Source organism: Myxine glutinosa, chromosome 12 (genome assembly GCF_964187855.1).
Source record: "Myxine glutinosa chromosome 12, kmMyxGlut1.1, whole genome shotgun sequence".
Lineage (NCBI taxonomy): Eukaryota > Metazoa > Chordata > Myxini > Myxiniformes > Myxinidae > Myxine > Myxine glutinosa.
In genome coordinates, this window is record NC_136272.1 from 101,977,123 (window position 1) to 102,105,834 (window position 128,712).

The 128,712-nt window shown below is 45.6% G+C and overlaps 2 protein-coding genes across 2 annotated transcripts in view; both read left to right on the forward strand.

Moving 5' to 3' along the window:
* Positions 1 to 10,758, forward strand: part of LOC137437697 (spartin) — a 28,306-nt gene extending 17,548 nt beyond the window's left edge. The window contains exons 7-9 of the mRNA XM_068132217.2: positions 4,248 to 4,379; positions 8,611 to 8,701; positions 10,456 to 10,758. Of these exons, the coding sequence (XP_067988318.2) occupies positions 4,248 to 4,379; positions 8,611 to 8,701; positions 10,456 to 10,477 (245 nt within the window). The 3' untranslated portion in view covers positions 10,478 to 10,758. The remainder of the gene's footprint in view (positions 1 to 4,247; positions 4,380 to 8,610; positions 8,702 to 10,455) is intronic.
* Positions 10,759 to 35,611: 24,853 nt separating this feature from the next.
* On the forward strand, positions 35,612 to 108,633 carry LOC137437700 (neuronal migration protein doublecortin-like). Its single transcript, XM_068132222.2, has 7 exons — positions 35,612 to 35,690; positions 36,367 to 36,756; positions 61,494 to 61,843; positions 103,391 to 103,493; positions 104,991 to 105,077; positions 107,233 to 107,327; positions 107,560 to 108,633. The coding sequence occupies exons 2-7, from the start codon at positions 36,369 to 36,371 to the stop codon at positions 107,596 to 107,598; spliced, it is 1,062 nt and encodes a 353-aa protein (XP_067988323.1). The 5' UTR covers positions 35,612 to 35,690; positions 36,367 to 36,368; the 3' UTR covers positions 107,599 to 108,633.
* The last annotated feature ends 20,079 nt before the right edge of the window (positions 108,634 to 128,712 follow it).

Here is a 128,712-nt window from a genome sequence, read left to right on the forward strand (position 1 = left end):
AATGAAACACTGGTACTAGCACATGCCATATCTGCAAAATAAGCAAGAATGTGGGTAAAATCCTGTTAATTCTTACTCCACAGGGTTACTCTCTACAAAAGAGCCACAGTCAATAAGTTAGGCCTACATATTACACACTAAAAAAGCGTACCCCTGACCCCGGGAACCTGTACAAAACATGCATGAAAATTGCCCAGATAGTGATCATAGGAAGTCTCAAAACTGTATGTATAATATATTGTATATATATAATGTATAATGTGTATTTATGTATATTTATTATTTAATGTATATTTACTATATATTTATTTTTAATATTATATTTAATGTATATATATAATTATGTATTTATTTTGTGTATATACAGCCCACAAAATGGGAATTCCTATTTTTGCATGGGGGAAAATTCATCACTGATGTGGCACCCCTAAATATTATTGGATTCCATTCAAATTTGGTGTGGTTTCCTTTGACACCAAAAGGAACAAAAATAGACCATGTCCCGGAGAAAATCTGCATTTTGCTTTTTTGAAGCCCACCCTAAATTATATATACTAGGGCATGCCCGTACTATATACGTATATATCTAAAATTATATCCCCCCCCTCTATTTACATGAAATGGTTTGGTCCAAAGCGAACGGCTTGCGAGTACGGTGACAATCCCCCCCCCTCTATTTACATGAAATGGTTTGGTCCAAAGCGAACGGCTTGCGAGTACGGTGACAATCCCCCCCTCTATTTACATGAAATGGTTTGGTCCAAAGCGAACGGCTTGCGAGTACGGTGACAATCCCCCCCCCCTCTATTTACATGCAATGGTTTGGTCCAAAGCGAACGGCTTGTGGAGTTTGGTAAAGAAATCGCCATAGCTCGGTAACTACTTGTCCGATTAATATGAAACGTTGAAAAGGCACATCCTCGGGTCCCCAGCAATATACCTGGCAAGTTGCAAGTATATCGGACCGGTAGTTGTCGCGAAACAGCGGTCACAGACAAACACACAGACACACAGAGATTACTGGAATTATAGATAGACTAGGGCATGCCCGTACTATATATAAGCTAGGACGTGCCCGTACGTGGGTGCCCGTTCCTTGCCAAAAAAAAAAAAAAAAAAAAATTTGTGTAGGGGTGTGTGTGTGTAAACATCCTAGGGCGTGCCCGTACGTGGGTGCAAAAAAACATGCGTGCAAACAACAACAACAAAAAAAAACTTTGAAACCACGTGGCAGTAACGACCACAGAACCCCCCCCTCTATTTACATGAATGGTTTGGTCCATTCGCAACGACCACAGAACCCCCCCCTCTATTTACATGAAATGGTTTGGTCCAAAGCGAACGGCTTGCGGTGTTTGGTAAAGAAATCGCCATAGCTCGGTAACTACTTGTCCGATTAATTTCAAACCTTGAAAAGGCACATCCTCGGGTCCCCAGCAATATACCTGGCAAGTTTCAAGGAAATCGGACCGGTAGTTGTCGAGAAACAGCGGTCACAGACAAACATACACACATACACACATACAAACACACATACACACAGAGATTAATGGAATTATAGATAGATATATATATATATATATATTATGTTTTGCACTCTGTCAAAGCGTCTTTGGGCTTCCTGAAAAGCGCTATATAAAATAAATGCATTATTATTATTATTATTACTGTATATATATATATATATATAATTGTTTTTTTTGGGTTTTTTTTTAAACATTTTTATTTATTATTATATATATATATATATATATATATATATATATATATATATATATATATATATATATATATAATATAAATTAATTATATTTATATTTACATTATGAGTTTATAGATGACTCAGATGCAAAATATTTTTTGGGTGAATGATTTAGACCATTTCTAACAATAATCCAATAGAGCATCAAAATCCAGATAAAAAAGTGATTTTTTTTGCATTTTTGGACCACCCTAATATATATATATACAGTATATGTATATTTATTTATACATTTATATTTATATTCATTTATTTGCACAGCTCCTTTCCTATGCCATCTCCAGGCGCTGCATAACGTCATTGCGGGCACCGAAGGGCCCCCATCAATGACACACGCTGAAAGGGAGTACTCAGTTTTCACTCCGGTTGTTTGTTGTTTGTTTTATTGTTTTATTGTTTTCTTGTTTGTTTGTCTGGGTGATATCTCAGCTATCCTTTGAGCTACAAAGCTGAAATTTCGGCACTGAAATAGTGAGCAAGTGCTTTAGCAAAAACGATATTTTTTGTTTTTTGATTAATTATTTAATTGATCAATTACTTAATTATTATCGATTAATTAAGAACTTATTTATTTCCTTTCTCTTCTGGGCAATATCTCAGGCACCTTTTGAGCTAAGAAGCTGATATTTGGACCAGCACCAAGTTATTTGGCTGTGACCAAATGACCAAGTGATTTGGCTGTAAAGGTTATTTTTGATTTATTGATTAATCAATTAATCGATTAATTATTTACTTATTTGATTAATGACTTAATTAATTAGTTTTTTAAAGTTACAGATTCAGATGAAACGGTGGTGGCTTAGGTGTTCTATTAGCCAATTGATTAATTATTTAATTATTTTATGATTATTATTTATTTATTTTTCATTATTATAAAAATTTTTATTTTCTTTCTCATCTGGGAAATATCTCAGGCACCTTTTGAGCTCGGAAGCTAATATTTGGACACGATAGTGACCAAGTGATGTGGCTATAAAGGATATTTTTGATTTATTGATTGATCAATCAATTAATTTATTGATTAATCAATTATTATTATTATTATTTTCAGATTATTGACTTGTTTAATTAATTTTCAAAAATTTGCAGAATCGGATGAAGCACTGGTGGTTTAGGTATGCCACTAGCCAATTGATAAAATTATTTTATTATTTTACTAGCAGAAGTACCCGGCGTTGCCGGGCGGAGGACGGGTAGGGGAGGGGAAGGGGGGGGAGGGGAGGGGGGAAGGGAAGGGCGGAGTGGGGAAGGGCGGAGTGGGGAATGGAGGGAGGGGAGGAAGGGCAGGGGGATGAAGGGGTGGGTGGATGAAGAGGGGGGAGGCAGGAAGGGGAGTGGCTCACCTTTCTGAGTGAATGTGGCTCACGTTTCTGAGTTAAGTGGGATGCCGATCAGGAAGAAGAAGAAGCCGTACTACCAAATTCGTAGACTTCCGGAATTTTGATTTATTTGGATTCAAATGGCTGGTAATTGTTTTGTATTTATTTATGCGAATGTGTACTTGTATATAACTGTCATAAATTTTAAAAGGCTTCAGCACTATCGAGTGTTTTTTTGGGGGGTTTTTTTTAACTCCAAAAAAACGAACTTTTTTTTTTCAATTTTTTAAAACCTAAAACACTCCCAGGCACTCACTGATGAACCTCTGAAAGTTTGATGAAGATCCGTTCAGCCATCTCTGAATAAAACGCGGACACACAAAAACTGGACACACAGACAACTCGCGTTTATATATATAGATTATTATTATTTATTTATTTTCTTTCACATCTGGGCAATATCTCAGGCACCTTTTGAGTTATATAACCACCTTTAGATGGTTATATAACTCAAAAGGTGCCTGAGTTGGCCACGTTTGAGTTAGGAAGCTGATATTTGGACACGGCAATGACCAAATGATTTGACTGTAAAGGGTATTTTTTATTTCTTTTTTATTTATTGATTGATCAATTAATCGATTAATTATTTATGAATTAATCAATAAATTGTTTAATTTTTTCGATTAATGACCTATTTAATTAATTTTCAAAAAGTGGCAGCTTTGGATGAAGCACTGGTGGTTTAGGTATGCTATTAGCCAATTAATTAAGAAATTATTTTATGATTATAATTTATTGATTTTAATTATGCAATTAAGCAATCAATTATTGTACACCTCTCCCTCCCAATAAAGTCTCTTGCGCTGCATGGCGGTATTTATCCCAATACCCGGCAATGCCGCGCTGGAGGATGTTATTTATTTATTTGGCATGGCGGCGGTGTACTTTGAATGTACCTGTACTTGTTTCCTATTTTGTTGTTCTTGTTGAAGTCTTCAGTAACGACCTGTTGGGCAAGCATCCTGTAGCACAAGGGTCCTAAAGAAGCAATATTGTAGCTTAGACTCATGATGATCATTCGTGAATTGTGGGTAGTGCATCATAAAATTGGGATTCAATACTCAGCATGTGCTGTAACGATACATTTCCTTGTCACGTGACTGCAGTGAGAGGGGTGGCTGGTATGGTGGAGAAAGAGATCGGACATTTAAAGAGGTCCATGCCTGACTCTGTGACCCAGGCTTGCAATAAGTCCACTTTTCAGGGAGCTCAGCACGTGGCCACGAGCAGTGGACAAGGTATGGAGAGAACCTTCACGTCCCAATTTGTACAGTCATGTGAAAAAGTAAGTACACCCCATGTAAAGTTTTGACTTTTTGAACATATTTCAACATACAGCTATTTGATCTTCATTTCAACAATATTGATAGATAAAGGTGATATAATATAACAAATATCATGAAACCTTTACATTTTGTAGTCCATTGTGTAATTTAAATGAACATAAATGGAAATTTTGCTTGCTAAGTACACCCTTGGCTCTAATAGGTGGTATTGCCCCCTTTGGCAGAAACAACCTCAAGTAGGCGTTTCTTATAACTGTCTACCAGTCTCTGACATCGACTGGGAGAAATGTTTGCCCATTCCTCCATGCAGAATTCTTTCAGCTGTGCGATGTTTGAGGGGTTTCTTGCATGCACAGCTCGTTTCAAATCCCCCCACAACATCTCGATGGGATTTAGATTTGGGCTTTGACTTGGCCATTCCAGAACCCTCCATTTCTTTCTTTTCAGCGATTCCTTGGTGGATTTACTGGTATGTTTAGGGTCATTGTCATGTTGCAAGGTCCACCTTCGGTTGAGCTTCAACTCTCCGACAGATGGCCTCACATTATCCTCAAGCACCCTCTGGTACAATGAATAATTCATAGTGGATTATATGATGGTGAGCTGCCCAGGCCCTGATGCAGCAAAGCTGCCCCAAACCGTAATATTTCCACCACCATGCTTTACAGTTGGTATCAGGTTCTTGTGGTCAAATGCTGTCTTTGGTTTTCGGCAAACATGTCTTCTGGTACTGTGGCCAAATAGCTCTACCTTTGACTCATCTGTCCAGAGCACATTGTTCCAGAAGTGCTGGTCTTTGCCTAGGTGTTCAATGGCAAACTTTAGTCTTGCCCTGATGTTCTTTCTGGACAGCAAAGGTTTCCTCCTGGCACACCTCCCATGTAGATCAAATTTGTGCGGCCTCTTTCTCATGGTAGACCCGTGCACTTTGACATCAACAGTGGCAAGAGCTACCGGTAGGTCACGTGATGACATTCTGGGGCTCTTAGAGACTTCTTTCAGCATCTTGCGGTCTGCTCTCGGGCTGAACTTGCTGGGGCGGCCTGGCCTGCACAAGTTGGCAGTTGTTTGGAATTTTCTCCACTTGTAGATGATCTTCCGGACAGTCGAATGATTGATTTCAAATTGTTTGGAGATCTTTTTAAATCCCTTCCCAGACTCGTAGGCATCTATAACCTTCTTTCTGAAGGCCTCAGAGAGCTCTTTTGATCTAGGCATGGTGACGCCGCACACTTCAACAACAAAGAGCAAACCAAACGAAATGTCTGAGGTTTAAACAAGACAGGTTCCTCCAAGATCCTCTCTAACGATGTTCTAATCATTTGCACCTGAGCTGGTGCACCTCATTCTAATTTTAGGTATTTGAAGTAGTGATAAATGTCGGGGTGTACTTACTTTTTCCACATGTGAAATTTGCATTTATGTTTCTTTAAATTACACAATGGACTACAAAATGTAAATGTTTCATGATATTTGTTATATTAAATCACCTTTATCTATCAATATTGTTGAAATGAAGATCAAATAGCTGTATGTTGAAATATATTGAAAAAGTCAAAACTTTACATGGGGTGTACTTACTTTTTCACGTGACTGTATGTACTTTCTACAACGCCCTACTATGTCCTCGAAGCTCTCCACAATCTTAACCGTGGACAAATTACTTGTCCCCTGTATCCCCAGCCTATAAGGATGAACTCCTTTTTACCTGCTCGAATTAGGTATGATTGTACACAACCAGGACTACATTTATAACTTTACATCAGAAATAAGACTTATTAATTGAACAACTACTGCCCTCTGCTTCCTTCAAACTAAGCACATTGTGAATTTGCTTGCACATCATTAGACTGCCCACTGCCCTAAGTTTGTATCATAATGACGATTTCACTTTGATCAAAACCTTCACTTCTGGATTGTATCCTGACGAACATGGGAAATTATTAAATAATGTAACCTTGATCCTTTGACTGAAACTGGTGCATTGGCACGACAAGGACCTGCCGAGGGTTGGCTCTCAGCAGTGGAACCTGTCATGGGCCTTTGTATATGAGATGTACAACTACCGACAATGCAAGACATCGTTGATGGTCACGTTGGTTGAACACTGACAATATAGGACAAATTAACTGCCACTATATTGTAATGACCAAAAGAGAGGAGCCCATTCGGCCAATCCTTTACATGCTTAATATCCCACTTTCCTTTTTCAAATGTTCAGGAATAGTTCTCGATAAAACTTTCTACAACAACTCTCTGCTCACCTGCTCACCTGCTCACTCTTTCATTCCTCTTTTCTCCCGCGTCTGGAACAAAGTCCCTCGCTCTCTTCAATCCCACTCCTCCCTCCAAGTCTTTAAAACAGCTGTTCACCACCATCTCTTATCTTCCCCCATCCAAAACCTTCATCTTTTCTGTCCCCGTTAATTCACCCCCAGATCCACTTTTTTTTCTTTTTTTTTGAAATACCGACTTCTTTCTTTCCTGGAAGTTCTAGCAGTGTCTATGTGTTTTATACTTAAGCCCCCTTTCCCACGCCTCCTCCCCCCAAGCCCTCTCCCTCCCACAGATCTCCCGATGTCCCTGTTCTCTGCTGTTGTACTTGTGTGCTTCCCTCTCTCTCCCCATATTGTCTCCTGCTCCCTTTATTGTATGTTTTGTGTCCGTTTTTTTTTTTGTGATTGATGTTAGCTCTTACATCATTGTTAGCTCTCCTCGATCTTGTATACAAAAAAAAAGAAAAAAAAATCCTCGGTGCCCGAAAGTTTTGCACAAAGCCAGATGTTGGCGCTTATTCACTCCTCTGTAAGACTTTGTGACATGTTGCATGTGTTGACTGTAACTGTTCACTATTTTTTCTGCAAGAGCGAGGATCATGGAAGAGTTAGCTAGGTTACATTGACCGTGGGGGACGGGGACGAGAGTAGGGGTTAAGAGTGTAGCGGGGCGACAATTGGGCACATCCGTCAATGGAATGGCGACTATCATCACTATCATCTATGTATGCAGGAATAAATGAACAGGAAAGGAGACAGAGAGAAGGGGTGGATACACTGAAACCAGCAATACGAGGTTTAGGTTCGGAAGGATTCATGGGTGTAATAAATATCATAGGTCAGAATGGGAGATGACATGAGGTGAAGGTGCACTACCTGCTTGAAGTCCTGGAGAGAAGAGTGTGAAAGACCGCCCTCTGCAAGGTGGTTCCATAAATAGGAGAAGCGAGGAATAAGAGTGAGTTGAGGTGTGCAGTCAGCCTGCATTTTGGCGATTTAACCAGGAAGGAGTAACTGTAATAACATGTGCATTCTGGAGTTGCTGGGGAGGGTCATTAGCACCAAACCTTGTCCTTCTACCTCGTCGTGGGAGATTCCAATAACATTGAGAGTTTTGGATTCCACAGAATCCAGGAAAGATGGATGTGATGCTGGGGTGCCAGCCCACAGGGATGAGCAGTACTCCATTGAGCTGCATCCTATATAGCATGGTTTAGCTCTCCCGGAAACGTTACCTGGAGATGGTAATCATTTCCACCTCAATGTGTTCACCTTTTTGGACGTACGCAACAATGCCAACTTGTCCTGGAACCTTATTGCTTTGTAGTTTCTTTGTTTCTTGTCAAATTCCCGGGAAATATCCGCACTTTCCAAATAGTCCTTGCAACATACAACACGTGAGCTACTTTTATTGCTTTATTACCTCCACCACTTAAGGTGGGAGGAAGTTATGTTTTCACTCCTTTGTTTGTTTGTCTGTCTGTCTGTTTGTGAACAGAATATCTCTAAAGGTTGTGGACGGATTTGGATGAAACTTGGTGGACAGGTTGGGTGTGTGAGAAGGACGAATTGGTTCACTTTTGGTGAAGATCCAAATCCGGATACGATGAGTATTAATTTTTTTAAGTGATTCTTCACCTTTGCGAGGTAGGGCCAAAAACAATATATAGTACGGTATTTCAAAAGGTTGTGGACGAGTTATCACAAAACTTGGTGGACGAGTTGTTTAGGCCACAAGAACAAGCCGATGAGATTTTGGTTCAGGTCCGGATCCAGATCGGGCCTATCGGTGGGATACAAACCAAACTGTTCAGCCTGACGGAGGTTTGCTCTCTACGGAGTACCGCTCTCGTTCGCTTTGTACTCCATAAGAAGGTCGGGAATTTATTTTTCTTGTCGGCGTGCAGGTCTTTCCACTATATGGGACGGCCTGGAGACAGCAGCCAAAAGCGTGGTGCGAAGTATTTCTACCTCTACCGTACATACTATCCCTCCAGGGTGAGGCCATAATCATTTGGTATTACCTGAAAACCCCTCACCCTCACCCCCTCATCTCAAGCACTGCAATTGTCGCTGGTGAAGTATTTACAGGGTTTTTTGGGCGATTTTTGTGTTGTGCACATTTTGGTCATGTGGGAGAGTGACGGATTGTTTTCTTCATGTGGACTGGTATTCAACGATTCCATTAAGGAATCTCCACTATCTGGAATATGGAGAAATGTACATTACTGTTTTCATTTCCATCATAGAACATGACGAGCACATTGACCAACATCTATGCATATGCATCTATGTATGTTGCATGCTATCATATGCTATCTATGTATGCTATATATGCATACATCTATGCATCTATGTATGCATACATCTATGTATGATATCATCTATGTATGTATGCATGTTGCGTCTATGTATGTATGCATGTTGCATCTGTGTATGCTATCATCTATGTATGTATGCAATATGCATGTTGCATCTATGCATCTATGTATGTTGCATGCTATCATATGCTATCTATGTATGCTATATATGCATACATCTATGCATCTATGTATGCATACATCTATGTATGATATCATCTATGTATGTATGCATGTTGCGTCTATGTATGTATGCATGTTGCATCTGTGTATGCTATCATCTATGTATGTATGCATGTTGCATCTATGCATCTATGGATGATGCATGCTATCATATGCTATCTATGTATGCAATCTATGCATACATCTATGTATGCTATCATCTATGTATGTATGCATGTTGCATCTATGTATGCTATCATCTATGTATGTATGCATGTTGCATCTATGTATGCTATCATCTATGTATGTATGCATGTTGCATCTATGTATGCTATCATCTATGTATGTATGCATGTTGCATCTATGTATGCTATCATCTATGTATGTATGCATGTTGCATATATGTATGCTATCATCTATGTATGCTATCATCTATGTATGCTATCATCTATGTATGCTATCATCTATGTATGCTATCATCTATGTATGCTATCATTTATGTATGCTATCATCTATGTATGCTAGCATCTATGTATGCTAGCATCTATGTATGCTATCATTTATGTATGCTATCATCTATGTATGCTATCATCTATGTATGCTATCATCTATGTATGTATGCATGTTGCATCTATGTATGCTATCATCTATGTATGTATGCATGTTGCATCTATGTATGTATGCATGTTGCATCTATGTATGCTATCATCTATGTATGCTATCATCTATGTATGTATGCATGTTGCATCTATGTATGCATACATCTATGTATGTATGCATGTTGCATCTATGTATGCTATCATCTATGTATGCTATCATCTATGTATGCTATCATCTATGTATGTATGCATGTTGCATCTATGCATCGAGCATATTTCTGACCCCCAACATCCTCACCTCGCATTTGTACCTGTGATCTTTTCTACCCCCGTTATCCTAGTACCTAACCGAATCATCTTACTCTCCAGGTCTTCTCTTCTCTCTCCTCTTTTCCTGTTCATTCATTCCCTTGCTTGTTGCGTCCTCCTGCTGCCACCACTGTCAGTGCGTCGCCATTTTAAACCTTTGTCACCTCACTCTTCCATGACCTTAGACTTTTGTCTACAGAAAATAAATAAATAACAAAACCACGTACAAAGTTTGGGGAAAAGAATCCTAAATGGTGGAAACATAGGAAACGATTTTCCATTCTAACCTTATATCCTGACAGTTTCCATCTCTCGTTGCCAGGGAAGCCGTGCGAAGAACTTGATTCAGACAAGTGTCAAGGAATTTGGACAAAATGTAATTCCTTTTCCGCTACAGCAAGGTGTGCGCATCGTTTTGTGCTTGATGACTTCACCTTTTCAAACCATTTTGTCCAGCTGCTGTTTGAATTCCATACTTATAAATACTTGTTGCTGTGGATGGTTGTGGGGCTTTTGATTGGATGGAATCCTTGCACTTTCCTTCGCCTCTTGGTTGGCTCGGAGGCCGGGCCTGTTTTTGAATGCTAAATGCACTTTAAAATAAACTTTGTTGCTGAATTATTCATTCTTTGTGTGTGCTGTTTTGGTTCCAAGGTTTTTATTTGAAATTTGTTTTCTTTTTTTTACATGCACAAGTCGAGGCTCAGAGAAGCTAATCCAGTGGGAATGGAAGGTCAATGTGCTGGCAATAGGTGAATAGAATGTGAGGGAAAGGCAGACGTCACGGAGCACACAGTTGGACAAGGTTCTCGGAGTCGTAAATGAACGTGTGTAACTGGTTGCGGCTGAATGTGAATGACTGACTGGGAGACCAGGAGGTGCAAGACCATGAGGGACTATGGAAGCCACCCAGGTTGGGAGACGGCCATGTCTTTGTTTCCTGATGGGGAATTTGTAGACTGTTTCTTGCAATGGAGATGGGGGGTTTGTTATATTGGGTTTAGCTAGGGTAAGATCTCCCCCTCCCCCCCTCCTCTGGCTCTCACAATAACCATCACATCACCCCACTACCACTAAAAAACGCTTCCTTTACTACACTGCCTCTTCTTCCTCCTTGATCTCACTAACCTGCACATTTCTGCTGTCGGCTCTTCTCCATCACAGGACGTTTTTCGGTTTCAACCACCTCCTCTATTTATGGTTAATTTGGTTGCACGGTAGGGTGTAGTCCTGTCAGAGCGCTCCGGAGTGGCGCTCCAGCACCTCAATCCACCCGAGGCGGAGCTTAGAATCGGAGGCGGAGCTTAGAATCGGAGGCGGAACTTATAATCCAACGCAGGGCTTAGCTTTTTCCCCTTTTTTTTGTATACAAGATCGAGGCTCGTGTAAGAGCTAACATTAATCACAAAAAGACAAACTGACACATAACATATGATAAAGGGAGCGGGAGACAAGATGGGGAGAGAGAGGGAAGCATACAAGTACAACATTTGAGAGCAGGGACATCTGTGGGAGGGAGAGGGCTTGGGGGGGGGGGAGGAGGCACGGGAAGGGGGGAGGGGGGAGGGTACGTATAAAACACATAGACACTGCTCGGCCTTCCAGGAAAGAAGTTGGAATTTCAAAAAAGTGGATCTGGGGTGAATTAATGGGGGTAGAAAAGATCAAGGTTTTGGATGGGGGAAGATAAGAGATGGCGGTGAACAGCTGTTTTAAAGACCTGGAGGGAGGAGTGGGATTGAAGAGAGTGAGGGAGTTTTTACCAGAGGCGGGAGAAAAGAGGAATGAAAGAGTGAAGGTGAATAGAGAGTCTTGATTTTGGCAATTTCACCAGAAGATGGTTGCTGGCAGATCTGTGGGAATATTTGGGGGACAGCACAGACAGAGCTGGGGGAGCAAGGCCGGAGAGGAGTCGGTAGAAGACAGAAAGACCACCAACCTGCCTGCGGTGAGTGAGTGAAAGGCCTTCGGAGGTAGCTTCATCGCGGGAGATTCCAATGATTCTGAAAGCTTTGGTTTCCACAGCGTAAAGCCGAGCTCGGTGTGAGGCAGGAGCACCAGCCCAACAATTAAAACTAGCTCTAGCTCTGCAACTAGCTCTAGCTAACAAACACCAGCACAGCTCTGCAAAATAAATAAAAATACACACCCGCATCACAATTGGTTGAGTTATTGTGCTTTGAGTGTTTTCATGGCGAAATAATAGAATCAAACCGTGGATATGTCCATGTCCACACGTTGGGCACCTTTTCTCAGAATCGATGTTGTTACAATCCAGGTGATCGGCAGCACAGATCCGTGCACGAATTGCTCAATACAGCAAGGTCCAGAAGCAAGACGAACTTTTCAGCCATTTTATATCCAGGTTTTCACAAGTTCTCTTGCACAGTATTTACACCCTGGAACAGGTGAAGGCTTGCACACCTTTGGACGCCCACAACTAGTTGATGTGTAGGTGGATCAGTGATTTGTCTGTTCTTGTGAAGAATGGCTATCAACTTGTATGAGCAAAGGTAATCCATCAATGACACGGACTCGTGTGGGCAGAGCAGACAAGCATGATGTTATATACTGGATATTAACTTCGCTTAGCTTATGTGCTTTACCATCTCCTTCAATATCCCTAGATGTTTATCTTGCCCAAAGCTTTATCTTCTTTCGTCAATCCCAAGAAAGACACCAACTAAACAAATAATACCGGCAGACGGGACACGAAGCTTAACTTCCATCCTTGGGCCCAGACTAGACTATTTAGAAGTGATTGACTACCTCTAGGACATTCTACCCCCCCCCCCCCCCCCCCTTCACCACATTGTGCCAGATGAAAAAAAAATTCTCTATTTTAAAAAGACATAGTTTTGTCAAATGTGCATATTTCATTTATCACTCATTTTGGGGACTCAAATTGTTGGTGTCATGTTAAAACTTGATGTGATGGTAAATTAGATCTGGAGATGACGTCACGGCCGACATTTTTATAGGGGTCCAATACCTCAAACTTTGCCCCTATACGACTGGTCGATGAAGGGTTCATACCTGTAATTTAGTGTGATAGACAGCATAGGTAAGCCACACCAGTCCAACAAGCTTGTGACATGCGTTTGACATGCATCCGTTAAGAAAGTCCTTAAGCCAACCATCTTTTGGGCTTAGCCCAGCGTAGACGCGATGGCCATCTTGAGTACGTTCCGTTTCTACCGCGCCGCCGTCCATTGTGACGATGTATATGTGAGGGGTTTTAGACGTCACTTAGAAGAAGATACCAAACCAAAAAAAGTTTTATCACTCCAACCATTTATTACCCAAGCCTGGTGTTGGCTTAGCGGTTAGGGTGCCAGCTTGGGGTCCCAGGATCCTGGTTTCAGAATCCCGGGCGATCGCTGAATTAACACCATAGGGGTTAACTCGACCTGTCATCCTTCTAAACCACTTTTAGAGGCCATTTTTCCCCCGGAGAGCAGGGGTTGGCCTTTTTCGGGCACCGTGGTCCCCTTTTTTGAAGCAATGTTTTATGGCCGGATGCCCTTCTTGCCGCCAGCCCTGTTAGTCACGCACAGGGAATTACCAGTGAGCTGGTACTCAATTTGCCGACCTCGGAAGGATGACAGGTTGAGTCAACCCCCCTGGCGTTAATTCAGCGATCGACCGGGATTCGAACCCAGGATCCTGGGATCCCAAGCCGGGACCCTAACCGTTAAGCCAACACCAGGCAAGCCTGTCGTCCTTCCGAGGTCGGCAAATTGAGTACCAGCTTGCTGGTAGTTCCCTGCGTTTCGCAAGACGTTGGCGGCAGGAAGGGCATCCGGCCATAAAACATTGCTTCAAAAAGGGGACCACGGTGCCCAAAAAAGGCCAACACCTGCTCTGCGGGGGAAAATGGCCTCTAAAGGAGATTCCAACCATTTATTACCCGATGAGACCGAACAGACTCACAAAGGAGAACATCTTACCACATTGTGCCACTCAAGGTAATTGTAGAATGCCATCGGAAACGTTGACGTGTCAAACTCTAGTGTGACGTTCGGTTTGGAGTGTTGGGTTGTGTTTCATGGCTGGAACATCAGTCATTGTTCTGTGTGCGAGACACAGGTGCGTGTTTGATGAGTGTAAGCACACGTTTCGGGTCGGGTTCTGTTTATAAAGGCTAAGGTAACATGCGCTACGTGTCATCCGCCATGGATTTAACCGGGACCTGGTGCGCGACATCCTCGCAGAGCACCCTGGCGATCCTGGACCCCGAAGGGAGTCTGGCGAGCACCTGCGGCCGTGGGCACCATGTTGGTGGGAGCACAAAGAAGTGAGGATGTTAATAGAGAGGCTCTGGGATTGGGGTCGCACGTATTTCGTGTCGCGTTATCATAGTAATCGATAACAAGATGAATGATTCAATCATTCGTTTAAATGAGATTAGGTGAGCAATGTGACCTGCAGCGTGCAGCTACACAGGTTGTTGGGGCCAAAGACGATGCTGGTAGGCCGAACGCTCTTTAATTACACATTTTGTCATAATTTTACATTTCACAGGTATATTCATTAAATGTCGTAATTTACAGGTTTAAAAGATAATTTATCACGCTAATTTAACAAAGTGTAATATGGCCAGGTAACATGGCAAGGCTCCTAACGTTAACTCGGCTACTCTTCGCTAACGTCACCTTACCTGTGCCGTCACGTCAAGGCGCAGGCGAAGGACACCGCGCGATGTTCAACGTCGACCAACTAACACCGACAGACTGGAAAACCAGAATGCACACCTTGACACCTCAGCCTGCACCTTCACACCTCACCCTTTACCTTGACTCTTCACTCTAAACCTTGACATCTCAACTTGTATCTTGATGCCTCACTCTAAACCTTGACATCTCACCTTGTATCTTGATGCCTCACTCTAAACCTTGACATCTCACCTTGTATCTTGACGCCTCACTCCAAACCTTGACCCCTCACTCTAAACCTTGATGCCTCACTCTAAACATTGACTCCTCACTCCAAACATTAACGCCACGCTCTAAACCCTGACGCCTCGCTCTAAACCCTGACGCCTCGCTCTAAACCCTGACGCCTCGCTCTAAACCCTGACGCCTCGCTCTAAACCCTGACGCGTCGCTCTAAACCCTGACGCCTCGCTCTAAACCCTGACGCCTCGCTCTAAACCGTGACGCCTCGCTCTAAACCGTGACGCCTCGCTCTAAACCCTGACGCCTCGCTCTAAACCCTGACGCCTCGCTCTAAACCCTGACGCCTCGCTCTAAACCGTGACGCCTCGCTCTAAACCGTGACGCCTCGCTCTAAACCCTGACGCCTCGCTCTAAACCCTGACGCCTCGCTCTAAACCCTGACGCCTCGCTCTAAACCCTGACGCCTCGCTCTAAACCCTGACGCCTCTCTCTACACCCTGACATCTCACTCTAAACCCTGACTCCTCGCTCTAAACCCTGACGCCTCGCTCTAAACCCTGGCCCCTCGCTCTAAACCCTGACCCCTCACTCTAAACCCTGACCCCTCGCTCGAAACCCTGACGCTTCGCTCTAAACCCTGACTCCTCGCTCTAAACCCTGACGCCTCGCTCTAAGCCCTGACTCCTCGCTCTCAACCCTGACGCCTCGCTCTAAACCCTGACGCCTCGCTCTAAACCCTGACGCCTCGCTCTAAACCCTGACTCCTCGCTCTAAACCCTGACCTCTCGCTCGAAACCCTGACGCCTCTCTCGAAACCCTGACCCCTCGCTCGAAACCCTGACGCCTCGCTCGAAACCCTGACGCCTCGCTCTCAACCCTGACGCCTCGCTCTAAACCCTGACGCCTCGCTCTAAACCCTGATGCCTCGCTCTAAACCCTGACTCCTCGCTCTAAACCCTGACCTCTCGCTCGAAACCCTGACGCCTCTCTCGAAACCCTGACCCCTCGCTCTAAACCCTGACCCCTCGCTCGAAACCCTGACGCTTCGCTCTAAACCCTGACGCCTCGCTCTAAGCCCTGACTCCTCGCTCTCAACCCTGATGCCTCGCTGTGAACCCTGACGCCTCGCTGTGAACCCTGACGCCTCGCTGTGAACCCTGACGCCTCGCTGTGAACCCTGACGCCTCGCTGTGAACCCTGACGCCTCGCTGTGAACCCTGACGCCTCGCTGTGAACCCTGACGCCTCGCTCTGAACCCTGACGCCTCGCTCTGAACCCTGACGCCTCGCTCTGAACCCTGACGCCTCGCTCTGAACCCTGACGCCTCGCTCTGAACCCTGACGCCTCGCTCTGAACCCTGACGCCTCGCTGTGAACCCTGACGCCTCGCTGTGAACCCTGACGCCTCGCTGTGAACCCTGACGCCTCGCTGTGAACCCTGACGCCTCGCTGTGAACCCTGACGCCTCGCTGTGAACCCTGACGCCTCGCTCTGAACCCTGACGCCTCGCTCTGAACCCTGACGCCTCGCTCTGAACCCTGACGCCTCGCTCTGAACCCTGACGCCTCGCTCTGAACCCTGACGCCTCGCTCTGAACCCTGACGCCTCGCTCTGAACCCTGACGCCTCGCTCTGAACCCTGACGCCTCGCTCTAAACCCTGACGCCTCGCTCTAAACCCTGACGCCTCGCTCTAAACCCTGACGCCTCGCTCTAAACCCTGACGTCTCGCTCTAAACCCTGACTCCTCGCTCTAAACCCTGACGCCTCGCTCTAAACCCTGGCCCCTCGCTCTAAACCCTGACCCCTCGCTCGAAACCCTGACGCCTCGCTCTAAACCCTGACGCCTCGCTCTAAACCCTGGCCCCTCGCTCTAAACCCTGACCCCTCGCTCGAAACCCTGACGCCTCGCTCGAAACCCTGACGCCTCGCTCGAAACCCTGACGCTTCGCTCGGAACCCTGACGCCTCGCTCTGAACCCTGACGCCTCGCTCTGAACCCTGACGCCTCGCTCTGAACCCTGACGCCTCACTCTAAACCCTGACCCCTCGCTCGAAACCCTGATGCCTCGCTCTGAACCCTGACGCCTCGCTCTAAACCCTGACGCCTCGCTCTGAACCCTGACGCCTCGCTCTAAACCCTGACGCCTCGCTCTAAACCCTGATGCCTCGCTCTGAACCCTGACCCCTCGCTCGAAACCCTGACGCCTCGCTCTGAACCGTGACCCCTCGCTCTAAACCCTGACGCCTCGCTCTAAACCCTGACGCCTCGCTCTGAACCCTGACGCCTCGCTCTGAACCCTGACGCCTCGCTCTGAACCCTGACGCCTCGCTCTGAACCCTGACGCCTCGCTCTGAACCCTGACGCCTCGCTCTAAACCCTGACGCCTCGCTCTAAACCCTGACGCCTCGCTCTAAACCCTGACGTCTCGCTCTAAACCCTGACTCCTCGCTCTAAACCCTGACGCCTCGCTCTAAACCCTGGCCCCTCGCTCTAAACCCTGACGCCTCGCTCTAAACCCTGACGCCTCGCTCTAAACCCTGACCCCTCGCTCGAAACCCTGACGCCTCGCTCTGAACCCTGACGCCTCGCTCTGAACCCTGACGCCTCGCTCTGAATCCTGACGCCTCGCTCTGAACCCTGACGCCTCGCTCTGAACCCTGACGCCTCGCTCTGAACCCTGACGCCTCGCTCTGAACCCTGACGCCTCGCTCTGAACCCTGACGCCTCGCTCTGAACCCTGACGCCTCGCTCTGAACCCTGACGCCTCGCTCTGAACCCTGACGCCTCGCTCTGAACCCTGACGCCTCGCTCTGAACCCTGACGCCTCGCTCTGAACCCTGACGCCTCGCTCTGAACCCTGACGCCTCGCTCTGAACCCTGACGCCTCGCTCTGAACCCTGACGCCTCGCTCTGAACCCTGACGCCTCGCTCTGAACCCTGACGCCTCGCTCTGAACCCTGACGCCTCGCTCTGAACCCTGACGCCTCGCTCTGAACCCTGACGCCTCGCTCTGAACCCTGACGCCTCGCTCTGAACCCTGACGCCTCGCTCTGAACCCTGACTCCTCGCTCTGAACCCTGACGCCTCGCTCTGAACCCTGACGCCTCGCTCTGAACCCTGACGCCTCGCTCTGAACCCTGACGCCTCGCTCTGAACCCTGACGCCTCGCTCTGAACCCTGACGCCTCGCTCTGAACCCTGACGCCTCGCTCTGAACCCTGACGCCTCGCTCTGAACCCTGACGCCTCGCTCTGAACCCTGACGCCTCGCTCTGAACCCTGACGCCTCGCTCTGAACCCTGACGCCTCGCTCTGAACCCTGACGCCTCGCTCTGAACCCTGACGCCTCGCTCTGAACCCTGACGCCTCGCTCTGAACCCTGACGCCTCGCTCTGAACCCTGACGCCTCGCTCTGAACCCTGACGCCTCGCTCTGAACCCTGACGCCTCGCTCTGAACCCTGACGCCTCGCTCTGAACCCTGACGCCTCGCTCTGAACCCTGACGCCTCGCTCTGAACCCTGACGCCTCGCTCTGAACCCTGACGCCTCGCTCTGAACCCTGACGCCTCGCTCTGAACCCTGACGCCTCGCTCGTAACCCTGACGCCTCGCTCTGAACCCTGACGCCTCGCTCTGAACCCTGACGCCTCGCTCTGAACCCTGACGCCTCGCTCGAAACCCTGACGCCTCGCTCGGAACCCTGACGCCTCGCTCTGAACCCTGACGCCTCGCTCTGAACCCTGACGCCTCGCTCTGAACCCTGACGCCTCGCTCTGAACCCTGACGCCTCGCTCTGAACCCTGACGCCTCGCTCTGAACCCTGACTCCTCGCTCTGAACCCTGACGCCTCGCTCTGAACCCTGACGCCTCGCTCTGAACCCTGACGCCTCGCTCTGAACCCTGACGCCTCGCTCTGAACCCTGACGCCTCGCTCTGAACCCTGACGCCTCGCTCTGAACCCTGACGCCTCGCTCGGAACCCTGACCCCTCGCTCGGAACCCTGACGCCTCGCTCGGAACCCTGACGCCTCGCCCGGAACCCTGACGCCTCGCCCGGAACCCTGACGCCTCGCCCTGAACCCTGACTCCTCGCCCTGAACCCTGACGCCTCGCCCTGAACCCTGACGCCTCGCCCTGAACCCTGACGCCTCGCCCTGAACCCTGACGCCCCGCCCTGAACCCTGACGCCTCGCCCTGAACCCTGACGCCCCGCCCTGAACCCTGACGCCTCGCCCTGAACCCTGACGCCTCGCCCTGAACCCTGACGCCTCGCCCTGAACCCTGACGCCTCGCCCTGAACCCTGACGCCTCGCCCTGAACCCTGACGCCTCGCCCTGAACCCTGACGCCTCGCCCTACACCTAGAATGCCTCACACTTCGCCTTGATTCCTCACACTTCGCCTTGATTCCTCACACTTCGCCTTGATTCCTCACACTTCGCCTTGATTCCTCACACTTCGCCTTGATTCCTCACACTTCGCCTTGATTCCTCACACTTCGCCTTGATTCCTCACACTTCGCCTTGATTCCTCACACTTCACCTGGATGCCTCACACTTCACCTGGATGCCTCACCCTGCACGTTGACCCCTCACCCTTCACCTGCAAGCCTCACTCTTCACCTGGAAGCCTCACCCTGCAGGTTGATGCCTCATCCTCCACCTTGACCCCTCACCCTGCATGTGGAACATCAGGATGGCTGTTTATAGCTGGGTCGGGATTCGAACCTATGCTATACAGCTTAGAGAGGAGTGTGCGTACCTCTGTCTATGCCACCCTGTGACCCCATCAGTGAATTGAATGAACGTTAATAACGTTAACACAAAGGTAGTGGAAAATAATCGATTGTTCAAAGCAGGTACGTATATTCAATCAGAACTTCTCACTATCAAGGTACGTGTTCTGCCTATCTATTCACAAAAGGTGAATTGCAGGTGTATTTCATTGAAATGTATAAAATGTCATGGTATTTATTTTGCGTGCCAAGCACGATCCAGTTCGATACGATGACGTCATAAACGAAGCGATGGTCACGACCGTGTCGTCATTCACCTTTGTCACTTTGGAATCCTCATTTGCTCACCTGGTACGACGGAGGTTTTGATTCTTTGAAGATCCAAAAAGTCTCTTCCTTTTCATCAGGACCTAACTGCCCTACATTGGGGACGGTTAAGCTGGTTATCCTGCTGGTTGTTCACAAGGATCAATGAACCAGAGGTGAAGACGCCTTTCGTGCAGGTGGTGGGTCAAGGGTGGGTAGGGGTGAGGGGGCGGGGTCATCAGGGTCTGCAGGTGGTGACGCAAGGTTGGGGATGGGGCGGGGTCATCAGGTTCCAGGTAGGCTTTTCCTGGGACCGGACGTGGAACTTTGGGGTTATCCTTAGGATATTATACGGTGTCACCCCATATATCCCATTCCAGGTATCGTGTAGTGAATCGTGAGATATTTAAGAAATTTGTAAACTGATATTTTTTAAACAACGGACTCGACACAAGATCTCAAACTTATTCCAAAAGATTAGTTTTACGCCTAACCACACAACCACATTCCGATCTCACCTGGATGTCCAACCACATTCCGATCCCACCTGGATGCCCAACCACATTCCGATCCCACCTGGATGTCCAACCACACTCCAATCGCACCTGGATGTCCAACCACATTATGATCCCACCTGGATGTCCAACCATACTCGAATCCCACCTGGATGTCTAACCACACTCCAATCCCACCCGTATGTCTAACCACACTCCAATCCCACCTGGATGTCTAACCACCCTCCAATCCCACCTGGATGTCCAACCACACTCCAATCCCACCTGGATGTCCAACCACACTCCAATCCCACCTGGATGTCCAACCACACTCCGATCGCACCTGGATGTCCAACCACATTCCAATCCCACCTGGATGTCCAACCACATTCCAATCCCACCTGGATGTCCAACCACACTCAGATCCCACCTGGATGTCCAACCACACTTCGATCCCACCTGGATGTCTAAGCACACTCCAATCCCACCTGGATGTCCAACCACACTCCAATCCCACCTGGATGTCCAACCACACTCCGATCGCACCTGGATGTCCAACCACATTCCAATCCCACCTGGATGTCCAACCACATTCCAATCCCACCTGGATGTCCAACCACATTCCGATCCCACCTGGATGTCCAACCACACTCCGATCCCACCTGGATGTCCAACCACACTCCGATCCCACCTGGATGTCCAACCACACTCCGATCCCACCTGGATGTCCAACCACACTCCGATCCCACCTGGATGTCCAACCACACTCCGATCCCAACTGCATGTAAACGGTGACCAATTAATAGCATAAGTGAGTCCTTTGGGATCGTGTACTCTTGTATTATTGTTGCCGTTATTATTATTATACTCACGATTTCCCCTTAATTTACACCAATTTTAGAGTATACATATGCAGAAGACTTTGTTTTGTAATCCGACCAAATATGGCCGGCCGATTGATAGCCTTTGACTCCGGACAGCAAAATTACTAAACCCACGGGGACTAACATTTTATGTCTTTTTCTCCTTGTTATAATCCAGTTTTGCAGTACTTGGAGTAAGTTCTATAAGGTGGCGCATGAGGGTGGTATATAAAGTGGTGTATAAGGGTGGTATATGAGACCGTTTCAATACCTAGCGCGAAACTTCCAGATTTTTTATACGATCTTTAAAATCATTATTTTATTAAAATGCAAGTACAGTATTATACTTGAACACTGTGTGAAGTATCATGTTCTATGAACACGATGTATTATAAGCAATAGCAATGGTTTGGCTTCATTACATAACCCAAGTTGTTATTTTTTCGAGGCAATCGAGCAATCAAGTAATTTAAACCATCTCTTGTCTTCCCCCATCCAAAACCTTGATCTTTTATACCCCCGTTAATTCACCCCAGATCCACTTTTCTGGAATACCAACTTCTTTCCTGGAAGTCCAAGGAGTGTCCATGTGTTTTTTTTGTTTTTTTTTACCTCTCCCACCCCCTTTCCACGCCCCCTCCCCCAAGCCCTCTCCCTCCCACAGATCTCCCGATGTCCCTTCTCTCAAATGTTGTACTTGTGTGCTTCCCTCTCTCTCCCCATCTTGTCTCCCGCTCCCTTTATTACGTGTCCGTGTGATTAATGTTAGCTCTTACACGGGCCTAGATCTTGTATACAAAAAGAAAAATGTTTACAAACCGCCTCCTCCCCCAAGATAAATTTCGATTACAGCCTGAGAACACCGTGTGACGTCATTTTGCATGTGTAAACACGGAGCAAGTGTACATTCAATCTTGCAGTGTTTACACGTGTAAGATGACGCTTCGACAAGACGTCAAACACAATCTGCGAAAGAACGTGTGGCGAAGAACATTTAAACGACTGATTTTATGTGATGTTGAAGATTCGATGGAAGTCATGCACCACGTGATCATGGCGTCTCGTACAGTCTGTGACGTCAGATTACCGTGAAGGTTCGGGTCCATTCCATCAGCTCAGTTTTGGGTGTTGATGGAAAGCTCCGAGTCTCCTCGTTCTCTCTGCCTCTCGTCGATCACTCGTGTCTTTATTGAATCCATTGAGATGACACAGCAATGGACATGTTTGTTCGGTGATTTGATAAATCTATCATTAACAAGTCGGCCTACTGCTAAATCGAAGGGTTTTTGAAGGTGTCAGTAAAGGTGATTTATGTACTACAATGTTGAATCATATAATTAAATTGAAATACAATAAAGATTTTAAAGGTTGTAAAAAATTTTTTTATCGCAGTTGATGCAGCGTCTTTTACACCGCCCAATCTAACATGTTACATGAGATATTCGTGCCTGTTGTTAGCGGCCTTTATGACGTCACTCACACAGTAAGTTTTCTGGTTTGAATGATTTTCAATTTTGTTGGAGTGTCAGACATGCGGACAAAGTAAAAAACTGCTGGTTTGTTTTCCGATTCGTGTTCAAAATACAACATTTAGTTGAAATAAGTTGTTCGTCGATCATAAACGGTCGTTTGTAGATACACTGAGATAGGAGTGAACGAATTGTTTATTTAACCGAAGCTTTTCGCATCTCGTTCTCGGTGTAATAAACAAGACCCGGTGTGTGTTCACTTAACAAGTTTCTTGTAGAGTGCTCGCCAAGCGGCTTAAGCACTCCATGTGAAACGGTCGAAAAGGAACGGCTCCCTTCGTAAGCACTAGCTAGCTGCTTTGTAACTGCCCTCCTTCCCTCTTTCCCCTTCCCCTCCCCCACGCCCCTTCCTACCTCTCCTTCACATCCTCCCCTCCTCGCCACCCTCCCGTCCTTAAATGCTTAATAGTAAATATCATTTCAAACTTACCCTTTACATTCAAAAGCCTTAGATATGTCCTTCCCATCGGTGTTCAGAAGTACCAAATCCAAATACACCGTGCGTTCACTGGTCGCAATCCGTCAGTGGTTTGTGTAGCACACGCCCATCGACTTGGGCCACGCACCAACCTGCCTGGTCGAGCGTTTGCAGTATGAGCAGGTGTTCAGTGGGCGAGCTGAGAAAGTTCTCCAAGTCTTTCGTTGTGTGTTGGTACAGTCCTTTCTCTCAGGTACATTTCCAACTATTTTCATCTTATTTCAGAAGTTTGGTGAGCCATTTTAAGTAACAATCCGTATCTAGCACAGACGATACACTCCATGATGCCCTGAACGCAACATTTCCTGGGGTTTCTACGCATGTGAGCGAACATTCTGGGGCAGAAAATAGGTCATTTTGAAAGTATTGTATTGTAGCAAAAGCCCACCTCATCCCCAATCCCTCCTCCAACCTCCAAGCCCACCTCCTTCCAAATTTCCAGTTTGTCCTTTCTTGAGTTTGCTCCTGTATCCATATTGTCCATGCCAAGATGGATACAAAATGGCTGTACCTCTGCACAATGAAACAAACACAGCATATTTTACACCAGATCATTTTACACCACCTAGCCTGATGTTGGCTTAACGGTTAAGGTGGCTGGCTTAAGATCTTAGGGTCTTAGGCTGGCTTAAGACCTCCCACCCCCCTCTCTCTCTCTCTCTCTCTACTGTTTCTTTTGTTCTGATACGTCCTGATCTGTTCAGTGTTCTAGCTGTTCCACTCTTCCATGAGCCTTGACCTTGTATACAAAAAAAACATTCACAATACATATAATATATAGCATATCTGTATATCATGCCTCTTCTTTAAATTAAGGGAAATACAATAAATATTTGGCAAAAGAAGGATTTAACTCTACCTGGTAAACTTCCAAGTTTGTACGAAGGAGGAGGGTTGGGTGGGGTGGTCATCAACCCACCACTTCAAAAAATAACATCATTGTTCCAGAAACGGAGAAAAAGAGTCGCCAAAGAAATATGGACCATTCAGGACGAAGTAAGTAATCCACCAGGGGGCAGCATGATGGACATTGTCCAAACTCCATCGTGGAAAACTGCCATCCCAAGGAGCTCTCTCCTCGTGTCCACCCCAAAGTTAAAGTAGTGTCCTGCATGGAATGTCAAAACTTCAAACAGGCAAGCTTTCCCAAATCACCAAATAAATGGATAACTACTCAATCTAAATCCTTGGAGTGTGAGAGTCGTTGGTCAGGACAATGCACACAGACTAATGTAAACGAGAACGATAATTACCTCCACCACCTTATGCTGAAAGTTGAATAGGATTTGCATATTGAGTCACTGAATTTGGAAACCAACTATTTTTGAGGTCAAAAGGTCAAAGGGCAACTCAAGGTTAAACATCTAAAATCAATTTTCATCTGAAAAATAATCAATTTTCATCCGATTGACCGGAGCTTTGATTAAGATCGTCAATTTTAATCTTGATGAAATGGACAATTTGATGTATCCATGGCAACCTTTTTGTAGGGTTGAGTGTTACGTCTTTGCAAGTGTCGTGCTCTGCATGACGTCTTTCTTGTTTGTTTGTCTGTGAATGCAATAACTCGCGAACGTTTTCAGTTATCTTCGTCAAAGATTACCAGAGGATTCCGAAGGAAACAATTGAGGCTGCCAATGTTATTTGCCTATATATATATATATATATTATATATATGTCAAAAGTCAAGGTTCTCTCGATTTTCGTCATACTTGTCAGGGTAATAATAATAATAATAATAATACATTTATTTTATATAGCGCTTTTCAAGAAGCCCAAAGACGCTTCCACCTGACGTCTTCTTAGTACTTGCAAAATCGAAGATTTTTCAAGTACAATATATTGGTTGGTGTTGTGTGTTATTCTGTCTGTCTGTTTGTCTGTCTGTTTGTATGTCAATTGCCGACAGATCACAATTTAAACCAATCTTCAAGATTGATCCAAGTATCAGAATTTTAAGCGATTCTTCACCATTGAGAGATCCACTGGAGATAGAGGGGTATGTGGATATTGGCAGGACTTGTAAGTATCTTGGGTGTGGATCACATTGCTGATGGGAATACAGTACTCAGAAAGTGGGAGAGGGAGAGGAGGAGAGAGAGAGGAGAGAGGATGAGCGAGGAGGAGAGATTAGAGTGAGGGGGAGAAATAGAGAGAGGAGGGAGTGGAAGCGAAGACGGCGGAAGTTAGGAGGAGGGAGCAAGAAAGGGGGAAGGGAGAGAGTGAAGAAAGGGGGCGGGGGAAAGAGTGACACCTCACCATACAGTCACGTGAAAAAGTAAGTACACCCCATGTAAAGTTTTGACTTTTTCAACATATTTCAACATACAGCTATTTGATCTTCATTTCAACAATATTGATAGATAAAGGTGATATAATATAACAAATATCATGAAACATTTACATTTTGTAGTCCATTGTATAATTCAAATATACATAAATGCAAATTTCGCATGTGGAAAAAGTAAGTACACCCCTACATTTATCACTACTTCAAATACCTAAAATTAGAATCAGGTGCACCAGCTCAGGTGCAAATGATTAGAACATCGTCAGAGAGGATCTTGGAGGAACCTCTCTTATTTAAACCTCAGACATTTAGTCTGGTTTGCTCTTTGTTGTTGAAGTGTGCGGCGTCACCATGCCTAGATCAAAACAGCTCTCTGAGGCCTTCAGAAAGAAGGTTATAGATGCCTACGAGTCTGGGAAGGGATTTAAAAAGATCTCCAAACAATTTGAAATCAATCATTCGACTGTCCGGAAGATCATCTACAAGTGGAGAAGTTTCCAAACAGCTGCCAACTTGTTCAGGCCAGGCCGCCCCAGCAAGTTCAGCCCGAGAGCAGACCGCAAGATGCTGAAAGAAGTCTCGAAGAACCCCAGAATGTCATCACGGGACCTACAGGTAGCTCTTGCCACTGTTGATGTCAAAGTGCACGAGTCTACCATGAGAAAGAGGCTGCACAAATTTGATCTACATGGGAGGTGTGCCAGGAGGAAACCTTTGCTGTCCAGAAAGAACATCAGGGCAAGACTAAAGTTTGCCATTGAACACCTAGGCAAAGACCAGCACTTCTGGAACAATGTGCTCTGGACAGATGAGTCAAAGGTAGAGCTATTTGGCCACAGTACCAGAAGACATGTTTGGCGAAAACCAAAAACAGCATTTGACCACAACAACCTGATACCAACTGTAAAGCATGGTGGTGGAAATATTATGGTTTGGGGCAGCTTTGCTGCATCAGGGCCTGGGCAGCTCACCATCATAGAATCCACTATGAATTCTTCATTGTACCAGAGGGTGCTTGAGGATAATGTGAGGCCATCTGTCGGAAAAGTTGAAGCTCAACCGAAGGTGGACCTTGCAACATGACAATGACCCTAAACATACCAGTAAATCCACCAAGGAATGGCTGAAAAGAAAGAAATGGAGGGTTCTGGAATGGCCAAGTCAAAGCCCGGATCTAAATCCCATCGAGATGTTGTGGGGGATTTTAAACGAGCTGTGCATGCAAGAAACCCCTCAAACATCGCATAGCTGAAATAATTCTGCATGGAGGAGTGGGCAAAAAATTCTCCCAGTCGATGTCAGAGACTGGTGGACAGTTATAAGAAACGCCTACTTGAGGTTGTTTCTGCCAAAGGGGGCAATACCACCTATTGGATCCAAGGTGTACTTACTTTTTCCACATGCGAAATTTGCATTTATGTTTATTTAAATTATACAATGGACTACAAAATGGAAATGTTTCATGATATTTGTTATATTATATCACCTTTATCTATCAATATTGTTGAAATGAAGATCAAATAGCTGTGTGTTGAAATATGTTGAAAAAGTCAAAACTTTACATGGGGTGTACTTACTTTTTCACGTGACTGTATGTCACTATACACTCCGGGAAGATGGGGTGCAAGGAGGGAGGTGAGAGCGTGAGAAAAAGAGAGTGGGAAGAGGAAGAGAGAGAGTGAGAGTGGAAGGAGGGGGAGAGAGAAAGGTGAGGGGGGAGGAGGAATTACTAACGATGATGTTATGTTATGCTTTATGACCATGCACACATACGAATGTATACATACATTGCACACATATGTAGAGACGCATATATCTATATACAGGCACTTCCCTATTTATGCCATACATATGTTCCTGGAAAAAATCATTCAAAGCGAAATAATGTAAATCGAACTTCAAAATCCCAATGACAACGTATTAAAGGGGGAATGCGTTCCCGACAGAAAAAAATTGAGTGGGAGTTTTTCAGAGTAAATGAATTAAAATATTATTACAATAAAAAGCTAAACATCGGGTTCTGGTCATATTTTTTCCTCTGTGCAGAACTGGGCTGCAACTAGCATCAATGACTGAGGGTGTGTCAGTGCTACTGATGCAGTTCCCCTGCAGGTTTTTTTGTTTGTTTGTTTTTTTTGTATACAAGTTCGAGGCTCGTGAAAGAGCCAACATTAATCACACAAAAAGTCAAACCGACACCTAAAACACAAAATAAGGGGAGCGGCAGACAAGATGGGGGGAAAAGGGGAAAGATGCAAACACAACATTTGAGAGCAGGTACATCGAGAGAAATGTGGGAGGGAGAGGGCTTGGGGGGAGGTGGGAGAGGTATAAAACACAAGGACACTGCAAGGACTTCCAGGAAAGAAGTTGGAATTTCAAAAAAGTGTAGCTGGGGTGAATTAGCGGGGGTAGAAAAGATCAAGGTTTTGGATGGGGGAAGACAAGAGATGGTGGTGAACAGCTGTTTTAAAGACGTGGAGGGAGGAGTGGGATTGAAAGGAGTGGAGGAGTTTGATCCAGAGGCGGGAGAAATGGGGAATGAAAGAGTGAAGGGGAGCAGAGAGCCTAGATTTCGGCAGTTTAACCATAAGAGGGTTGCTGGCAGATATTGTGCGACCTGTAGGAATATTAGGGGGACAGAGCACAGAGAGAGCTGGGGGAGCAAGGCCGGAGAGGAGTCGGTAGAAGACAGAAAGATCACCAACCTGCCTGCGGTGAGTGAGGGAAAGGCCCTCGGAGTTAGCTTCATCGCAGGAGATTCCAATGATTCTGAAAGCTTTGGTTTCAACAGCGTGAAGCCGAGCTAGGTGTGAGGCAGGAGCACCAGCCCAGAAGGGGGAACAGTATTCCATTGAGCTGCGGATGAAAGCCTTGTATGCGGTGTGGAGCTCAGGTGTGCCAAGGTCGGGCTTCGCACGACGGAGGATGCGCAGTCGGCGACTGACTTTGGAGGCCAGCTTGGAAATGTGGTTTTCCCAAGAAATATCATAGCAGATGGTGAGACCCAAAAGCTTAGGCGACAGAACTTCTTGGAGAGGATTGTTGAGAAAGTAGATGGGAGGCATTTCCAGTCGGTCTTTTCGGAGAGACATAGTAAGAGTGTGAGATTTGTCAGGATTGAAAGACATGTTCCACTTGTTTGACCAGTCTGTGATTTTGTCCAGGTCTGCAGAGAGTGAGGAGGCTGCAGACTGCCGATCTGAGGGATGAGGAATGGTGTGGCAGATAGTGGAGTCATCAGCAAAGAGATAGAGAGGATTTTCCAGAGAGTCGGCGAGATCATTGATGAAGACCAGAAATAGCACAAGGCCCAGAACACTACCTTGGGGAACTCCAGCCAGAACAGAAAGGGGAGATGAGAAAAATCCATTCAGGGCCACACGTTGCCTACGACCAGGGAGGAAGTCCGCAAGCCATTAGTGGAGATTTCCATGGATACCATAGGAGGAGAGTTTGGTGAGCAGAGCTGGGTGCCAGACCGTATCGAAGGCACGTGATATGTCAAGGGAGACAGCTCTGATTTCCTGTTTGGCATTGAGGACATCCACCCATTGTTGAGACAGCAGAAGCAACATGTCCAGAGTAGAATGACCTGGTCTGAATCGAAATTGATGATCAGAGATCAAGCCATTAGAGAAGACGAAGGATTTGATATCCGAAGCAATGATGGATTCCATGACTTTGCTGATAATTGTGAGCAGGCTGATTGGTCTGTAATTGCAATGATCTGTTTTTGCACCTTTTTGTGTAAAGCAGTAATGTTTGCTGATTTCCAAGATGCTGGCGGATGACCTTGAGCAAAAGCGAGGGTGAAAAGAACAGAGAGAGGGTGAGATAGAGCGGCAGAGCAGGATTTTAGGACCCGTGGGCTGATGCCGTCTGGTCCAGTTGCAGAATCAGTCGAGGTTTGACAAAAACTTCTCCACCTTGTCAGGAGAGAAGGACACAGAGTCCAGGAGCAGTTGGGTTCGACTGGGAAAGGTGGGAACAGAGAGAAATGGGTTTGGGACACAAGATTTTGAGGCAAACACAGATTTGAGGCATTCGGCTTTGTCACGTGCGCTGTCAACTGTGTAGCCACTTGATGTAAGGGAGGGGATGGAGAGGGAACAAACACCAGAAACGGATTTGAGGAGACGCCATCAGGATTTGGAGGAAGGAGACAGGTTTGAGAGTTCAATCTTGAGTGTGGAGAGATGGTGCTCCCTGGCACTCCTGAGGGTAGACACACACTTGTTCCGAGCTTGGTGGAAGGAACTGAGATTGCCTTCAGTTGGATTTGCATTCCAAGAGGCAAAGGCAAGTTGTTTCAGGGCAACTGCCTCACCACAAGATTCAGTGTACCATGGACGGGAGGAAGGGTAAGACAACTGAAGACGAGATGGGATAAATCTGTGCATGAGAGAGAGCAGTTTGCTTTGGAAGAATTCCCAGGAAGAATTGATGTCAGAGGCAGTAGAGATGGGAGACCAGTCCAGATGATTGATGGCTGCTTGAAGACCGTGCCAGTCAGCCTGACTGAAATGCCAGACTCGTCGACGCTGAGGAGGCTCTCTGAGAATGGCCAGAGAGATGTCCACTTTAACAAGCACATGATCAGAAGAACCGATTGGAGCAGAAGAAGAGCAGCAGATATTTGCAGGGAAGTTTGTCATAACCAAGTCTAGAAGAGAAGATACTCCATTGACTGAGATCCGGGTCGGGAAATTGACAGATTGTGTCAGTCCCAATGAGTCGCAGAAGTCCTTTGCTGAGTTGCCATGGCTGGTGAGAGAGGAACCCACACCCAGCCAGCTGGCATGATGACAGTTGAAGTCGCCACATATGAGGAAGAGAGAGTTTGGATGAGTTGATAGAAGTTGGTCCATGTTGTCCGACAGCGAAATGTAAATGGAGTCATCACTGTTTGGAGGACGGTACAGAACACATATGAACAAAAGGTGGGAGCGGAGAGGAAGCTGTAGCCAGAGGTACTCCTGGGGGTGGGGTGGAGAGAGGGCAGTGCAAGGAGAGTGAGGAAGAGAGTTTTTGATAAAGATAGCTACCCCACCACCAGGACGAGGTTCAGGTCTATCATACCGGAGGAGGGAGTAACCAGGAAGAGATATTAAGGAATCAGAGACATCTTGAAGGAGGAAAGTTTCTGTGAAGCAGATCAAGTCTGGATTGTCCGAAGCAACCTGAATGGAGATATAAATCAGGTTTGAGCGAAGGCCCCGGATGTTTGAGGTCAATACCGTTAATGAGGAGAGAGGGGGGGGGCATCGGGTGCAGGACATGGGAGGGGAGGGGTAGGGTCAGATGAAGGATGAGAGGGGGAGGTAGGGAGAGCAGTTGATAGTGTGTCAGAGATTACAGAAGAGTTACAAGAAAGGGAAGGATGAGGAGGACGAAAGGTTTGATGGTGATGGGATGAGGGACAGTGTGGGGTTGTTTGAGGGGGGGTAGAGGAAAGTAGAAGGTTTGGGGAGGTCGAGGTATGAGATAGAAGGGAGACGAAGTGGGGAGGAGGCAGCTCTGAGGAGGAGGTGGGAGGGGGGAGAATTGGAGAGGGATGGTTGGGGGGGAGATTTGAAGGGGAGAGGTTGGGGGGGAGTTTTGAATTGGAGGGGCGAGGGGGGAGTTTAGGAGGGGAGGGGCAAGGGGGGAGTTTAGGAGGGGAGGGGCAAGGGGGAGTTTAGGAGGGGAGGGGCAAGGGGGAGTTTAGGAGGGGAGGGGCAAGGGGGAACATTTGGAGGGGAGGGGCAAGGGGGATATTTGGAGGGGTGGGGCAAGGGGGGAGTTTAGAAAGTGGATGATTAATGAAAGATGAACATTTATAACAAATTGGGTTTATTGTGATTTTCAAGTTAGCGATCCGTTTAAGAACGATGGAGGAAGGGTGGAATGAATGTGAATTTAGAGCATGTAGTGAGAGAATTATAAGAGATTGAATATTTTTTTGAAGTTGAATGAGTGGAAGAGGGAATTGAAAAAAGCCTTTTAAATAGGAAGAAAAACAGCGTGTTGTAATATACCACTGAATAAAACACTGCAGGGGAAAGTTTAAACATATTCAAACAGAACCGTGAAGAACAATCTTATATTCACAAAAATACCAATGGGGAGAGGGAGCCTAGAGGGACAACCAGGAGTCACGTGAACAGGGGAAAAGGTGGAAGGCAAGTAGATAATGGGGGCGGTGCGAGACGGCGCAAGTGGACAGAAGCACACGATGGGACAACTTCACATGTGGAGAATGGGAAATAAATGTTTTTTTTTGTTTGTTTTTTTGGGGGGGTGGGGGGGAAGGGGAAGTTTGGCCGTAGCACATGGCGAAGTTTGGGGGAGAAGGGAAAAATCTTAGAACCTAGCAAAAACAGCGAAGGAAGGAACAAACTTCGACGGGGGACCGGGGAAGCCTGAGGCAAGGCCGCACACGTGTGGCAAACAGAAACGATTAATTTATGAAAGATTAACACCGAGAAACTTCCTAGGGACACACTATTGGTTCATACACCGAAATATAAATACAGTTTTGACAAAATACAATTGTGAACAATGACTTCATTTTGAAAACATGGAGAACGTGTACAGCTTCGAAAATCCATGCCGTCGCCGTCAAGATCTCGCGAGATCGAAGGTTAGCACAAGAATTTAGAATTTGGCCAGCATGCCGGTTAAAGCTCCCCTACTGTTTGTGAAAGACACTGAGAAGGGATCTTTATTCTTTTATGTCCACTAACTAATTCCAGCAGATGTTGTCCATCTGACGAACGGCACATACCTTGATGATTCACCATACCTGTGAAACACTATGATGAAAGTTTATAGCTGGGTTGAGATTCAAACCCAGGCTAGACAGCTTAAGCCTAGTGTGGGTACCTATCGGCCATCCTGCTGTGGTGTGCGGATGTATGGTGTTGATAATTAGTCAGGCAGAGGCTCAGGTTATAACAATCGCTAATTTCCTAAAGTTTTCAGATTTCACTTCAGATTTTGTCACTTATTTAGTGCACGAGCTCTGATCCTCAAATCCAAAGACAGATTTTGATTTTATACTTTAATTAGTCTGTGAGAGGCCATAGTGGAATATCATATCATACAATGCATAAAATCTCTCCAAGATACTAATTTGTAAACTACAGCACCAACAAAAGTGATGCAAAGAGCGATTCGTAGGAATGAAGATCAGACATTTGATTATATGAGTGAGGAAAGTGAAAAAAAAATTTGAGTGCTTTATCGTACAGAAACTGTTGCGGCCTGTTCCAAGTCAAGGCATTTTCGAGCAGCCTGAAATAAAATGGTGGCTTAAGACCATTTTGAGGTGACAGTGGGGCTGTCCAAGATGGCTCGCCACCTTCTTGGTAAAGCTTATTACTTGCGAAAATCGAAGATTTGTCAAGTATATTGGTTGGTCATGTGGATTATTCTGTCTGTTTGTTTGTCTGCATGTCTGTCTGTTTGTCTGTTTGGTTGTCTGTATGTCAATCGCCTATAGGTCACAATTTTAAACCAATCTTTGCGAAACTTCACCAAATGGTAGAGTTGGTCACAAGGAAGAGCCTTTTGTTTTTGGGGTCAAAAGGTCAACTTCTTTGTGAAATATCTAAAAATCCTCAATTCTCATCCGATTGACTTGAAATTTGAAGGAGATTTTCAGATCAGCAAACTGAATTCAACCACCAATTCATTTTGAGGTCAACATAGACCAAAAGGTCAACATAGGCCAAAGGTCAACAACTTAGGTGAAATTTCAAAAATCCTCAATTTTCATCTGATTGATTTGAAATTCGAAGAGTATTTGCAAATCAGATCACTGAATTCAAGCACCAATTATTTTTGAGGTCAACATGGGCAAAAGGTCAACAACTCATTTTAGGGATTTCACAAGTATTTTGCTATGCACGACATATTTCTTGTTTTTTTATTTATGATTAGCACCCTGTTAATTATCTTCAAAAGGATAACCATTATATATATACATAGTATACAGGGTGTCCCATAAGCCAGGTGTCCCATGAGTCTGGACGGCTTGTATTCACAGAATGTGTTCAATGTATCCACCCTGTACCCTCCCTCCCTCACCCCCCCCCCCCCCCCACCATTCCTGATCCCCAACACTCCCCTTCTGGAACCATAGCGCAAAATAAGTGATTCATGATTTTTCGTTGATTTTTTCCATGATTTGTATCTCACCTGGAACGAAGTTCAGGGGAGCTTATGCGATGGCGCGTTGTCCGTACGTCAGTCCGTCCATCCGTAAACACTTGAAACTTATTTCCGAAACCGATGAGGGGATTACGACCAAATTTGGTACAAATGATATATGTTGTGTTGTGACTAAAGTTTGTTCACAGAATTTTAAAAAAAACCCGGGGTCTAAGGGGGTCTACCGAGGTTCAAAGTGGATCCAGGTTTGACCCCCCAAAATAGGAATTTGCTTTTTCCTCTGAAACTACAAACACTATTCTGATGAAACTTGACCACAACCTTCATCGCCCTTGATGTACCGAAGTTTGTTCACTGCACTAAGAAAATCGAAGTCTAAGGAGGTCTATGGGGGGGTCAAATTGGGCCCAGGTTTGACCCCCAAAAATAGGTATATGCTTTCTTCTTAGAAACTACACACGCAATTTCGATTAAACTTCACCACAACCTTCACCACCCGTGATGTACCAAAGTTTGTTCACGGCATTAAATAAAATCTGCCCCTTTCGGGGTCTACAGGGGGGGGGTGTTGCCCCCCAAAATAGGTATTTGCTTTCTTCTCAGAAACTACACACACTATTTCGATGAAATTTCACCACGACCTCCACCACCCGTGCTGTACCAAAGATTGTTCACGGCATTAGAAAAATTGGGGTCTGAGGATGTACACGGGGTGGGAGGGTGGGGGGGGGGGGTGTTGCCCCCCAAAATAGGTATTTTTTTGTTTGTTTAAAGTCTTATGATTATGTTAGTATGATTCTACATGCTGCCCTGTCTTCTAGCAACCATTGAAATTGGTTTAAAATACCTTTATTCAGTGCAGTATACTGTTTATTCTACCAGGTGAGGGCCAGGGGTATTTCCCCTATGTTTTCATTACAGCACCATATGTATATATGTATATATAATCGACACTTACCCAAATGTGCACGTGACTGTGAAGGTGGTACTAGTGATGGCGGTAACCAAAGCAAAACGCTCTTTCTTAAAGCTGAAGATCATAAAGAGCTCCTTGCGCTCTGCAATGTCACAGGACAGGTGGTCACATTTGGCCATCATCTAAATTGAGATGAAGCTTGGATGAAATCCGAAGCAATTTTTTTGACGATTTAGCCTGCAGGAAAAGCAGAAAGGTGAACCTGTAATTGTCGATGGATGGTTTGTGTGTGTGTGTGTGTGTGTGTGTGTGTGTGTGTGTGTGTGTGTGTGTGTGTGTGTGTGTTCCACAGGTTACATAGAGGTCTGGGAGCGAGGTGGTGGTCGTGTGGGTTACCTTGGTGTTCGATAGGGGACGCACTCACCGCTCGCACCAGTACCAAACGGCCATTTATCAAAACAATCCACCTTTGTCTGTCGAATGTTGTCCACGTCGGACAAAAATACAACGCAATTTATTCGAGTAGTTTCAATTTGTATCACGCAAAATCCCCAAAGGTATTTTAGATGATAACATTTATACCTTATCGTGTATTTTTTTAATAAATACGAGGAGGTAAAAGCACCTATAAATTGTGCTTCATCCCCTAACGCTTTGCACACGCATGAGCAACTTGAAGGGAGCTGACAAAAGCAGATTAACCAACGAATGATGTAATCCCATTGTTTCGTACAAGCATCGTGCAGGATGCAGCCTATCGGAGCGCGAGGTGGGCGGAGCTTTCATAAATTATGTGAACGCTTGGCCACGCCCCTGCGCGTCCATATAGCGCTCACGCCCGAACTGCTTGGTATTCCCAGCATCGCAGCGCGTTCGTTGAGGCCGAGAAGGTTCTGGTGAGGTCTAGTCGAAGGGGAGGGGAGGACGATTTTGATGCTTTCCTTCAGTGCGTTAAGTGGCAAAAATTAGTGTTTTTTAAACAAGGGAATGAAATAATTTAAATGACTGTTAATTGTTCTTAAAAAAAAAAATCTATTATGAATTTAATTCCAGAAATTTCAGGTCTATCTGATGATGATGAACCTTCCATTGTTCGCAATCTTTCTGACGTGGACCTTCTCGGGATAGGGAAAGGTTAAAAAGATTTTATCAAGAGCTCGTCTTGACCGTAGCTAAGCTGAGCGCGTGTTGGGGGTGGAGGGGGGGCATTGGGGGTTGAGGGGGGCTCGTCGAGACAAAGCAGCCCAGACATCCTTGGAGAGCATCTCGAGATGTTTTCCCTCGCAAACGTTTGGTGCTTTGTCCATGAAACTCCTTGATGCCTATTTGCCTTTGCACGTCACGTGCTGAATTGCCCGCAAGACCTTCATTATTTTGTGCTGCAATTGTGCCATTCGTTTGATTATTACACCTCCATTGTCTGCACAGGATGTGCAGAGAGCTCTTGTCTCGTTGTGTCCCTTTGTCCATCTCGGATTCGATTTTGGTGACTACTCCTCATGCTCCCCACCCCTTACGAACCCCTCCCTCCCCGCACCAACCCCATCTCTTTCCCATCGTGCCCTCCCCTAGAGATGGCATTTAATGGTGATGCGCTCGATCTGGATCAACACCAGCATTTCGACGAGAGAGACCGGAGCCAGAGGCAAGGCAAGGGTTCTCGCATGAATGGACTTCCAAGCCCCACGCACAGCGCCCACTGCAGCTTCTACCGAACTCGCACCTTGCAGAGCCTCAGCTCCGACAAACGGGCCAAGAAGGTCCGCTTTTACCGTAACGGAGACCGTTACTTCAAGGGCATCGTGTACGCCATCTCGCCCGATCGCTTTCGCTCGTTCGAGGCGCTCCTGGCAGACCTGACGCGTACCCTCTCCGATAACGTCAACCTCCCCCAGGGGGTCCGGGGAATCTACACCTTTGATGGTGTTACCAAGATCTGCAGCCTTGATGAGCTGGTTGAAGGTTTGTTTGAACAACACATATCATATCCACATTTTCTTTGCATCTCCCATGATTTTGACCATTTGGATATTTTGCATTGTGCAGTTCCATGGTTTTGACCATTTGGATATTTTGCATTGTGCAGTTCCATGGTTTTGACCATTTGGATATTTCACATTGTGCAGTTCCATGGTTTTGACCATTTGGATATTTCAAATTGTGCAGTTCCATGGTTTTGACCATTTGGATATTTAGCATTGTGCAATTCCATGGTTTTGACCATTTGGATATTTTGCATTGTGCAGTTCCATGGTTTTGACCATTTGGATATTTCGCATTGTGCAGTTCCATGGTTTTGACCATTTGCATATTTTGCATTGTGCAGTTCCATGGTTTTTACCATTTGGATATTTCACATTGTGCAGTTCCATAGTTTTGACCATTTGGATATTTCGCATTGTGCAGTTCCATGGTTTTTACCATTTGGATATTTCGCATTGTGCAGTTCCATGGTTTTGACCATTTGGAAATTTCGCATTGTGCAATTCCATGGTTTTGACCATTTGGATATTTCGCATTGTGCAGTTCCATGGTTTTGACCATTTGGAAATTTCGCATTGTGCAGTTCCATGGTTTTGACCATTTGGAAATTTTGCATTGTGCAGTTCCATGGTTTTGACCATTTGGATATTTCGCATTGTGCAGTTCCATGGTTTTGACCATTTGGATATTTTGCATTGTGCAGTTCCATGGTTTTGACCATTTGGATATTTCGCATTGTGCAGTTCCATGGTTTTGACCATTTGGATATTTCGCATTGTGCAGTTCCATGGTTTTTACCATTTGGATATTTCGCATTGTGCAGTTCCATAGTTTTGACCATTTGGATATTTCGCATTGTGCAGTTGCATGGTTTTTACCATTTGGATATTTTGCATTGTGCAGTTCCATGGTTTTGACCATTTGGAAATTTCGCATTGTGCAGTTCCATGGTTTTGACCATTTGGAAATTTCGCATTGTGCAGTTCCATGGTTTTGACCATTTGGATATTTTGCATTGTGCAGTTCCATGGTTTTGACCATTTGGATATTTCGCATTGTGCAGTTCCATGGTTTTGACCATTTGGAAATTTTGCATTGTGCAGTTCCATGGTTTTGACCATTTGGAAATTTCGCATTGTGCAGTTCCATGGTTTTGACCATTTGGATATTTCACATTGTGCAGTTCCATGGTTTTGACCATTTGGATATTTCACATTGTGCAGTTCCATGGTTTTGACCATTTGGATATTTCGCATTGTGCAGTTCCATGGTTTTGACCATTTGGAAATTTCCCATTGTGCAGTTCCATGGTTTTGACCATTTGGAAATTTCGCATTGTGCAGTTCCATGGTTTTGACCATTTGGATATTTCACATTGTGCAGTTCCATGGTTTTGACCATTTGGATATTTCGCATTGTGCAGTTCCATGGTTTTGACCATTTGGAAATTTCGCATTGTGCAGTTCCATGGTTTTGACCATTTGGATATTTTGCATTGTGCAGTTCCATGGTTTTGACCATTTGGATATTTCGCATTGTGCAGTTCCATGGTTTTGACCATTTGGATATTTCGCATTGTGCAGTTCCATGGTTTTGACCATTTGGATATTTCGCATTGTGCAGTTCCATGGTTTTGCATCCGATCTTGTTCCTCCTTCATATATTCTCACGCTTTGCCTTTGAATCCTTGAGTCAAACCATGTGTGTTTATGGATGGACTCAAACGTTTCTGTAAACTCTCTGTGTCTCACCATTTCGTTTCATTTGTCCGTTTAATTCTCCAGAAGTACATGTTTGTACAATGGTGGAATTTTGTTTGCAAGATTGAAAACAAAACAATCCAGTTGGACAGTTTCATGTTGCTCCGATTTTGCTTTCCAAATTGTTTACAGAGCAGCGACCACTTCCAAGGCCGTGCCCGATTAACCAAAGACCATTTTTGCTTTACAAAGCTACTTGAATGATGGTCTTACCTTGAGCTGTGATGCATGTATGCCTATAGTTACTCGCTTATCTTTGAAGGTAAAGGTGGTGTCGTGTCGTGGAGGTGTGACCTGGTGATGGTGATTTATTGTGGGGCCGGCCTCTAAATGGACGCTGAGCAGAGAGGAATGGCTCGTTGCAGCCGAATTGTTGACCTTTGAAACGACCTCACAGCAATCTCATGTCTTCCACGGTGAAAAACCATTCCTTCCTGCACAGAGTCCATTTACAGCTGGACGAGGTGTCTTGGCTTTTCCAACAGATTTTTATTGAGGTCAGAGGTCGTATTTGGTGTTTCCAAAACATGCAGAGTGTTGAGTGCACATGTCAGGTACACCACCACCTCCCAATTTCTCTCCCCTTTTCCTTTCGTTTTGCTCGACATGGTTGATGTGGGACTCGTCCCGTTGTTCGATAATGTCCAACTACTGGACTCGTGATTTATAAACCTGATATTATTCGGTTTTGTAAAATGATGGTTTAACTATCCAAAGTAGAACGAGAACAGCAATTACCCAAACTAGAAACTAGAGCATACCTGCGCCAGGCTGAGCAGTTTGTTTTGTATCCCAATGATAGGCCGGATCTGGATTCGGACCTGAACCAAAATCTATTGGGCTTGTTCTCGTCACCTAACCAACTCATCCACCTAGTTTAGTCATAACACGTTCATAACTTTTTGAAATATGTTATATATCGTTTTTGGCCCTATCACTCAATGGTAAAGATTCATTTTGAAAATTAAATAATTCTCGTATCTGGATCCCTATTCAGATCTTCACCAAAATCGAATTGATGCGTCCTTGTTCCACATCTAATCTGTCCACAAAGTTTTGTCCGAATCCGTCCAAAACGTTTCGAGATATCGTGCTTTAAATCGCTTTTTGCCCCATCACCTATGTTAAAAAATCATTTACAAAATTCTCGGATCCGGATCTTCACCAAAATCTAATCGTTTCGTCCTTGTCACATACCCAACCTCTCCTCCAAATTTTGTCTGAATCCGTCCACAACTTTGCGATATCGTGCTTTAAATCGCTTTTTGCCCTATCTCTCAATGTTGAAGTCATTAAAAAAAATTCTCTGATCCGGATCCGGATTTTCACCAAATATTATCAAGTAAATTATCACAAGTAAAACAACCTTGGATTTTCCTTGACTTTTAAAGAGCATCTCGTTCCGAGAACTTTTTGAACACTCATAATTTCCAGTTATTCTTTGTCTTGTCGGTTGTTTGCTTGTTCGGGGTGGGGTGAGTGGGGTGGGAGTTGGGGGTGAGTGGGGTGGGAGTTGGGGGTGAGTGGGGTGGGAGTTTGGGGTGAGTGGGGTGGGGTTGGGGGATGATGAGCAGTGCAATAAGATGGCTTTCTCAAACTGCTTCGGTAGTCTCTCTTTCTCTTGCATAATTTAGCAACATTATTAACAAGTTAATTTTTTCCAGGTTCATTTGTTTTCTTTTGTTTCAATTTTATAAACACCTGCTAATTAGGCTGCACTGATGAATTGTGCAATTAAATCTTTGGGGAAAATTTGACTCTTCCCTCATGAGGCTTTAAACCATTAAACAATGGATTCCATCAACATTCCGCCACTTATTGCTTAGATATCGCATCTATGGGAGGTCTTCTGGCTTTTGGTTTCAGATTACATTTTGTCATTTGCCACCGGGGACGTCTCATGATGTACACACAGGTCGTGTGGCTAAATTGAGGAAGTAGGCTTCGAAAATTGAGGGAGAGGAGGAGAGAACCGGTGAAGAAATAGGAATTTAAAGGGATAGCTCCTTCGCATTAAAACCCATCTTATCAAAACGATCATCATTCCTTTTCATTCATCCAGATTTGAGATCCAGATTTGAGATCCAGATTTGAGATCCAGATTTGAGATCCAGATATGAGATCCAGATTTGAGAGTGCCACGTGAATGCCGGAGGATGTAGGGAGAATAATATTGTTACGGACGCGGTTTAGATGTTATTTTGACCGAGCGGTTGGTATGACCGCGACCGAACAGTTATTCCCCGACTAGACCCCGATTCCACCCAGACGTTGACCAAATCGCGCTATGCTAAATCAATGATGGAAAGGACACAACGACTGGGAAAGAGGAAACGACGCAAGGGGTACAGTTCTCAAGACCTCCGGAGGAGGGTATAATTACAGTGGTGGAGAAAAGGGGGTAGATTACAAGGTAGTGAGGTAAAAACACAGAAGAGATGGGCACTTAATTACAGTCTTATCTTATCCCAGACAGACCACAGACAAACGGATCAAGGTAGACTTACACAGGGATTGATGGCAGGAATCGACAGGTAGGTTGATAGCACAAGGTGCACCTTGGCTCGGGGACCGGATCAAGCACGGTCCAAGAGATGCAGGGAGGTGTCACAGCGCTCGGAAGGGACGTCTCTCTTGCTTCAAGCTCAGCGCGCATCTGACGTCACCTCCCTCTTCCTGTGCATGCTCAGCGGGGAGTGACACGCCCTCGGCTGGTTGGCTCCGCCCCCCCTGGGGCCGGTCCGCCGCTTCCATTGGGTGCGGGGGTTACCAGGCTCCGCCCTGGACGAGGAGCTGACAGGGAGCCCCTATTTGGTAACCCCGTCGAGCACATCTTCGATGGCGGCTCGTTGGGAAGGCCTCATGCCCTCCCAACACCTCCTACCAACCAAGCCGGAGTGAGGACGCGCACTCCCTGTGCATGCCGCTGCCATTGCTGTTGTTGTTGTTGTTGTTGCTGAACCGTGAGGAAGAGCTGCGGGGAGGTATTGGGAGGTCCTAAACTTCCTAACGGTGCCATACAATCACATTCTGGTGCAACGAAGGGTCAGAATTAATGGAAACGAGTCCTTAACTGACATAGACTAAGAATAACTAGCAAGATGTCCTATAGTTGTCTTACATGAGATGCGGTGAACCTGGGCACGACATTTAATGGGGGAAATAGGGGGAGGTCGGGTCTACAGAGTGTTGTTTACAGAAAATGGGACTAGGGAATGGGGGATTGGGGATAGTTGGGAAGTATTGAGGAAATAGGGGAATATTTACAAGCGGATATGGATGGATGCAAATCCCATATCCGCAACATTGCACCCTTCTCTACCTCGGGGCGTCCCGACCCGATAAATTTTTACCTACTTTAGTGTGGCACTCAGATGTAGTTCCCTCTACTATTAACTCAACCCTGAGTGCGACAGTTTTACAGATGTTCACAAATGAGTAAATATGTCCCCCTGCGACGTTGCACCCTTCTCCTAACAGAAACACACCCACAGGATAACCGAATCGCGGAAAGCATCCTCAAACTAAACATACAGCCGGTAGGGAGCATCATTTATACAAGACTGATATTTACACTACGATCCAGGACCTGTTCTTTGAGGAACACATGCAGATGTTATGCATAGGGAGAGCACGCATGCCAGCATCGATACACCAACCCACGAGTGCCCTGTGGCCCTACGGCCTTTAATAATGTGCAGAGCACCCCGTCCAAGCACCAAAAGCACCACCCCATTACGCACAGTCAGCACCATCCAGTGCACCAATAAAGTGTTCATAAAATGCACAATTAAGTGTCCATGGTCACCGGTGGTGTCGCAGCCGGCCGATGTTCTGCCGCTGGTCTTGCCTTCTTGGAGTGCACTTGGCCTTCTGGCTTCTTTAGAAATAAAGAAAGGCGCCAACCGCGTCCATTTCTTAATTGTGGCCGTCAGGGGGCCAACTAAAAGTGGTTCACCTGTATGGCATAGGTGCCACGTTGACCCAGAGGTCCATCCACGGGTGGTGCTTGACCGCAAAAGAACTGCGGTCCATTGTGGGCGGCCACAAAAATTGCGGTCCATATGGTGTATCGATCCAGGCAGCAAGCAGCGGAAGTACAGGCCCACAACTGCGGAGCCAGCGCCTCTCTCTCCTCTCTCTCTGCCCCAAAGCCAGATCCTCGGAGGTGGGAGACAAAAGAAGACAAGTGAGTAAGGTGGTAAGGGCGCAAAAGTACACGCAATTCAAGGTAATGCACACTGGGGGCACATGGGAACCAGGTGAGACAGGTACGTTCCTACCGTACGTCCCCCCCCCCCCCCCACCAGGTAACCTACATTGCCCCTCCCTTACCCCTTACTGTATCCACAAAACACAACACTACCCATAAACATCAACTTTACACATCAACAAACATCCCTACTGTCTTCCCCGTTCCTCCCATAAACCAAATTCGTCTTCTCTCCCTCCTAACCAATCAAATTTGCCATTTCCAACTCTCATCAAAATTTGCCATCTCCAACTCAACATCAAAATTTGCCATCACCAATTCATCATCAGTCCCTCCTAAGGAGGGAGAGATGGAATCACCCCAATGTCTCATCCACGTCGTGATGCGTCTCACAAATCCACACAGCAATTCTCCTTTCCTGCAACACAGAACAAAGGAACACAGGTGTGGAGTCATCATCACCACCTCACGTAAGTGGCTGCGTATGGTGCGACAGGTTCATCAATCCTAACTATTTCCTAAATGACTTTAACAACTTTACATTACCCGGGGTCTTTCCCTGCCAATCCAATGGCCAACTTTACTCTATGTGGTTCGAAGAACCAAAATCCCATTGACCATCTGTGGTGCACACCATCAATTTGGGTCTCACTCCCCGATTCAACACTCGGTGCCCCCGCACAATTTCGGTGGCTGGGTCGTGTGACGCTCCCAGCTGGTCCGCCCACCTGCACACCTCCACCACTGTTGTTGCCTACCGAGCTCACCTGCTCCTCACCCTAACCTAACTAACTGGGGAAGGCCCTCTCGCACTCTCACCCCCTCAGTGCCCTCTCTGGCACGGGCTGCCCGATCCACACCCGGGATCCTCAGGCACCCACTGACACTAACGGCTCCCAGAGCCCACCTGCGGCCTCACCTGGCCGACATCTAACAGTGGCGGAGTGCCCAACCATTCACACTCATACTAACAGGCCACACGACCAGCCAATTTCACCACACCAATGCACCCATCCACAATACCATTCTGCAACCGCACCACAAATGCCAATATCCAACCACAATTTACCTATACCTTCTAACTATTCTTTAAACTACCCTCCCCGGGTACTCGTGAAAAGGGGTCCACTCTTCCCCCATCCACACCTTCGCACCATGCACACCACTCCGTACCACTTACTCCAACTCTCTCCACACCACTCATTCTCTGCTCCATATATTCCACACACCTGCACTTGCACACCTGTGCTCTCATACTTGGTGCCGCCTGCACCCTTCTCTCCCCCAAGCGCATTCGCGCTGATCCACAACACTCACTACTCATACACTGCTCCACACACCTGTCCAGTTCTCACACAGCATCATCTCATCTAACTACTCCCCTCTGAAACTTGCGCTTCCCAGTCATCCCTTTAAACTATTGCACTCCCTCGTCATTATCATCCACTCTAATCTACCTGCGTCCCCTCTACAGGTATCCTTGTCACTAACTAACCTTAACGTTACCTAATGTCATCTTCGCTAGATCCCTACACACAATATCCTAACCCACCCGGGCTAGTTTTCACTGCCATACACCCCATAATCTGTAGCGCATTTGCCCCATATTCATGGGAAGGGTGGCAGGGATGCCACCCTTACCCACCGTCATACGGCGCGAGTGGGACCTTGTGGGACCACCTCGTATGTGAGTCGTTGCCCGCCTGCCGGACCCCGTGCGTCGCCCCTTGCGGGGTCAGCGCGGGGCCGAACCGGCCGGGCCCCCACAGTACATTACCCCCAAGGGGCTCCCGTGCCTCTCCTGTCCCTCTAAAAACTACCCCTGTTGGTGTCGATGCATGGGTCACGCTTCCGCAACCCGCTACCCATTCCATACCACCACAACCTTGCTCACTCACACCTCGCACCTCTCCCATCACCGGACCCTCTCGCTCGCACCCTCGTTCCATACCCTCCGGACCAGCCATACACCTCACTCTTGGCCTCTCACGAACATCCGGGTCCATCTCGACCCCCAAGCTTATTAAATCACCTGGCGCATCATACGCACGAACATATTGGTCACCACTTACACCGGGTCCTCTTTCTCTTCGCTTCTCCTCCATCACCTGCGAATCCCTCATCCGGTTAATGAGCACATCATCACGATCCGAACACAGACTTTGGACCAATTCTTTTACTTCCTCCTTTATCTCTTTCTTATCCTCTCTCCGTCGCTTCTTAATTTCGCTCACCCCTTCTTCCACTTCTTCTAATTTCTGCTTCACCTCCTTCATCTCCTCGTGCGCCCCCTTAAGTTCTTCCTCTAACTCCACCTTATTTTTTTCTATGTGCTCCCGCACCTCCCGCTCTTTAACCTCCATCACCTCTACCACCTTGTTCATTTTCCTCGTCAGGTCCTCATGTACCGTCTGACACTCTTTTTTAATTACCCCTACGTCCTTTTTCATCTCCTTCTGTGTCGATTTTAAACCCTCTATTACCGCTGTGTTCTTCTTTACCTGGTCCCCCAACTCCTTTTGTCCCACTGTCAGTTGTTCTACTCCCAGCGTCAACTCCTCTATACCACCTTGCAATTTTACAGTCCCCTTTCTCACCTCCTTCTCCATGCGCTCCTTACAGTGCCTCACCTCCTCGCGCACTTCTCCGACCTCCTCACTCACACCTCTTCTGATCTCCTCTCCCATCACTTGCATCTCCTGCCCAGATGCCACCCTCATCTTTTTTTTCTTTTTTTTTGTTTTGTTTTGTATACAAGATCGAGGCTCGTGAAAGAGCGAACATTAATCACACAGAAAGACAAACAGACACATAAAACAAATAACATCGGGAGCGGTAGACAAGATGGGGAGAGAGGGGGAAGGACACAACCACAACATTTGAGAGCAGGGACCGAGAGACATGGAGACATCGAGAGATCTGTGGGAGGGAGAGGGCTTTGGGGGGGAGGCATGTGAAGGGGGGGAGGCATGTGAAGGGGGGGGGGGGGTGGGAGAGGTATAAACATATGGACACTGCCAGGATTTCCAGGAAAGAAGTTGGAATTTCAAACAAGGTGGATCTGGGGTGAATTAGTGGGGGTAGAAAAGATCAAGGTTATGGATGGGGGAAGATAAGAGATGGTGGTGAACAGCTGTTTTAAAGACCTGGAGGGAGGAGAGGGATTGAAGGGAGTGTGGGAGTTTGTTCCACAGGCGGGAGAAAAGAGGAATGAAAGAGTGAAGGTGAGCAGAGAGCCGAGATTTCGGCAGTTTAACCATCAGAGGGTTGCTGGCAGATCTTGTGCGACCTGTAGGAATATTTGGGGGACAGAGCACAGAGAGAGCTGGGGGAGCAAGGCCGGAGAGGAGTCGGTAGAAGACAGAAAGGCCACCTACCTGCCTGCGGTGAGTGAGTGAAAGGCCCTCAGAGATAGCTTCATCGCGGGAGATTCCAATGATTTTGAAAGCTTTGGATTCAACAGCGTGAAGCCGAGCCAGGTGTGAGGCAGGAGCACCAGCCCATAGGGGAGAACAGTATTCCATTGAGCTGCGGATGAAAGCCTTGTATGTGGTGAGGAGCTCAGGTGTGCCGAGGAAGGACTTCGCACGACGGAGGATGCCCAGTCGGCGACTGGCTTTGGAGGCCAGCTTGGAAATGTGGTTTTCCCAAGAAAGATCATGGCAGATAGTGAGACCCAAAAGCTTGAGTGACAGAACTTCTTGGAGAGGATTGTTGAGAAAGTAGATGGGAGGGTTGTCCAGTCGATCTTTTCGGAGAGACATAGTAAGAGAGTGAGATTTGTCAGGATTGAAAGACATGTTCCACTTGTTTGACCAGTCTGTGATTTTGTCCAGGTCTTCAGAGAGTGAGGAGGCTGCAGACTGCCGATCTGAGGGAAGAGGAATGGAGCGGCAGAGAGTGGAGTCATCAGCAAAGAGATAGAGAGGATTTTCCAGAGAGTCAGAGAGATCATTGATAAAGACGATCTGCTCCATAGATTGATCTGCTCCATTTCCTCCCTGTGAGCATCCAATTTAGTTTCTACCCCCATTCTGACCCCCTCTATCTGCTGCCCCATTTTTTTAACTTCCCTTTCCGCTTGGGCCCTCATGTCCCTCAATTTGCCTTCCATACTGTTTTCTAACCCCTCTAACCCCTTTTTCATCCCTTCCATTTGATTCTCTTGAGCGGCCATTCTGTTTTCTACCCCCGTTAACCCATGTTTCACCCCTTCTATTTGATTCTCTTGAGCGGCCATTCTGTTTTCTACCCCCATTGACCCATGTTTCACCCCTTCTATCCCATTGTCTAACCCCTCAAATTTCTTGTCTAATCCCTCAAATTTCTTGTCTAATCCCTCAAATTTCTTGTCTAATCCCTCACTGGTACCCCTCGCTTCGTCCCTCATTACCCCCATTTGGCCCTCCAATCGCTCACCCAGTCGCTCAATTTGGCTCCCCATACTCATCTGTACAGCTGCCTGTAGCTGCGCAATGAGGACCTGCATGTCAATCCCTCCCACTTGTGCAGCGGGCGCGGCCGCCGTAGCCATCTGCGAGGCGCCATTTTGCGCGCCCGTAACCTCGTGCGCGAGGACGCCATTTTGCGAACCTGCCGCCCTCACTGCTTCGCTCTCCTCATGTCCCTCAATTTGGTCCTGGATCGACCCTGCCTCACTCTCCTCTACCGGAACCCAGCCGTCTTGATCTGCCATAGCGCGACTTTCAAAATTCGGGTTTTTTTTGTAAAACAAAATCAAATTTCGGTGACTTTATAATTTTGACCAAATTTTTTTCTAGATGTTTTAAAAAAAATTTGGTTCGGGCCTCGAATCTCACTCCTCGACACCAATTGTTACGGACGCGGTTTAGATGTTATTTTGACCGAGCGGTTGGTATGACCGCGACCGCACAGTTATTCCCCGACTAGACCCCGATTCCACCCAGACGTTGACCAAATCGCGCTATGCTAAATCAATGATGGAAAGGACACAACGACTGGGATAGATGAAACGACGCAAGGGGTACAGTTATCAAGACCTCCGGAGGAAGGTATAATTACAGTGGTGGAGAAAAGGGGGTAGATTACAAGGTAGTGAGGTAAAAACACAGAAGAGATGGGCACTTAATTACAGTCTTATCTTATCCCAGACAGACCACAGACAAACGGAACAAGGTAGACTTACACAGGGATTGATGGCAGGAATCGACAGGTAGGTTGATAGCACAAGGTGCACCTTGGCTCGGGGACAGGATCAAGCACGGTCCAAGAGATGCAAGGAGGTGTCACAGCGCTCGGAAGGGACGTCTCTCTTGCTTCAAGCTCAGCGCGCATCTGACGTCACCTCCCTCTTCCTGCGCATGCTCAGCGGGGAGTGACACTCCCGCCCTCGGCTGGTTGGCTCCGCCCCCCTGGGGCCGGTCCGCCGCTTCCATTGGGTGCGGGGGTTACCAGGCTCCGCCCTTGACGAGGAGCTGACAGGGAGCCCCTATTTGGTAACCCCGTCGAGCACATGTTCGATGGCGGCTCGTTGGGAAGGCCTCATGCCCTCCCAACACCCCCTACCAACCAAGCTGGAGTGAGGACGTGCACTCCCTGTGCACGCCGCTGCCATTGCTGCTGTTGTTGTTGTTGTTGTTGTTGTTGCTGAACCGTGAGGAAGAGCTGCAGGGAGGTATTGGGAGGTCCTAAACTTCCTAACGGTGCCATACAATCACATTCTGGTGCAACGAAGGGTCAAAATTAATGGAAACGAGTCCTTAACTGACATAGACTAAGAATAACTAGCAAGATGTCCTATAGTTGTCTTACATGAGATGCGGTGAACCTGGGCACGACATTTAATGGGGGAAATAGGGGGAGGTCGGGTCTACAGAGTGTTGTTTACAGAAAATGGGACTAGGGAATGGGGGATTGGGGATAGTTGGGAAGTATTGAGGAAATAGGGGAATATTTACAAGCGGATATGGATGGATGCAAATCCCATATCCGCAACAATATAAACTATCATTACCTCCGCTTTTTATGTTTTCACGTTTGTCTGTTTGTCTGTTTGTGGCAAAGATATACCAAAAAGTTGTGGATGCATTTGGATGAAACTTGGTGGACACATTGGGTGTGTGACAAGGACAAATTGTTTCGAATTTGGTGAAGATCTGGATCTGGGTACATTAATTTTTTAATTTTTTCATTTTTTAAAGTGAATTCTCACCAAGCCGAAAACATGAAAATCTCGTTTTCTGCTCCTGTGATGTCAAAAATGGGCCCACAGTGTACAAATTTCACTGAAATGATGCATACACATGTCCTCAACTACCAATCTGAAGATAATTGTGACCAGATTACCTTTCAGGGTAACGTTTTACATTTTTATTCCCAAAATAAGCAAATTTATATTTTCAGTTGGGTCGTTTTTCAAGTTCAGGGCCATTTTAGAAATAGTTCTTAGAGAACAACCTACTCCAAATCCTATTTTAAAAACTGCCCAAGGACATACGCTGCATTTTATGAGGTCAACCAGGTCTCTATGTGGAGAAATAAAAATCTTCAAGTCAATCTCCCTAAACTGACCCCTTTACCGCTATATGACGCAATTCACTTGTTTAAGTGTTTCATTCCATGTGGCGTGGTAATCCACTTACATGTGGTGTGGTTTACACTTTCATTACATGTGGTGTGGCTTACAGGAAGTAAATGTTGCCCACATATATGTTTTTGGAGGCCACATGGAAGAGTTGTAATGTGTTAAAATTTTATACCTCTATCGTCACACTGGTTGCTGGTTGGAGACATCTGATCAGGTTGCTGGTTGAAGACATCTGATCAGGTTGCTGGTTGAGATATCTGATCAGGTTGCTGGTTGAGATATCTGATCAGGTTACTGCATGGACACATCTGTCCAAAAGGTCATCCACATGGGTTGGGTCGGCTTTTGATGCAAGATCACGAAGCTAATCGGACATCGGCCTCTCTTGTGCGATGAACTGCTCCATGTGCAGCTCCAGGAACACGAATATAGCCAGAGTATGAAGTCGAGTGCACCAGGCATAATGCTTGCCATTTAGGAAACCATTCAAAAATCTTGATCCCAGAATACCTGCATCGCAGAGTAGCTGTGCTAATCCTGCGACTTCAATGAAGTATACAAGCCCTGTTTAAAATGATGACTAAGTGGAAGGGGTCCTGTGGCATGAACAGATCATTAAATTTAGGATTCTCATAGCCAGCTTGGAGATAGCCAAATCATATGTGAGACTGATATACTTTTCACCACGTTCCTCACGTACGTTTTCAGATTAGAGCTTCGTGTGTCGAACAACTTGGAGTCTGGTGGGAGGTAATTGGATGTTCTCCATGTAACCGATTTTCTGGATTGGTAAGGGGTCAATGGCCGTCAAATAATTCCAGCCTCTCCACATCGGGCAGCATTATTGCGCATACGTAACAGAACCCAGAGTACGTATATCCTTGTGTTCTGACCGCTGCAAGTTCTCTGGGTGTACAGGCTCATATAGCTGGAAGTTGGATTTGGTGGTGAACGGCTGGCCTCTGTATAGAGCCAGCGTTTTCTCCGCTGCTGTTAGACACTGCCGTCTTTTCTTTCTTGCTGGCTCGTTTCCATCACCTTCAGGAGTGCAGCTTACACTATTGGGAGTCGATGTATATTTCACGTTCTGCATTACAATTCCCGTGCAGCCCCTCGAGAGCAGACGCTTTTTCATCGTAGTTGTCCGTCAATTGCGGTAGCAAGACCAGACTCCATGGAAGTTCCATCTTGGGTAGCACGAGTCTCACTTCCTGTCATGCTCTTCACCAATGCAGATGTGCTTTGCTGGTTTCACATGCCCTTTGGTGGTATTGCATAACAGGCCATCACTGATAGACTCTTGTGTCCCGCTCGTTTGGGTTGCTAGAGTCTTGGCTGGTGACATCTAGTATAAACTTGACGCATTTTCAGGAGTTGGCACCTGTCCCTTCTGGAAGTGCTCTGAGTTCAGGGCGAGGGAGAGCGGGGTTGGCATTCTTTGTAACTTCGAGCAGGATGCTTCTCAAAAGTTTTGCAGCTTCAGCCAGGAGAATATCCGCCTGCTCATCGCCACTTATCACTCATTTTTTTTTCCATCAACACAGCATCTTTCTCCGTCATTTGGGAGGAAACGATGATGAGCCCCAATCGATTATATGGACTTGTGGAAGAGAGGTTGTCACCGAAATGGATTAGAGATTTGTTTAATATGGTTCGGTAGCAAGGCATATCACTTCCATTTGATCAGTTTTAACCCACATACCACAGAATAAACTATACACATCCCTGATCAACAAAGGGCGGTTGCCCTTCACAACGTCCTCCCACTGAATCTTATCATATAATTCCTCGTATACTTCGTGGTACTGGTCTCTCTTATTTTTTTGGTCGCTTTATTTTAGAGGGCATCAGCATAATCCTATCTACATTTATGGTGTCTGACTTCCTTACCATGAAAGTCAATATTACCCACCTTCGCTGACAATTCCAAATCCTCATGTCCTTGTACTGGGTCTTTCCTGAATTTTGCTCTCAGCTGAATCAAGCATGCATCTGTTTGGATATTGCGTTTCCTCTGGTTGACTTCGATGCACATTTTGTTGCAAAACAAGCAAACGTCATCAAAAAGCCCAGATGACGAAACAGTGATGTCACTGGTGGCACTTCTGAGGTGAAGTTCTGAGGAAGACGTTGACAAGCGTGGATGTTACAGGCGAAACAGCTGAGGACGGGAGTGATGTTAGTAATTTGTAGCATGATGAATGATACCCTCCAGCTTTTAATTTTGGTATTTTTTCTGATAACGAATGGTACTTGGAATCAGGTTTGTTTAAGTAGAATGCAGCACATGTTTCAATTTTCCCCCAAGTTTTATCAGTTAATTGTTTGATAGCCTGGTTTTCTGTTTAGCGGCAGTAATGGATGGATGATACAGTCGTCAGCCATGATCAATGGGAACTGAAGCAGCAAAACCTGCAAAGATAAAAACCTGATCCGATGTCTCCAACCAGCAACCTGATCAATGTCTCCAACCAGCAACCCGATCAGATGTCTCCAACCAGCAACCCGATCAGATGTCTCCAACCAGCAACCCGATCAGATGTCTCCAACCAGCAACCCGATCAGATGTCTCCAACCAGCAACCTGTTCAGATGTCTCCAACCAGCAACCTGATCAGATGTCTCCAACCAGCAACCTGATCAGATGTCTCCAACCAGCAACCTGATCAGATGTCTCCAACCAGCAACCTGATCAGATGTCTCCAACCAGCAACCTGATCAGATGTCTCCAACCAGCAACCTGATCAGATGTCTCCAACCAGCAACCTGATCAGATGTCTCCAACCAGCAACCCGATCAGATGTCTCCAACCAGCAACCTGTTCAGATGTCTCCAACCAGCAACCCGATCAGATGTCTCCAACCAGCAACCCGTTCAGATGTCTCCAACCAGCAACCTGATCAGATGTCTCCAACCAGCAACCTGATCAGATGTCTCCAACCAGCAACCTGATCAGATGTCTCCAACCAGCAACCTGATCAGATGTCTCCAACCAGCAACCCGATCAGATGTCTCCAACCAGCAACCTGTTCAGATGTCTCCAACCAGCAACCCGATCAGATGTCTCCAACCAGCAACCCGATCAGATGTCTCCAACCAGCAACCTGTTCAGATGTCTCCAATCAGCAACCTGATCAGATGTCTCCAATCAGCAACCTGATCAGATGTCTCCAACCAGCAACCTGATCAGATGTCTCTAACCAGCAACCTGATCAGATGTCTCCAACCAGCAACCTGATCAGATGTCTCCAACCAGCAACCTGATCAGATTTCTCCAACCAGCAACCTGATCAGATGTCTCCAACCAGCAACCTGATCAGATGTCTCTAACCAGCAACCTGATCCGATGTCTACAACCAGCAACCTGATCGATGTCTCCAACCAGCAACCCGATCAGACGTCTCCAACCAGAAACCTGTTCAGATGTCTCCAACCAGCAACCTGATCAGATGTCTCCAACCAGCAACCTGATCAGATGTCTCCAACCAGCAACCTGATCAGATGTCTCCAACCAGCAACCTGATCAGATGTCTCCAACCAGCAACCTGTTCAGATGTCTCCAACCAGCAACCCGATCAGATGTCTCCAACCAGCAACCCGATCAGATGTCTCCAACCAGCAACATGTTCAGATGTCTCCAACCAGCAACCCGATCAGATGTCTCCAACCAGCAACCTGATCAGATGTCTCCAACCAGCAACCTGATCAGATGTCTCCAAGCAGCAACCTGATCAGATGTCTCCAATCAGCAACCTGATCAGATGTCTCCAACCAGCAACCTGATCAGATGTCTCCAACCAACAACCTGATCAGATGTCTCTAACCAGCAACCTGATCAGATGTCTCCAACCAGCAACCTGATCAGATGTCTCCAACCAGCAACCTGATCAGATGTCTCCAACCAGCAACCTGATCAGATGTCTCCAACCAACCAGCAACCCGATGAGATGTCTCCAACCAGCAACCTGATCAGATGTCTCCAACCAGCAAACTGATCAGAGGTCTCCAACCAGCAACCTGATCAGAGGTCTCCAACCAGCAACCTGATCAGATGTCTCCAACCAACAACCAGTGTGATGATAGAGGTATAAAATTTTAACACGCTACAACTTGGCCATGTAGCCTCCAAAAACATATATGCAGGCAACATTTACTTCCTGTAAGCCGAATCCACACCACATGGAATGAAACACTTAAACAAGCGAATTGCGTCATTTAGCAGTTTAGGGAGATTGGCTATAAGATTTTCATTTCTCCACATAGAGATCCGGTTGACCTCTTAAAATGAAATGCTTCTAAAATGGCCCCGAACTTGAAAAAAACGACCCAAGTGAAAGTGGGAAATGCTCATTTTAGGAACGAAAATGTAAAAAGCGACCCCAAAAGGTGATCTGATCACAATCATATTTACATTCATAGTTGAGGACACGTGTAAGCATCATTTCAGTGAAATCGGTACACTGCAAGCCCTTTTTTGACATCACAGGAGCTGAAACCGTGATTTACCTTTTTTTTCACTTGACGTGTGTCAAATTCACGACATTCTTGCCACCAGAACGGTAACACCCAGAGTTGAATGACCAGACGGTCAATTTCTAGTGCCCCAAGGTATGCTTTATCATACAACAACACACCAGATAAATCAGACTTTTTTTGTAAATAAACTCCCCAAGCTTGGGGTCCAGTATGACAAAAATAGGTGGACGATTTGGGCAGGTAACAAGAACAAGCTGATTAGATCTTGGTTTAGGTCCTTGACGCAAGGCCAGAGAGGAGTCGGTAGAAGACGGAAAGACCACCAACCTGCCTGCGGTGAGTGAGTGAAAGGCCCTTGGAGTTAGCTTCATCGCGGGAGATTCCAATGATTCTGAAAGCTTTGGTTTCAACAGCGTGAAGACGAGCTAGGTGTGAGGCAGGAGCACCAGCCCAGAGGGGGGAACAGTATTCCATAGAGCTGCGGATGAAAGCCTTGTATGTGGTGAGGAGCTCAGGTGTGCCAAGGAAGGACTTCGCACGACGGAGGATGCCCAGTCGGCGACTGGCTTTGGAGGCCAGATTTGAAATGTGGTTTTCCCAGGAAAGATCATGGCAAATAGTGAGACCCAAAAGCTTGAGTGACAGAACTTCTTGGAGAGGATTATTCAGAAAGTGGATGGGAGGGTTTTCCAGTCGGTCTTTTCGGAGAGACATCGTAAGAGTGTGAGATTTATCAGGATTGAAAGACATGTTCCATTTGTTTGCCCAGTCTGTGATTTTGTCCAGGTCTGCAGAGAGTGAGGAGGCTGCAGACTGCCGATCTGAGGGATGAGGAATGGAGCGACAGAGAGTAGAGTCGTCAGCAAAGAGATAGAGAGGATTTTCAAGAGAGTCAGAGAGATCATTGATGAAGACCAGAAAAAGCCTTGCCCCCCCAGCCCTCTCTGGGCTCTGTCCTCCAAATATTCCTACAGGTCGCACAAGATCTGCCTGCAACCCTCTTATGGTTAAACTGCCAAAATCAAGACTTTCTGCTCACCTTCACTCCTTCATTCCTCTTTTCTCCCGCCTCTGGAACAAACTCCCTCACTCTCTTCAATCCCACTCCACCCTCCAGGTCTTTAAAACAGCTGTTCACCACCATCTCTTATCCTCCCCCATCCAAAACCTTGATCTTTTCTACCCCCGCTAATTTCGGTCCCCTTGTGTTTTATACTTCTCCCACCCCCCTCCCCCCCCTCCCCTTCCCATGCCTCCTGCCCCCAAGCCCTCTCCCTCCCACACTTCTCCCTGCTCTCAAATGTTGTGGTTGTGTGCTTCCCCTTCTCTCCCCATCTTGTCTTCCGCTCCCTCTTTTTGTATATTTTGTTTGTCTGGTTGATTTGTTTGTGAAATAAATGTTAGCTCTTTCACGAGCCTCGATTCAGTATACAAAAAAAAAAAAGAAAAAAAAAAAAAGGTCCGCATCGAGATCTGCCCTATCAGTGGAATGCATAATGCAAACAGTTCAGCCTGGTGGAGGTTTGTGCTCCACCGAGTGTCATTCTAGTTTGGTATGCATCATATCCTCACCTTGAAAGGACAAAAAATGGTCATTTGGTTAAAAAATGTGAAAAAGTGATCTGAGATATTAATCGTTTTTTAAAAATGATGTGATCTGAAGATGTGTATCTAGCTTAGGTTTTTTCAGGGTCTAAGGCTCGTGGAGGAGTTTCACACACCACCACCAACACACACACACACACACACACACACACACACACACACACACACACACACACACACACACACAAGATAATACCGGACTAAACTTCAGACAAACATACCCACTGAGCTTGGGGGAGGTGATGTAACTTCCCAGGACACTCTGGATACCGGTGACATCATCTTTATATGATATCTCTTTTCTCTCCCCAAACAGTGGGGTAATTTTGAAGGAATTTTCTGATACCCTTGGGGTTTGTCCATGCTCTATCCTCTAAATGCTGAGCATCAAGCAAGGAAGCTGCACGTACCATTTTCAAAGTATTTGGTATGTCTCAGCCAGAGTCGGGCCCCAATCTCTGATCAAAAGCTTCGTCGGTCTCCGAAGAAGAAGCTTCATCGGCTTCCTAAGAAGAAGCTTCATCGGCTTCCTAAGAAGAAGCTTCGTCGGCTTCCAAAGAAGAAGCTTCATCGGCTTCCTAAGAAGAAGCTTCGTCGGCCACATGAGAAGAAGCTTCATCGGCCTCACGAGAAGAAGCTTCGTCGGCCTCCTAAGAAGAAGAAGCTTCGTCGGCCTCATGAGAAGAAGCTTCATCGGCCTCCTAAGAAGAAGCTTCGTCGGCCTCCTAAGGAAGTGTATGTGCTGTATCCTGTTTGCAAGGGCCATTTTTGGAGAAGGAAAAAAAGCAAACATTTGTATAATTAGTCCATCTGAGCAGTTGAGAAGGATGCAGTTCTTGGTTCGCAACAAAAGTTTTACTGTAATATCAATTTCCTATTTGGTGTCGAGACCGTTGTGATCCATTCCACACAAATCATGGTATTTGACACAATCGAGCCTTTTACCGCTATACAATGACAAAGAAGATAATGAGTCGCTGGTTTTAGGTGGCGAAGTAAAAGCATGCAGTTCACTGGGTTTCCTCTTGGTAATATATCTCCTGCTCCCTTATTGATCCACTTTGCACCATTATCCACACGGACTCTGAATGTGTAATGTGCTCCATAAAGTACAGTTTCCCATCTTGATTTTGCTGTATTTAGTCAATGGTATATCCAGTGTGGTACACCTTGCGATTGGATGCACAATGGAAGGTCTTTGTTTTGCAATCCATTGTATTGGCTTGAGGCACCCATTGTCAATTTAAATTTGGTTGTTGTTCGTGTTTTAAGACATCTGGCACATACACTGTAGAAATTTACAAATTAATTCTTCATCTCATGGGATATACAGTTGTGGCCCAAAATATTGGCACCCTTGCACTTTTTCAAATAATGCACCATTTCTTCCAGACATTTGTTGAAATTAATAAATATTTTGGTATCCACAAATGTATTTCTTTGGTTTGCAGTGGAACAAAACAAAAAAAGCTGAAAAAAATACTAAATCTTAGCTTATTTCACACAGAAATCCTAAAATGGCCCGGACAATATAATAATAATAATAATAATAATTCATTTATTTTGTATAGCGCTTTTCAAGAAGCCCAAAGGCACTTTGACAGAGTGGAAAACATAATGCATAACAATACATGAAAACAACAATTGCAAAAAGACAAGAATCAATAGGGAAATATTTAAAGCAAAAGGAGGGAGAAGGAGAAGAGATAGTCAGGGGTTAAATGCTGTGGGTTGAATGTTGAATGCAGTGTTGAACAGGTGGGTCTTTAGTGATGTTTTAGCACCTTTTAGAAGTTGTTAGAAATAATTAGATTTCAAGCAGGTGATTCTCCTTTACTTTGGAATTCAACTCACCGAGGGTGAGTTGCAGGTGTCTGCAATATAAAAATCACTCATACAACCAGTTTGAATAGAGAAAAGGAGCCATTCTGCTGTTTTGTGTCACTGTGTGTACAGCAATGAGCATGGAGAAAAGAAAGAAAACCAGAGAATTGTCTGATGAGGTCAGACACAAGATTGTAGCCAAGCATGGACAATCTCAAGGCTACAAGTCCATCTCCAGAGACCTTGATGTTCCTGTGTCCACCGTACGCAATGTTATCAGGAAGTTTAAGGCCCATGGCACTGTAGCCAACCTCCCTGGATGTGGCCGCAAGAGAAAACTTGATCTAAGATTGCAGCGAAGGATTGTTTAAATGGTGGAGAAAGCACCTCGATCAACTGCCAAACAGATTCAAGCTGAACTTCAGACACAAGGTACGACAGTTTCAACTCGCACCATCCGTCGCCAACTCAATAAAAGGGGGTTCTATGGTAGAAGACCCAGGAGGACCCCACTGCTGAGAGGGAAACATAAGAAAGCCCGACTGGAGTTTTCCAAAACACACCAAAGCAAGCCAAAATCCTTCTGGGGAAATGGCCCGTGGACAGATGAGTCCAAATTAGAGCTTTTTTGTAAAGCACATCATCTCTATGTTTACAGAAAACAAAATGAAGCCTTCAAAGAAAAGAACACCTTCCGTACAGTCAAACATGGAGGAGGTTCAGTGATGTTTTGGGGTTGCTGTGCTGCTTCTGGCACTGAATGCCTTGAATGTGTGCATGGTATCATGAAATCAGGAGATTACAAAGGCATTTTGGAGCGTAATGTTCCACGTAGTGTCAGAAAGCTGAGTCTCCGTCGAAGGTCATGTGTCTTGCAGAAGGATAATGACCCCAAACACACTTCAAAAAGCACCCAGGAATGGTTCAAGACAAAACGCTGGACTGTTCTGAAGTGGCCAGCAATGAGTCCAGATCTAAATCCCATTGAACACCTGTGGGGAGATCTGAAAACAGCAGTGGGGAGAAGGCACCCTTCAAATCTGGGAGAACTGGAGCAGTTTGCACAAGAAGAGTGAGTCATACTGCCAGTGGAGAGGTGTAGGAAGCTCATACATGTCTATAGGAAGCACTTGACTGCAGTTATTTTATCCAAAGGCTGTGCTACCAAATATTAAGTCGAGGGTGTCAATACTTTTGTCAATGCAATTTATTTTTATTTTCTGATTTAAAAGGATATATTAAGTTCTGATTCAAAAACAAAGGTTCTGTAATATTAACAGTGAAATGAAGAATTGTGGAGACCAAATACTTTTGTCAATTCCAACTTATTTTTAGAAACAATTGTGAGTTATTTGAAAAAAGTGCAAGGGTGTCAATATTTTTGGCCACGGCTGTATATATATCCCATCCGATGTACCATACTCTGTGTTCTAGGGTTGTACTGGATGGTTTGCCATCCCTCTTCCAGGAGTAGTTAGAGCAGGAATTTGGCAGAGAAAGGAAAATCGGAAAGAAAGAAACTCCAAGCAGAGAAAATCGGAAAATTTGAAGGAGCGATTTGGGTGGGGTTAACGAGGGTAGAAAAGATCATGGTTTTGGATTGAGGATGATCTGAGATGGTGGTGAACAGCTGTCTTGAAGACCTGAAGGGAAGAATAAGATTGAAGAGGATGTGGAAGTTGATTCCACAGGTGAGAGAAGAGAGAAACAAATGAGTGGAGGTGAGCAGTGATCCTGGATTTATGTAGTTTCACCAGAAGGGGGACGCTGGTGGTCTGTGTAAGCCCTGCAGAAACCTGGGGGGGGGGGGGGGGGGGGGGGTGAAAGCACGGGTAGAGCAGAGGGTGCAAGACCAGAAAGGAGGTGGTAGAAGACAGAGACCACCCATCTTTCTGTAATGGCAAAGTGATAGGCCCACAGACTCGGCTTCAGTGCAGGAGATTCCTTGGTTTCCATGGTAAAAAGCTGAGCAATATGTGAGGCAAAGGTGCCCGCCCAAAGGGGAGAGCAGTCCTCCATCAAGCTGTGGATGAAGGCCTTGTAGGTGGATAAGAGTTCAGGTGTACCAAGGAAGGACTTTGTATGATGGACGATGCCCAATCGGCAACTGGCTTTGGAGACCAACTTTGAAATGTGGTTCGCCCAAAGAAAGATCATGGCTGATAGTGAGACCCAGAAGTTTGAATGACTGAACTTCCTCAAGAGGATTTTTAGGAAAGAAGTTAGGAGGGTTTATGCACATATATATATATATATATATATATATATATATATATATATATATATCTATATATATATATATATATATATATATATATATATATATATATATATATATATATACAGTATATATATATATATATATATATATATATATATATATATACAGTATATATATATATATATATATATATATATATATATATATATATATATATATATATATATATATATATATATATATATGTATATGTATATATTGTTGCGGATCTCAGAGTACGGCACTCCCGTTAGCAAGGGTTAATCCCCTTGTCTTGTTCAGCTGGCCGTCTCCGGTCCTGGAACTATCCCGCTCCTTTGCGGGATGAGATTGGCCAGGGTGATTGGTCAAAGGTTTCCCAAATACCTTCACCAATCTCTCCCCAAAGCAGGGAGATGAGTCCCTGCTCGAACCGCGGATGTGATGGTAATTGCCGAGCGGTTTAGCAATCCACGATCCGAGCCGTTAGCAAACAGACTAACCCGATTCTGAGCGGTTCCTATATCGTGCCACCGATATTCAATTGGGGACAGGATGCAAGCGATCGGATGAGAGGAAGCAAAGAATAAGAAGGGTAAAGGAAGAACAAATATGGTTTATTATCTATCTAAAAGAGGAAACGAAAGAAGGGAATATACAAGAAGAGGAAATAAAAGGACATAGGGCAACCTTATACACTCTTATATAACACGCCCAGGACAAACAGACAGACTCACACGAAAGGTAGCTGGTAGGGGAGGAAGGTCCAGGCAGATGGTTCCAGGCGATGGGATGGTCCAGGCTCCCGGTCCGCGGGCAAAGAACGGCTGGCAGCTTAACGCGCGACCGGACCTTACATACGCGAGGGGCTGGAATGCGCGTACGTACAGCGTGCCGAACGCTCTCAAAACCACGGCAGTTCGTATCGAAAAACGATCGTCCCAAACGATCCTCCGCGCAATGTTCTTATATTCGCCGCCTCTGTGCTGTTCTCTCGCATCTGCCGATCTCCCCCGCATCTGCTCTCCCGTTCATCTCCGTAAAAAGGCTTCGCGCTCGCGCTTTTATTAGAAGCCTCGCATATCAAGCCGCGTCCGCTTTGCTCCGCCTACCGGTGAACACGCCTCGGCCCGGATTGGTTACGAGGGTTCATCAGTACCTCCCCTCGTGACGCGTTGATGGGGCCACGCCTGTGTTCCTGGCCGCTCCTCCCTTTTTCTCCCACTCTGACCGCGTGCGTAATGGCGGAGGGCAGGAACAAACCAAAAGGGAGCGACGCTGCTGGCAATGGCGGCTTGGGGCGAGCTTTAGCTCCAAGGCAGCGAACGCTGCAATACGGCTACTGGCACTTTGGAGAGAGAGAGATTGGGGATAATTGAAGGGGCCTAGGTTATTTGATTAATACAACAGAGTCAAACTATTGGAAACAGATCCTTAACTGAAACATAGACTAATGAAATAACTAAAGAAGATCCTATGGTGTCCTACGTGTTGTACATGGCCTAACTAGGGTGCAACCTTTACAAACGGGGATATTTACAAGAATTATTATTTTACAAAGTGAAGGTTCTATAAACCGTAACAATATATAATTGGCAATTATGTACACTAGAATTGATGTGGCTGATTGGCTTGAGGTGTTTCATAGATTTGGTGTTTCATAGATCAGAGTCTATCTCGACATGGCTTCAGTTTATTTGGGATATCTTGTGTACACAGTATTGGAGATATAACTGGCTTGATGGCCTCTTGATAGGACAGCACCTTGACAATAGTGGTTCACTGAGCTATCCTCTCAACCCCAACAGGTAAACCATTGCACAAAAAATTGGGCGGGAAAAAAAACAACAATTTGAGGAGGTGGTGATGTTGGACCACATTTTGGTTAGATTTTTGACCACATTTGGAAAGCAGATATTTGTGTCTTTTCAAAATGACTACTCCATGACTCAACCTTAATTCAGTTGTTCTCCATTTTGTGCTGAATCTTTTGTTGTTCATATGCTGAATTATATTCCCCTTCCTGCCACAGGTGAGAGCTATGTTTGCACCTCCAATGAACCATTCCGCTACATGGAGTACGCCAAGAACACCAACCCCAACTGGTCCGTCACACCGAAGTCGTCTATGTCTGGGCAGGCCCGAGCACCCACGTCCCTCGGGAGCAGTGCTCATGCCGTCGACGGGCGAGAGAACAAGGATTTTGTGCGGCCCAAGCTGGTGACGGTGATCAGGAGTGGCGTGAAGCCGCGCAAGGCCGTACGTGTACTCCTCAACAAGAAGACCGCTCACTCGTTTGAGCAGGTGCTCACGTACATCACCGACGCCATCAAACTGGACACGGGAGCTGTGAAGCGGCTATATACACTGGACGGTAAACAGGTACGATTGTGCGGCTTTTTCTCTTTTATTTCATTCAAGGCTGTCTATTTATTACCTACTCCACCGAAGGTGGATGAAAGTCATGTTTTCACCCCTGTCTGCCTGTGACCAAGATATCTCAAAACGTTGTGGACGGATTCGGACGAAATTTGGCAGAGATGTAGCGTATGTGACGAGGACGAAATGATTTTTGGTGAAGATCCGGATTCGGATCCGGCTACGAGAAATTTTTAAGTGATTCTTCACCATTGGGAGATCGGGCCATAAAACGCTATATAGCAGGATATCTCAAAGAGTTGTGGACAGATTTGGACGAAACTTTATGGAGAGGTTGGGTGTGTGACAAGGAAGAATTGGTTCAATGTTGGTGAAGATCCAGATCCGGATTTGGCTCGTAAAAACTTTTAAAGTGATTCTTCACCACTGAGTGATAGGGCTAACACCAACATGTAGCAGAATATCTCAAAGTTATGGACGGATTTGGACGAAACTTGGTGGACAAGTTGGGTGTGTGACAAGGATGAACAGATAAAAATTTTGTGAAGATCTGAATATGGATTCGGCTGCAATAATTATTTAATTATTAAATGATTCTTCACCATTGAGAGATCGGGTGTAAAGCGATATATAACATTGAAGGAGCTGGGGCTCCCACGTCGATCGGAAGAATGGACGCGACAAAAAGCTGGAATTCATCCGAGTTGCTTTAATCAAACCAAACACTCAGGCACTCTGAAAAGCCCGTTTATCGGGCAGCAATATATATACATATTATCCCGGAGCGTTTGCCCAGGAAAGGCGAGAGGGGGCGTGGCCCAGCGTCCTGGCTGCGGCCTGGCAAGTTGAGGGCGAGCCTGCCCGGGCGTCCTGGATGAGCCCGGCATGGTGATCGCTCCGCGTCCTTGATAGGTGCAAGGCGATTGTGAAAACCCAGCGGTAGCCGCTACACACGTCCCCCCAGAATCGACTTGCACCGGCAGGGTCAATTTGAGGGGGGTCCTGATGACCCGGCCGAAGCGACCCCTGGCGGGTCGTGGGAGGGGGTCCGGTGTGGTGGTGGGTGGTCGAGTGGGGGGCACCGTGGATGGGGGGCGGCCTCGCCGCGGCGGAAGGGCCACCCGTGGTGGGTGGTCGACGTCCACGTGCGCCGGCTTGAGGCGGTCCACCGCAATCCGGTCCGACCTGCCGCCGATGTCGATGACGAACGACTTGTCGTCCCGTCGCAGCACCCGGAAGGGCCCGTCGTACGGCGGCCGGAGTGGCCCCCGATGTGCGTCGTGATGCACAAAAACATACTCCGCTGTGCGAAGTGCTGGGGGGACGTAGGACTGGGGGTCACCGTGGTGGGATGTTGGCACGGGGGCAAACCGTCGGGCGGCCTCCTGGAGGTCCGAGCGCTGGTGAGCTGCGGACCAGGGACTGGTAGCGTCGGGCACGAATTCGCCCGGGATGCGTAGCGCCTGGCCATAGACAAGCTCGGCGGTGGATGCCTGGAGGTCCTCCTTGGGGGCGTGCGGAGGCCCAAAAGGACCCACGGCAGCCGGTCGGCCCAACCGCCGTCTTGAAGGCCGGCCATGAGCGCGGCCTTCATGGAGCGGTGGAATCGCTCACACAACCCGTTTGCTTGGGGGTGGTAGGCCGTAGTACGGTGGAGCTTGACCCCCAGGTTGCGGGCGACCGCGCCCCACAGCTGGGAGGTGAACTGTGGTCCGCGGTCTGACGAGATGTCCGCCGGTGCGCCGAAGCGGGCGACCCAGGTGGCGATGAAAGCCTGCGCCACGTCGGCGGTGGTGGTGGAGACGAGGGGAATGGCCTCCGGCCACCTGGTGGTCCTGTCCACCATGGTGAGCAGGTGTGTGAACCCCCGTGATGGGGGGAGGGGGCCCACCAGATCCACGTTGACGTGGTCGAAACGTCGTTCGGGCACCGTGAAAGGTGCCAGCGGGGCCTGGGTGTGTGGGTGGACCTTGGCCCGTTGGCAGGCCGTGCAGGTGCTGGTCCAATCGCGGACGTCCCGACGAAGGCCGTGCCAGACAAATCGCGCCGACACCAGCTTCTGGGAAGCTTTCCGGCCCGGGTGGGAAAGGCCGTGGAGGGAGGCGAAGATGCGGCGTTGCCAGGTGACGGGCACGATGGGGCGAGGCTGGCCTTGGGAGACGTCGCAGAGCAGGACAGTGTCCGCTAAGGGGATGTCGGCCAGGCGGAGGCCCGTGTCTGCCGCCCGGAGGGCTTGCACCGTGGTGTCGGTGGTTTGGTCCGCCGCCATAAGCGCAAAGTCCACGCCCAGGTGGGCCGCGTTCGTGCTGGCCCGGGAAAGACAGTCGGCCACGGCGTTGTTTTTGCCGGCGACGTGCCGGATGTCCGTGGTAAACTCCGACACGGCGGAGAGGTGGCGCTGTTGGCGGGCCGACCACGGCTCCGTGACCTTGGCCATGGCGTAAACCAACGGCTTGTGGTCGACGAACGCCGTGAAAGGTCGGCCCTCCAGGAGGTGGCGGAAATGGCGGACGGCCAGGTGTAGACCGAGGAGCTCCCGGTCAAACGTGCTGTATTTGAGCTCGTTCGGCCGGAGCTGCCGGCTGAAAAAAGCGAGTGGCTGCCAAACCCCGTTCACCCATTGCTCATGTACGGCGCCCACCGCGTAGTCGGAGGCATCCGTGGTGAGGGCGATGGGAGCGTTGAGCACCGGGTGAGCGAGCAGTGTTGCGTCGGCGAGGGCCCGCTTTGAGCTTTGGAAGGCCGCATCCATTGCTGCGGACCAGGCGATGTCGTGCTTGGCCGGCTTGCCCCGGAGGGCTTCGTAGAGGGGCCGCATGAGTTGAGCAGCGCGGGGCACGAAGCGGTGATAAAAATTCACCATTCCCAGGAATTCCTGCAGGGCCTTTATGGTGCGGGGACGCGGGAACGTGGTGATGGCCTCGACCTTGGTTGGCAGCGGCACGGCCCCGTTCTTGGTGATGTGGTGGCCCAAAAAATCAACGGCCGTCGTGCCGAAGTGGCATTTGGCCGGGTTGACGATGAGGCCGTGCTCGCTGAGGCACCCGAACAGTGTTCGGAGGTGGAGGAGGTGCTCGGCCCGGGACGTGCTGGCGACGAGGATGTCGTCCAGGTAAACGAAAAGGAACGGCAGGTCACGCAGCACGCCGTCCATCAAGCGCTGGAACGCCTGAGCCACGTTCTTGAGACCAAACGGCATCCGCAAGAATTCGAATAAGCCGAACGGCGTGATGACTGTCGTTTTAGGGACGTCGGCCGCCCTGACAGGTACCTGGTGATATCCCCGTATGAGATCAATTTTCGAAAAAATGACCCGTCCCGCCAGACGGGCGGAGGAGTCTTGGATATGTGGGATCGGGTACCTGTCGGGGGTGGTAGCGTCATTGAGACGGCGGTAGTCGCCACACGGGCGCCATCCACCCCCCGGCTTTGGCACGATGTGCAGTGGCGAGGCCCACGCGCTATCGGAGCGCCGCACGATGCCAAGGTGCTCCAACGCGTCGAATTCGGCCTTCGCCACGGCGAGCTTGGCTGGGTCGAGGCGGTGGGCCCTGGCGTAGACCGGCGGGCCCGTGGTTGGTATGTGGTGCTCGATCCCATGCCGTACTGCGACGGCCGAAAACGTCGGCCGTGTGATGGCCGGGAACTCCGTGAGCAGGCGAGCAAACTCGTTCGCCGCCGGGACGGCGCATGCCAGCTCGGTCGGCGTGGAGCTGCTCAATGTGCATACCAGGGAGCTGAAGGTTTCGGCGTTGATTAAACGACGCCGTTGGACGTCCACCAGCAGTCCGTGTGCGCAGAGGAAGTCGGCACCTAGCAGAGCCATGGGCACGTTTGCGGTTACAAACGTCCAAGCAAAGCGTTGGCCGCCGAAGCAGAGGGTGACGTTGCGTGGGCCGAAGGTGCGGATGGTCGATCCGTTGGCCGCAACCAAGGAGGGGCCGCAAACCGCGGATTGCCTGTCCTGGTCAGAGGTGGGTATGACGCTCAGTTGGGCGCCGGTGTCGCACAGGAAGCGCCGTCCGGACGCTTTATCCGTGATGAACAGTAAGTTGCCCGTGTGGCTGGCGCTCATGGCTGGTAATGAACGCCGGCCCGGCCGTTTCCCGGCCTGCCGAAGGTGCACGGGGGTCGGCATGTCCGGGCCTTCTGTCCGAACCTGGCATGATAGTAACACCACGCTTGGTCAGGTGGAGGCCCCGGTCGTCGTGCTGGAGGTGGTCGGCTCAGTGTAGCGGCCGCCAATTGCGTCGGCAGTTCGGTCGTCGACCGTGCCGGGTGCTCGGGCGCCATGGGTGTTGCGTCGGACGGCGGTGGGTCCCATGTCGCCGCTGCGATGCGCTGTCCTGCGGCGGAGATCTTGTCGGCTTCTCTGGCAAGGGCCCGGGGATCTGTGATCGTCGTGCTTGCCAGGGCGAGGCGTACCGGATTAGGCAGCTGACGGAGGAACAGCTCCCGGAACAGGAATGCCGGAGAGTGCTCGCCGAGCAGTGAAAGCATGTAGTCCATTCGCTCGGAAGGGCGCGTGTCGCCGAGCTCGGGCAGGTCGAGCAGGCGCCGTGCGCGTTCCGCCGATGGGAGGGCGAAAGCGTCGAGGAGAAGCTTCTTAATCGCGCCGTATTTGTCAGCGGCTGGCGGGCTCTCGAGGAGGCTCAGGGCGCGGGCCGCGGTGGCCGAACCGAGCGCTGCTACCACATGGTGGAAGCGGGTGTCGTCGGCCGTGATGCCTCGCAGGGCGAACAGGGAATCCGCCTGTGCGAACCAAACCGCCGCGTGAGCCTCCCAGAAGGTAGGCAGTTTAAGGGCGACTGCCGTGTCCATGTCGGTAGGTCACCAATGAAGGAGCTGGGGCTCCCACGTCGATCGGAAGAATGGACGCGACAAAAAGCTGGAATTCATCCGAGTTGCTTTAATCAAACCAAACACTCAGGCACTCTGAAAAGCCCGTTTATCGGGCAGCAATATATATACATATTATCCCGGAGCGTTTGCCTAGGAAAGGCGAGAGGGGCGTGGCCCAGCGTCCTGGCTGCGGCCTGGCAAGTTGAGGGCGAGCCTGCCCGGGCGTCCCGACCGAGGCCTGGCAAGTTGAGCGCGGGCCTGCCCGGGCATCCTGGACGAGCCCGGCATGGTGATCGCTCCGCGTCCTTGATAGGTGCAAGGCGATTGTGAAAACCCAGCGGTAGCCGCTACAACATGATATTTAAAAAGTTATGGACGAGCTATGACTAAACTTGGTAGACGAGTTGTTTCGGTGACAAAAGCAAGCCGATTAGATTTTGGTTCAGGTCAGAATCCAGATCAGGCCTATCAGTGGGATACAAAACGTAAACTGTTCACCTGGCGGAGGTATGCTCTCTACCGGGTACCGTTCTAGTTACATATGCAAATATGGTGGAAATATTAACCAGCAGCACATCACATGCACTCAATACATGCCATTCCCTTGCCCTCTTTCACTCATAACTCCCAAATTACATTCCCGCATTCCCTTCTCTTCCACACACCTTCCGCATTTCTCTAGCATCCAATCCCTCACCTATCGTGAAATCATCCTGCTTTCGTTTCTCAATTTTAACAATGTAACTCCCTTCCTACCCCGATCTCTCCTCCAAATGTGTATGTAATCAATCGGTGCCACCTCCTGAAATCATCAATTCAAAATGGAAGACTATATATTTTGTCCAGTTTCATTGAGATAAGTGGATTGTGAATGCAAAAATGAAGGAATTTATAGCGTTAGCCATGAGCACAGAATGGGGTGTGCACCCACTTTCATTGGGGTCATTGGAAACCAGTGACCTGCATTTTACTGGTTTGAAGTACTCGCGTGTCAGCAGTAAAGTACAAAATTTTGGCAGCTGGGAAGATAAAAGAAAAATGTATATATACTTGTGATGGTGAGAGCTTGGATTCTGATGGTTAGAGCTTAGATTCTGATGGTGAGAGCTTAGATTCTGATGGTGAGAGCTTAGATTCTGATGGTGAGAGTTTAGATTCTGATGGTGAGAGCTTAGATTCTGATGGTGAGAGCTTAGATTCTGATGGTGAGAGCTTAGATTCTGATGGTGAGAGCTTAGATTCTGATGGTGAGAGCTTAGATTCTGATTGTGAGAGCTTAGATTCTGATTGTGAGAGCTTAGATTCTGATGGTGAGAGCTTAGATTCTGATGGTGAGAGCTTAGATTCTGATGGTGAGAGCTTAGATTCTGATGGTGAGAGCTTAGATTCTGATGGTGAGAGCTTAGATTCTGATGGTGAGAGCTTAGATTCTGATGGTGAGAGCTTAGATTCTGATGGTGAGAGCTTAGATTCTGATGGTGAGAGCTTAGATTCTGATGGTGAGAGCTTAGATTCTGATGGTGAGAGCTTAGATTCTGATAGTGAGAGCTTAGATTCTGATTGTGAGAGCTTAGATTCTGATTGTGAGAGTTTATATTCTGATTGTGAGAGCTTAGATTCTGATTGTGAGAGCTTAGATTCGGATTGTGAGAGCTTAGATTCTGATGGTGAGAGCTTAGATTCTGATGGTGAGAGCTTAGATTCTGATGGTGAGAGCTTAGATTCTGATGGTGAGAGCTTAGATTCTGATGGTGAGAGTTTAGATTTTGATGGTGAGAGCTTAGATTCTGATGGTGAGAGCTTAGATTCTGATGGTGAGAGCTTAGATTCTGATGGTGAGAGCTTAGATTCTGATGGTGAGAGCTTAGATTCTGATGGTGAGAGCTTAGATTCTGATGGTGAGAGCTTAGATTCTGATGGTGAGAGCTTAGATTCTGATTGTGAGAGCTTAGATTCTGATTGTGAGAGCTTAGATTCTGATGGTGAGAGCTTAGATTCTGATGGTGAGAGCTTAGATTCTGATGGTGAGAGCTTAGATTCTGATGGTGAGAGCTTAGATTCTGATGGTGAGAGCTTAGATTCTGATGGTGAGAGCTTAGATTCTGATGGTGAGAGCTTAGATTCTGATGGTGAGAGCTTAGATTCTGATGGTGAGAGCTTAGATTCTGATGGTGAGAGCTTAGATTCTGATAGTGAGAGCTTAGATTCTGATTGTGAGAGCTTAGATTCTGATTGTGAGAGTTTATATTCTGATTGTGAGAGCTTAGATTCTGATTGTGAGAGCTTAGATTCGGATTGTGAGAGCTTAGATTCTGATGGTGAGAGCTTAGATTCTGATGGTGAGAGCTTAGATTCTGATGGTGAGAGCTTAGATTCTGATGGTGAGAGCTTAGATTCTGATAGTGAGAGCTTAGATTCTGATTGTGAGAGCTTAGATTCTGATTGTGAGAGCTTAGATTCTGATTGTGAGAGCTTAGATTCTGATTGTGAGAGCTTAGATTCTGATGGTGAGAGCGTAGATTCTGATGGTGAGAGCTTAGATTCTGATGGTGAGAGCTTAGATTCTGATGGTGAGAGCTTAGATTCTGATTGTGAGAGCTTAGATTCTGATGGTGAGAGCTTAGATTCTTATGGTGAGAGCTTAGATTCTGATGGTGAGAGCTTAGATTCTGATGGTGAGAGCTTAGATTCTGATGGTGAGAGCTTAGATTCTGATGGTGAGAGCTTAGATTCTGATTGTGAGAGCTTAGATTCTGATTGTGAGGGCTTAAATTCTGATGGTGAGAGCCTATATTCTGATGGTGAGAGCTTAGATTCTGATGGTGAGAGCTTAGATTCTGATTGTGAGAGCTTAGATTCTGATTGTGAGGGCTTAGAGTCTGATTGTGAGAGCTTAGATTCTGATTGTGAGAGCTTAGATTCTGATGGTGAGAGCTTAGATTCTGATGGTGAGAGCTTAGATTCTGATGGTGAGAGCTTAGATTCTGATGGTGAGAGCTTAGATTCTGATGGTGAGAGCTTAGATTCTGATGGTGAGAGCTTAGATTCTGATGGTGAGAGCTTAGAGCTGTCCAGGCTTGGTTTGAATCCCGACCGAACTATAAACTGCCATCCTGGTGTTTCATATGCAGTGTGAGGCAGCAGTGTGTGCACAGTCCTTGGCATGTGCATTAAGCCTGAGGACCCATTGGACAGCACGAGTTGGTGGATGTGAAAATACCATGGTGTTTTCGTGAAGAGTCGGCCTGTTATCGCCGGCACTCTCAGCAAATTTCGAAATCCTGCAACTCAGTTGAACGTGGGGCCTTGCCAGCTGGTTTGTGAAAGACCTGAGCAGAGATTGCATCTCGGGCGACCCCACAACGAGGGGAGCATAATGGGTGGCATTAAAGAAGTGGAAGTAATGGATTATTCTGGGTATGGTACCTGAAATCATCCTTTTCCTGCGGTCCAGACCTCATGTTACCCTCTATTGCAGACAGAAAACTATCGGTGTGCATGGTGTGTGTCCACCGAGACTGTTTAGGTGTGTGAATTGCAATTCATTTTCAAAAAGCTAAGCTGAGGCAAGCTGCCCTCTTCATCACCCCCACCTGTGAGTCGCATCAGTATGGTGTTAATTGCCTAAAGGATTTGGCCTTTATGTCTTTTGCTTCTCATCCCTTTTATGATTCACAATGTTCATGTTGAGCTCCCCTTGCCCCCCATTCCTCCCCACCCCTTCTCCTTTGGAGATGGTGGAATGAAGTGATAAAGGTATCGAGCGAAGTCACCCCTGACGAGCTCAAGCATTTATCAAAAATAGCCTTGGTCTGGTTCTTCCTCAGCCTGGCCTTCATCATGGATTCATGCAAGGATAAGGTTCCTTTGGTTGAAACGATGGACAATCCTTGTATTTGTGCCCTGAGTTTGTGCTGGTTTCAGGTTTTGATGTTTGCATTTTTTTTTTTTTTTGATAATCTAAACCAGCAGTAGGAATTGTTTTTAGGTTTTTTATTTGTAGCTAAAGGATCAAAGGTTTTGCTTTTGCTTTTCTGTGAGTAAAATGGGATGTGAACGAGTCTTCTGCTCCCCAGGACTGGCGCTGGGTGTCTAAAGGATGGACGTTTGTGATAAAGGTGAAATATGTGGCCGCAGGAGGGCGAAAGCTGGGATTTGGATCCAGGGAACCTCAAACATGCATGGAATTTTTGGAATATGTTTGATACGTCCATTTGCAATGCGAAAGTTCTGCTTTTTATTGAGCGGTCGAGCTTGCAGTTCCCAATGCACTTGGAGGGACTGAGTTATGGTTATCCAGACGTTGGATTTCTAGGAGCGATCCACATTCGAGAAACCCCCTTGGAGGTTCGGTTCGGAACAAATCCCAATGGCTTAAAACAAGTTGTTTTTTGGGGGGAGATTTTTGGGGGTTTTTTTGGTCCATTTTGACCTTGCAAGCCAATTGGGCCTTGTAGGCCGGTCGGAGTTGCCATGATTGAGACTTTAAAAGTCTCTAATTTTAGCCTTGCTGGGAGCAATGGGGTGTAATTTTTTTTTGGCAGATCTATTGTGGTGATGAGTCAAGAGTGAGGCTGATCAACGGCGCAGTGATTTCTCGAGAAGCCTCATCGCTCGGGTGCAAAGGAGGGATGGAGTGGAGGGGGGAGGAATAATTTTCAGCCACAATCCAGGCTTCGCCTTCTCCCTCCCCTCGTGACCCTCCACATTCTCGGGTTGTGAGCCGGCGTTCAGTTTCTCAGAAAATAACGAGCTCGGTCCGAGCCCCATCCGGAGAAAGGCCATGATATCCAATCGCTCACGTTTGAATAATTTAATTTGGTGGACTTTTCTAATTGTTGGGTTCCACTCGAGCATTATGGACGTGCCACTCTCTGTAGATCGCTAAGAGCGATGCGAGGGAGTTCAAGTCCCACTCCATGAAATCCATCTTGCATCTAAGCGTTTATTCAGGACACATGGGAATGTTGGGTTGTGTTCGACTTTATGACGTTTGTAATTTGTCCCGGGGTTATCGACCTTGAAACCCATTTACCCGAACCTATTGAATGCATGTTAAAGGGGATTTTTGAGCATATTGTAATGACGATTCAAAGGAATGAATCTTGAAATATTGGCTATTCTAAAAAATAATAATTTCCTATGGGCGGGGCTTCAATTGGGAGGCCCAAATGAAAAGGCAAAATATCAGAAATTTAAGGCTTTTTAAAAATTTTTTAAACGGTTTATATAAACATCTGTTAAATCATATCACATGCAAATCATCAAAATCTATACAGTATTTGTAGAATTTCAATAAAAGCCACATCACTGTTCATATCGGCAAATATTATTCCATAGTGTTTGGAAAAACTGGAAAAATTGGAAAATTGGAAAAAAAATTGGAAAAACAACACAGCCTATTTTACTCCAGGGGCTCCCAGGATTACCCACCCAAAATTTCGTTGCGATCGGTCCAGCCGTTTTTGCGGTACCTGGGAACGGATGGACAGACAGACGGACATTTGGTGAATTATAGAAAGATAAATTTAATAACCATAATAAATAATTTAGAATAATTGTATTCTAAAAAGTTCCGGCAATGCTGTGCCACCTCAGAATTTGACTTCGTTAACCTCTTCACTCCTCTTCACGTTCCTGACATGGAAAAAAAAGAAACACCACTGTGATGGTCGATTGTAATTTTCCACCGCAGAAGGGCCTCATTGCAGGCGTTAATGAGTACTTGTGGACAAAGCCATTTCCAGGCGTGAGGGCTGACATCATATCTCCTTCACACATGTTCTTACAGGAATGAGTTCGACTCGTCATTTTCCTGCTCGAGTTTTAACTGGAATTGAATTAGATGTAGGATACAATCATAAATCCTGAAGTTCTGTGGTTATTGTGATGTCTTTCATTGAAGATGTGACGAAATATCTCAGTTCTGATTTGTGCTGACCTTTAATCCCATTTTCAGCTTGGAACATAAATCTTTAGTTGTGGCAAAAGACATTCGTTGTGCCCTCCTGGCACTTTGTGCCATACCTTGTGTCTCCATAGCACTTTGTGCCATAACTTGTGCCTCCATGGCACTTTCTGCCCTCCCTTGTGCCTCCATGGCACTTTCTGCCCTCCCTTGTGCCTCCATGGCACTTTGAGCCATGCCTTGTGTCCTCCTGGTACATTGAACCATATAGTGCGTCCTCCTGGTACCTTGAGCCGTATCTTGCATCCTGACATATTGAGGTGTATCTTGCATCCTCCTGACATATTGAGGAGTATATTGCACCCTCTTAACACATTGAGGTGTATTTTGTGCCTTCCTGGCATATTGTGGTGTATTTTGCGCCCTCCTGGCATTTTGAGCCGTATATTGCACCCTCCTGTCATATCGAGGTGAATTTTGTGCCCTCATGGCATTTTGAGCCGTATATTGCACCCTCCTGACATATCGAGGTGAATTTTGTGCCCTCATGACATTTTGAGCCGTATATTGCACCCTCCTGACATATTGTGGTGTATTTTGCGCCCACCTGGCATTTTGAGCCGTATATTGCACCCTCCTGACATATTGTGGTGTATTTTGCGCCCACCTGGCATTTTGAGCCATATATTGCACCCTCCTGACATATCGAGGTGAATTTTGTGCCCTCATGACATTTTGAGCCATATATTGCACCCTCCTGACATATTGTGGTGTATTTTGCGCCCACCTGGCATTTTGAGCCATATATTGCACCCTCCTGACATATCGAGGTGAATTTTGTGCCCTCATGACATTTTGAGCCATATATTGCACCCTCCTGACATATTGTGGTGTATTTTGCGCCCACCTGGCATTTTGAGCCATATATTGCACCCTCCTGACATATCGAGGTGAATTTTGTGCCCTCATGGCATTTTGAGCCACATCTTGTGCCATCCTGGCCCTTTGAGCTACATAATTGTTTCTTATGCCGAGTTGTTAAAACAAAATATTTAGCAGTTTCATCTTCAAAACTGATCCATCATATGGTCACATGGGCTTTCCCATTTGCACATAAGACTTCCAAGGTCACATGGCCATGCAGACAATACAACCCACAAAAAGCCGGTATAAAAATCATTTCATCTTCACATTCGCGGGTGCTTTGTACTTGTGTAAATGATGGATTTTGTGGTTGGATTCTATCGGTGTGTGGATTTGTAATGCTCCACACGAAGGCAAAGTTCTTTCATTAAGATCAGTATACAAAATGCAAGCCTGACCGCTTGGCCTTGATTATGAGCGGTTTTGTTTTTCTTTCAGTTGTGAGTTATTTTGGCTTTGTCGTTTTGCTGTTCTGATATTTTTTTGTGTTTCTCTTTTTGCTTGAGGTCAGAAGATGAATTATCACAAGCGTTAGTATCAGGTGCCATACCATCGTTGAGTCCCACTAAATCTGTCACCTTTGGTATATAGCACACAGGCCAACATCGATTCAAACCAAGAATTGCAGAATACCAAATGGTCCCTCCACTCAATGACTCTTAGGCCTTGAAAGATTTGCAATGACTGTTGGGATGTGAAAAGACCCAAGTGTTTCCAGATTTCTGGGGGATGCCAGGCCTTGGAAAACATCTGTAATTCTAATCGTGTCTTTGCACCCAGGGCCTTGATTATGTCATTTTTGTGGTACGTCCTTGCTCTGCAGCCATCCATCTTCTCCGCACGTGTATCGGGGCTGCTTGCGTTGCATGCGCACCCTTTCTGCTCGTCGCCATGTCGCATCGAGAAGCCTTTCTCTGAATGGATAACGATTTGCATCCCTCAGGCCTCGTCAAAACATGAGCTCACTTCCAGATATCTCTCCTCTCCATTTACATGTTCCTTATCCCTTGCTCTCCTTCTCTTTGCTCACCGAGGTGGGTGTCATGGTGACTGTTGCCATGGCACCCGCCGTACTTCCTCGGTTGCTGCTGAAAACCGCTGCTTGGAAACGGAAAAGTCGTGCAATGGAGCTATGGTTGAGCATATTGTGTTATTCGCGTGATTTAATTATGAACCTGATTATGCCATTTTTAATGGGCTGTTGCTTCATTGAATAGACAGGTATAAATTAAGTTCATCTCCCACGTGAATTTGAATCTTCACGCTGCTGTGCGCGTTGGCTCTATAATCATTTACCCTGATCTTGAGCTGAGGTTTGATTGCTGGTCTGGATGAGAAAACAGCTGGTTTGAGGTACTGATGTGGTCCATGCTATGCCCAGGAGAATGGCATGGTGGAGGGGGGATTGAGAGGAGGGGGGCAGTGAGACAGGAATTGAGGGTTTGCAGAACAGCTGGGGTTGTGTGGGAGATTGTGTGATGTGGTGGGGGTGGGTAGAAGTGAAGAATGACCTGCTGTGGATTTTCATTATGTGGAAGTATATTTCATTTTCCTGGAATTTGTGCGAGTGAATGTGGATTTACTTTGTCACAAGTGGCTTTATTCTGTGAATTTTATTTCATTTCTTACATGAGGATACAAATATAATTTTGATGCAGGAGGAGGCATTTCGCCCATCAAGCTACTTCTACAACATATAAATTCAATCCAACAGGTTATCGACATAAATTCACCAGGAGAGGAGATGTGGGGGTGCAAGAGTGGGAATGCGAACAGTGGGGCAAGTCTAGACATCAACACGGTGATGTATATGTATACGTATATACGAGGGTAAATCAAAAAGTAAAGGCAATTTATTGGGTGTTAGTTTTACACACATATTGCCTTTACTTTTTCATTTACCCTTGTATACATATATATATACAAATATATATACAGTATACACACACACACACACACACACACACACACACACACACACACACACACACACACACACACACACACACACACACACACACACACACACACACACACACATATATATATATACACTGTATATACAGACTTGGCATTTAATATGGAATATTTTTTTGTGGGGGTGAACTTACTTTTCAAGATGACTTAAAACCAAAAGTTCATTGGAATTATGTTGAAATTATTCTAGATTTTGTTAATGTGACCTTTAAAAGAAACAAAAACCACATTTGACATTTCAAAGCAAATAAATTGATCCTTGAAAGTGATGTAAACTGATATCGAGCTCAATTCGCGGACAGTACTGTGTTAAACTTCTGTACGTTTTCCAGAAGTATCTCTTTATTTTGCACATTAGCCAAATTTTTTTTCAACAAAAACAAAAGCTAAATTACGACTGGGATTACGGACAGTAAAATTACAGTTCAGTACTTCGTGTAACCCCCACGAGCATTCAGGAGAGCACGTACACGTCGAGGCATGCTGTTCACAAGATTTGCCAGGGTTTGGACAGGAATCGCTTGCCATGCAGTGACAGTCTGCTGCAATTCAGGCACAGTGGTGGGCTGCTGGTCCAAGTTGTCGATTTGACTCGTTAATTCTGCCCACAAGTTCTCTATCGGATTCATATCCGGCGACATGGCAGGCCACTCCATATGCTCTACACCATGGTCAGCAAAAAGTGTTGGATCATGCAAGCATGATGAGGCCATGCATTGTCATCTTGGAAGACAAAGTTTCCTCGAAAGGCTGCACGAGCAAATGGAAGCAATGTTTCTTCCAGAATGACCCTGTACTTGAACTGGTTCAGGTTTCCATTCAGAACAACCAGGTCCGTTTTGCACCCTGCATGAAAAGCAGCCCAAACGGTCACCCCACTACCTCCAGCTTGGAATCCTGGCACTATACAATCTTCGTTGTGGGCTTCATGCACTTGTCTGCACACTCGGACGTGGCCATCTTGACGATAGACCAGAAATCTAGACTAGTCACTGAAGGTCACATGATTCCAGTGTCCTGGCTGCCATTGACGGTGCTCTCTGTCCCACTGCAATCGGCGCTGGCTGTGTTGTCTGGTCAGGAGTGGCTTTCTCAGGGGACGCTTGGCACGATAGCCTGCTTGAACCAGTCGTTGGTTGACGAGCCTTCTGGATACAGGTACATTTGTCAGTTGCTGCCACTCAGCCCTAAGCCGATTAGCTGACTTGGCACGGCCATTGCAGACTAACCGGTGCAGCTGGCGATCATCTCTCCTTGTGGTTCTGCGTGGACGTCCTGGCCTCGGTATGTTCGAATGTCATATTCGAGTAGGGACACCCCTCTGAGCATTTCGTTTCAGGATCCTTGACACCTGACCTTGAGTGATGCCATACTGCCAAGCAATAGCACGCTGTTTCATGCCAGAATTTCGTAAAGCCACCACTCCATGACAAACAGCATAGTCAAGTTGACGGACCATCTCCAGAGGAAGCGGCAATAACTTTTGTAGACGTGCAGCAGTTGTTTTCCACTAATACAGAATGCCACAACCCTTATATACCCGATTGTGAAGCCAATCGTCAAATGTACCTGTCCCTACATTTTGTCACGCCACCTGTGATATAATCCTGTTATTGACTTCTTGCTGCGAAAGACAATCAGTGACATGGTTCTTTCAACAAAGACATCACCGAAGGGTAAAAGAAACTCACCAGATTGATATACTGAGTTTAGAAAGTAAACCCAAGTCAAGAAAAAAAAAAATTCCGTATTAAATGCCAAGTCTGTATATACACTTATTCATATATATATATATATATATATATATATATAAAACACAGTTTGTGGTGTGTGTGTGTGTGTGTGTGTGTGTGTGTGTGTGTGTGTGTGTGTGTGTGTGTGTGTGTGTGTGTGTGTGTGTGTAATGTTACCGATAGACTCCTAAACGGAGAGGCTTACGTGCTTGATATTTGACATAGACATGGCCATTGAGCCTGGGACGAACATGGCCGAACTCAAAATATTTGACGATCCATATTTTTTATTCATATTTACCTCAGCGCATTTCAGCGAAGTACCCGCTAATCTCAGCCGGTTCCAGAGCAGCTCGCTGATTCGCTCAGAGCGATCACGTGATGTTCCATTACCGCCGCCAGACTGATTCGCTCAGAGCGATCACGTGATGTTCCATCCCGTCATACGTCACACGTTTTTTCACCTTTTATGCGATCGTGTTTTGTATCGATTTTGTGCGATATGAATTAAATGTCTTTGAAACAGCTGTGAAACGTCTTTCCACAACCCTTCCGTAACCGATTGGAGCAGTTTATTGCCGCACAAAACGAGATCCGCAAAGCGAGTTGGTCGAGCCGTTTCGCTCAGAGCGATCACGTGATGTTCCATCCCGTCACACGTCACACGTTTTTTCACGTTTTATGCGATCGTGTTTTGTATCGATTTTGTGCGATATTAATTAAATGTCTTTGAAACAGCTGTGAAACGTCTTTCCACAACCCTTCCGTAACCGATTGGAGCAGTTTATTGCCGCACAAAACGAGATCCGCGAAGCGAGTTGGTCGAGTCGTGCTGACCAAGATGGCGACACGGCGGCTTCACTTTTCACAGAGTATGAGCGTTCTATATATTTTCATCTTCTATATCTTCTATCTATAATTCCAGTAATCTCTGTGTGTCTGTGTGTCTGTGTGTGTGTCTGTGTGTTTGTCTGTGACCGCTGTTTCTCGACAACCACGGGTCCGATATACTTGAAACTTGCCAGGTATATTGCTGGGGACCCGAGGATGTGCCTTTTCAAGGTTTCATATTAATCGGACAAGTAGTTACCGAGCTATGGCGATTTCTTTACCAAACTCCGCAAGCCGTTCGCTTTGGACCAAACCATTTCATGTAAATAGAGGGGGGGGGATTGTCACCGTACTCGCAAGCCGTTCGCTTTGGACCAAACCATTTCATGTAAATAGAGGGGGGGGATTGTCACCGTACTCGCAGGCCGTTCGCTTTGGACCAAACCATTTCATGTAAATAGAGGGGGGGGATATAATTTTAGATATATATATAGTACGGGCATGCCCTAGTATATATAAAACACAGTTTGTGTATGTGTGTGTGTGTGTGTGTGTGTGTGTGTGTGTGTGTGTGTGTGTGTGTGTGTGTGTGTGTGTGTGTGTGTGTGTAATGTTACCGATAGACTCCTAAACGGAGAGGCTTACGTGCTTGATATTTGGCAAAGACATGGCCATTGAGCCTGGGACGAACATGGCCGAACTCAAAATATTTGACGATCCATATTTTTTATTCATATTTACCTCAGCGCATTTCAGCGCACGTAATCAACGGAATCGGAGCAGGTGGGCGCTGATTCGCTCAGAGCGATCACGTGATGACGCTATGACGCTATGAACGCTATGAACGATATGACGCTATGACGCTATGTACGATATGACGCTATGAACGCTATGACGCTATGAACCTATGGAAAAAAAAATCGCTATGACGCTAAGAAACGCTATGACCGCTATGACGCTATGAAAAAAAAAATCGCTATGACGCCATGAAACGCTATGAACGATAGGACGCTATGAACGCTATGAACGCTATGACGCTATGACGCTATGAAAAAAAAAATCGCTATGACGCTAAGAAACGTTATGACGCTATGAACGCTATGACGCTATGACGCTATGAAAAAAAAAATCGCTCGCTTTGCCAAGGGGCTCGCTCCCCCCCCCCGTTCCCCTGCCCTCCCCTCCCCCGCCCCGCAATGCCGGGTACTTCTGCTAGTATATATATATATGACACAAACTGTCATGCGCAAAATATATATACTAGCAGAAGTACCCGGCATTGCCGGGCGGGGGAGGGGAGAGGGAGGGGGAAGGGGAGGGGAGGGGAACGGGGGGAGAGCGAGCCCCTTGGTAAAGCGAGCGATATTTTTTTTTCATAGCGTCATAGTGTTCATAGCGTCATAGCGATTTTTTTTTTCATAGCGTCATAGTGTTCCATAGCGTCATAGCGATTTTTTTTAAAATAACGTCATAGCGATTTTTTTTTTCATAGCGTTATAGCGTTTCATAGCGTCATAGCGATTTTTTTTTTCATAGCGTCATAGCGATTTTTTTTTTCATAGCGTCATAGCTTCATTGCGGTCATAGCGTCATCACGTGATCGCTCTGAGCGAATCAGCGCCCACCTGCTCTGATTCCGTTGATTCCGTGCACTGAAATGCGCTGAGATAAATATGAATAAAAAATATGGATCGTCAAATATTTTGAGTTCGGCCATGTTCGTCCCAGGCTCAATGGCCATGTCTATGCCAAATATCAAGCACGTATGCCTCTCCGTTTAGGAGTCTATCGGTAACATTACACACACACACACACACACACACACACACACACACACACACACACACACACACACACACACACAAACTGTGTTTTATATATATAGATATCTGTGTGTATATGTACATACATGTGTATATGCAGACCTGGCATTTAATATGGAATATTTTTTTTTTCTTGACTTGGGTTTGCTTTCTTAACTCAGTATATCAATCTGGTGAGTTTATTTTACACTTTGGTGATTTATTTGTTAAAAGAACCATGTCACTGATTGTCTGTCGCAGCAAGAAGTCAACAACAGGATTATATCACAGGTGGCGTGGCAAAATGTACGGACAGGTGCATTTGATGATTGGCTTCACAGTCGGGTATACAAGGGTTGTTGCGTTCTGTATTAGTGGAAAACAACTGCTGCACGTCTCCAAAAGTTATTGCCGCTTCCTCTGGAGATGGTCCGTCAACTCGACAATGCTGTTTGTCATGGAGTGGTGGCTTTACGAAATTACAGCATGAAAAAGCGTGCTATTGCTTGGCAGTATGGCATCACTCAAGGTCAGGTGTCAAAGATCCTGAAACGAATTGCTCAGAGGGGTGTCCCTACTCCAATAACGAGGCCAGGACGTCCCCGCAGAACCACAAGAAGGGATGATCGCCAGCTGCACCAGTTAGTCCGCAATGGCCGTACCAAGTCAGCTAATCAGCTTAGGGCTGAGTGGCAGCAACTGACGAATGTGCCTGTATCCAGAAGGCGAGTCAACCAACGACTGGTTCAAGCAAGCTATCGTGCCAGGCATCCCCTGAGAAAGCCACGCCTGACCAGACAACACAGCCAGCGCCGATTACAGTGGGCCAGAGAGCACCGTCAATGGCAGCCAGGACACTGGAATCACGTGACCTTCAGTGACGAGTCTAGATTTCTGGTCTATCGTCAAGATGGCCGTGTCCGAGTGCGCAGACAAGTGCATGAAGCCTACAACAAAGATTGTATAGTGCCAAGAGTCCAAGCTGGAGGTGGTGGGGTGACCGTTTGGGCTGCTTTTCATGCAGGGGGCAAAACTGACCTGGTTGTTCTGAATGGAAACCTGAACCAGTTCAAGTACAGGGCCATTCTGGAAGAAACATTGCTTCCATTTGCTCGTGCAGCCTTTCGAGGAAACTTTATCTTCCAAGATGACAATGCACGGCCTCATCGTGCTCGCATGATCCAACACTTTCTTGCTGACCGTGGTGTAGAGCATATGGAGTGGCCTGCCATGTCCCCGGATATGAATCCGATAGAGAACTTGTGGGCAGAAGTAACGCGTCAAATCGACCACTTGGACCAGCAGCCGACCTCTGTGCGTGAATTGCAGCAGGCTATTGTAACTGCATGGCAAGTGATTCCTGTCCAAACCTTGGCAAATCTCGTGAACAGCATGCCCCAACGTGTACGTGCTCTCCTGAATGCTCGTGGGGGTTACACAAAGTACTGAACTGTAATTTTACTGTCGGTAATCCCAGTCGTAATTTAACTTTTGTTTTTGTTAAAAAAATTTTTGGCTAATGTGCAAAATAAAGAGATACTTCTGGAAAACGCACAGAAATTTAACACAGTACTATCCACGAATTGAGTTCGATATCAGTTTACATCACTTTCAAGGATCAATTTATTTGTTTCGAAATGTCAAATGTGGTTTTTGTTTCTTTTAAAGGTCACATTAACAAAATCTAGAATAGTTTCAACATAATTCCAATGAACTTTTGGTTCTAAGACATCTTGAAAAGTAAGTTCACCCCCACAAAAAAATATTCCATATTAAATGCCAAGTCTGTATGTATATATATATATATATATATATATATATATATATATATATATATATATATATATTTATATATATATATATATATATAGATATATATAGATATATATAGATATATAGATATATATATATATAGATATATATAGATATATATATATATATATATATATATATATATATATATATATATAGATATATATATAGATATATATATAGATATATATAGATATATATAGATATATAGATATATATATATAGATATATATAGATATATATAGATATATATATATATATATATATAGATATATATAGATATATATAGATATATATATATATATATATATATATATATATATATATATATATATATATATATATATATATATATATATATATATATATTGTTGCGGATCTCTGCGCCGGCCTTTTCCCCTTACCAAGGGGGGATTAGTCCCCTTGTCTTTTACTAACCGACGGGACACGGGACCTATGACGTCACTCCTGGACAACGCGAAGTAGGGTCGTAGGACTTATCACTAATACCTAAGTACTCGCACCGCCCAGCAACGAGGAAATAAGCCCTGCCCGAATCACGGGTATTGGTGGAAACGCCGAGTGGTAGCGAACCCGTGACCCGAGCCGTTAGCAAGGACTAAACCCGATTCAAGCGGTTCGTAATCGTGCCACGCTTACCCAATGGAGGAAATCACTGAAACGGTCGAATTTGGGAAGAAAGGAAGAACAGATTTATTTACACTTTGTACAATAACAAGAAGAAGAATACACAGTGCAGCCTTCAGCAGTCTTAACTTATCCCTGGACAAACGGGCCCGTCACACTCTCAGACACACTCACACGGGGTTGCAGATGAACAGATCGATGGTCCAGGAAAAGCGTCCAGGCAGCCCTTCCTCCGGTCCCCAACTCGCACTGCGAAGCAGATGAACCAGACGGCAGGAGCTCTCTGCGTGTCGTTTGGCGCGCACGGGATTATTACAGAGCAACGGTAGGCTGGCTTTGGCGGTTACACTCGCGGCTCAGCCGCGTACGTAATAATCAGACAGTTCGAACACGCTTCTTAATGCGTTTCTCACTTAATGCCTCGAAACTGTCATGCGCACGCCGGTCCTCTCAGTGCTGTTACCACGCGAGTGCTCTGGATCAGTTCTCTCAATGGCTTCTCACCTTGTTCGCGCTTGGCTCCCGTCCTCATTAAGTCCTCGCTGGCAAGCTCTCTCCGATAAGTCCTCACGAGTCCTGGACAGTCCTGTTGCACGAGTCCTCTAGTCCTTTTGCATCAGTCCTATCCAAGGGCTTTGTGTGCTGGCTTACAGTCATGTGAAAAAGTAAGTACACCCCATGTAAAGTTTTGACTTTTTCAACATATTTCAACGTACAGCTATTTGATCTTCATTTCAACAATATTGACAGATAAAGGTGATATAATATAACAAATATCATGAAACATTTACATTTTGTAGTCCATTGTATAATTTAAATAAACATAAATGCAAATTTCGCATGTGGAAAAAGTAAGCACACCCTTGGCTCTAATAGGTGGTATTGCCCCCTTTGACAGAAACAACCTCAAGTAGGCGTTTCTTATAACTGTCTACCAGTCTCTGACATCGACTGGGAGAAATTTTTGCCCACTCCCCCATGCAGAATTCTTTCAGCTGTGCGATGTTTGAGGGGTTTCTTGCATGCGCAGCTCGTTTCAAATCCTGCTGCAACATCTCGATGGGATTTAGATCTGGGCTTTGACTTGGCCATTCCAGAACCCTCCATTTCTTTCTTTTCAGCCATTCCTTGGTGGATTTACTGGTACGTTTAGGGTCATTGTCATGTTGCAAGGTCCACCTTCGGTTGAGCTTCAACTTCCCGACAGATGGCCTCACATTATCCTCAAGCACCCTCTGGCACAATGAAGAATTCATAATGGATTCTATGATGGTGAGCTGCCCAGGCTCTGATGCAGCAAAGCTGCCCCAAACCATAATATTTCCACCACCATGCTTTACAGTTGGTATCAGGTTCTTGTGGTCAAATGCTATCTTTGGTTTTCGCCAAACATGTCTTCTGGTACTGTGGCCAAATAGCTCTACCTTTGACTCATCTGTCCAGAGCACATTGTTCCAGAAGTGCTGGTCTTTGCCTCGGTGTTCATTGGCAAACTTTAGTCTTGCCCTGGTGTTCTTTCTGGACAGCAAAGGTTTCCTCCTGGCACACCTCCCATGTAGGTCAAATTTGTGCAGCCTCTTTCTAATGGTAGACTCATGCACTTTGACATCAACAGTGGCAAGAGCTACCTGTAGGTCCCGTGATGACATTCTGGGGTTCTTAGAGACTTCTTTCAGCACCTTGTGGACTGCTCTCGGGCTGATCTTGCTGGGGTGGCCTGGCCTGAACATGTTGGCAGTTGTTTGGAATTCCTCTCCACTTGTGGATGATCTTCCGGACAGTCGAATGATTGATTTCAAATTGTTTGGTGATCTTTTAAAATCCCTTCCCAGACTCGTAGGCATCTATAACCTTCTTTCGGAAGGCCTCAGAGAGCTCTTTTGATCTAGGCATGGTGACGCCGCACACTTCAACAACAAAGAGCAAACCAAACTAAATGTCTGAGGTTTAAATAAGACAGGTTCCTCCAAGATCTTCTCCAATGATGTTCCAATCATTTGCACCTGAGCTGGTGCACCTGATTCTAATTTTAGGTATTTGAAGTAGTGATAAATGTAGGGGTGTACTTACTTTTTCCACATGCGAAATTTGCATTTATGTTTTTAAAAATTATACAATAGATGACAAAATGTAAATGTTTCATGATATTTGTTATATTATATCATCTTTATCTGTCAATATTGTTGAAATGAAGATCAAATAGCTGTATGTTGAAATATGTTGAAAAAGTCAAAACTTTACATGGGGTGTACTTACGTTTTCACGTGACTGTATATCGCCTTGCTCAGCGAACCTTCCAGCACTTGCTAGATGAGCCCTTACCACGCCCTCTCAAGCCATGCCCACCGAGCTCTGGTTGGCTGTTGCCCTTACCGTCACCGCCTTCTGACGCGCTGCTTGATGCGGCCACACCTCAACCTCGCGCTCCTCCCTCTTTCCAGGCCTACCTCATGTAATTTGACTAGTTTCGAGCGAAACCAAGGGCAGCGAACGCTGCTGGTGGCCAAAGCGTAACAAACTGCCACGGGTAGCCCAAAGCGTAACAAATTGAGGGATGCCAAATGGGGCGCGGGATCAATTATGCCCATGATGGAGATTGGAGGGTGGCACAAAATGAAAAGGACCTAATCTTATTATTTCTTTACACAACGCAGATGTCACGAGGGAAATGGCCTACTCTTACACATACTATGACATAACTAATTCTAATGGGCCTACGTGTTGCTTGTGGACTAACTATGAGGACAAACCTTTAACCTTTAATGATGTTATATGTACACTCTCAAAACCGCAACAATATATTGTTACGGTTTTTAGAACCTTCACATGTAAATTTAGTAGTAAATTCCCTTATAAATGACCCCTGCGTATATGTCCCCTTAATTGGCTGTTAATTAAAGATTGCACCTAGGTTAGTCCATGTACAACACGTAGGACACTTTAGGATCTCTCTATAGTTATATCATTATTCTGTGTTCCAGGTAAGGCTGTGTTTCCAATAGTTGACTCTACGTTGCATCAATCAAATAAGATAGGTCCCTTTCAGTTCCCCAATCATCTCTGCAAAGTGCCAGTAACAGTTGGGCTGTTTTCGTGGGCATCACACCGCCTCTGCTTGCCCAGCAGCGTTCGCTGCCTGGCGCCAAACTCCATTATGCACGAGGCCAAGAAGGGGGGAGGAGCCGCCAGAGCATGGGCGTGGCACCACCTCATCATCAAAGGTGGAGTCAGAGAGCCCTTAACAACCAACCTGGGCTCGGTGGGCATGGCTTATTAGGGCGTGGCAAGAAACGTCTGGTGAGTTCGAGAGGGTTCCAAGGGCGTGGTAATAAAACCCTTGGTGCGAGGCCCCCACCAGAGACGCGTAAGGAGGTTCAAGAGAGCCGGTGAGAAGGCAGAGACGCGTAAGGAGGTTCAAGAGAGACGGTGAGAAGGCAGAGACGGTGAGAAGGCAGAGACGCGTAAGGAGGTTCAAGAGAGACGGTGAGAAGGCAGAGACGCGTAAGGAGGTTCAAGAGAGTCGGTGGGAAGCAGATGAGCGAGGAGCACTGAAAGACGCATGAGAAAGGAACACTGAAGAGAGACGCGCTGACGACCGGGTTTTGCTGAACCAAGAGTGAGTGCGTGCACTCGGGACACCAACGGCGTGCCGCGATTCCCGAACCTCCCTGCCCACCAGTCCTGTGGACCGTCTGCCCTTCTCATCCTTCCCGCCATTCCTGCCTGAAAACCCCATTAGTGTCCGTGAGTTTGTTCTGTTTGTCTTGTCCCTGGGTATAAGTAAGAGTGTTTAAGAATTGCCCTGTGTATCTTCTTCTTCTTCGCCCTGTAAATTACTTTCGTTCCCTTCTTCTTTGGTTTTGGTTTTTGTGTAAATAGTTAATAAATCCCTGTTCCTTCTTATTCTTTGGTTTCTTTCTCGTCCGATCGCTTTAGTGATTTCCCCATTGAGTACCCGTGGCGCGATTTCGGCCGAACCGCTTACAATTGGGTTTGGTCTTTTGTTAATGGCCCGCGTCACGGCTCGCTTCGCTCGGCGCAATACATCTATTACGCTGCGGCTCGGGCGGGAGTATTTCCTCGCGTACCAGAAGGCGCTGGGACTTAGGTCATAGGAAGGATTGGCCTACTACCCTATTCAGCGCTGACCGGGCGTGATGTCATACCCCCAGGACCGGTCGGACGGCCAGCTTAACAAGACAAGGGGATTAACCCCCCCCTTGCTAACGGGAGTGCCGTCCCCCAGATCCGTAACAATATATATATACAGTATATATATATATACTATATATATATATATATACTAGCAGAAGTACCCGGCATTGCCGGGCGGAGGAGGGGAGGGGGAGGGGAGGGGAACGGGGGGGGGGGGGGGAGGAGCGAGCCCCTTGGCAAAGCGAGCGATTTTTTTTTTTCATAGCGTCATAGCGTTTCATAGCGTCATAGCGATTTTTTTTTTCATAGCGTCATAGCGTCATAGCATTCATAGCGTCATAGCGTTCATAGCGTCATAGCGTCATATCGTTCATAGCATTTCATAGCGTCATAGCGATTTTTTTTTCATAACGTCATAGCGGTCATAGCGTTTCATAGCGTCATGGCGATTTTTTTTTCCATAGGTTCATAGCGTCATAGCGTTCATAGCGTCATATCGTTCATAGCGTCATAGCGTCATATCGTTCATAGCGTTCATAGCGTCATAGCGTCATCACGTGATCGCTCTGAGCGAATCAGCGCCCACCTGCTCTGATTCTGTTGATTCCGTGCGCTGAAATGCGCTGAGGTAAATATGAATAAAAAATATGGATCGTCAAATATTTTGAGTTCGGCCATGTTCGTCCCAGGCTCAATGGCCATGTCTATGCCAAATATCAAGCACGTAAGCCTCTCCGTTTAGGAGTCTATCGGTAACATTACACACACACACACACACACACACACACACACACACACACACACACACACACACACACACACTGTGTTTTATATATATAGAAGATGAAAATATATAGAACGCTCATACTCCGTGAAAAGTGAAGCCGCCGTGTCACCATCTTGGTCAGCACGACTCGACCAACTCGCTTCGCGGATCTCGTTTTGTGCGGCAATAAACTGCTCCAATCGGTTACGGAAGGGTTGTGGAAAGACGTTTCACAGCTGTTTCAAAGACATTTAATTCATATCGCACAAAATCGATACAAAACACGATCGCATAAAAGGTGAAAAAACGTGTGACGTGTGACGGGCTGGAACATCACGTGATCGCTCTGAGCGAATCAGTCTGGTGGCGGTAATGGAACATCACGTGATCGCTCTGAGCGAATCAGCGAGCTGCTCTGGAACCGGCTGAGATTAGCGGGTACTTCGCTGAAATGCGCTGAGGTAAATATGAATAAAAAATATGGATCGTCAAATATTTTGAGTTCGGCCATGTTCGTCCCAGGCTCAATGGCCATGTCTATGTCAAATATCAAGCACGTAAGCCTCTCCGTTTAGGAGTCTATCGGTAACATTACACACACACACACACACACACACACACACACACACAAACTGTGTTTTATATATATATAATATATATATATATTATATATATATATATATATATATATATATATATATATATATATATATATATATATGTATATATATATATATATATATATATATATATATATATATATATATATATATATATATATATACTGTATCTATCTATAATTCCAGTAATCTCTGTGTGTGTGTGTGTATGTGTGTGTGTATGTGTGTGTGTATGTCTGTGTGTCTGTGACCGCTGTTTCTCGACAACCACGGGTCCGATATACTTGAAACTTGCCAGGTATATTGCTGGGGACCTGAGGATGTGCCTTTTCAAGGTTTCATATTAATCGGAGAAGTAGTTACCGAGCTATGGCGATTTATTTACCAAACTCCGCAAGCCGTTCGCTTTGGCTTTGCGAATTGGACCAAACCATTTCATGTAAATAGAGGGGGGGGGGATTGTCACCGTACTCGCAAGCCGTTCGCTTTGGCTTTGCGAATGGACCAAACCATTTCATGTAAATAGAGGGGGAGGATTGTCACCGTACTCGCAAGCCGTTCGCTTTGGCTTTGCGAATGGACCAAACCATTTCATGTAAATAGAGGGGGGGGGATATAATTTTAGATATATATATAGTACGGGCATGCCCTAGTATATATTAACACATATAAAAGAAAGTTTTTGTTTGTTTGTTTGTTTTTTGTTTGACTGCGAAGCTAATGTCCTGAACGGTGAAAGATAGGAGGAAACCTCTAATACAAAAAATGTCAGGACGGGCCCCGGGAAGGTTATAGGCTAGGTGGCGAGTCCGGTCGAGGCCGCTTCGGCCAGGCTGGGCCCATTTCGCAATTAAAAGCTGAGCTAAATTATAGTCGTCAATCTTCTATGGCCACGAGTAAAAGCTGAATTATAGTAGTAAGTTCATTCAAAAATGTCGGGACAGGCCCCGGGAAGGTTATAGGCTAGGTGGTGAGGCCGGTCGAGGCCGCTTCGGCCAGGCTGGGCCCATTTCGCAATTAAAAGCTGAGCTAAATTATAGTCGTCAATCTTCTATGGCCGCGAGTAAAAACTGAATTATAGCAGTAAGTTCATTCAAAAAGATCCCGGGCAACGCCGGGTGCTTTCGGCTAGTATATATACAGACTTGGCATTTAATATGGAATTATTTTTTTTGTGGGGGTGAACTTACTTTTCAAGATGTCTTAGAACCAAAAGTTCATTGGAATTACGTTGAAATTATTCTAGATTTTGTTAATGTGACCGTTAAAAGAAACAAAAACCACATTTGACATTTTGAAGCAAATAAATTGATCCTTGAAAGTGATGTAAACTGATATCAAACTCAATTCACGGATGGTACTGTGTTAAACTTCTGTACGTTTGCCAGAAGTATCTCTTTATTTTGCACATTAGCCAAAATTTTTTTAACAAAAACAAAAGTTAAATTACGACTGGGATTACGGACAGTAAAATTACAGTTCAGTACTTCGTGTAACCCCCACGAGCATTCAGGAGAGCACGTACACGTTGAGGCATGCTGTTCACGAGATTTGCCAAGGTTTGGACAGGAATCGCTTGCCATGCAGTGACAATAGCTTGCTGCAATTCACGCACAGAGGTCGGCTGCTGGTCCAAGTGGTCGATTTGATGCGTTAATTCTGCCCACAAGTTCTCTATCGGATTCATTTCCGGGGACACGGCAGGCCACTCCATATGCTCTACACCATGGTCAGCAAGAAAGTGTTGGATCATGCGAGCACGATGAAGCCGTGCATTGTCATCTTGGAAGCCAAAATTTCCTCGAAAGGCTGCACGAGCAAATGGAAGCAATGTTTCTTCCAGAATGACCCTGTACTTGAACTGGTTCAGGTTTCCATTCAGAACAACCAGGTCAGTTTTGCCCCCTGCATGAAAAGCAGCCCAAACGGTCACCCCACCACCTCCAGCTTGGACTCTTGGCACTATACAATCTTTGTTGTAGGCTTCATGCATTTGTCTGCGCACTCGGATGCAGCCATCTTGACGATAGACCAGAAATCTAGACTCGTCACTGAAGATCACGTGATTCCAGTGTCCTGGCTGCCATTGACGGTGCTCTCTGGCCCACTGCAATCGGCGCTGGCGGTGTTGTCTGGTCAGGCGTGGCTTTCTCAGGGGATGCCTGGCACGATAGCCTGCTTGAACCAGTCATTGGTTGACTAGCCTTCTGGATACAGGCACATTTGTCAGTTGCTGCCACTCAGCCCTAAGCCGATTAGCTGACTTGGTATGGCCATTGCGGACTAACCACTGCAGCTGGCGATCATCTCTCCTTGTGGTTCTGCGGGCACGTCCTGGCCTCGGTATTGGAGTAGGGACACCCCTCTGAGCATTTCGTTTCAGGATCTTTGACACCTGACCTTGAGTGATGCCATACTGCCAAGCAATAGCACGCTGTTTCATGCCGTAATTTCGTAAAGCCACCACTCCATGACAAACAGCATTGTCGAGTTGACGGACCATCTCCAGAAGAAGCGGCAATAACTTTTGGAGACGTGCAGCAGTTGTTTTCCACTAATACAGAACGCAACAACCCTTGTATACCCGACTGTGAAGCCAATCATCAAATGCACCTGTCCGTACATTTTGCCACGCCACCTGTGATATAATCCTGTTGTTGACTTCTTGCTGGACAGACAATCAGTGACATGGTTCTTTTAACAAATAAATCACCAAAGTGTCAAAGAAACTCACCAGATTGATATACTGAGTTAAGAAAGTAAACCCAAGTCAAGGAAAAAAAAATATTCCATATTAAATGCCAAGTCTGTATATATTTGTTCCTCTCTTTTCCTACCTGTGGAATCTACTTCCCCAGTCTGTTCATTCCCACTCTTCCCCCCCCCCCCAGGTTTTTGAGACCACCCATGATCTTTTCTACCGCCGTTAACGCATCCAAAGCCCACCTCTTTCCAATTTTACTGGTTTTTTTTTTCCTTCCTAAGAGTTTGCTCCTGTGTCTATCTTCCTGTGCTCTTCACTAGCCCTCATTCCTCCTCACATCCCTTATCTTTAAAATCTCTCTTTATTTTGTCCCTCAACCCCACTGCATTGTTACCCCTCCTCTCCTTCTCCTGTTCATTTTGTCCTGTAACATTCTGATCCATCCTGTGTTTTAGCTCCTCCATGAGCTCCGGCTCTGTATATTAAAAATTCATTTCAATGTTGAGTGTGTGCTCTGGAAACCAAGTTGCACAAATTTAATGAAGGCGAAACTTGCCCATTTTATCGTGACTGGAATTTTTCTGCAAAAATGTTTTTAGATTGAGTTCAGGATTTGCTGTTCAGATGTAGAATGGGGGATGAAAGAGGAGATGTTATTAATGTGATGCTTAGGATTTTGTCCGCATGGCGTAGTATAACTTTAGTTGTAAAAGGCTGGCATCTGGCACCGAATTTGAACAGGAAGGGACAGCGGATTCGTTATCTAAGGATGTTTTGTACTTTGGAAGTCGATAGTTGGTGGTTTAGTGTGCGGTGTAAAAATCGAAGTCACTGCGTTCCATGTGTCTGTTTTTAGGCAGCCCCTGGCTGGCCTGTTCCGGATTGGCTTAGGAGTTTGAAGGCCGCAATGTGGGCCAGTCATTGTGTACTGCTAAGAACTAGCATTGCAAAGCGGCCAGCTGGAGATGGGCCTGTAAGGGCTACCATTGGCGTTCCGCATATCAACTTGGCCGGCGAGCATGGATGTGCCGAACCCTGACATAGTAAAAGGTTGTGGTAAGGGGTGGGTGGTTTTGGGAGGGACGGATCATTTTACAAGTGATCTTCCATGTTCCACCCAACATCAATTCCCTCCATGTATTTGTGTCCAAGATTTCTCTAATCTGGAGGTTGGAATAAAAGCTGGATTCACTGATTCTTGACTCGGTGACGATGCTCTGTGGTCGAGCCCCCACTTCTTCAAACCTTCTGCCACTGCCCAGCTGGCACACAGGAGACCGATTTGCCTCAGGCAGAATGGAGCCGCAGGAAAGGTTAATCGATGGTAGTGTGTGTGTGTGTGTGTGTGTGTGTGTGTGTGTGTGTGTGTGTGTGTGTGTGTGTGTGTGTGTGTGTGTGTGTGTGTGTGTGTGTAAGGAGGTCTGGAATTTGAACCACCACCGTCTATTCTTGTTCTCATTTCACCTTGTTAAGCATTCTCTTCTTCATGGGCTCAATCAAAGGTGTCTTACCTGGCTTTCCCTTCCTTTTGTGCCTTGTGGGGGTGTGAGAGTGATTAAGGCAAAGCCTTCGATCCCGAAGGTCCATACTGAAGTCACCATGGCCGGAAATTCGCAGCTGTTCATCTCTGCTTGATCGGTTATCGATGGTGGCTTAGGCGACAGTGTGTTGTAATTGTGACGTAGTTTTCTAAGCTTCGGTGTTTCCGACATAATGAAATGTTCTGCTTGCAGAGGCAAAGTGCTTGGTTCAAAAAAAATCAAAAAGAGGTCCAAAAAAATCCCAAAAATGTTTGTGTCGGGAATAAATGTCCTCTGGGTGACTATTCCGCACGAGAGATGGTGTAATATAGTCTCCAAATGATGTGGTTTGTTTGTTCACAGTGTGCGGTAAAGATAAACCATGGGATTTAAGAGTTTCTTTTATATTTATCTTGAATCTTCCATGTTAGAACAATGCTTGGTCTGTACCAAGAGCAAGGCTGCTGAGCTGCAGTGAATGGGAGTCTGAAAATGTTTTCCCACAGACAAAATGGATGCAATCAAAGTTTATACATAAATACATGTGGGTGGAACAGATCTAGCAGAGTGTGTGTGGGTTAAACTGCCCATGTGAATGAGTTTAGCGGTGGTTGTGGTCATCAAATGCATCAGAAAAGTGTATCCAATGGTCATTGCCAGGGGTTTAGGTTGATCGAGTCCACACTGAGCTGCTCATGGGATCTACTGGATTGGATACTGGTCGCTTGCTTTCGCTGGAAGTAGAATATGGGATTTGACAATATGGCAGCGGCTGGTTCTGCCCAAAAGCTGCAGAGATCCCATCGGTCTGACACCCTCATTGCTGATGGCGATGGACAGAATTGGCCTCTCACGGTGTAATTACAGAGCGAATAGCAAGAGGAACGTGGCAGCTGCCATGGCCGCCACAGACAAATGTCCCCTGGTTGAAAGGTGGCCGCTGTGCTGGTGTTTTGGCATCGCTCGTAGATGTAGAGTTCTGCCGGAGACGAGGCCATGCATTTGTCTAACTTTCACGGTGGCCTGCTGGATGTCGGCCAAGTGATTGCTCCGATTCCATTGGTTGTAATAGCTCTATAACTGACTGCCATAAGATTAAGCATACCGTAAATAACACCTCGTTTGTTTCATTGAAACCCTGTTAATGTGAACTCCCTCTTTCCCCCCCCATGGTCACATTTGGCCAATTAGCTGCCTGGCTTTTATTAAAAAAGAAAAAATAATGGAACTACTTTTAGATTTGATTAATGTAAATTTTCCCTGACATTTTCTATCTGTGTAAAAAAAAAAATTATAAAAGTAAACGTCCAGCAACTAATGCTGGGAGAGAGAACAACCGGCTTCACGTCGATCCAAGGTACGGAGCACTTTATGATGGAATGGTCCACCTGTGAGACACCGGAAACCTGACAGTTTATAACGGGTTGGGAATCGAACCCAGAGCAGACAGCCCAAAGGTAAGTGTCCTTTGTACCATCCTGTTGGCCTTCTGCCAATTGATATTCTTTTTTATTTCTTTTTTTATTATTATTATTTTTTAAATATATGGTCGAGGCTCGTGGAAGAGCTAGGACACACAATAGATCAGGACACAACATAACAAAGGGAACAACAGAAGAAAGGGGAAACATCAATAGCAGGGCAGAGGGAGAAAGTAGACGGAGACGGACAAACAATGGACGCAAGTAATGATGAGAGAGGGGTAAAGGAGAATGCTAGGGATGGATAAAATGAATACATAAGCAAAATTTTGGGGGTGGGTGTATAAAAGATCGTGGTTTTGGATGGGGGATGGCTTGAGATGGCGGTGAACAGCTGTCTTGAAGACCTGGAGGGAAAAATGACATTGAAGAGTGTGAGCAAGGTGGTTCCACAGGAGGGGTGGCTGTGCATTCTGTAGAAACCTGGGGGGAGGGGGTGGGGGAGGAGAATGCAAAATATGGAGAAGGCAGAGGATGCCCAGGTTTGGCTTTGCAGTCCAATTTTTAAATGTGGCTTGCCCAAGAGAGATCATGGCTAAGAATGAGACCCAAGAGTTTGAGTGACTGATCCTCTTCGAGAGGGTTGTTGAGAAAATACAGTCACATGAAAAAGTAAGTACACCGCATGTAAAGTTTTGACTTTTTCAACATATTTCAACATACAGCTATTTGATCTTCATTTCAACAATATTGATAGAAAAAGGTGATATAATAGAACAAATATCAAGAAACATTTACATTTTGTAGGCCATTGTATAATTTAAATAAACATAAATGCAAATTTTGCATGTGGAAAAAGTAAGTACACCCCTACATTTATCACTACTTCAAATACCTAAAATTAGAATCAGGTGCACCAGCTCAGGTGCAAATGATTAGAACATCGTCAAAGAGGATCTTGGAGGAACCTGTCTTATTTAAACCTCAGACATTTAGTTTGGTTTGCTCTTCGTTGTTGAATTGTGCGGCGTCACCATGCCTAGATCAAAACAGCTCTCTGAGGCCTTCAGAAAGAAGGTTATAGATCCCTACGAGTCTGGGAAGGGATTTAAAAAGATCTCCAAACAATTTGAAATCAATCATTCGACTGTCCGGAAGATCATCTACTGGTGGAGAAGATTCCAAACACCTGCCAACTTGTTCAGGCCAGGCCGCCCCAGCAAGTTCAGCCCGAGAGCAGACCGCAAGATGCTGAAAGTAGTCTCGAAGAACCCCAGAATGTCATCACGGGACCTACAGGTAGCTCTTGCCACTGTTGATGTCAAAGTGCACGAGTCTACCATTAGAAAGAGGCTGCACAAATTTGATCTACATGGGAGGTGTGCCAGGAGGAAAACTTTGCTGTCCAGAAAGAACATCAGGGCAAGACTAAAGTTTGCCAATGAACACCAAGGCAAAGAACAGCACTTCTGGAACAATGTGCTCTGGACAGATGAGTCAAAGGTCGAGCTATTTGGCCACAGTACCAGAAGACATGTTTGGCGAAAACCAAAGACAGCATTTGACCACAAGAACCTGATACCAACTGTAAAGCATGGTGGTGGAAATATTATGGTTTGGAGCAGCTTTGCTGCATCAGGGCCTGGGCAGCTCACCATCATAGAATCCACTATGAATTCTTCATTGTACCAGAGGGTGCTTGAGGATAATGTGAGGCCATCTGTCAGAAAGTTGAAGCTCAACCGAAGGTGAACCTTGCAACATGACAATGACCCTAAACTTACCAGTAAATCCACCAAGGAATGGCTGAAAAGAAAGAAATGGAGGGTTCTGGAATGGCCAAGTCAAAGCCCGGATCTAAATCCCATCGTGATGTTGTGGGGGGATTTGAAACGAGCTGTGCATGCAAGAAATCCATCAGACATCGCACAGCTGAAAGAATTCTGCATGGAGGAGTGGGCAAAAATTTCTCCCAGTCGATGTCAGAGACTGGTAGACAGTTATAAGAAACGCCTACTTGAGGTTGTTTCTGCCAAAGGGGGCAATACCACCTATTAGAGCCAAGGGTGTACTTACTTTTTCCACATGCGAAATTTGCATTTATGTTTATTTAAATTATACAATGGATGACAAAATGTAAATTGTTTCATGATATTTGTTATATTATATCACCTTTATCTATCAATATTGTTGAAATGAAGATCAAATAGCTATATGTTGAAATATGTTGAAAAAGTCAAAACTTTACATGGGGTGTGCTTACTTTTTCCACATGTGAAATTTGCATTTATGTTTCTTTAAATTATACAATGGACTACAAAATGTAAATGTTTCATGATATTTGTTATATTATATCACCTTTATCTATCAATATTGTTGAAATGAATATCAAATAGCTGTATGTTGAAATATGTTGAAAAAGTCAAAACTTTACATGGGGTGTACTTACTTTTTCACGTGACTATAGATGGGAGGTTTTGTCGTGCGGGCTTTTTGGAGAGAGATTGGGAGTGAGAATGTGAGATATCTCAGGATTGGAAGACATGTTCCAAGTGTTTGACCAGATTGTGATTTTGTCAAATTCTGAGTAGAGGGAAGAGGCTGCTTGCTTCCTGTCTATCAGAAGGATGAGGGATGTCATGGCAAAGAGTGGAGTCATCAGCTCACAGAGATACAGGATTTTTTAGAAAGTCGGTAAGATCATTGATGAAGAGTAGGAATAAGATGAAGCCGAGAACACTGCCTTGCAGTACTCCAGCCTTGACGTGGAGAGGAGAAGTAAGTGTTCTGTTGAATCACACGTTCGTTACGAGAGTCGAGGAAGTCAGTAATCCAAGAGTTGAGTTGGCCTTGGATTCCATAGGCAGACAGTTTGGAGAGCAAGGTGGGATGCCATACTGTATCGAAAGCTCGAGATATGTCCAGAGAGATGGCCATGATCTCATGTCTGATATTGAGGGCCTCCAAACACATAATTGAGGCATCCGGTCTTCTCACAAGCGGAGTCTGCTGTGGTGCCATCTGAAGTGAGGGAACGGATGGAAGGGGAGCATACACCAGAGACAGACTTGACAAGGTGCCACAATGTTTTAGAGGAGGGAGACAAGTTTGAAAGCTCATTTTTGAGATTGAACAGATGTTGTTTTCTGGCTCTCCAGAGAGTGGACACACTTGCTGCGAGCTTTGTGGAATGATCTAAGGTAGCATGTAGTTAGATTTACCTTCCAGGTGGAGACTGGAAGTTGTTTTAAAGCAACTTCTTCACCACAGGATCCAGAGTACCAAGGGTGGGAGGATGGGTAAGATAACTGAAGATGAGATGGGATGAATCTGTGCATGAGAGAGAGAGAGCAGGATTTTGTGGAGAAATTCCCAGGCTGAATTAATATCGGGGGCAGATATGGGAGACCAGTCCTGGGGGGTGACAGCTGCTTGTAGTCCCAGCCAGTTTGCCTGAATGAACTGCCAGACTCGCCAGCACTGAGGCTGTTCTGAGAATGGCCAAAGAGATGTTAACTATCCCAATTACATGATCAGATGAGCTAATTGGGACAGAGGACAAGCAAGATGCATTGGCAGGGAAGTTGATCATCACCAAATCCAGAAGGGAAGAGTTGTCATTTCGAGAGATCCGGGTGGGAAATTTCACGGATTGAGTCAGTCCCATGGTGTCCCCTTTGCAGAAGTGCCATGGCTGGTGAGAGAGGTACTAACACCCAGCAAAGTTGCATGGTGACATTTGAAGAGGAAGAGAGAAAAGTTGGTCCTTGTCGTCTGAGAAAGACGTAGATGGAGTCATCATTGTTGGGAGGATGGAAGAACACACAGACAAACATGAGGTGGGAGCGGAGTGGAAGTCCCAGAAGAGGTACTCCTGAGGTTTGGGAGGTGTAAGAGTAGTACACGGAGAGTGAGAAATTGAGTTTTTGATGTACAGCACAACTTCGCCGCCAGGACAGGGTTCAGGTCGATCAAACCGGAGGAGATAATAGCCAGGGAGAAGCGCTAAGGAGTCAGGGGTGTCCTGTGGGAGTGAGGATTCTGTTAAATAGATGTCTGGTTTATCGGCAGTAGCCTAGATTGAGAGATTTGTCTGGTTGTAATGGAGGCAGGTGCGAAGTGGGAGATGGGGCCTGCGGGGGGGGGGGGGGGGGCGTGGGGGTGAGAGAGGGAAAGCTGATTGGGGACAGGACATGGTGGAACTTGGAAGGGGGCAGGGCGAGGGGGAAGCAGATGAGGGGATGGTACTGACATGAATGGGTTTGACACCATGAAAGGGTTTGACACCATGAAAGGACACGAAGGAGAATTTTTTTTTGTCGTGTGCACACAGCCTTTGCAAAATTGACGGCTCAGGATTCCAAGACTGGATAACCTGCGGTAGACTTCATTTATGGGGTGGTGTTTTTGGTTGAAGGCATGGAGGAAAATTCGGCTTTAAGTGAAAGAGGAAGCTGGATGAACTAAAGCGTTTAGGAGTCAGGAGGTTTGGGGAAATAATCCTCGTCAAAGAGAAAAGGAAAAGATTTTGATGAAGAGGAAGAATGAATGGGTTGTTCCTGATGCAATATAAAGGGGTAAAGCATTTTAATATACTTTATGGAAGCGATTTTTACAGAGTAGCCTGTAGGGCAATGCCACCTGGAACAGCGTTTGTCTGTCTGTCATGCAGTCATGGCCAAAAATATTGGCATCCTTGAACCTTTTTCAAATAAAATTCACCATTTCTTCCAGAAAATTGTTGAAATTAAAAAATCTTTTGGTATCCACATATGTATTTATTTGGTTTGCAGTGGAACAAAACAAAAAAAGCTGAAAAAAGTACTAAATCTTGGCTTATTTCACACAGAAATCCGAAAATGGCCCGGACAATATTATTGGCACGTTGTAGAAGTTGTTAGAAATAATTAGATTTCAAGCAGGTGATTCTCATATACTTTGGAATTGAACTCTCCTGTGGTGAGTTGCACGTACCTGCAATATAAAAATCACTCATTCAACCAGTTTGAATAGAGAAAAGTAGTCAATCTGCTGTTTTGTGTCACTGTGTGTACTGCAATGAGCATGGACAAAAGAAAGAAAACCAGAGAATTGTCTGGGGAGGTCAGACACAAGATTGTAGCCAAGCATGGACAATCTCAAGGCTGCAAGTCCATCTCCAGAGACCTTGATGTTCCTGTGTCCACTGTACGCAATGGTATCAGCAAGTTTAAGGCCCATGGCATTGTAGCCAACCTCCCTGGGTGTGGCCAAAGACAAACTTGATCGAAGATTGCAGCGAAGGATTGTTGGAATGGTGGAGAAAGCACCTCAACCAACCGGCAAAACCGATTCAAGCTGACCTTCAGACACAAGGTACGACAGTTTCAACTCGCACCATCCGTTGCCAACTCAATGAAAAGGGGTTTTATGGTAGAAGACCCAGGAGGACCCCACTGCTGAGAGAGAAACATAAGAAAGCCCGACTGGAGTTTGCCAAAACACACATGAACAAGCCAAAATCCTTCTGGGAGAATGTCCTGTGGACAAATCAGACCAAATTAGAGCTTTTTGGTAAAGCACATCATCTCTTTGTTTACAGAAAACAAAATGAAGTCTTCAAAGAAAAGAACACCTTCCCTACAGTCAAACATGGAGGAGGTTCAGTGATGTTTTGGGGTTGCTGTGCTGCGTATGGCACTGGGTGCCTTGAATGTGAGCATGGCATCATGAAATCAGGAGATTACCAAGGCATTTTGGAGCACAATGTTCAACCCAGGGTCAGAAAGCTAGGTTTGCGTCGAAGGTCATGGGTCTTGAAGCAGGACAATGACCCCAAACACACTTCAAAAAGCACCCAGGAATTGTTCAAGACAAAACGCTTGACTGTTCTGAAGTGGCCAGAAATGAGTCCAGATCTAAATCCCATTGAACACATGTGGGGAGATCTGAAAACAGCAGTTGGGAGAAGGCACCCTTCAAATCTGGGAGAACTGGAGCAGTTTGCACAAGAAGAGGGCCAAACTGCCAGTGGAGAGGTGGAGGAAGCTCATACATGGCTATAGGAAGCGCTTGACTGCAGTTATTTTGTCCAAAGACTGTGCTACCAAATATTAAGTCGAGGGTGTCAATAATTTTGTGAATGCCATTTCCTTTTATTTTCTGATTTAAAAGGATATATTAAGGTCCGAATCAAAAACAAAGGTTCTGTAATATGAACAGTGAAATAAAGAATTGTGGAGACCAAATACTTTTGTAAATTTCAACTTATTTTTAGACAAAATGGTGCATTCTTTGAAAGAAGTGCAAGGGCGCCAATATTTTTAGCCACGACTGTATGCATGTATGTCTCTTGTGCCGGTATTTTGCGGGTTTGTTACCTTCAAAATTCGTTTTCTCTGCAACTGTTGGTCTGATTGACACAAAACTTTCACCATAGGAGCCCCTCCTGTGGAATTTTGAATGATAATTATGACATCATATGTCACGTGGTGTGGGCGCCAGTTTGGGGGGAAAAAATTGCACCACTTTATCTCCGAAACCGCTGCATGGAAAAAATTGAAAGGTGGCTCATTGTAAAGTACTCCCCACGGGGAATAACATGTTAATGATTGTCATAGGTGCCTTCATTATGATGTCCTAAATTGTCGACAAGTCATAATCCGATTAATATGAAATTTCTTGAGCATGATCTAGGGATAAATTGATCGAGGAAAAAAAATGATAACGTCATCAGTCACGTGGTTCTTCAGCCATATTTTTACGGCGTAGCCCATACAGCAATGTCGTCTGGAACAGTGTTTGTCTTTCCGCCCGTAGTATGTATGTATGCATGTATATATTTATGTATGTCCCTCATAAACGTCCACCAATCAGAGCTGAGGATCTGGTCACATGACAGGGGGCAGCAGAGCCAAGCCCAGCTATGCCGGTGTTAGACTAGCGGTCTTGTTACCCTAGTGCTCGCAAAGCGAAAAGCAGGGTTAAGCATTCAATTGCGTATGTGTGCCGTGTGCCGTACGTTTGCCGTGTGCCATACCTGTCTGCATTAAAAAAATTCATTTCCTTGGCAACCGTTGGTCCGATTGACACAAAAGTTTACCATATAAGCCTCTCTGCCTGTATAATTTTTTTATTCATAATTATGACGTCATAGGTCACGTGGTACGGACGCCATCTTGGAAAAACGTTACACCTCTATATGTCCCGAACCGCTCAATGGAAAAAATTGATACATGGCTCATTGTCAAGTACTCACCATGGGGAATAAGATATGTTGATGGTGATGTCATCCGTGCCTTAATTATGATGTCATAATTCGACAAGTACAACGCTTGATCTAATCAGTATGAATAAAACAAAAATTCCTCTGCAACTATTAGTCCGATGGACACGAATTTTTCAGAATATGTGCGGCTCCTCCTGTAGAATTTTTTAGTGATAATTACAACGTCGTAGGTCACGTGGTACAGGCGCCATCTTGGAAAAAATCTTTAAAAGTTGCACCTCTATATCTCCCAAACCACTCCATGTAAAAATTTGAAACATGGCTCATTGTCAAGTACTCCCCTTGGGGAATAAGATATGTTAATGCTGATGTCATCAGTGCCTTCGTTATGACGTCATAATTCGACAAATACAACACTTATCCGATCATTGTCAATTTTTTTCTCAGCAATTGTTGGTCTGATGGGCACAAAATTTTCACTAGAGGAGCGCCTCCTCCTGTAGAATATTTTAAGGATAATCATGACGTCATAGGTCGTGATACAGGCTCCATCTTGGAAAAACCGAAAAGTGTTGCACATCTATCTCCAAAACCGCTGCATGGAAAAAATTGAAACATGGCGCATTGTAAAGAACTCCATATGGGGAATAGGTGTTGTTAACGATGACGTCATTGGTGCCATAATTATGACGTCATAATTCGACAGGGACAACGCTTAGTCTGATCAGTTTGAAATGTATTGAGCGTGATCTATGCAACAATTATATTAGAGAATATAAATGTAAGATGTCATCGCTCACGTGGTCTGGCAGCCATATTGGATCAAAGAAAAAACAATGTTCAAAAACAGAAGAGTTGGCTCGCACCAAGTTGACTGTGCAGGGTAAGTATTCCATGAATACCATCTAGTTTAAAATGCTGTGAAGAGGTTTTAAGGAAGTGAAACGTTTTATTCAGTTTTAGGATATTGCAAAGAATGGATAGGAAAATGAGTAACTGAGATTGGAGTTAGAATTTTTTTTTACCGACGTTGTTGATTGTTGGGTTTGTTTCCGAGTGTTTTTCCAAAAAAAAATCGGATTAAGAAGGAGCGATATTTTGTTTGAATTGTTCTGGGTGGAGGGGAAATGGATTGAGCTGAAGGATCAGTGGTAACAATATCTGGAATAAAAGGAGCTAAAACGAGGCAAAAAGCGGAGAGTAAGCACACTCAGCTATCATAGGTAGGCCCGACTTAACTCAGGAGATGAATTCAACACAGCAGGGTATGGTTTGGGACAGAAAAAAATAGACGAAAAACACTAACAGCAAAAGAGTAATAAAAGCGAAAGAGTAAAACAGAACGTAAATGGTCGTTGGAACTTATCTCAGAAGAGCTTTTTAATTATTATTTTTTAATACTTGGGCTAAGGCTGATAATAGAGCACACACACACACACACACACACACACACACACACACACGGACATACTGACGAAACAAACAAACATTTAAAGCAGCCACTGAGCTTGGGGGAATTACCGTCACTTCCCGGGATATTCTGGGTACCAGTGACGTCATAACAATGGCGCTGCTTTTCTCACCACACTCAGCGGGACATTTCCTCAAAAGGAATTTCCTCCTCCCCATGGATGCCAACCGATGGGGATTGTCCGTGCTCTATCCTTTTCAAGCAAGGAAGCAGCAAGTACCATTTTTTAAGTCTTTGGTATGACTCGAACCGGTCAAAACCGGATGAGTGATTTTTTTAGGAAACCATGCCCAAAGGTTTGTTTTATTTGCCTATGGGAGAGCGCCAATCAGTCATCCACATTCACTGATCCCTGAACCGGAAGTCCAAATATGTTCACATGTTCACATGTTTATCGTTATCCACAAGTCCATCATGTGTTGGGAAAACATTGTTGCAATTTAACCCGGACTCCATCCACACCACCACCTGGTTTTGTTGAATTTCTTTGGAAGCAACTTGATTTATTGACGATCTAACACACAAGGGAAGATGTATATATATGACATGAGTGTTTCCTTTACCATCGAAATTATGATGGATAAATTATGAATTATTGCAAATGTATGGTTCTTATGGAATCTGCTAAGTTGACATATCATTTTTGGGTTGGTATCTAATGAAGGTAGAGCGTTTGAAATGAGCTCGTGCTGTTTCCTTCCATATGCCCTAAGAGTGGAGGATATGTTTACCTTTGGAGCCAAACTACTTAACCCCTAAAAGTGTAATGGCTTCCAGAAAATTACACTTGGTCAAGTGAGCGTGGTTCTTTTTGTTTTCCGCGCAATTTCCATCCATACTCGCATGAACTGTAGTTTCCCCCAGCTCTGACTAACTCCAGCTGGATAGGTGTTTTATTTGTTGAAAAACTAACCTGTTCGAGAAGGTGTATATCTCCAGCCTGTGTTGTGTTTACGTTTCAGTTCGTCTATGTGTACACACAGGTGGAATTTCATCATACCTGGCGTGTATCTAACTAAAGCTCCTGTGCAATGCAGGTGTTAATCCGCTTTGAGATGAAGCTCGTTGCATTATCTCTCCCTGAGCTTAGTTTATTTTATTTTTTTTCCCTCACCTGCCCCCTTCTTTCTTTTTTATTTTATTTATTTATTTTTAGTTTTTCCTAACCTGCTCCCCTTTCTTCACCACCCTAAACCTCCCCATTCCCAGGTGGGCTGCCTCCAGGATTTCTTTGGTGATGACGACGTGTTTGTGGCTTGCGGCCCAGAAAAATTTCGCTATGCACAGGATGACTTTTCCCTGGATGGCGAAGGTGAGTTTGGATTGCCTGGTTGCATCATAATAATTTTGTACTTGCCTCATGATGATGTGACCCCAGGTTCAAATGCAACGTGACATGTCGATGTGTGTGTGTCCTAAAGTCCCTCTCCTTGTTCCAAAAATCAAAATGCGGACTCCTCTGTGCCGTAGACATTAGGTAAACAATGTAAATGTTAAAATAATTCTGCTCTTGAGGCTTCCCAAAGCCTGTTTATTTATTTTAACTGCTGAACCCTTTGGCTGTATTCCAGAGGCAGCTTGGCGATGAGCTGACACTGCAAATTGTTCCAGGCACTGTGGTGGGAATGGTGCGGAGGGGGTGTAGAAGGGTTTGCACCGTGCCTGCAATGGTTTTTAAAAAGTGCTGACTTTTTGAAAGCCAATTGTGGCATAAGAAGGGGAACCGGAGGTAGGGGGGGCAGAGGGGCTTTGAAAACAGGTGTGCAAACATTATACAGCCAATGAAGGCCTATCTGGCTTGACCTGCACAGCAGGCTGAGATCCAGGAGGGTAACCCAAATGGTCTTCATTTAAATGGACTGAGATGCATGACTACAAAGAGATCACTTACTTGCCAATTGACAGTTGACACCATCTTCTTCTTTTGTGTGCAGGACACAGTTGCGGGTAGCATCATTTACTGGGGGTGCGGCTGTGCTGCTGGCAGTGCCCCCTGTAGGTTAGAGCAGGAATTTGCAATTTGTTAAGGGTGCCGGCGATAGCTCGCCCACCCTTCTTGAAGAACACCAGGTGGTCTTTAATGTTCAGCAACTAATGTTGGAGGGCTAGATGTCCAGTTTAACATCCGCATTGAATCATCTTCCTCGCGAAACACCAGGATGGCAGTATTGAGTCGGGCAGTTTTAGATGGCACATTCGAATCCAGTGTGCACACCTCTAGGCCATCCTGCCAGGCCAGTTGATTTCATGAACATACGAGAAGTGGCCTGAAAATGGTCAAAAAAGTTTGTCGACCAATGATATTGAATTTTAAGAACCCATTGGTTCTTATTTGTAGTCGAAACGTATTGTCTCCAACAGCCGGGCTTATTTACCAATGGCTTTGGGGGGATCGCCACTGGGCATTGATAAACCTCAGGGCGTTGACAATCTTTTGCTCGTTTTTGCTGCTTGAAGAAAAAGCAAACGTTCTCCATCACAAAGATCCATTGTGCGCCCGTTTCTGCAGCGACCAATTTCTTTTGGTCGCCCGGCCTAACGCTTGGCAACCCACGAGGCGGGCGTCCAATGTTTCTTTATTTTTCATTGTCCATCGCGTCGTTTGCTGCCAAACTTGCATCCCCCTTGAGAGTGCACTCGAGCGCCATCTGAAGATTTTGAGCTTGCACCCAAGGTCATGCGTGCTGTTTTTGTTGTAAATCTACGAAGGGCACTAAGCTGCCTCTGCCAGCATTGCCCGAGAGATTCCGATTACGATGATGGTTATTAGCGCAGACTTCTTGCTCACGGTCGCCATCTGTCATTGCAGAATGTCACACCCTGAAAGGCTCCAAGGCCAACCGTCGGGGCAGTAAGAGTCCGAGTTCGGCTTCCCGCAGCAAGTCCCCTGGAGCAGGTGGGTCATGAGAGGGGGGGATGCATCTCCCGTGGTTGGGTATTCTTTGGGGGGGTTTTGATTGATTTTGAAATGATCATCAACGTGCACATTTTGTCGGCCACAGATCCATTGACTTTCCATTAGCTCTCTTTATCAAAATATATAGCCTGGGAGCACCAATCATAGCTACGGTTCTGAGTGCCGGAGCATCTTTCCATATAATTTGACTTGCAATCGGAGATGGAGAGCAAAGCTGGGCGTTTCGATGTGACTCAAGGTCTGGTTGCAAAAGATGGACAAATGCATGTCTCAAAATATCTAGTTGAGCTGGTCCATTTCCCTCCCACCCCCATTCAAAATCCCAAAACGTCGCACTTCCTGGGGTCTGTAAGGTCACGGGTCGTCGTTGTGGGTGATGATGATGATGTGATTCTCTGAATTTTTTGTTTTTAACTGACCTTTTGAACCACATTTTGGAGGATAATAAGTAATAGTGATAGCAATTTTTTAAGAAAGAAAAAAAACCTGCAGTTGGTTTTAGTCCATCGCTGTATTTAGAACTCTTTGCCGAAGTGCAACATTCCATGATGTCGGAGTCACTGGGAATGTGGGAATGTGATTGGCTATAGGTCAAAGCAGTGGGGTGTCGTGGAAAGCTTGGGGTCTTGTAACCGCCTTGATTTTGTTCCTGTCAATCACATCTCCGGTGTGCTGCTTGCTCAGTGGATCTTCTGCTCCACACGTGGCGGAGGGGAACACAAACTTCCAATTCCTCCCTTTTTTGTAGACAGAGTCATGGCTCGTGGAAAAGCTAGTAAATGGATCAGGACGGAACAGGAGAGGGATAGGGGAGAAAAGCGGTACCAGTGGCGTGACGTCGCTGGTACCCCAAGTATTTTGGAACGTGACGCCACTTCCCGGAACTCGGTGGCTGTGTTTGTCTCGTTTAATAGTCTCGTGTCTCGTCTGTATGTCAATGTGTGTAAGATGTGTGAGTGACAGCTCCATTACGACCCATATCTACTATATAAGAGAGCCGTTGGTCTGTCTGTGTGTCTGTCTGTGTGTCGCCATTTTTCTCAGAGATGGCTGAACGGATCTTCCTCAAACTTTCAGAGGTTCATCAGTGAGTGTCTGGGAGTGTTCTAGGCTAAAAACAAATTTGAAAAAAAAAAGATAGTTTTTTTTGGATAAAAAAAAAATCGCTCGATAGTGCCTAGGCCTTTTTAAAATTAATGACAGTTATATACAAGTACACATTCGCATAAATAAATACAATTCCGGAAGTGTACGAAGTTGGTAGTAAGGCTTCTTCTTCTTCCTGATCGGCATCATACTTAACTCAGAAACGTGATGAACGGCACATTCACCAGCACATATTCAACGAAAAGGTGATGAACCCCCTTCCACTCCCCCCACTCCCTTCCTCACCCCCTCTCTCTCCTGCCTCCCCCCCCCCCCCCCACCCCTCCCCGCCCAGCAACGCCGGGTACTCCTGCTAGTATCATATAAAAAACAATTATGTTTTGGTGAACAGAACTTCCAAGTTCCATGCTTCAGTGCATTTGCATTATACCGTTCATCAAGTCTGTATGCTCGCTACTATCTTGTGTTCCGATTTGGATTGCGTTTTCAATCTTCGAATTTGACTCGGTTTTCAATGTGAAAACAAACTCTGGAAGGTTCACCTACTGTTTATATTTTGGTACTTCGGCTTGAATATCGTCGCTGCACTGCAGAAAAAATGGCGACCAAGATGGCGGCCTCAAACCTGTACAGAAAGACCACTTTTCCCGTTTTCCTTGAGCGGTCTTTCTATACAGGTTTGACTCGTTTCATTTTAACCCCTTAGGAGCCAACTTCCAGGTATTTAAGATGTGGGTCAAAATTTTGGGTTGTGCTCAAAACCATGCTCACAAAATTAGTTCACCTATTTTCTCTCCATTGAGAAGGGCAACAGGTAAACCAAACATGTAGCTTTAACACACATCTTCTTCTTCTTCTTCCTTAGGGAGTACACGGCTGTGGGTAACATAATTTGCTGGGGGTGCAGCGGTGCCCCCTGTAGGTTGGAGTAGGAATTTGAAATTTTGTCAAGGTGCCTGTGATAGCTCACCTTGGTAACCCACGTGAGTAATGCGGACATGTTTGTGATTCTCGTGTCCCTTTACAGTGAATGGTAAAACATCCAGCCAGATGTCCACGCCGCTGTCGGCCCAGTCTCCCAGCTCCCCCAACACCAGCCCTGCCAGCATGTTCCGCAATAAGGTAAGACCGCACTGGTTTGTCCCACGATTCTGGCACGTGAGAGGTAGTCAGAAATCGGTGTACTCCTGAATTTTCCATGTGAGGAGGTTCCTCATGTCGAAGCTATGCGATACTATGCACCATACCGACCACGAGGAGCACGTGGACCGTTGAGACCTGTTGTGCTGAAGTCAGAATGAACACTCGTATCAATTCATTCAGAATGCTGCCTCGTCTCGGTCTTTCTTTCCAGGATCTGTACTTGCCTCTTTCTTTCGACGAATCCAAGTGAAGTCAAAGAGAGTGCGGCAGACGAAAGGGATGGAAGATCTTCTTCTTCTTCTTTTTTTTCTTTTTTTAATACGTCTCAGGCACCGGTGATCCGAAGCCTTGGGGTATAATCTCTCGTCGGACATTTTTGGTATCACGTGTTTTGAAAATGTTCATCCATAAATTGCGAAGGCTTCGATGTATCGAGTAGACATTCGTACCGTAGCATCTGCTGTTTAGATTTTATTATTTTTTTAGAGTAGTTTTCGTGATGCTTGCCATTTGATCAGCGTAGTTCACTCGTCCCTGTGGCTTTTGGTTATTTTTAAAAATAACTTGTATGACTATTGCAATTGGCACTCCATGCTAACCGGCTCTTGGTTTTCCTTAAGGTTTGTTTCTGGGTTCGACCACTTTTTAAGACCATTTTCGAGCTACCCTTGCATACTTTCTCCCGATGAGCCTTTTTGGGGGGTCGCAGGGGGCAGGGGGGGCTATCGGGTTGCAGGGTATTTTGGTAAAGAGGTTTTCTGACTTTTTCTTACCATTTCCTCGCGTTTTTATGGATTTTTCTCTACAATGCTCCGATTGCTTTCCTCGAAGCAGTTTTGCACTTGAAGTATGTCGCATTGATGACGTAGCATTTCAGTCTGCGAAGAAACGAAACAAAATCTGATTTCCTTTATCGTTTAATTTCCTTATTATTATAATTTTTTTTTAAGTGTAAAGGGCAACATGACCTGAGGTGCATTGTTTTCGTCGACTGCAGTTAAAGCTGCTTTTAAGAAATGGACTACTTTGTGCCAACCTCTGCGGTTTGATTTGATATGATTGATTGGAAAGGTGCTAGAGCCATTCTCCTGCCATTCAAAGCGGTTATGCCATTTGGTTGCCAAAGCGAATGGAACTTTGGTTGACAAAGCTTCCGAGCTTGCTTGCATGCTTCTAATGAAGGGTTAACTGTGTAGTGAGGTCTTATGTTTTTTTTTAAAGGGTTTGTAGTTTTGCCCTTGTGTGGTGTATTTAACTTTATGTATAAATAAAACAATCTATTACACTCTGGAGTGTGTGTCGTCTTCAGTTGGGCATTGGAGTGAGATTTATGCTTTCAATGACGACTACGTCTTCATTGTCCACACCACTTAATTGTCCAACTGGTAGGTAGCATGGGTATGGGATGTGTGATTGTTTACCTGCATATTGATTGTGACACCCTGCAACCCCCTTCACCCTCCCCCGTCCCTACTAAAGGAAAATTAATACCCTGGTGAGTGGTGAGGTCCCTGTTGTTGTTTCGTATGTCACCAGTAACTGCTGGTTGCATCATTTTCTGGAAGCACGGCTGTGCCACTTATGCAGTGCCCCTGTCACCAGTTATCTAGAACTCATTTTGCTGACCTCGGAAGGATGACAGGCTGAGTCAACCCACCTAGTGTTATTTCAACAGAATGACAGGGGCTCAAACTCAAGATCAGCCACCTAAACCGTTAAGCCAACACCAGGCTTGAGGTCCCTGGGTCTCACCTTGGGTAGAGCGCATAGTCTCACCTTGCCCGTTCATTCTGAACAAAAATACCATCGTTAACTGAACACGCTACTATTATGGCCCATGCACCCTATTATGTCACATAGTTTCTTGGCATGGGTTATCTATGTCATAAATTTAATTCTTCCTTTACATCAGGTCATATATGAGATTGATTGTATGGCTGGAATACCACTTCACCAATGACCATCACTATCACCCTATATACCCCATGGGGAGTTGATGGCAAATGCCAAAATTCGTTGAGCTGCTTCAGAGAAAATGATGTCCATTGTTTTTCCCTTTAATCCAATATGGCTGCCATACCATGTGACCTATGACATCGGTGTTAGCGAAACTATTTTCCATGGGGAGTCCCTCCTATGTTTAAAGTTTCGCATCGAACAGACAAGCTGGATGCGGACCTGAACCAAAATCTAATCGGCTTGTTCTTGTCAAATACACAACTCATCCACCACGTTTTGGCATAATCCGTCCGCAACCATTTGAAATGTCTTGCTATATTTATTTATTGTTCTTTTATTTATTGTTCTTTGGCCCTAATCACTCAATGGTGAAGAATCACTTCTAAAATAAAAAAAATAATCTTTTCTGGATCTTTCACCAAAATCGAATCAATTCGTCCTTGTCACACACCTATCGTGTCCACTAATTTTTTTCCGAGTCTGTGCATAACTTTATGAAAAATTCTGCTCAGACAGAAACCACAAAAAAATTTCCTGGGAAAACCACATTTCCAATCTGGCCTCCAAAGCCAGTCGCCGACTGGGCATCCTCCATCGTGCGGAGTCCTTCCTTGGTACACCTGAGCTCCTCACCACATACAAGGCTTTCATCCGCAGCTCAATGGAGTCCTGCTCTCCCCTCTGGGTTGGTGCTCCTGCCTCACACAGAGCTCGGCTTCACGCTGTTGAAACAAAAGCTTTCAGAATCATTGGAATCTCCCGCGATGAAGCTAACTCCGAGGGCCTTTCACTTACTCACCGGAGGCAGGTTGGTGGTCTTTCTGTCTTCTACCGACTCCTCTCCGACCTTGCTCCCCCAGCTCTCTCTGGGCTCTGTCCCCCACATATTCCTGCAGGTCGCACAAGATCTGTCAGCAACCCTCTTATGGTGGAATTGCCAAAAATCAAGACTCTCTGCTCACCTTCACTCCTTCATTCCTCTTTTTTCCCGCCTCTGGAACAAACTCCCTCACTCTCTTCAATCCCACTCCTCCCTCCAGGTCTTTAAAACAGCTGTTCACCACCATCTCTTTATCTTCCCCCATCCAAAACCTTGATCTTTTCTACCCCCATTAATTCCCCCCCAGATCCACTTTTTTGAAATTCCGACTTCTTTCCTGGAAGTCCTTGCAGTGTCCATGTGTTTTATACCTCCCCCATCCCCCCCATTCCCGTGCCTCCTCCCCCCAAGCCCTCTCCCTCCCACAGATCTCCCTATGTTTTGTTTTTTTGTCATTAATGTTAGCTCTTACACGAGCCTTGATCTTGTATACAAAAAAAATAATTAAACTTTGACTCCCATTAAACTTTGTACCAACCACCTGAAACTAAACTGTCCTCCCAAGTCCCAAGCACACTGTGTGGAGATGTGCTGTTTGACCCCAAGTAGGCCTTCCAAGAGGTCACCCACCTATTGAGAGAGCTTCCTGGGGTCGAGGAGGCAATTTGCACTTGATGTTAAATTTCAACAGTCAATGTGCCTTCTGCGTTGGGTGCCGGGTGTTAGGAAGGCCACCGAGGAGTTGCAATGGAAGTCTATTTTAATCGCAACAGGAGGGACACAGCTGGGGTTTTCTTGGGTCTGTCATCCACCAGCCTGACATGCTCATCGTTCCATCCTCTGCCGCCTGACCTTTGGCCTTCAATGAACGAGCTTCTCTGGTTAAAAGGATTATCGGTCCGTATTATAGCCTGAGTACAGATGTCTTTGAATTATCCATTGATTTATTGAGCTCAATAACTTCCTGTGAAAATAAGAGGTTAAAGTACTGACCATGAGCTTGTAATGAAATTGTTTTTTTTTTTATCAGATAACAGCATGTTAAACCTAACAAGTTCTTCCCCAAATTATTCTTCCATTTTTAATTTGATTATTCCAAGTACTGTTATACAAATTGGTGTCATGGCTTTTATGCAGGATGAAGTCCATATGGGGTTGCATTATCAGTGATCCCAAACTGGGTTGCCCTTTAAAAAAAATTTGGTATAAAATCAATCTCGGGTCATTGAAGAGCGAGATGAAAGAAGTTACAAGGTAGCATATTAGCAATAGGGCCGCAGTTACACACAAGAAACTTTGGTGCAGGAGGAGGCCGTTTGGCCCATCATGTCTGCCCTGCACTAACCCAAGTATCATCACCCATCCGCACACGAGCTACCTATATCTATATGTCCTGCTAATATCCCCATACCCCTCTATTTACAATCCATCCAGGTACCTATCTAATTCCCATTTAAACTTATCCACACCCTCTACTGCCACTACCTTTCTGGGAAGACCATTCCATTTATTAACCACTTTCCCTCTGAAAAAATAACTTTTCATTTATAAAATATCTCCTATGAATACAACCTGAAACCCTATTCACTTTACCTATAGCTACCTGACACTGTCCTGTCTGCTTAACCCCAACCGTATCCATTACCACCCCCAGATCCTTCTTCCATATGTGACATGCTCCAAGATTTCCCCTTGCATCCAGTAATCCCTATTTTCATTATTCTCACCCATCCAGAGAACCTTATACATTTATTTATGTTAAACTGCATCTGCCAATCGTTTACCCAATCTAATAAGGTATCTAGACTTCCCTGAACCTGATCACCTCCATCTCTATCTACCTTACCTCCAAGCTTTATCATCTGCAAATTTAGAAAGCCGACTCTTAACCCCACAATCCAAATCATTGATGTACATTATGAATAACTAGAACGCCACTCAGTAGAGCGCATACTCCCGCCGTGGGTTTAGTTGGAATAAAACGTTTTGTTTAACATCCCCTCTCCCCAAAACAATAAATGAAAAAGAAAGTAGGCCCTAACTGTCAGAGAATTTATTTCGATATATCTCGGAATTAGAGGAAAAAAACATCATTTAAGAATAAGAATAAAAGCTTTAATGCAGTAAAACAGAAAAATCTTTCCCAAAAAATTTTCCTGGATCCGGAATAATATCCTGAGCTTCACCAAAAAATAATCAATTCTTCCTTATGCCAAGGGCAATCATCCCACCAACTTTCATCCAAATCCGTTCAGAACCTTTCCAGATATCTTGTTCACAAACACACGAAAACACACACGGACGGACACGATCGAATGCGTTACTCCCTGGCGAGAGTAATAGCCGGCGAAGCGGGTGTTGTCAATGAACGCGTACGTATTATGTTGAAAAGCCAGATTTTGCTGGATCCCTTGGCTTGAGAATTTCGAAGCTTTGACGCACCAAATCGCTCAATGGAGGCCGCCATCTTGCGGATGCGGAAGTATGCATAACAAATTGAAAAAAGTTCAATAGGAGTTTGTTTCACCCGTCTTTGTTTGATTCACAATCCGATGCACCTCTAATTTGTAATTAAAATACTTTAAGACCAACCTCGGCCCGCACGGGCCTAGTTATCTTCAACGAAAATCGTCACCGAACACCGGAACCAATGAGATTCGAGCATTTGAAAAAATATTTCAAAAACCAAATCACTCAATGGAGGCCGCCATCTTCCGGATGCGGAAGTATTGTTACATATTTATGTGAATGTATGTGAATTACCATGCAGGTCTTTGCTTCCGGGTGTAGTATATTAAGTTGTTGTGTAGTTGTTGTGGTTGGAGGGTCAGGAGCCCTTCTGAAAGAGTGGCAGGAAACGGAAGTGGCCGGAAGCGGAAGTGACGGGAAAGGGAGGAGAAAGACACGAGGGAAAGGAAGGTTTCTTCTTCCTCGCCCCGCTCCGACAAAAGGTGGAAGCGACCTTGCGCTGCGTGGAAAACGCGCCGTTTCGAAACGTCTGGCGAGAGGAGTTACCTGGGCGGTAAATACCTTTTGACACGTCCAGTCACCGTGAGTTCGTGCACGAAACCAAGCGTCCGGGACAGTTTGCCCCGTCTACAAAGACGCGTACGGGTCCGCACGTTGGGCCTCGCTCGCGTCGGAAGCCGCGCTGGGTTTTGCCCCGTCTACAAAGACGCGTACGGGTCCGCACGTTGGGCCTCGCTCGCGTCGGAAGCCGCGCTGGGTTTTTGCCCATCTACAAGGACGCGTAAGGGTCGCACTTGGGGCCTCGCGCACGTTGGACGCCGCGCTGGGTTTGCCCCGTGGCGTGGCAAGGAGGTGCGCTGCAGCCGCGGCCCCAGTCCGAGACGGCACGTTTAGAGCACGTCCGCCCGGGGCTCGTTCAACCGCCCGTGTGCGGAGAGGAGAGACATTGACCACGGAGGGAGTCAGGAGTGGGGCTCACGTGAGGAATGTATTAGTATAAGATGGCCATCTTAGAGTTTGTGTAGATGAGTTCACATGGTTGTAATATTGATTGTGCCTGGTTGTGTATTGTTGATTGCTCGGGGAAAATCTCCGTGGTTGTGTCTTTGAAAGTGTTTGGTATCATTACCATTGGAAATATATACTTGCACATCAGTTGTCTCCTGGGTGAAATTCCTATGGATTGCGTGGCGAATGCGCCTATATAATACTATTTGCTGGCGAAGGTCCTCTCACGGTCCGGGGGTCACCGAGACCTGGTATGCACTGAGGGGACCACGTAACAGAATTGGGGGCTCGTCCAAATTACGATTTGCGGTTTCGCAATTGGGTCTACGTCCGGGATCTAAAAGTGTATAAAATAATAAAATAATAATATTTTTGGTAATTAAAATTTATTAATTAATTATTAATTGGTAATATTTTTTTTTGAGAAATTGGGGAAAGTCTTGGGGTGAAGGTTAACAGGTGTTAACGATAGGCACCATGGCGTTTGTGGCACAGAACTTTGGGGTAACCCCGAGTGAGGCACAGTTCCGAGCGTTGCTAAAGTCGGATCTCTTGAAATTGGCCAAACATTTTAACTTGGAGGTCCGAACTAATTTGAGGAAGGCAGAGTTGCAGGCCACGGTGATACAATCTATGGTGGGATTAGGAACATGGGACGAGTTAGCCTGGGAGTGGCTACCCGAAGAACCAGAAGACGTGGAGCTCCGGAAACTGGAGTTGCAATTACGGAGCCAGGAACGGATCAAAGAAGAAGAAAGGAAAGCAGAAGAGAGAAGAGAAGAGAAGCAAGCAGAGGAAAGGAGAGTGGAACGAGAACTCCAGGAAAGGTTAAAAGAAGAAGAAAGGAAAGCAGAAGCGAGGAGAGAAGAGAAGCAAGCAGAGGAAAGGAGAGTGGAACGAGAACTCCAGGAAAGGTTAAAAGAAGAAGAAAGGAAAGCAGAAGAGAGGAGAGAAGAGAAACAAGCAGAGGAAAGGAGAGTGGAACGAGAACTCCAGGAAAGGTTAGCAGAAGAAGAAAGGAAAGCAGAAAAGGAAAGAGCAGAAGAAGAAAGGAAAGCAGAAAAGGAAAGAGCAGAAGAAGAAAGGAAAGCAGAGGAGAGGAGAGAAGAGAAACAAGCAGAAGAAAGGATGAAAACAAGGGAACTCGAAGCAGAGGAGAGAAAAGCGGAAAGGGAATTAAAGGAACGTGACATGGAGCTTCAGCAAGAAATCAAATGCAAGGAGCTGGAGTTAATGAGAGAACGGGGAGAGGCACCACCCTTGCTGACGGGGTCGACACCTAACCAGAAAACCTGGGATGTGGGCAGACATGTGAGGCTGGTTCCACCGTTCAGTGAAAAGGAAGTCGCGAAATTCTTCCCACACTTTGAGAAAGTGGCTCGACAATTAAACTGGCCGGAGGAGGCCTGGACCATACTCGTACAAAGTGTGCTGGTGGGGAAAGCTCAGGAAATTTATTCGGCATTACCAATGGACCAATGTGCAGATTATGAGGTACTGAAGAAGCACATCCTCAAGGCCTATGAGTTGGTTCCGGAAGCTTACAGGCAAAAATTCAGGAATGCCAGGAAGAGGGAGAGTGAGACCCATGTGGAGTTTGCCAGAGTGAAAGAAAACATGTTTGATCGGTGGTGTGAGTCAAAAGGAGTCGGGAAAGACTTCGAGACATTGCGGGACTTGATCCTGGTGGAGGAATTCCAGCAGTGTGTCCACGAGGACATCAAAGTGTACCTGCAGGAAAAGAAGGTACCAAAGTTGTGGGACGCAGCCACCATGGCAGATGATTATGCCTTAACCCACCGAATAGGGGTCCACGAACCTAACTCCTCGCCTAGATCTCCGCAGGGGAGGTGGGGAACAGCAGGTGCGGAGAACGACCATACATGGCGGCGGCCTCGAGATGATTATGGGGACAACTATGATACCCCACCGGTTCGAAATCAGAGGGATGCGGGCCCAAGACAAACTTATAGTTTGGGGGGCCCGAGGCAGACCCCGAGGTTTTCCTCCGGGCCTACTTGCGCGTTTTGCAAAAAACCTGGACACTTGATGTCCAGTTGTTACCTCATGAAAAGGGACAACCCAGAGCGGAGTCCGACTATTACAACTCCGAATGCGATGGCTAGCGTAAGAAATCGCCATCAAGAGGGTTACCAACCATTTCTTTCCGAGGGGTTTGTGTCACTGGATGGAGCCTCGACTAACCGGAGACCGGTTAGGATATTGAGAGACACAGGGGCCCATCAATCTTTAATGCTTGAAGGCATTTTGCCATGGTCCGAGGAGACGGCAACGGGGGATAGTGTTCGTTTACAGGGGATCGGGGGCGGTGTTAGTGCTCCCCTTCAGGTCATCCAGTTGGAGTCCGATTTGGTGTCAGGACCGGTCACCGTCGGTTTACAAGCCACGTTTCCTGTAGAGGGTGTATCTGTGGTTCTCGGGAATGATTTGGCCGGGGGTCAAGTTTATGGTAACCTGAGGGTTGATAAAGAGCCCAGCAGGGAAAATAACACCACACCAGCTCGGGATGGTGACAAAAGTGCCAAGTTATTTGTAGGGGGACTGAACTTCAAAACAGAGGAAGAAGTTCTGACCTCTGTCTTCAACAGATATGGGCCGCTGGTGGAAGTGCGGTTGGTAAGAGACTGGGAAACGCAACAGTCAAGAGGGTTCGGCTTTGTCACGTTTGCCAGCACAAAAGACGCCAGAGAGGCAGAGAAGAATTGGAATGGCAAGGATTTGGAGGGTCGGACCATAACAGTAGGGAAGGCATTTCGTAGGCGTCGAGAGGTCTACAGGAGAGGACAACTGGGCGGTAGTTTTGGTGGTGGCCGCAGTCAATATTATTATGGAGGCTCCCTGAGTTACGGCCGCTCCCGAAGGAAGAATTGGCAAAGTAGTGGCCGAGAAGAAGACCGGTATTCAGGGGACTACAGGGACCAGTGGTCCCACCCTAATTATTAGGGACGTTCTGAGAAGTTGAAGCACTGAAGGCGGCGGAGCCGCCGAGCCAAGATTCCTACACGAATTAACCGTGAACGCCGTTCCTAAAGGCGTCCATGTAGTGAACTTTCCTGCACGGACTAACCGTGAACTCCACGTTCCTCAAGGCGCCCATGTAGAGAACTTTCCTGCACGGACTAACCGTGAACTCCACGTTCCTCAAGGCGCCCATGTAGAGAACTTTCCTGCACGGACTAACCGTGAACTCCGCGTTCCTAAAGGCATCCATGTAGTGAATACTCGGCTTGGCCTCCCGGAAAAGTGCTATCGAGTGGCTTAACTGGCTTTATTTTTAAGTGATAACTGTGCCCGGGGGGAACTGATAATGTGGGGGGGTTGAGTTATCTGGTTTGTTTCTCCAAATTGGCCGGCAAAGAAAGTTTTCGCTGGGTTCAAACTTTCTTTCTTGAAGGGGGGGAGTGTTACATATTTATGTGAATGTATGTGAATTACCATGCAGGTCTTTGCTTCCGGGTGTAGTATATTAAGTTGTTGTGTAGTTGTTGTGGTTGGAGGGTCAGGAGCCCTTCTGAAAGAGTGGCAGGAAACGGAAGTGGCCGGAAGCGGAAGTGACGGGAAAGGGAGGAGAAAGACACGAGGGAAAGGAAGGTTTCTTCTTCCTCGCCCCGCTCCGACAAAAGGTGGAAGCGACCTTGCGCTGCGTGGAAAACGCGCCGTTTCGAAACGTCTGGCGAGAGGAGTTACCTGGGCGGTAAATACCTTTTGACACGTCCAGTCACCGTGAGTTCGTGCACGAAACCAAGCGTCCGGGACAGTTTGCCCCGTCTACAAAGACGCGTACGGGTCCGCACGTTGGGCCTCGCTCGCGTCGGAAGCCGCGCTGGGTTTTGCCCCGTCTACAAAGACGCGTACGGGTCCGCACGTTGGGCCTCGCTCGCGTCGGAAGCCGCGCTGGGTTTTTGCCCATCTACAAGGACGCGTAAGGGTCGCACTTGGGGCCTCGCGCACGTTGGACGCCGCGCTGGGTTTGCCCCGTGGCGTGGCAAGGAGGTGCGCTGCAGCCGCGGCCCCAGTCCGAGACGGCACGTTTAGAGCACGTCCGCCCGGGGCTCGTTCAACCGCCCGTGTGCGGAGAGGAGAGACATTGACCACGGAGGGAGTCAGGAGTGGGGCTCACGTGAGGAATGTATTAGTATAAGATGGCCATCTTAGAGTTTGTGTAGATGAGTTCACATGGTTGTAATATTGATTGTGCCTGGTTGTGTATTGTTGATTGCTCGGGGAAAATCTCCGTGGTTGTGTCTTTGAAAGTGTTTGGTATCATTACCATTGGAAATATATACTTGCACATCAGTTGTCTCCTGGGTGAAATTCCTATGGATTGCGTGGCGAATGCGCCTATATAATACTATTTGCTGGCGAAGGTCCTCTCACGGTCCGGGGGTCACCGAGACCTGGTATGCACTGAGGGGACCACGTAACAGAATGCATAAAAAAATGCGAAAAAGTTCAATAGGAATTTGTTTCACCCGTCTTTGTTTGATTCACAATCTTATGCACCTCTAATTTGTAATTAAAATATTTTAAGGCCAACCTCGTTATCTTCAACAAAAATCGTCACCAAACACCGGAACCAATGAGATTCGAGCATTTGAAAAAATATTTCAAAAACCAAATCACTCAATGGAGGCCGCCATCTTCCGGATGCGGAAGTATGCATAAAAAAATTGCGAAAAAGTTCAATAGGAGTTTGTTTCACCCGTCTTTGATTGATTCACAATCTTATGCACCTCTAATTTGTAATAAAAATACTTTAAGACCAACCTTGTTATCTTCAACGAAAATCGTCACCAAACACCGAAACCAATGAGATTCGAGCATTTGAAAAAATATTTCAAAAAAGCTTATTACGCGTTTCGGAGGGTGGAAACTGCATCAAATACTCAAAAATTGACGAAGAATTATTTTTTAGAAATCTCGCGGCCGTAGGGGATAGTTTTTCACGGCCAGAAATATCCGAAGTTGAGACGGAATTCACCGAATTAATCAAGAAGTAAATTTTATCAATTTTAATCTCATCCAGAATGCAAATGGTGTCATTTTAGGTCTGAATTTGCGAAATTTTGTGAGCTGACCAATCAGCGATCAGCTTAGGTCAGCCAATTAGCGCCATCGACACGGTTTGATTAACGACAGTCACACATTGCCATTGAAACGGTGCTATCGTCTGATCTGTCGGCACTGATCTTACTGCAAGCTAACTTCTTCTGGTGGAGGAAGCCGCAGTGCCCGGAGAGAACTAGTCCTGACAGAGACTGAAGTTAGAAGACTACGCACATACTGTGAAAACGTATATTAAGCCCGGTTAAAATTTCTTAAAATAGGCCCGAAGCTAGCACATCGTATAGTTACTTCCTTAAGCTTCTTGTGACATTTATTGTATGTAGGTATTGGGGAGGACTGTCTGCTCTTCTCTTTTACCAAGTCTTACCAGGTACGGTACCTACTACACCTATCTACTACCAACTACCTAACCTACTGATACCATAGTGATGGGTAAAATAGTGGCAAGAGGCTTTGGCTTCGCCGGCGCAGTGCGGCTTTGCAGTCGGGTACCAGTAGCCGGCGAAGCCGCTGTTGTGAATGATCGCGTACGTATTATGTTGAAAAACCAGATTTTGTTGGATCCTTTGAGAATTCCAAGCTTTGACGCACCAAATCACTCAATGGAGGCCGCCATCTTGCCGATGCGGAAGTAGGCATAAAAATTGCGAAAAAGTTCAATAGGAGTTTGTTTCACCCGTCTTTTTTTTGATTCACAATCTTATGCACCTCTAATTTGTAATTAAAATACTTTAAGACCAACCTCGTTCCCCGGGTCCACATGGGCCCCGGTTATCGTCAACGAAAATCGTCACCAAACACCGGAACCAATGAGATTCGAGCATTTGAAAAAATATTTCAAAAAAGCTTATTACCGCGTTTCAGAGGCTGAAAACGGCATCAAATATTCTAAAATTGACGAAGAATTATTTTTTAGAAATATCGCGGCCGTCGGGGATAGTTTTTCACAGCGGGAAATATCCGAAGTTGAGACGGAATTCACCGAATTAATAAAGAAGTAAATTTTATAAATTTTAATCTCATCCAGAATGCAAATGGTGTCATTTTGAACGAGGTACATTACCTACTACACCTACCTACTACCAACTACCTAACCTACTGATGCCATAGTGATGGGTAAAATAGTGGCAAGAGGCTTTGGCTTCGCCGGCTCATTGCGGCTTTGCAGTATAGTCCATGAGCCAGGTACGAAGTCGGTACCATCTGAGAGCACCTCAAAAAACCTATTGTTTATTGATGGTACATATGAGGACATAACAAAAATGCATGATGGACATTCCAAACTCACAGCTCAAGTTTTCTACAGCGATTTTAATATTTTGATGAAAATGTGGCAAAAATGGCCATTTCTGACACATGGAAGTTGTTACAATATTGCTTATATGGCGACCAAATAAAATAATCAATAATGAATGTTGCTTTTTTGTGTGTGTGGTTGTGTGCGGATGTGATAAAACATGTATATTTGTTAAATAAATATTTTTGGAACTTATTTTGTGTCCATTAATTGCATTATCATTTCATATAAACGCGGTATTATTTGTGCAAAAAGTGAAAATTTGATATGTGTGCAATTTCTACTGGATATTAACAAATACAATTTACTTTACTTACAGGCAAGACATGCGATATAAATTTTTATATTTAAGGGTTTTCAGCTGATATTTTGTTCGTGCTGTGATGATCTACAACAGTTTTTGGTAGGACCATATTTGTTATAAACTATAAACTTATAAAATATTTGTTATGTGCTTTAAATATTAATTTTTAAATGCATAGGCAAAAAATATTTAAGATATAATTAAGTCTAATATATACTTTTACAGATATCAGATGAAGAAAATTTATTTAAGGTTTGAAATGTAGATTATCAAACAAAATGAACGATTCTGAACGTTTCTTTATATATCATTTCAGGTGTGTGACTGAGTTCAGAATGTGAACATCAAAACATTATGGAGTCACCTAGGAAGAAGCGCAAACAATCTTCAATCGAAAGAACCTGCATTATTTGTTCCAAACAATCATCTGAATCTAATGTTACCAAGCCTAGAGATGCAGAATCCCTTAACGTACTGTTGAATGCAACCAAAATACAAAACTTTGCTCCTATCAATGACCTCGAGGAACATGAATATGACGAACGCTTGTTTTACCAGAGAGACTGTCGAGCCAGTTTCACACATAAGAAAACACTCGCAAAGTTTGTCGAAACATCGGAATCAGAATGTTCCAGTGAAACAAGAAGATCTTCTCGAAGCACACCTACCACATCACGTGTTTTAGAGGCAGTTTGCATCTTTTGTGAAAAGAAAAGCAAGTATGCTTCAGGCTCTAACACTAGAGAGGTCCTCCTGCAGTCTCGAGAGATGCGTGCAGATGATAAAGTAAGAAATGCAGCTCTTACAAAGCTGGATGATCGTATCCTCGCAATTACATCTAGGGAGTTGATTGCTGCTGAGGCTCATTACCACAAGTCTTGCTACCGTAACTATAACAGAGATGAGAAACAAACACCTCCAAATACAAACTCAACTGACGACGACGAAGTGGCTTATAAGGCAGCCGAACATGAATCCTACCTACACCTCTTCATGTACATCAGAGAGACATTGTTTGTGGAGCCAACAGTGGTGAAAATGACAGTTCTGAATGAGAAATTCGTGAACCATATGCAATCATTTGGTTGCAATAATGTGAAATTACAAACCAAAAAACACATACGACAAAAACTAGAATGTGAATTTGGCAAATCACTTCATTTTGTCACCAACAACAGTGCTAAGCTTTTAGTGTATCCAGATAGTCTTTCCTTGGAGAAGGTAGTGGTTGAACTGACGAAGATTGAAGATCGACTGGAGCGTTTAAAGCATGTAGATGATATGGAAAATGTTGTGAAACTGTCAGCGACCCACATAAGAGGACAAATCAAGAAGCTCAAAACAAAACCGTGGCCTCCGCATCCTGATGAACTGAACTCTGAGTACAGTATTTTGCCAGATGCTTTACAAACCTTCTTGAATTTGCTTCTACTTGGTGAAGCAGAGGATGGAACGGAAAAACTGAAACGTGTTGTGCAGTCAATAGGACAAGATTGCCTGTATGCTGTGAGTAGAGGGGCACTTGCGCCCACCAAGCACATTCTACTGCCGTGGGGAGTAAAATCCCTCACAGGCAATGTTGAACTTATTAAGTTGCTCAATCGACTGGGACACAGTATCTCGTATTCCAAGCTTGAAGAGATGGACACTGCATTATGTCTTCAGAAACAAAGGAAGGAAGCAGACCGAGGGGTTGTTCTCCCATCCACCTCTCATACAGGTATTCCAACAACACTTGCCTTTGACAACATTGACAGACTCGAAGAGACGCTTAGCGGTGGTGGTACCTCTCACAGGGTGAATGGAATTATCATACAGCCTCAAGTCCAGACCGTGAAGCTACTAGAGAGTAAATTTGCCCAATCAAATGAGAAGAAGCGGACCATTACACACGTAGCTCTGGAAGTGCCAGACTACAATGCAGGCAACAGAGAAGGACCACCAGCCATGAAACCTCTGGATATGGATATGCAATCAGCAGTGGAAACAGCGAATTGTAAAAACCTTGTGTGGTCATTGACTCGTCTTTCTGATACCAGAAATCAGTCTATCAGTTCCTGAACTGGCTTCAATTTGACGACGAGAGACGATATATCAGTCAAGAAAGACACCATAGGATATCTCCCTACAATCAACGCTCCAGCCACACATTTATCAACAGTTCACCAGATCTTGCTTCAGGCTGCCAAGATAAAGGATGAACTAAATGTTCAGGAGATAGTTTGTGTCTTCGACCAAGCCTTGTATGCAAAAGCTGTGGAGATCAAATGGAAACACAACCAACTGTTTCAGAAGGTGGTGCTACGAATGGGAACGTTCCATACCTTGTGCAGCCTGTTATCAATCATTAGAAAGAGGTTCAGTTCGGCTGGATTGAGGGATCTAGCTGTTGAATCAGGCATAATAGCTGAGGGCTCAATCACATCAGTCCTCGAAGGTCGCAACTACAACCGAGGGGTTCGGCTCTATAAACTTGTGTACGAGGCCTTGCTCAGATTAGCCTGGAAAGGCTTCTATCCATGGTTCGAAGACCACCATGCTGAAGATGTAAAGTACCTGAACGAGACCACCAAAGCCATCAGATCCTTACATGAAGATGTGTCCCACGAAACTCTGGACTCGGTGTTGAGGAATGATTCTGTCTCTCTGGTGCTTTCGCGTTTTACACAGTATCTTGATCATCTACGCAGCAACCAAGGGCAGCTGGCATCCTTCTGGATCTCCTTCATTGACATTGTAGGCATTCTCCTGGATCTCATCCGAGGCTCACGAGAAGGAATCTGGTCTCTCCACCTGTCTGCAGTCAAGAGAATGATACCGTGGTGCTTCGCGTACGATAAGCAGAATTACGCCAGGTATGATTAATAATTAAGCAGTAAATTGGTGATCATGAAATCATATATCAAAATTTCTTCCTCATACGCACCTGTATAATAATATTTTTTTTGCAGGTACTTGTCGCTCTATTACTGTGAAATGACAAGGCTTCCAGAGACGCACCCCGAGGTATACAAACACATGTTAGATGGCGGTTTCTCGGTTCAACTGGGTGACAGTAACCCCTTTGGACGTATTCCGGTTGACCAAACAATCGAAGAGACCATCAATAAAGACACGCAAACAGCAGGTAGCAAATTAAGCTAAAACGTTACATTTCTAGCTGAACAAGTGCAGCAAGTGCACAAAATACCTGTAATGAAACAATGTACTTACCAAGGTTTTATATTACAGGTGGCACGAAAGGATTCTCTCTCAACCCTGGTGCAGTGAGTCGGTTCTACATGACAGCAGTGTATCGCAGCTCATGTCTACAACAACTATGTAAGATGACAAATGTTTCCGAGTCTAGTGTTCATCATGATTTGACATCTTCCCGTATTAAGAAAGATGAAGATGCTGTACAGTCTCTTGGAGATATTCTTGAAGCCAACTGGACGAATCCTTTCGAGACAGGCGAAACCGAGCTCATCAGTATCTCAACTGGTGCAGCTGCTCCACCAGATGTTTCTGCTGATTTGGTGTCTGCACAGAAGAAGGGAGAAGAAACGTACCAAAAATTCCAAGAGGATCGAATAGCGAAAGGACAAAAATTCTATGAGAAGATTCCAAGGTTGAGCTTGAAGACATTTGACAGTATCAAGCAACGGAAAACCAAGAAATCCACAAACAAGGAAGTTGTTCTGAAGAGTGACAATAAGCTGTTCGGTCATATGGTCTTGGTTGCTTCATCAAGAAAACTCGATATGAAAGAAGTCCTAAAGCATCCTCTAGGTCCTATCCCGTGGTCGTTAGCAAACACTGATGGGACACTGAAAAAGACAAATAAGCAGCATTGGCAAGAAAGTTGGAAACTATGGCCGCACCTGCTGACCATATAGAAACCCCATCTGCATGTATCATTGACGGAATGACTATTGTACAGAAGATGAAGGGTGATAACCTAACGTTTGAAGACTTAGCGGTTCAGATGCTGGCATCTGTACTGAGAACTGCTGGTACGAGTGAGCGAATTGACTTGGTCTTTGATGTGTACCAACAGATGTCTATTAAAGCAGCTGAGAGGACAATGAGAGGTTCAGAAACAGGAATTCGATTCACCAATATCATCCCAGGTCACAAGATCCAACAATGGCGACGCCTTCTTTCTTGTGGAGCTAGCAAGATGAAACTTATAAGTTTCATTGTGAGCCAGTGGAAAGAGCCAAACATGAGGTTGAAACTTGGTGGCAGAATCATGTATGTTACATGCAGTAATCAATGCTTCAAGATCACCTGCGATGAAGTAACAGAGGAAAAGGATCTACCAAGCTGCTGTGTGGCACCGCTCCTTACAAACTGATCCCCAGACACCAAGTCCACTGGACAGCAAAGGTTGGGTATTGAGTGATAATGGAGACCTGATGATAAACTGGATGACAGGAGAGCCAGCACCGAACATCGTATTGGAGTTCCTGTCCTGCAAGTGTAAGAAGTCATGCAAACTGCCCCGTTGTCAGTGTATGGTGAATGGACTGCCTTGTACTCAGGCTTGTACTCTACAAGACTATGACAATATGAAGGTTGACGAGGATCTCAGCGAGGACCAGCAATCTGGCAGCGATAGTGATAGTGACACCCATTAAGTATCTGATAGTAAATATGATGAATTTGTGTGTACATCTATATGTAAGAGAAGGTTTAAAATACACATTGAGTACTTAAGAGAAATTCTGAAAGACATGTTGACTGTGAGTTATGAATGATAGGATATTGACGACATTGTACATTCAATTTGTTACTTGTATGGTTATTATGCGCAGAATGATGAGTATGCCTTGCAAATTTTGCTATTAGGCGCACTTCTGTTTTTGGCATGATGGACGTTGAAATATTACAAAATAGTGTTTTAAGTATTAATTTTATCACAGTGATGATTGAATTAATTAAATGTGTTCAAAATACGCTATCCGGTTTATTATCAACATGGACCAATAGGATTGGCTATTGGCCGGTCCTCCTCTAGATCTCTGTTCAGCTACAGCGGCCCTATTAAGAACTGGAAGGTTCACTAAGTCGTAAACATTTGCACTGTTTAAATCTTGATTATATGTATTAAAAAAAATACTTTTGTAAGAGAAATTTCAGATGTATGCAATAAACAATTGAAAAAATGCTTTCTTTCACTGAACAAATATCACGTTTTTTTCACCTACCCCACCCATATGAATATGGCTCTACTGAGCTTGAGCTGTGAGTTACAAATGTCCATCATGCTGTTTTGAGTTCCAGAAACATCAGAAAATAGCTAAATTTTGAGGTGCCCTCAGATGGTACCAATTGACCCAAATTAAGGGATCAGCTCACGGATTAGTAGGGTACTAGTAAACCTGAAAATCGCCGACCCAGAACCAGAATTATTTATTTGGTCTGGGAAGCCCGTGTGAGGTTTCTTCTTTTTCAGCCTCTCACAACCCTGGGTGAATATGCGATCTTTTTTTTAAAAGTTGGAATTTTGCCAAATCTGTTTTATTCGTTTGTAATTATACCTCAGCCATTGACAAATCTGGAACTAAGTCTTTATAAGTTCATCAAATACTGAGACCGTGAATGACATTCGCTGAGCTAAATGTTGATATCTCTTCTGAGGTATTTAAAAAAAAAAAAACAAAAAAAAAAACAGTTTTAAAGCATTATACGTATCAAACGATACATTTTATGAAATGTGGAAACCTAATACACATTTTGGTTTTTTTTAAATGACAGAATATGTCTTTATTAGAAAAAAAAAAAAAGAACATTGAAGACGACGCTGCTAAAAAAAATACACCGCTCTAACGCATAACCACGAGTTTAAACTACATTTACAACAAATATGAAAACTATTTTCATATCACAATGTTAAATATAGAATATATAGACGATAATGTTTAAAAAAATGAGCCCTATCTTCCAATGGTAAAAAAATCCTTCAAAAAATTCCTGGATCAGGAATAATATCCTGAGCTTCACCAAAAACTAATCAATTCTTCCTTATCCCAAGGACAATCATCCCACCAACGTTCATCCAAATCCGTTCAGAACTTTTCCAGATATCTTGTTCACAAACACACGAACACACACACACGCACGGACACGAATGAATGCATTACTCCCTGGCGGGAGTAATAATGATCTCAGTACCAATCCCTGATTTACTATCCTACTGCAGCCCCCAGCCCGACATTCAGATATCTTACACCTGTGCTTTGCTTTCTATCACTAATCCAGTTAGGAAATTTACAGCCCAAAAAGTTGGATATAATAAGCAAGGGAAAGAATGGCCAAAAAAAAGAGAAGAGGCAGAAAGAGAGAGTGGGGAGGGGAGGAAACAGGAATTTGCAAGTCACAGCGTTGGGTTTGGAGGGGTTAGTGGGGGTGGAAAAGATCACGGGTGCAGATGGGGGATAACATGAGATTGAGGTGCACTGTCTGCTTGAAGCTGTGGAGGGAAGATTGGGATTGAACTGTATCAATAAGGTATTTCCACAAACGGGAGAAAACAAGAGAGTTGAGGGGTGTAGTAAACCTGGATTTTGGAACTTTAACAAGGATGTTACTGAAAGAATGTTTGCATTCTGGAAGAGCTGGAAAGGGGCAGGGGTCTGAGAGAGCAGCAACAGCTAATTTATACAGCTAATTTATGCAGGATGTGGCATCAGATCAGGCAATGGAAGGGTGGAGGGGTAGGGGTTTGGGTAGTCGAGGCAGTTTTAATTGCAAGTGATATAATAATTCCCAAAGAAAATGAGAAAAACCACCTTTAGAGGCCAATTTCCCCACAGAGCAGGGGTTGGCCTTGTTTGGGCACTGTGGGCCCCTTTTTGAAGCAATGTTTTATGGCCGGATGCCCTTCCTGCCACCAGCCCTGTTAGTCGCCTCTTGCGACACACAGGGAATTGCCAGGAAACTGGTACTCAATTTGCCGACCTCGGAAGGTATGACAGGCTGAATCAACCCCCCTGGCGTTAATTCAGCGATCGACCAGGATTCGAACCCAGGATCCAAGGATCCCAAGCCTGCACCTTAACCGCGAAGCCAACACCAGGCTCCAAAGAAGATGAGAGGTGGCTTAAAAATAAATAAATAAAATAAATAGAGGTGTGATCGGCCTGTCTCTGATATGTTTCAGCCTCATCGCAAGATATCTATAAATATAAATGTCGATCTGTCTGTCTGTCTGTCTGTGTTCAAATATACACTCCGACACCTCTGGACAGATTTGGACCAAATTTGTCAAAAAGGTAAAAGATTGTACCGCCCATCTTTTAGCGAGGTTCGCAGCTCCTTTGGCCGCCAGGTAACCACCGGGAAAAATGATGGTGTATACTTCCTCGCTGTTCCAGCTGGTTTGAATAGCGCCACCTTTGGTGAAGTTGAGCACTACAGGGTAGATTAAATTTCCCTGTTTAACTGAATGAGTGGCATGTTGTGTGGTTATTCTTGCCACCAACATGGCTAGTCTTTCCCGTCACTGGGGACGCGTACTTTAGCTAGTTTCCAATAATTGAGAGCTTTAGATTACATAGAATTGAGGCGAGAAAGATGTGATGCCGGAAAACCAAACTATAGGAGATAGCAGTACTCCAAGGAGGTGTGGACAGACCTAAGCCTTATTTCTTGGAAATTATGTAATTAAAGGACCTCCTTTAACATTTCAGGGATAATAAAATTGTAGTTGGAAATCAAATATCCTGTTTAAACTAGAGGGTCTATAGAACACCTTACCCTATGCAGTCTGGAGAAAAAGGACATGGGAAGTCTTTTAAACACTTGCTTTGCATTTCTGAGCACAATCCATATTTCCTACGAGATGCCATTTTTTCTGAATCTCGATATTCCCCAATGCTGAGAGCAATCGAAAAACTTGATTGGTCGAGATGGCGTAAAATGACATAATATTATATCCAAGTACTGCTAAACTGGAGGTTTTTGGAAGTGTCAAGTAGGCGATTTTTGTTCTTCAGTGTTCTAATAATATTTTGTTAGTGGGGGTAGAAAATATCGCAGGTGCAGATGGGGAATAACATGAGATGTGTACAATTCAATTGAAATTAAATAAACATTTTGAAGGTTGAAGAAAGTTTTTTTGGATGCTTACTGCCATTGATGCACCTTTTTTACACCACCTTATTTAAGATGATACATTAGTTATTCGTGCTTGTTGTTTGTGTGTCTTATGACATCCCTAAAACAATGTTTCCTGTCTGGAATGATTTTCAATTTAGTTTGACTGCCAGACAGACATAATTTAGAATTATTTTACTCCTCTGTGTACATGTATGATCGGGACGAGATTCCGTACAATTTTGCCAAACTCAGAGCCAAAGTATTGATAAACTGCAGATTTGTGTTCAGATTCATGTTCTCATTTGTGTTCTATAGTGATCAAAATATAACATTC

Bases quoted from the DNA above. Each gene is read 5' to 3' on its own strand.
- LOC137437700 (XM_068132222.2), top strand. From the start codon at position 36,369: ATGGCATTTAATGGTGATGCGCTCGATCTGGATCAACACCAGCATTTC. The intron at 36,757-61,493 runs GTTTGTTTGAAC...TTCCTGCCACAG, and splicing joins CCTTGATGAGCTGGTTGAAG to GTGAGAGCTATGTTTGCACC. The intron at 105,078-107,232 runs GTGGGTCATGAG...GTCCCTTTACAG, and splicing joins CAGCAAGTCCCCTGGAGCAG to TGAATGGTAAAACATCCAGC.